Raw genomic sequence first — 138,017 nt, forward strand, 5'->3', positions numbered from 1 at the left:
AAGAAATCTTTGTATTTGGTATTTTTATCTATCAAAAAGCAATGCTTTACCACTATACTATTCAACTTGGTATCAAGAGCAGCTCGATTCGGAGTTCAAGTAGACATTCCGGATCAGGGTGTGTTAACAATATTTCCATAAACCTTTAAAAAGTCATAAAAAGTCTTTATTCAATATAGAGTAACTTCAACAAATTAGCAAATTAGCTGGTGCATATAGACTGAAGACTTCAATATAATTCAATTTACGTTATTTTTTGAAGGGTTATTGTTTGGAGTAGTTTCAACAAATTAGCCAGTGCATGTAGACTGAAGACTCTAATGTAAAGGTGTTTTCTTGTTCATTGAACGTTTGAATTATCCTTATTAATTATTAGTTCTTGATTTTTCACATGTATAGGCAATGAAAATATATAATTTTTACACTTCACATTAGTTCTTGAAAGTCATTGTTGGACAATAACTTTATATATATAAAGGTAAATTATATCATAAGTGGTTGTGTGTTGTAGTGGTACAAAATTTTGCTCTTCACCATGAAGTTTGGTTCAAAACCCATAGAAGACATTTTTGAGAATAAAGTGACTGGTCGCAAAAAATATGTCATCGGCCGGTAGGTAGGCACGGAAAAATGTCATCGGTCGGTTACCTTTGTCGGAAAATCTCGTATGACGGTCATCGCTATCAAAAAATCTAGCCGGCCGTTGGCCCAAAGAAAGTAAGGTTAAGTAGCAATTGTGTAAATATATTAAATTGTAATTTTTTTTAAACTAGTTTTGTTGACTTTTCAATTTTACCTAAATTGAAAATGTGTTGGTTTTTCTTAAATTTTCTTTAGAAAAATTATTTAAACTAAAATGACCATTCGAAATTTCAGTGGATATCAAGTGAAGGTCTTCATCAACTTCTGGGAAATAATTTTCTGTTTTAACTGTTTTTAAAGTCGTTTTTTTTCTGAGATACTTATTGAACTAATATAAAGAGTAAGCTATACACCATTCTAATTAATCCCCAAATATATATAAAAAAAAATATTGAATTTACATTCCTAGGTCGCACCTACTACTTACAATTTCCCCTTCTACAACTTAAATATTAAACTAAAATAATTGGACATGTCTACTTTTTGAGAATTCTAATAGAAGCATAAGTTGTGATAATTAAGACTTGAAAATCAAGAGATCCAATACTTTTTAGCAAAAATGCAATGAAACCATTTGTACCATTTTTTTTCACCATCTTATAGAAATTACTGTAAATGTGGATTCTACTTCGACAAATACGATACAAGTAGTACTGCACAAAATTATATATATATATATATATATATTTATTTATTTATTTAAAATAAGGGCGGTGCTATATACACATCATATTTTACCTTTTCTACACTCCTATCAATTTCTGACCGTCGAATAAAATGAATTTAAAATAATCAAATAACAAAATAGGAGAGTGTGAAAGATAAAAAGATGTGTATGGATTCCACCCTAGAACAAGGTTTGGTTGAAATAAAAAGATCACTTCACTAAGAATCAAATCTCCTGTTAGAAGAAAAGTGTAAGTAACTTTCGGTATGAAGATTAAAGGGGTTGTTTAGAGTACACTTTAGCTTGGAAGATCATTGCCATATAATTTTATGATGATTGGTGCTGTTTTATCCACTAAAGAATTGTGTTTACTTAACAGTAAAAATACTATCCCTGCGTTTGGCAATGGTTGATGGAATTATTATTATTATTATTATTATTATTATTATTATTATTATTATTATTATTGATCATTACATGATCAATCTTGAATCATACATACTAGAAGCAACTGTGGAACTTTTCAGAAAATTGAGCATTTCTTGTCAAGTATCAAGTTTGTTATTTATTGATTGCGGATTGAAAAAGGCCACTTTGGTGGTAATAAAAAGAGGATCTGTAATTCTGAATAGATGGGTTTAACTTTATAGCCACCATAATTTCTAAAAAAATTCAGCTTCCGTCCTATTTAGAGTATTTTCAATAGAATTGTCAAAACTGTCACATAGACATACAATAGTAATAAATGATAGCAAATCTCTCTTCAACCGAGTCTTCAGTTTCTTAAGTGAAGCTTAGTCAATTGAAGGCAAAGCTGTTTGAGCCTTCGGCGTCAAATTTGATCGTTGTTATCAAATATATTTAATGATTTTTTAATGTTTAATGCAATTTATAATAAACGTTGTTGTGTGTTCTAAGTATTTGATTGGTTGTTTCAATAATTGGACTCCCATAAAGAGAGTAAAAAATATTGTAATTTGAACCACATAATTACTAGCTCATTGTGAGGCTAAGTTCATCTCCTCCCCTTAGTATAATATTTTTATTTAACATATCCGGTGCAACAAAAAATTGTACAAATGTCAAACTACCATATAACACCCTCAAATATCTTTTCCTTTTTTTTGTGTTTTACATTTGATATCTCATTCAGAGATGCTCTTATTCAATTATGAGACCAATAGGCCCTTAAAATAGTTCCTATCAAATGACTTTTTTAATATGACGTTTATACCAATATATATTATTGTTAACTCAAGTGTTATAATACACTTGTTATGACATGTGTGTATTAGTATCACCGTATGGCCTTTTCACCATTAAAATTATTGAATTTTCTCAAAGTATATGTATAAATCAAGGAGTATGATTTTCTTCTCTTTTTATTTTTATTTTTTATAGAAATAGAAAGACAAAATTGAGAAAGGAAGAGGAGAAGATGGAAGATGATGAAAAGATGACGGGAGATAATCCTATTCCATAAATCAAAGGTAATAAAGCATATTCACATGTGTATATCACTCTTTTCATGGAACTTGGAATTCGATTCGATTCCTCAATCCTCAGCAAATACTCCACCATTTTATTAAATAAACCAATAAAATTACCAAATAATAATCCATGTAGCATATATTCCTTCAATTTCCTGCTGTTTCCTAACTTATGTATTTCCAATAATATCCACAAGCAGGAAGCATAATGTTCATATTTTCAACAATATTCCCGCGCTTACGATCAGAATAAAATTCCCTGCACCGTCGGATCCATCTCAATCAAATCCAATCCGACGCTCAGATTAAAATAAAACACAAAAAGGACATTGTAGTAAATTACTTTTTTAATTTCCTCATTTTTTCTACCCGAAATTACTGTACATAACAGTAGGTAGCCGTGGCTTACATCCAATTAACTCAACTTTATTTATTTATTTATTTTATTATTAGCTCTGGTTCTTCAGAACAATGGCCTGAGACTCCTGGTGACGAAACTTCAGCTGCTTCTCTATGAAAGCTTCAATGGCGCGCTGAAACTCCTCGTTGCTCAAATCGTCCTCCTCCTCCGTATCTTCGGCCGCACATTCCTTTCTGGACCTCACCGTTTTCCGGCAAAGCTCCGTCTCCGATCTCCGCAGCTTTGCCGGTACAGGCTTTTTCTCGAACTTCTCCGATTTCGTCCTCCGAATGATCTTCGTGATCTCCGAGTCAGAGTCCGAGTTCGACTCAGTTTCCGGTTTAGGGTCCGCCGAGTTCACCTCCGAAACGATCTGCTTGTCCTGGTACACAACCTCCTCTGCCTCGCGCGGAACGACGTTGTCTTGTAGCTGAGACTTACTATCGGCTCCTCCGGCGCTGCTTTCGACGAATTCCGCGTAGAGTTCGGCCTCCACGGCGTCGTTATTACGATCGGTCGAGCTGACGTGACGGGACTTGAGGACTAAAGAGGCGATGATAACGTGACAGAGGAGGAAGACGAAGAGAGGGCTCGAAACGACGCCGGAGAGGAGAAGGAAGTAGTCGCGGGAGATGGTGAGGGCGAAGGGGAGGCGGGCGAAGGTCCAGGAGAGGAAGAGGATGCCCGCGCCAATTTCAGCGAAGCGAAAGAGCTTCGCGGCAGTGCGGAGGCGGTTGTACCTCCGCATGGCGCTGGTTTTCTCTGCCTTCACGGTGTCAAAATCCCACGACCCCATCTTCGGTAAGACACAAACAGGGAAAACAGGTTGTTGGTGGAAATTGATTACAGAAGGTGTGACTATTTGTGAGATGGTTTATTGTGGCATTGGAGGGTGATTTTCCGGGAAAGTTTTGATTTCTCGGAAAATGTTTGGAGTTGGAAGTGAAATTGTATGGACAGTACGGTACGTGAGAGGAGCAGAGGGAGCAAGGGTTTGTGAGTTCGTGGGGGTTGGAAGAAGAGAGAAGCCCCTTGTGTCAGTTCTCACCAGTCAAGACCATGCTTTTGCGTTTTATAGAGACTCCGCACTCTGCAGAAAATCTTTACGCTTTACTTAATGGTTTATTTTTGTTTAATTAGATTAAACATAGAAAAACATGATTTAATAAGGAAAAAGTTCCTCCAACCAGACTTTGTGATCTTCTTTTTTGGCTCAACAACAGGAGGAGAGATGGAATTTGCAATAGTGACTAGCAACTTAATATTGATTTCATAATATATTTTACAAGCACACTATAAGTTTTAAATTTTGTGGAGAGAGAAGAAACATAAATTAAAGGATTCTTAACAACTTAATATAAGAAGCATGATGAAAGAATATAGAGCTCCTTTGTAGACAAGTAATTTTCCAATGTACTTAGAATTTCATTACACCAAAATATGATGATATTAGTTATTATAATTTTACTTAAATTATGGTACTTGTTTATATTTTTTTAATTAATATACAATTTCAGTGAGACATATATAAATGGAGTAATTAGGTTTTCATCCTTATTTTTACTACTCTATTGATTAAAACCTTATTACTTTTCAATTTTTGATCAAGGTCCTTTGTATTAATAATATCATTAATTATTTCAATAATAAAATATTTTTTATTTCTAAATATATTCATTTAATATTAAAAATGTTACAATTAGTATATTTATATTTATGGCTAAATTTTGTATCATATATTTTTATTTTTAGTTTGTACCCATTTTTAATTTGCAACCCTTTTTTAATTTGTACCAATTTTCCTTTCAATTTTAATTTGTACCCATATATTAATTTCTTTTTGTGCCCATATTTTTTAAAGTTTTATTTGTATTGTACCCATATTTTTTTATTTATTTGTACCCATTTTTATTTTTGCTAAATGTACCCATTTTGAAGAATGTACCCATGTTTTGATACAATAATTTTTTGGTTATTTTTTATGAATGTACCCATGTTTACACACACACACACAATAGTATATTTATATTTTAATATTTTTAATCCCACAAATTATGTTTTTTATTTAAAATCTCATTACTATAAACAACTATAAATTTTAATTTTTAATTTAAAAAATATAGTAACGTACATAGAAATAAATTATCAATTAATTTTAGGGACTTGGATCAAAAATTGAAAACCAACAAAGTTTTAGTCAAAGATTATTCATAACTAGGGACCGCATCCAAAGTCTCCCTATATAAATCATATCATCCACTTATATTATAATGACGATGTTGCAGTGCACATAAAAATTTCTTATAGACGTTAGAATGCAAGGATCCAATCTAAACAAAGGTGTTATGTTATATATGTTCACCTTTTCAAAATTCTTTTTAACCATGTTTGGCTTACACTAGCTCGAGGTGTTAAAATGGCTGCCTTCTTTTAGGTGAATAATGCCATATCTAGATCTACTCATTAACAATCGTATTTATCGTATATATTGTACTGCATTGAATCCTGTTTGAATTTGAGAATATAAATCGACAGTTGAACCATCTCATACTTTGTATTATGTTTAAGTGGGTGACTAGCGCCAAAAAACATCTTAAGCATAATCAGTTGCTGCATATATAATCATTTGTATACGACCAATAATTAGTAAAAAAATTTAGACGCATAACTAATATCTTTTTCGTAAAATGGGTGATTATGGATGTTAGGAGAGAGCCTGCCCGGAGTTAAATCATAATATATATTTAGGGTTTGGAAGTGAAACACTGTTTTTTTTCAGTTAATGTGTTTGAAACTTGGGATTTGGATCCTCTCCTGAGCTAATGGAGAGGATCCTCCTGACCAACATATATGGGCCGTTGGATGAAAATCCAACGGCTATAATTATTATAACTTTAAAGGGACCCCTGTTTGTAATTATTATAACTTTAAAGGGACCCCCTGTTTGTAGCCGTTGGATTTTCATCCAACGGTCCATATATGTTGGTCAGGAGGATCCTCTCCTTAAGCTCAGGAGAGGATCCAAATCCTGAAACTTGTGATAGGTAGGAGTAGGATGACAAGATGTGACTTTTTCACGTGAGGTGCTCTGCAGTTGCCTGTTGAAGTAAGAAAGGATCAATGATCAGTAGAGTACACAGTGGTACTGCTCCAGCGTGCCTCGTGTGTTCTGGCTATTTTGGTTCCAAGTCGAAACGAACATATTCCTCATGTGGTGTGTACCAATTCAATACCCCCTGTACAATAATGCCCCCCTTCCCTTCCTTCCCTATGCCTTCATGATTTGCTTGGTCTATGTCCCCTCTTTTTTTTCACCCTCTTTCTTTTTTTACTTCCTTCCAGTTTTAGACTCGGTCCAAACATTTCTCAGCTTCTTTTCCTCTTTCTATTTTTCTCTCCCCACCCTTCGCCTCCTCCTTTTTTTTGTTGGTTCTTATTTTCCTATTTCTAAATTTTAAGAATACTTGAGAATTGGTCAATGATACAATTGATCAACTCTCCCTCGCATGTCAAAACCCTAGCTAGTTTCGATGACACATTAGGGTTGTATATATATCGATCTGTATTACTGTAATTTGAAAGAAGTCTCTTTGTCAATTATTTTTGTGCAAATCGTGCCCTTGCTTGCTTTCATTAATAAAAAAGGTAACATATATAATAGAACAGTACTTAATGGTCATTTAAAAATAACAAAAACAAATGAATTTTCTCATGTTTATTTCCTTCTACTTTCTCTTCTTCTTTTATATATTCTTCAAGAATAATTGCCCCTCAATAGAAAATGCATAGAATATGTGAAATTTTTCAGTATAATTGATTATTTGGAAATTGAGACTGATTTTACCACGTACTATCTAAACCCTTAATGTAGATGATGTGAGATAACAAAAATAAATGTGTTTTGAACGACGAACACATTTCAAAATATTTACATATAATCCACTTCAAAGAGAATGAGCTCTGATGCAAATTACTTAATTAGTATTGTTGATGCACATAACCAGATCAATCTTGGCTCAACTTAGATCTGACCATAAATCACACAAACACATAAGAATACAAAGATATACCGTGATTCACTCCGAGTTGGGACTACATCCACGTAATTAGAGAAGTTTTCATTAATAATGTAGTGTTTACATAATACAATGATTTAAGCATAAGTAGGCGGTTAAGTTTGGATTAGGGGTCCTATTCTAAGATCCAAGGGCCCTTAATTGTGGGAGATGAGTCTCCTTTTATAGGTAAGGAGAGTCTCCTATTCTTGTTTGGGGTCGATATGAGACTCTAGGAACGTTGTTGTAGTAGTGTTGTCACGTGTCCGTAAGCAAGTGGGCTGAAAGTAGAAGGAATGGAGAGCTCATTTGTTTAAGATTGCTACGTGTGCTTCGGAAAGGGTGGGTTACCAAGACATCATGATGGCTACTCGATGATTTCAATGTATAATATGGTAGAAACAAGCATATTACTTCCGTCCTTCCTTTCTTTCTTTTTCCTATACGAACAGATCATAATTCCATAGAATCGATATGAATAACCAAAGTGGGCTATATATATTTAGCTCAAACATGGAAATCAATAAAAAAAAATTAGTTGAAATTATCATTTTCCAATCATATTTGCTAAAATGATTAGTGTATAGTCAATATATGATCACAATATCTTTAATATTGATTGTTATATTGTTGACATTTGATCGATATATCATTGATATTTGAACAATTGAGAATTGATTTCATCATTCTAACCAATTTTTCAAATTAAAAGTGCACTCTTAATAAAAATATCATTAGCATTTTAAACAATTGATGATCGTCTATCCACGGTTCCACACAATCACTTCAATGAGGTCTGTACCTAAACCCTAATCTATATGTAGGGATAGGAGACAAATCCATATATATGCACAAACTACGGTGCATTTACATCAGTGAATCACGTCCGTACACAGTGCAGGCAGCACTATGCGTGCATGAAAATGTTATCACCTGAAACTCATAGTACGGCCAGTTAATTTTTTACTAGTGTTAAATGCCCATGTTTTTCGGGTAAGTAATCTAAAAGAACATATAGGAAATTTTCATCTTCTTCTTCACCATCTTTTACTGTTAATTATTTTATAATTTTTTAAAGAAGCTTTGTCAGGAAACTGACCTTCTTCTGCGGAGTGCAGAGGGTGCTTGACGGACACGCGACCCAACCTTTTTCCCAATACTAATTCAGAAAAATAGCCAATGAAATGAGAGGATGGTCGTTGGTCAAGGAGGTAGTCAACAATGTATGATGAATGTCCAGATGAATAATATCGAACACTCCTCAAAGGTCACAAGAGGATTTGGCTGTCTCTCTTGTCCTGTTTAGTCTTCAATTTTTCAAACGAAATAGGCATGCAGCTAGATTAATTTCGGTGTATAAACAGCAGCAAATTGAGAGCTGAAATAGAAGAACTAGTTGTTTGACTCGGTGAAGTTTCTTCTTTCTTGCCTCATAGGTTTTCAATTTGCATGTATATCCGTCACATAATATAACTAATTATTGTTTATGTTATCGTCAATTTTTATTATAATGGGTAAGCTAGTACACCAAGTATGTAACAATGGCACCTACACTTCAAAATTTCCTCAGAAGTGGGACCCAGTCGGTGTTAACTAACGGGTGAATTGATCAATTATTGTAGGGTAGGGAAACCTAGAAAAACCTAGGAGTGTAGGTTTTTCAGTGAACGAGTCTGTCTGGTGTTCAAGAGTCCAGTCCAGTCGTACAGGTGTCTTCTCTTTCGCATTTGTATTTTCTTAATCCTGCAGATAGCAAAAGAAGCATTGAGTTTATATTGACAGAGACTGAGTGATGGATGCCTGGGATGCCTCCAGGTCCTCCACCGTCTCTTTCTCCTGATGCGACACCAGTTCCTTTTCTTTTATTTTCTTATCAACTTCCTTACACGCATGGCATTGTTTCAGTGTGTTTTGAACAAATGGTGTGTTATCAACACATTTTATTTTACTTTTCATATGTTTTTTGATAATTTCTATTTGTTGATCTTCTTTAATTCATCCGATTGGACAGTCGAAAATTAAAAAAAATGTGTAAGAAGTAAAATGAGATGTGTGGATATCACACTCCTTGAACAAAAGTGTGTGTATATATACATACATACATACATACATACATACATACATACATACATACATACATACATACATACATATATATATATATATATCTATAGGCCTTTAACAAGGGGGTTCTCCATTTTTCTAAGAAAATGAGGATATCTTCTTGATTGTTAGATTGACTTTAATGAAATTATGTGGTTGAGATTAAATCACATGCTTCTTGATCATTTTTGTCTGTTGATCTTCTTCAATTCATCCGATTCGACGGTCGAAAATTAAAAAAATATGATAAAAGTAAAATGGGATGTGTGGATATCACACCCCTTGAACAAAAGTGTGTGTGTGTGTAGGCCTTAAACAAGGGGGTTCTCCATTTTTCTAAGAAAATGGGGACACCTTCTTGATCGTTGGATTGACTTTAATAAAATTGTGTGGTTGAGATTAAATCACAGGCTACACAATCTCAACCATACAATTTCATTAAAGTCAAATTCAACGGTCGAGAAGACGTCCCTATTTTTTTTTAGAAAAATGGAAATCCCTCTTGTTAAAGGATTCCTATATATATATATATATATATATATATATATATATATATATATATATATGTGTGTGTGTCATTACACGGAATTGGATTCTCTCCGAGGCAAACTCTCGGGAACCTCCTGACCAGGTTTAGTGAGCTGTTGGATTTTTATCCAACGACTACAATTATTATAACTTTTAGAGAGCCCCCTGTTTATAGCTGTTGGGTAAAAATCTAACGGTCCACTAACACCGATCAGGAGGATCCCGAGAGGTTGCCTCGAAGAGGATCCAATTCCTCATTATACAAGTGAAGACACATAAAATAAAATTTTCTTTCACATATACATTAAAATAAAATATGACATATCGTCTTGTATTCTGTACATGTTAAAAAAAACTCTCCTCCCAACCACTCCCCACCAGTACCCCAGTCCCCACAATAATAAATTTAGGGGTGTGATATTCACACACCCTTTTTACTTCTTCCACACCTTTTTGGTTTTCGGCCAATCGGATCGGATGAATTGAAGAAAATCAACGGACATAAATTAATAAGGAGTGTGAGAAGTAAAAAGATATGTATGGATAGCACACCCCTAAATTTTATGCTCGATAACTTTTGACACTTGTGAGTTTTGACTCATTCATCCTAATTTTACAAGTCCATTCATAGTATAACAATTATTAAGTATAACGAGGTTTATATCTCGTCCAACAGTCGGAAGTATTCACTCGCGTTTGAGCAACAAATATTTGATAAAATCCATATGTTTTTGTGTAATTGGATGAATTCATGACACCACAAAATTTCTTGTTATACTTGACTTGAAAGTTTATTCAATATTCTTTCTTAATTTCCTTTTTCTTTCTTTCTTAATTTCCTTTTTCTTTCTTAACTTATATTTATAATATAGAATTTAATATTTCGAAGGAGATGATGAAAGAATCTGCAAATTATTCATCACCCACTTAGCAAACAAGTTAGATTATATATATTGACCTTCATTACCTCATCAATTTCAAACGAGATATATATTATATGGCTCCATTTGTTCCATAAATTCCGCAGATAATTTGGCTTTATTCTTAAGTACTATCATTTGGATTTGAGGCTAAGATACCTCTTGTCCTTGGAGGCATATTATTTCAATTATCAAAGGCATGAGCAGTGAGCCAGCTGATCAATATCTTATATTATCCACAAAGCATAATTTGATTAAACAAAGACAGAAAAAGGAGCTTTAGTGGTGGAAATTGCTTCTTCGGAATCTGCGCATGCAGTAAGTGAAAGTTCCATTGTTCGCAGAGTTCGCAACATAATTTTGATTTTGATTTTTGAAAGTGATTTAGTTGATTCAAGGTAGAAGCTTTTTGTGGAACATAAAGGAACTTTCTTGGCTGTAAAGACTAGAATAATACATGTAAAGGCTGCTGCATATAACACTTTACCTTTGAGTTAAACACTCATATCTTATATATTCGATTTTAGTTCGGTTTTAGTGGTGGGGATTATGTGATCTTACTAAGCTCCACACAAACATGACATCAATATGTTTGACCCTTTGTTTCTTCCATCCTTCTTGTTTAAGGATGAGTATTACTAGAACGACTAAAGCATGCAGCATACAAACAATCTTCTTCTCATTTCTTTTTCTAATTTTTGCAAAAGATTTTGTAAGTGTCTTGTTCATGTAAACCCTATTTAAAATCAAATGGTTTGTTACAAAAGAGCTCTTAGTCGAGTTGTATTTTTCTATCTTCTGTTATATGAGACATTCAATGCTCTATGTGAAAAAGTTGAGATTTCACCATAAAGCAAATTGACGACATAAAGACTATAGTCCCATTTCTTATAAGGACTTGCAAGGTTTTTATTTTGAAATAATAGGGATATGCAAGGTTGGTAAACATTCAATGTGGAGCATTTCTTCGCAGGCCCTGTGTGAGGTGAAATTTCAAGTCTGACACGTAAACAATACAAATTAAGTGACGTGGAATACATGTAGTCATTGAGCTTCACACGTGTACCAATATGCTATGATACAATGATTCAACGAAGGAAGTTACATGCAAGATTTAATAACCTTAAGGGCTGGTTTGGTATTGCTGTGCTTTGAAAAAAAGTTGCTGTGAGAATAAGCGGCTGTACTGTGAGAATAAGCGGCTGTGAAATAAATCAGCAGAGTGTTTAGTAAACTTTTTTGTAAAAGTGCTTTTGGAAAAAAAAAACAGTCTAATAGTGGGTCTTTTCATTAAAGAAGCACTGTAGCTCCGTGTGCTTTGAAAAAAAGCTAGTTTTCCAAAGCTGCAAATAGTAGCTTCAGCTTTTTCCTTTGATTTCAGCTTATTCTCACAGCAGCTTCCAAAATAAGCCTTTTTTTTTTTTTCAGTTTACCAAACATCTAAAATCCTCACAGCTTTTTTTCATGGGTGCTATTTTTTTAAGCACCTCACTCCCAAACTAGGTCTAAGCAAGTGGGGTGCTTTTTCATTGTGAGATGTTCCTTCATGTCCTCAAACTTAGAATCATACGGAGAACTTTCCAACATCATGGCTTACCGAATTCATTTTTTACGAGATTCTAAATTCGATTATCTCATTACTCGTTGATTTAGACGTCAGCCTAAAATAGTTTGTTCTAATATGTGGTTGGCCCAAAAACAAAGGTTTCTTCCTCTTCAAGTCCTTAAAGGGCATTTTCCCTTCACACTATTGGATTTGGATTTCAATCACCTGTTCAAGGGCCTCATTGCTCGTCCTTCCTCGTTTTTATCTAAAAACCCAAAACATATCACTCACACAATCCTTTAAAAACCCAAAACACCATTACCCCCCCCCCCCCCCAAAAAAAAAATCCAACTCTCTCTAAAACTCAGCCCACTTCACTGTAATTCTTAATTTTTTTATAGCATACATTTCCTTCTGTTGAGGGATCTCTCAAAAAGTTTTATTTGAGGTGCACTTTGTGGTGCTCTCATTCCATAACTTTTTTCAATGTTCTAAACTGTCTATATTTTAGTGTATCATTTATAAATCATCAATTCAAAAATTAGATAAATCCAAAATCAATAACGTCCAATTGTAGGGTTACAAATGGACGGATACAGTTTTCAAAGAAACACTATTATGACTACTATTTAATCTAACAGTCAAATAATTCCAAATTTTGGTGGTTTTGGTAGACATGATATTTGAGAGAATGAGTAAAAGATGGACAATTAGATTGTCGAAATACGATGTGAAATGGACACTACAAAGGATCTTTCAATGGAAAGAGACTATATTATATAAACAAACACACACACACCCAAATACAACATACTTAGAAATTAGAAGAATAAATTGGTTGCGACCTTTTCATTTCCAAGATTCGAACTTTAAGTCACTAGACCGTAATAAACTCTATGTAGCTTAGGAACTCTTGTTTTGGTTTTTGCAAGTAGTCATATTATTGGTTTATGAACCGACAAGGGACAAAAATACAAATTGATATAATGAATTTTCAGAGATTGTCTCAAAAGAATATTGCAAAACCCTAGCTGTCAATTATTCTCTTCCATTTTCTGAAAATAGTAGCCAATTCAACAACAACAAGATCCCAAAATTGGTGCCAACTCAGACTGTCAATTAAGAAAGAATTACTTGAGAGTTGAGAGGGACGACAAAATGTGAATACTACATTGTGCTAGAGTCCACATACTACCAAGTCGATTACAAGCATTGCATTTTCGGCCTCTGAAATACCTTTTAAATAAAATGAACTTTAACGAAAAACTCCTGGTACTGTTTATTTTAATGAAAAATCACATTTTTTAACTAAAAAGTCAATCATTGTACTATTCATTTTATCATTTATTTTGTCCTTATCGTTCAAAGTCAAAATTTTTAAGTTTTTTTTCATTAGTTTCCCTTTAAATAAAAGAACCCAAACTCTCGTAGACACCTAAATTGATTGACAAATAAGTACAATGTTCATTTAGAGGAGAAAAATCATACAAGAGGACATCGTGCATTTAAGTGGCCTTTTTAAAACTTTATCAAAACTATCAACTTATTAAAAGAAAAAAGAATGTCCCACACTAAAAATACATTAACAAAATGAAACGAACTTAACCAACAATGATATAACTAAAAACAACATCACTATTAGTCTATTACTATAGCATGCTTCTCTCTCTCTCTCTCTCTCTCTCTCTCTCTCTCTCTCTCTCTCTCTCTCTCTCTCTCTCATATATGTAATTAGGGGTGGGCACTTGAAACCGAAACACGAATCGAATCGAATTGCACCGAACGGTTTAATTTTGTGGTTTTGAAACGGTTTCGGTTTCGAAACCGAACTGCAGCAAAGAAAACAGTTTGGTTTCAATTTTAGGTTTTCAAAACCACACCAAAACCGAAACTGCACCATATAATAAAATTAATAAATAAATGTTATATTTTAAACTTTTAATTAGTTTAGGTTACTAGACGATCATTATCATCTAGTTTTGCACTTCGACTCCTGAAGGCTGAAACACATCTTCATCTCCTTAACTCATCTTCTTAAAACTCATCTTTTCCTTAGCTCATCTTCTTGAAACTCATCTTCAATTCTGCGACTTGGTTGCTTCTGCTTGCATCTCTGCGAGTCTGCGACAGTGCGACCTGGTGCAGATTTGGTGCAGTTTTGCTGCAGTTTTTGCTGCAGTTTTGATGCAATTTTGTTGCTGTTTTGGTGCTGTTTTTCTGTTGTTTTGCTACTTTTTTATGCAATTTTGGTGCTATTTTTTGGTGCATTTTTTTTTTTGCAGTTTTGCCATTGTTTTTTGCTGCAATTTTGTTGCATATTCATTAATTAATATATGAGAAAAATAAGATTGTCTTATGCATAAATAGGTGTATATTTTAAATTGTACATTTTTTTTCTCAAAAACCAAACCGAAACCATTTAAAACCGCACCGAACCGAACCAAATGGTTTGGTTTCATTTCGATTTTGGCTTCAAAACTGCACCACAAAAAATTTTGGTTTCGATTGTGATTTCACTCAAAACTGCACCGAACTGCACCGCGCCCACTCCTAGTATAATGTAATTAACAACAACATGAATTTTGTTGTTTTTCAACAAAAAGAAAAAAAGAATTGTTGCTACGTTTTCTTATACTTTAATTGAATGGCGCTCAAGATTATGCAGAAATTAGGAAGGCTTTGCCAGAGTTGGAATCTTCTGCGACTTTCGTTAGTGTTAATGCTGGAATTTTCTGGTTTGTTTTCAAGCGTGCGTGTCAGATGATTCGTTTGTTTATTATGCATTTTGTAGTGGTGGTTGGGTGTATATTTGTTATTATTTCCGGAAAAAATTAAACAAATTAGAATAAAGGTAAACTTGAAAACGAGATGCATGACTTTGAAATATATCTATTCCCAATTTGAACAAGATATCATAGGCCAAGCAATGATGTTAGTGACCTAAAATAGTAACCCTGGCAGAGGAAGAAGTAAGTTATTACGTGATGCTAGAGATATATACAAATTTGTATACAACATGTGTTATTACGGAAGTGATGCTCTTACCAACCAAAACTATTAGCCCTTGCAGTTAACACATTATTTTTGGGGTATGCAATTGGGATTCTTATGGATTTTAGAAGAATTTGGAGGTGTATTTAAAAGCTCCATTAATATCCATTAAACTTCATAACAAAATCCGTATAAATTTTTTTTCAAATCCACTTATAGTTTATGTGAATTCATTAAAATTCACGTGAAGTCTATATAAATTCATTAAAATTCATTAAAATTTATAAGACTTTATCGGAGTCCATAATTTTATTAAAATTCATCAAAATCTCAAATAAATACTCTCTGATTTTAATGAGAAAAGACTCTCAAAAGTGTGATTTTCATGGACTCTCTATCATCTCATGTTTGTGACATAATTTTCGTGCCAATATTATAAAATATTGTGCCAAAAACATAATGTGGCGAAGAATTAGAAACTCACTTTGAAAGAGTCTCCTTTGCATTTCTCAATTTAATTCCTAAATAAGAAAATAAAAATAGACGTTGTGTATGAATTAGGTCAACTAAAAGTTTTTTGCATGATATTATCTAAAAAATGAACTGTTATTGTGACACACCCCGACCCGAAATGTCCATTAGGACTCCAATTCGAGATGTGCTGGCCGACACTTGGAAGGTGACGAAGCCATAAAGTGTAAGGATGTGGAATAAATTTAAACCTAAGAGTACCTAAATACCAGAGTACGCTGGTGAGCGGGAAATAACTCACCTCACACGTGACGTTAGAGTATAAGTATGTAGAGCATAGAGGATAAAGATTATACCCTCTGAGGTAGCCACCTATCCTGAGATTTGCCAAGAATCTTCGTCAATACGAACTTTTAGCAATTAAAACCTGGAGGGGCGGAAAACAGAAAGCGTGAGTGGGCAAAAACAAATGTTTTACAAAATCATTTCATTTATCAATATACTAACCCCTTGCTATAAAACCTGTATAATTTTTCCAAAAATAGAATATATCAATAGATATCAATATATTTTCAAATCATGTTTCACATATCCGTAAATCAAAAGTATGCCATGCCAAATATGAAATAGGATAAGTGATTCAGGTGAGAATAAGCTCATGGAAAATAACATATTAGCCGGAACCCCTGCAGAGGTTTGTACGGCTGAATTCATAGCTCATCAATCAATCCAACCGGAGTCACACAAGTGACCTGTACGGCACTACACTGCACACGAGTCGGAACCACTGAAATGGTCTGTACGACAAGACTGGGTGTAATATAGTTATGCTCACTGCTACGCTCCCATGCTAGCTGTGCGATAAATCGCTAGTCACCTACAAGTCGGAACCACCTATGATGGTCTGTATGACAAGACTGTGCACCTAAATTGGATCCAATGTGAGCATATGGTGCGGGAGGTGACATTATATACAGGCATATGCCAGCTCTCTCTGGCTAAATTACAATCACCCTGGTGCAAGTTATGAGCTATCGTTTCTCAATCACATCTCACATAGCCAACCAAACATGTTCATCACACTACTCAATTCCTCAAATAAACTTATATCTCATTTATTTCATCTCATATATTGTATGGCTGCACCTAACATTTCCTTAGGCTGCCTACATACCCTAAACAGGGATTAAGTCGTTCGTAGTTCACATTAACCAACTATAACTCACCTGATACTTACCTGAGCGTCCACAGCACCATAATCATATAAATGCAACTATTACATGCATATTCAAAAGATAAAAACATTTGGCATAGTAATTCAAAGCATACTTTCATTTAAGTATATTTCTGGGAAGTATATCAAGTATATAAATATATATTGAAAACCAAAGGTCCACTCACCTGGAGTCCACACTACAACTCCCTAGAACGAGTACCGAGGCGTCCCGATCGATCGACGCCTAAAACAATAATCGAATCACATCTCAGCACTCTTATCAATAAAATACGTAACTCACATATAACATATCCTCCAGGATAATTTAGAATGGTTTAAGACCCATTAACCAAAAGTCATCCGCCGACCAAAGTTCGACGATAAGATCACAATTCTACATAACTCGATCCGGAAGATTTGCATCTCAGATTTCCGATCCATAACTTCCCATGAATCACATTATGCTTATGAAACAACATGCTAAAGTTTTGTTATGATTCAACGGTTGGATCTTCGCTAATTTCCAAAACCGAGTGGCAATTAACCTTTTATTTTATGAACTTACAAATCCAATTCGGGAAGATCCGTACGTCAGATTTCCAATCCGTAAGTTCCAATGATCCTTAAATATTACGTATTGCAATGTATCAAAGTTTGGTGATGATCTAACAGTTGGATCGTCGATTCATATTTTCACCTAACCACACATCGAAACGAATTTAAGTTCAAACGATTAACCAACGTTAAGCCACTACCAAAACTGAACTCAAGACACCAATTAAAGCATAAAAGTAACATTGGCGGTCCACTGGCCACGCGTCGCCGTGGGTGGCGGTCGGCGGCCCTGGCTTGCCAGAAAATCCAACGATTTCCAAAAATTACCAAAATTTACAGAAATGAAGATCTCAATGAGTAGAGCAACTTTCATACCTGTGGCCAAGGCCAATTCGGTCGGCAAAGCCTCCAATTTCAACAAAACCTGTCGGAAACCCTAGGTTTTAGGTGTGCTCAATCCGACTCCAAAACAACTCCGTTGTCCCAACCATTGCTTAGGCTTTGATCTATGCCTCAAGAGGATGCTATGAGTGGTGGTAGTTGGAAGAATTGCTTCGGGATTTGGTGATTCGAAGCCAAAGTCGCCGCACCCTTTCTTGCGGGTTCTTCCATTTTCAAAGTCAAATCTCTCCAAATTTGAGATGGAATGGAGAGAGGGAAGGTCGTGGAGGAGTTTCCAAGTAGTTTCTTGTAGCAATTCGTCGAAAAAATGGGTGAAAATCGTTGAAAAATGAGGTGTTTGCCGACCGGGTCGAAAACGGGTTGCGGGTCAAGGGGATCCGGCTGATCCCCTTCCTCTTTTCCTCTCCTTTCCCTTCTTTCCTCGGATTCTGATTGGTCCTTCACTTCTCTCACTGTTCCAATTGGTCCATCTCCTCTTTCCTTGGTTGGGCAGCCAATCCCCCTTCTTCTTCTTTTTTGTTTCTGATTGGGCAGTCCATTTCTCCCCCCTCTAACTGGGCAGTGCCCAAACCTTTAATTCCCCTTTCCAAAACTGAAATTCTACCACAAATAATTAAATTACTAAAATGTCCCAAACTTCAAACATCAATATCTTCTGCGGTATAGCTCGAATTCACGAATCGTCTACGCCCACACGTCCGTAATGACGAGTACTACGAGGGTATGCCAAGAAAACAAATATTAGGTGACACGACACCGTAAATAACCTCAATCAATACACGTGCCTCAAAGGGCAATTTCGTAAAATCACTTAATAAAATTATAAAAATCATAATTTTTCCAAGATAGGCTGTCACATATTGGCACTCTAAAAATTTCATTTTGCACTCCTAACTTACTATAATTAGAAGAAAAATACACTTGTGAGGAGTGTAGAATGAGATTTTTAAAGTGCTAATAACAGTTCACATCTAAGAAATATGGATAAAATAGAGTAAATTGTAGCAATGGTTCGTCAACTTTAATCAAATTAGAGCAATGGTCCATCAACTAAAAATTCATTATCATTGGTCCCTCAACTCATCAAAATGTGTAGCTATGACTATTTTCGTTAATTCTGTCAGAATTTTGTCAAAATAATTTATGTTGGAATGACCATTACTATAATTGGGGTCCCTCAACTCATCAAAACATGTAGTTATAGTTATTTTCATCAACTTCGTCAGAATTTTGTCAAAATGAGTTATGTTGGAAGAATCATTGCTACAATTGGGTTACAATTAAGGGATAATTTCTCCAGTTGAATTAAAGTTGATGGACTAATGATAATGAATTTTTAGTTGAGAGATCATAGCTACACGTTTTGATGAATTGAGGAACAAATGGTAATTGATTTTTAGTTAATGAACCATTGCTCCAATTGAGTTAAAGTTAAGAAATCATTGCTACAATTTATTTAGATAAAATAGGTGTGACCAAAGCACTATGAGTCCTCATGCAGCCATAAACAAAGAAATATGATTCTCTTCTCTCATCTTTCCAACGTCTCCTCTCACATTCTTTTATTTTTTTCTTTATCTTACCATAAAAAATTAATATAAGATGTTGACGTAGCTTAACAGTGTGAGCGGAGAATCCTACTCACAAACAAAAGTTTGATACTTGCTGAAATTTTCCCGGAAAATAGCAGATTCCTGTTTAGATTTTTCTCATCACCCCAACGCCTTTGATGGCCAATCATTTGTTGCTTCTACCAAATCCGCCATAAGAACGTTGAAAAATGGCTTTCAGTCTACGCACTCAGTCCCACTCCATCAATAAACCATGCCATCATCAGCAGCCACCAATTTTTTCCACCACCCAAACCTCAGAATCTTCCCCCGCCGTTCTTATCGGCTCAAATATCTGAAACCCATTTCTTCTTTTCCCAGATTTCGCGCCAAAAAACTGGATTTCTCAGGTGGATTCGTCCCCAAGAAAGCTGTTTCGGGGCGGAGGAGCAGAGTCATGGCTTCGAATTCCATGGTTGAGCTGATAAAGATGCTGCCTTCTCGAAACGCCGACGGCGAAGACAGCGGCGGAGAGATTCAGCCTGAAGATTATATTGATGGTCCTTCAGAGTTGAGTCCTTTGATTGTGGATAATGGGTTGGAATCGAAACTCAATCGACTGGTAGGTTTCAACTTTCATGTTTTCTTTTCAATTTTTTTCATAGAAGCCCTCGATAACATTACACTTTATATAAATTAAAAAAAAACGTTTCAAACCCGATAGTTTAGAACTAATAATTAATAAAAGCACGACCTCGAAGTGTTTTGTATAAAATTTATAGTTGTCGGGTTTTTATTTTGAGAATTTTAACGAAAAACTTTCGTACTGTTTATTTTAACGAAAAATCATATTTTTATACTAAAAAACTAATCATGATACTATTTACGTTACCCTTTATTTTGTCATTTTCGTTAGACTCAAAGTTTTTAAAGTTTTTTCATTAGTTTTCATTTTTATTTTTTGTTGGAATGACGTTAAGGGATTGGTTTGGGTTGGATGCAGAGCAAGTGGATTATATCTGCCCTTTTTGCTGTGGTGATTCTGTGGAGGCATGATGGAGAAGCCCTGTGGGCTGCAATGGGGTCTGTTGCAAATTCAATCCTATCTGTTATACTCAAAAGGATACTGAACCAGGAGAGGCCAATTCCGTCGTTGAGATCGGAGCCCGGAATGCCTTCTTCCCACGCGCAATCCATCTTCTACGTTGTTACGTTCACTATTTGGTCAAGTAATCTCTCTTATCCCTCTCGATATTGTTTTTTTCTTTCTGTTAACTGAATGCTTTAGGTTGAGATGTAATGTATGGTTTTTAACAGCAGAATGCCCGCCCTCTTGCACCCAAGTTGAATCCCCCTCCCCGTAGATTAGAGTATATCGCCTTTGCGGCGAGCTGGGAAATTCTAAACTTTGGCCTAGTAAATCACCTTTTTGTGGGATATCAAATTGGTATACCACGTTTCATATGAAAGAGTCCGTCTTTAGGGTTTTTTCTAGTGTGACTTCATCTCTGCTCTGAATCTGATACCACGAAAGGTGTTGGAATTCGACGAAAACTAGTTTTCTTGTTCTTGTCAGTCAAATATCAACTTGCTACCTCTGTTTTCTCATCCAATAATGTTGCCTGTGTGTTGCTATTGCAGTTGTGGAATGGCTAGGGGTAAATGTAATTTCCATCTCCGTCGGAGCGTTTGCCTTAGCGTTTGGTACATATTTTGTAAGTACTCAATCCTGTTCTGCATTCAGTTAAATAATGCTTTGAAGCTTGGCTACATATTTGAGAGTGTTCAAGTTCTTTAGTTGATCCCCTACTCAAAACATCACAAATTTGCTAACCACCCTTAATTGGGGTTGAGCATTACGACCATATTATGCGTCACTGGATGAGTTTGATTTAATCAACCGGTACACAAATCTTAGAAATTGAATTCATCCAATGGCGTGTAATGTGGTGGTAAAGCTCGCAATCTCAATAGACGCTGCAAATGCAAAAAATTAACAACCAACGATATGCCTTCAGATTGCTTATGTATATCTTTACTATTCGTTTTTGCAGACATGGTTACGAGTCTCGCAAAAGCTTCATACGCTTAGCCAAGTCATTGTGGGTGCTGCGTTCGGAACCATTTTCTCCATCTTTTGGTTCTGGTCATGGAATGCTTTTGTGCAGAAAGCGTTTGTTACCACTTTATGGGTTCAAATAGTTGTAGTTTTGGGGGCTGCTGGATTTTGCCTAGGATTTCTTGTGCATGTAATTCGTAATTGGTTTAGGGCTTAGGGCTTGGGGCTCAGGGATGAAAGGTGAAAAACCATGTAAATTGAAAAAGCGTATGAATGAGTGACAAAATGATTCAAACAATATCTTCTTGTTTCGACAGCTAACTGTATAGGAGAAAAACTTACATGCAATCCGGACTTCTTGAACCCAGCATGCAGCACCCTTTGAATTATATTGATGCAGCAGACTTTTCTGGAAAACTTTCTCGAGTGAATATCAAATTGCAAGCAAGCATAGTTTTGCAAAAATAAGTGCTAATCATCTGAATATGAAGATCTGGTGGTATCAGTTAGCCCTCTGATGTTGACAAAGCCGAAACCTCTACTGAAGCATGCAATTTCGCAGATGAGACAGTTCGAGAGTTTCCATGCCTTCGATAATGCTTGACCTTTTAACGTGACCCTGGATCCAGATTTTCCTGTGATTTCCAATCCTCGAGCCACAGCTAAGGAAGCAATTTCATCTGGTTCCATATGGTTCTTTACTACATAACTATGCCTTGAGAAACTCTCCACATAATATAAACTGGACTTTTGCAAGGAATTGAACGTAACTCCATCAAATCGGAGAGATTAGCTTTAAGTTTCAATGGATTAAATACTAATCTTCAGTGTCCATTAATGAAGAACCAATTTCCTGAAAAGTATCTTCTGCCTTTGAAGCTAGTAATTCCAGTACACTGTATATATCATCAACTTGTGGATGAGACCGATCTCCGGCAACAAATGCAGAAAGTCGATCCCTGACCTTTATCCAAGACCATCCCGGCTCCTTAATTACCCCCTTTGATCTCATCATTTTCCTTACTTCTGCTGCTTCCCTCCATTTTCCTCTAGCAGCATACATGTTAGCCAGGGTTATGTGAGTCACTGCACAATTCGGATCCAATTTAAGGATCTCATCTGCAGCACGTCTTCCACAGTCGACATCACCATGGAGCCTACAAGCTCTAAGGAGAATAGACCAAACAACATCATCCTGTTGAAATGGCATACATTTGATCATATGCTCTGCCTCACTTAACCGTCCAGCTCGACAGAGGAGATCAATCATGCAGCCGTAGTGTTCTTTTGCAGGATTACTCCCAAAGTCATTTTTCATTGAATTGAAGTAGCGGAAACCAAGATCAACCAATCCAGCATGGCAACAAGCAACAAGAACACCAATGAAGGTCACCGAGTCTGGTTTCAGACCAACCCTAGGAATCTTCTCAAACAGATCAATGGCTTCTCGGTAGTACCCATGTTCAGCATATCCATTAATCATCGCCGTCCAGGAAATAATATCATCAAGTTCTGTCACATCAAAGATCCTTGCAGCTTCTTTTATACTTCCACATTTCGAATACATATTCACTAGAGCACTTTGTACCATAGATGAAAACTCTAAACCGACAGACACAACATGAGCGTGCAGTTGCTTCCCTTGCTCAAGCATTGCCATACTTCCACAAACACTCAATACACTAGCAAGAGCAAACTCATTTGGTTTTGGTCCATCCCTTCTCATCCATGACAAATACTGAAAAGCTTCTTCCCCATAACCTCCTTGAGAATACCCAACAATTACAGCGCTCCATGAAACAATATCTTTTCTGCTCATCTCATGAAACACCTTAGAACCTGAAGCCAAACGCCCACATTTGGCATACATGGTCACAACGGAATTTCCCACCGACAACGAAGAGATAAAACCCCTGTGTAAAACGTGGGCATGCAATTGTTCACCCCATTCAACTCTAGCAAGACTGGCAACTCCAGAGATAACGCCTGCAAAAGTGTATTCATTAGGACTCACACCGGCTTCTTGCATTCTTATAAACACTTTGATTGCACGGTCCTCTTGACCCGTCCAGAGGTATGTTGTAATGATTGATGTCCATGAAACAACATCCTGTATCCTCATTTTTTCAAACAACTGCAACCCGTAGTCTAATTTGCCACATTTGTTGTACATGGTGGCAAGAGAGTTCGTCACAAATGAGCTCTCATCGAACCCCTTCTTCATTGTTTGCGTGTGAATCGCTCTCCCATATTTCAAAGCCCTCAAATCAGCACACGCCTTCAACGAGATAGCAAACACATACGCGTCATACTGCACCTTCGACCTCCACATTTCAGAAAAATACTCCAACCCCTCTGCATTGTAACCGGCACGAACAAGCCCGGTTATAACAGTAGTCCAAGACACCACATTTCTTATCGGCATTTCATCAAAAACCCTACATCCCTGCTCAATCTTACCAATCTTCATATACATGTCGAGAAGCGCACTGCCCACGAAGACCGAATTGACAAAACACGATTTTATCGAGTACCCATGTATTACTTCCCCATAAGACAAGTTCAAACCAAGTCCACAAGCCTTTAGTACAACACTAAGAACAAAGGGGTCCATGCAAATTCCAGGCTGAACCCACATGTGCGAAAACAAAACCAATGCCTCAGAGGCATCAGAGACACCAACGTAGCCTGAAATCATACTGGTCCACGAAATCTCATCTCTCTGAGGCATTTTATCGAACATGTTCCGGGCGTCTCCAACTTTACCTGCTTTAACCAGCTGCTTCAACTGAGCGTTGAGTTCAATCATATCTACGTCATTACCCAATTGGGCTTTCTGCTCTAGATGGTCTGGTTTTTTCTCTGGAAGAAGAGGGTTTCTGCATTCCGTATGGGCAAAAGCTGAAGCTGTAAATATTCGTCGAATATGAGGTCTAATTGATAAAATCATGTTCTGTTTTGTTGACCGACCATGAGAATCGTTGGGCGCTTACAAGATAGACGCGCGCAACATTTTTCCGGCTATTTTGCCTAATGGATATGGGCTCAACTCAATCTCAATCTCAATCACAAATTCTCTTTGAGGCGTAACAAATACACGAAATATTATTAATTTACGTGTTATAATAATCATTCATAATATATTTAGTATCAATAAATAAAACAGATGTTGTATTTTCATAATATAGGTGACCATCATGTGACAGTTTTATGATCAATCAAACAAATTTATCGTGTTTGAAGAGGTCATGAGTTCACATCCCATGTGTCCCATGGACGACGCTAGTTGAATAAAAGAAGAAAAAATAATAATAATTATAGCATAAAGAAACTTTGAAGTGTGACAATTCATATATTAGAATATGAGTAGACGATATGATTGATATGACATTATAATCTTAATAAATAAATTTGTCATATTATAATATGAGTAGATTAATAATACCCCAAAGCAATATGTTACATGCCTTAAGAGGTTTAAACATGTTTCACTCCCGAAGCTATCTGGTTTTCTACAAACCAGAAAACTTCCTGAAAAACTCACTCCACACTTTGACAACATAAGTACGAGACGTCGAGTTCGAGACATGTAGGGCAAAGAAAAGCGCAGTCTACTATACGTGTAACACAAGTTTCCTTCCTGGACAAAAAATGTTTCATCCGAATCATCCCTAAGAGAGGAAACCCTAAACAGCAAACCTCACAAGGGTAATGCATTTGATCAATTTACAATATGTTTGCCTTTGTGTCTACCCAACCATTCAGCCCTTCTAATGGCCCTTGCCCTCCTCCACATCCAAGCATTTCTTCTCCGCGCAAAAATCTTCCGAATCTGATTGAGCTTGTGAGACTGTTGAGCAATCACATTTTCTGTTGAGGGATTCTGACTTAGAACTATGTCGTATCCATCACGGAAAGAGTCCATGCCTTCGGTGAGGAGCTGCCAGAATAGTCCCCCGGCAGCTGCTCCTCCTCTTTTTGCCGAAAAGTATATCTTGGAGTACACCATGTTGAAAAGCAGGTCTCTTTGGTAGGTGGTGAAACCATGATCTTTCCAAGATTTCCCAAACTCTGCGATGAATATTGGCTTTCGGAGAATGTTCTGCGCATCTTGGATGTGGGTGTTGAGCCAGTTGTTCAAGAAAGTGAGCTGAGTTTGATCATTTGAGCTAGACAACCTGCTCAAGCAAAAACCAATATAAGTACACCAAAGATGTGATCCTGCAAGTTAAACATATTTACCATTGATCAGGATACGAGTGAACTGTTGCAAAATCAATGCCAGGAATCCGATTATTCGCGATAAAGTCTGTTCCGATATTGAAGGGGGGATTGAGACTCATCCTATGTGGTATTGCTTGTCCATAAAATCCCTCTAGACCAGCTTCCAGTAAGTGGTTTCTGTCTATTGACTTCACGTGTGAAGCCATTTCCATTATCCATGCCTATTAATATGAACACCAATTAGTAAAAATCTGACATCAAAAGAAAATCCATCTTTAATTAGCAATGCAACATATAAAAATGGTAGTTGCAATTGGCAATTCGCAGTTTAGCCATCCATACTTCGCTATTTCTGGCATTTATGCTGATTTACAAGGAGAAAAACTTGAGTAGGGGCACCTGGATCACGTCATCTATATGGTAGTTCTAACAAAAGCATGGAATTTCTTGTCCTTTATTCTCACCCGACCCCACGTTGGTCTATCTAATATTGATATGAAAGATTATATTAGATAATTAAGATATTGTTTTTTAACCTGAATAGTCCTTCCTGAAGGATCTGATGTGCATCTGGGTTCATTAATAAGTTCCCAGGCCAAAATTGTTGGGTCATCTTTGTAATGAACTCCAGTGTAGCTGTTATATCTGTTAAGAACAGTCTGCAAAAAATTTGATCTAAATTAGAAATGAAGATCATGCATATTCATAAATAGAAAAGGCTCATCGCAGACTAAAGCTCACTTGGTGCCTAGGATTGGCTTTGGATTGGAAAATACACTATATTCAATGTACTTTGAGTAACTCATATCTTCAACATATGATGGATTTTATGAGTTATCCAATCCAATCTTAGGCACCAAACGAGCACTTATTGCTTTCACTTACGGTTACATGGTTCTTGTAGTAACCCTTCACAACCGGGTTCCTGAAGAAATCGTCATCAGATGCGAGGTACTGCCCTTTACTTCGTGCCCAATTCACATACTGCTTTCTTCCTCCAAAGCTCTCATAGTTGTTCACCAAGCTTAATATCAGCTTAATCCCATATCTTCTGGCCTCAGCTATAACAAAATCCAACCCCTTCAAAACCAAAATCCAAACGAAAACATTTACGAAAGTCCCCATGACTGCATGCTTTTTTAATATTCTGCACTTGTTCCTGGGATTGGATTGGATTTAGATAACTCAACAGATTGAAAGTACGTTGAAGGAAGAAATAGAGGCCAACTTCCGAAGTTTGTACGAGTTGAAGGAAGAGAGATCACTCATGAATGAAACTTATCCCATCCAACCCCCACAAAATGGTAGGATCAACACCTTATAGTTTAATCCAATTCCTTCGTTTGGGACAAACTTTGGCCTTCATTTCTTACTTCAGGGTACTCTGAGGCCTTGTGTGGTCACTATGAGTGAATTGGAATGGATAACTCACTATATTCATACTTCAATAAAAGCGCATTATCCATTCCAACCCAATTGTAAGGAACAAACGAAGCCTAATTCAGTGACTTATCCAATCCAATCCAATCCAATCCTAGGCAGTATGACGGATAAGATAAACAAAGAGTAAAGCAGAAGAAGTATGAGATGGGGAACCTTAAACATTTGCTCATTGTATGAGCCAGGGGAGAGCTGAAGAGGCCTGTAACCTCCATCACTGAAAGCCCAAGTTCGAGCCACGGTGAGCCCGTGGCTAGTTGCTTCACTGAAAACAGAAGAGACTTTGTGCCTCTGAGACAGGTCGGAAGCCACGTACATGAGCCAGTAGCCATTGAAGCCGTTTGCATAGTAAGGGCTGCCGTTGAGAAGAAAATGCACTCCCCTCACTCTGATGAAATTATCACCTGCTGCTGAAACATGGATTGGCGTAATAAAACACTGCTGGTGGATTAAAATTGCTAAAAGAAGAGCAAAAGATGGATGCTTCATCTTCTCCAAGTGTGGATGAAATGTTTGCAGTTGGATAAAGAGCTTGGAGGTGGAGGTGGAGGTGGAGGTGGATTTGTTTGTTATGATACAATTGCAAATAAATAGAGAAAAAGAGAAACTAGTGACCGACACAACAGAGGACCTACTAAAATCAATGACAAATTCTTTGAGTAGGAGCTTTTGCGACAAGTCACTCACTTATTTTAAGATATATACACGACGAATAATTTATATGTCACGAGTACACTGTTATATTGATGTTTCGTGTCAATGAATTAAAGAAATGCATAAATTTTGTTCTATACATTCTTGTTTCATAAGTACAAGACGCCACTGACATTTACCAACATCATGTAAATTGTTATCATCCACAAAATAAATTTGGTCCTATGGACACTCAGCTACCTGTGCCTTGCACCAACAGTGCAGAAAATATTATGGCCACATTTATTTGATAGAGCCCGTGACACCATGTCATGAATAATGAGATGCCAAGCTATCACCTTTAAAGAGACATTAATTAGACCATAAAGGCACCAATGCGTGGTTTATATACGACTTACTATCTGTTCAGTGTCTTTCCATTTCTGTTTTTTATGAAAGTTTGGAACCGTCGTTGTTCAAGCATATTTTCAACCGGTTATAAATTATTGATAACAATAACTAGAGAGACATTAAACAGACTATAAAGGCACCAATTCGTGGTTTATATATGACTCACTGTCTCTTGAGTGTTCCATTTTCATTTTTTATGAAATGTTGGAACCGTCATTATTCAAGCATATTTTCCATTTTAAGTTTTTAACTTTTAATGTGTCCTATCTACCCACCACGCGCATTAACATAGTTGAACTTGACGCGTCATTTCAGCCCATGTGAGGAGAATTATCCCCACTCCATTTGTGGTTTAAAGGGTAGGATTTTGACATGATGGTGCCACAAGGCATGCCAAAGCCATGTCTGGTCATCATTGAAAGCGACGATACCCATCATCATTCACCTGCTTCAAACATCCCACGTTATGGGAAACTTACCTACACTTCTAGCCAACAGGATCCTCTCCGGATTCTTTTAGTGAGGATTCTAGGAATCCGTAAATTATGTCCGTTCATCGTACATCGTAAGATCAATTTTTGTATGGTAATGTTTGTGTTTAATTTTAAATATTTTATTGATTTATAACCGCACGATATACGATGAACGGATACGATTCACGGATTCCCGGAATCCTCACAAAGAGGATCCGGCGAGAATCCGGATTCCACTTCTAGGATGACACTTGTAGGTTTATCATTATATTATTGAATCGGAATATACCACAATGGCCGGGAGCTTACAGAATAAGTGGGCTTCAACATTTCTGATGGGCTTGTGTGTGTGTATGTGTGAGAGAGAACAATGGCCGGGAGCTTACAGAATAAGTGGGCTTCAACATTTCTGATGGGCTTGTGTGTGTGTGTGAGAGAGAGAGAGAGAGAGAGAGAGAGAAGGGGGTTCTACAAGTAACAAAACCTTTGGCTTTGGGAAAATGCCATTGCTAACTCTTAGAAGAATGCTTGAGATTATCTTCCCAGTGAGATCACAATTATACCCTCCAGCTAACAAAAAGAAACGGGAGGTATCTACGTTAATCAACGACATCAAAACCATCTCAAAGACAGCACTCGTGTAGCCTAAATGATACGGCCATCCTCGCTTGTGTTCTCCAATGGATACGGACTGGTTGTAGAGGCCACAACATCAAAATGCTTGAATTTGACCCCCATAGCCATAATTCTTCAGAAGAACTTCGTCTTGCCGCCAATTCTCTTTAACCTTCACTACAACCTGTTTAAAGCATGAATATAGTCCTGTAAGGTGGATATCTTCTATATAAGAAGTGACAAACGAAGTAAAAGTGAGGAGATAATGCTGCAGCCGAACTACCCACAGAATGCATTAAGCGCAGGACAATGGCCAATTAAAACAATTTGACATAGTTTGTGCACAGATATCGGTCATAGTATAACTTGGTACCTCTAGAAAAACTTTCTTCTGCAAAAAGTTTTCTATGTCGAGTCGAGCAGCAGTTGCAAGTAGTTTCAGAGCTCTCCCTTCCTACAAAATGACTCAGGATATAAAATCAGCGATCGAGCTATCTCTTCCGACAGTGATCACACATGAAAGCTCTGTAGCTTTTTGTGATACATGCCTTTATGCACCATATCAAATTAAACCTTTGATCAAGAAGATACATAAATTTCGATATAGTTTGCATGAAGCATACAAAATATGCAACTGAAGATTACTTACTTTTCCAATAACAATGATCTTCTGTGAGTTTTTTTCAACGACAATTTCCACTTGTACAAAATCTTTTGCCATTGGCCTAGTTTTGTAGCTCACGACATTCACCTGGAGAAAAACAACTAGGAATATTATCTTCTTCTTTCTGCTTCTCTCTAGGGATGGGGTACCATTCCTCACAAGCCAAATCTTTTGAGCTTCTAAACTACTTACCTGACATGAATAAGGAATCTCTTTACGGTATTGCATAAAGATCTTTTCTCGAACAATTTCAGATACAAAGAATCTTTCTGGGTGCTCACTGACAATGTCCTAAGAACTCATAGAGAATAAAGATATGTTATCCATACATGAAAATAACACTTTTGGATATTCTTGAGAGGTATAAATTTACACTTTGAATAAGAATACGGAAGACAAATTTTTACTACTGCTTAAGGGGAACTAACTTTCAAAAGTTCTACACCGATGCAGTTTTCTCTTTAGGATGGAAAGCATTGTGAATCCAATGCCAGAAAACCTACAACAGAAGCTATTTTCTTTTAGGATTCTATGTGCCCTTAGAATGTGAGGTCTGATTGTAGAAAGTCTTATGACATTTATTACTACCGTGCAATTCTGCACATGAATCCTAATGGTTGGGATAAGGCGAGAATAGAACATTCACGGACATGAAACAGGAACACCATTAAGGTCTTTAGTTTCAAAGAAAGGGAGGGTAATCATGAGCCTATAACATGAAATTCCAAGTACCTTCGGATAATATGCTGGCCCAAAAGGAAGTTTTGATAAAATCCAATGCTTGACATCTTCCACTCCCTGTCCAAGTTTGGCACTCACAGGTATGACCTCGTCAACGTTTGTAAATTTCTCATACCACTGTAAAAGATGTAATTCTTATTTAGGATCAAAACAAGTAGCTTAGACAACAAGATCCGGAAATTACATGTGTAGTTATACGCGTAAACAAATGCTGACCTCTAGTTTCTTTGCAATTTCACCAGGTTTAATCAAATCCTTCTTATTCATAACCAGGAAAATGGGCGGCAAGCTTTCCGTCTGGTTACCCACACCTTCTTCCAACACTTCATCAATCTAGAAACGAGAAAATGATCTAAGGACAAGAGGACAGAGTTTCATATGCAATCCTACAAATAAAGAAGCATACTTTTTCAGGCACTTTACATGCATCAACAAGAACAACTACACAGTCTGCATTAACTGTAGCACTCCGGACATTCTTCATCATCATAGAATCCAACTTGTGCATTCTCTTCTCCATAACACCCGGTGTGTCATAAAGTATCATCTGCACACAAATCCTTATGTCAAACCCATATGCATCACCAGAACTTCAGAAACCGTCAATAAAGTATTACTTGTGTCCAAAACAAGATATTAGTCGGCTCTTATTCCCGAACCTTAGAAACTTCACCGTAGTAACATTTCCTTTATATTTCCTTGTATATCAAGTAATCGAACTATACCATTGTTATAACAATATATGAATCACAACATTTCCCACCGGTTTCAATGAGATTTCAAAACATATACATATAAACAACTGAAACAAAACCAACAACAACATCAGCTAAGAACAAACCTGATAGTCTGTGCCAGAACATACACCGAGAATTCGATGCCGGGTAGTGTGAGGTTTATCAGTAACAATGGACAACTTCTGACCAACCATTTGATTCGAAAGTGTACTCTTTCCCACATTCGGCTTCCCCAGCACAGCCACATACCCTGCATTTTTAACTCAATCAAACCCACAACTCCAACACTTTATAACACCCAAAATTCCTCAGCTAAAATTAAACGAAACCCAGAAGAGATTTTATCAAATTTTACCGCTCCGATGATTTGGATCGGCGGCGTACTCGTGCTCCTCCATCTCGTACTCATCGAGCAAAGCCATGTTTCTGTCAGGCTTCTCACTCAGAGACAGCAAAGAAGACTCATCCTCCGAATAATCGTACTCTTCTTCTTCCTCCTCCTCCTCCCCTGCATCTTCTTCCTCTTCTTCTTCTTCCTCTTCCTCCTGGGACTGTTCTTGTTCGGTGATCCTGAGACGCTGATTTGTAGCGGCTAATACAAGTTTTGGGGGTCCAATTTCTTCTATTTTTTGCCTGGAATTGTGAGTATTTGGAGAAATGGGGGAAGAGAGAAGTGTTGTGGTTTTGGGTTGTGAAGAAGGTGGAATGGCGGTAATGGGTGGGGGAGTTTTCTCTGGGAAGAATTGCTGACATGTGCAGAGGTAGCTCCATTGTCGGAGATCCAGAGTACCTGATGACACTCTTTCCCTCTGTTTTATCTTACCAGCGGATAAACCACTGAGACGGCGTCGTTTATTTTTTGCCCCTTGTTTTTGTACCTTTTTATTTGGGAGCTATATTCACGTTATCGTTGTATTCAAATTACCTCTCACCATTTGAATTTCTAGCTCAATTTATCTTTTTGTTTACAAGATGGAATTGTATATCATTTTAATATAGAGAGAGGGAAATTTAAACTCGAGTATAAGAGTAGGGGTCAACTTGAGTTGGACCAATCTAATCCCGTCCATGTCCAATTTGATATTAAATCTGAACAAGTGGTTTTTATTTTTTTTTTTTTTGTTATAACCCGTTCAAACCCAACCCAATTTCAACCCGTTCATTAATTGGGTTAAATTGAGTTGATTATTTGTCCGTTCATCTCCAACTCAACCTGACTAACCAAATTCAATCTAACCAAATTGTAATGCATATCAATTAATGCTCTAACACATCCAAGTGAGCCAAGTCCAAAAACCAACGCCATTTCTAATATTTTTTTTAATAAATTACCCTTAAAAATTACTTAAGCTTTGAGGGAATAAGAGGTTTTGATTAGTCAGCCCATATTCGTAATCTTTAAATCCTAAAACTTTATAGTAGATTTATGAAATTAAACTTAGCTAGCTTTGATGCTACTTGGCTTAATTTTTTTATGAATTATTGAAAACTAAGTTGTTACAAGATTAAACTTGAAAAAATTAGGCAACCCGAACCCAACTCAAGTAAATCCTAACCCAATTAAACTTGAGCCCAAATCAATCCGAATGAAACTCAACCTGACCCCGTGCCCGAGTTGTAAGAGTTAGGTTAGGATTGGGTTGATCTTCCAACCTGCCCGAGTTGCACCTCTATATAGGGCGGATCCAAGGGGTCAACTTTAGTTCCAGAACCCCATTAAAGTTGGAAAAATAGGGAAAAGATCGACGAAATTCTGTATGATTATCTGTTATGGGACCTGAGTATGCCTACAAACTGTTCGATGAAATGCCTCTTAGACAGTATTCAACAGGCTTTGGCACTTACTCAACAGCCCTCAGGACAAAGCTTTAGCAGCACGCCTTGGTAGGTAAAGCTTGGCATCACACCTTCGAACTTGTCAATAGAACTAGGAAGATAACGAAATGCTCTGCAAGTGCTCGGCTAAATTTTTCGATGAAAAAAACCGAAAATTATTTAATTAAAACAACAAAACACGATTGGCCTAGATCCACCACTGAGTACGAGCATGCTTTTCTTAGCTAATGGTCTAACCACATCTGCTAGAATGCCTCGCTCCTTGCCCCTTAGTATTTGTTCACTGCAAATCTCAGAACTGTCCAAAATATATAATTAAAACCACAATACCACCATTAACCTCGAAAAAAAAACCAAGAAAAAACGAAGTCATAATACCCACACATTGTTTTTTTTTTTTTTTCAAAGAAAAAATGACTCCTTACATGTAAGAAATAAAAAAAATTTCTTTACAACTTACCTTTCCATGGGGCCAAACGAAAAGCCTAATAGATCGGCCATCGGGTCACTAGGATTAACCCAAGTGACGAATGCGAATGAGGAATTGAAACCCAGCTAAATTTAAATGAAATTGCAAAAACAGAATCGAATATCGCCAAACCAAACTGCAAGTCTTAGGGGTTTAGGGTTTAGGGCACCGGAAAACTGATCCCCGATGGGCGCGGGGTGTTGCGAATTTTCAAACCACCTTACACTACTCAAAAATCATTAAATCAGACGAATACTTTAACGGGCATACAATTGTGTATAAACGCTTCGAGACAACCCGAAGCTCAAACTTTATGACTTCAAACGAGGACTATAAACATTCCGATATGCCAGTGACGGGCAAAACTTTAATTATTTTCTGTAGAACTGTACATCCTCAGATCATAGGAAAATCTAACTGATAAAAGAGCAAGAGAATGTTATCCACAAAGGATGTGGCATAGTAGAAGACCTTTTATTTTCTCCTTCTGTTCTACGGCATAGAGTCACGGTTGCAAAGTAAAGTGATTATCATTTGCCTGCATCGCTACTCTCAGGAACCTCAGACTCGAAGGTTGGCGATCCCCTGCTAGACGGGATATAAGAGTACGCCAAGGCTGCGGTACCCAGTGTTAGGGCAGTAGCAATCGAGCCCCATACCCATCTTTGTCTCCTTTCCCTTCTCTCCCTGTCGCGCCGTGCCATCTCTACACGAAACAAAAAGTAAAACTTAGGTGAGCTTATAACGCGAGGTAGATCAAAGGCCCAAATGATGCACATTAGGAGGGTGCCATATGTTCAAACCTAATACAGGTTACTGGTTAAACGTGGGGAAGAAGACATAGTTCAACTGAGATGGGCATCGAAAATGCTTTTGATTTAACAAATAATATAATACCTCGAGCCTTAGGAATCAAGAAATAAACAAGAGGCAAAGGGTATAGAAGTCTCACCGAGAACGTCCTGATTCCTCTGAACCATTTCCTGATTCATTGCCTCATAGTTACGGAGTTTGTCCATCAACCGAGCAATTTCAAAGTTCTTTGACTCGATCTGAGCTTCCATCTCCAACTCCATCTCAGCCCTTATCAATCCCCTCCCAATAGAATTTGATACAAACCTAGCAAGATAAACTTGTTGGCACAGATCTTCTGCAGGATCAGAACCTAGTTGCTCAGGACCACTTGCAGCAGCAGGATCTTCAGGGAGTGTCAATCCTACAAGAGATAACTGTTCCCTAATCCTCTGCCACTGCCTTTGCATGTTATTCAAGGATTCTTCTGCTTGCTTCCGCTTCTCCATCTCCATTATAAGGCTCAATCTCATTTCACGCAATTCAACGTCAAGGTCAGAAACAGAAAGCTGCTGCCCGTGCCCGCTCTCAGATGAAAGTTCTGCGCAGAGTAACAAAAAATGTAAGTTGCTCAATACTGCCAAAAATTTATAACTGTAGTGCTTTTAAATTGAACAAGGTGGATTACAGACATTCAAAGATTAAGCATCCAAATCTTGAAATCTTGTCATAAATTGAAACCAAACTTCTGAACTGGAGAAATCAAGTGTTCTTTTAATCTCAAAAACACACAAAGAAGACATGCATAGAATGTTTTGATTTAAATGCCATTTCAATAATTCACAGATTAGGGTATCTATAGAGAACCAGCATGTTTGTACCTTTAATCATAACTAGCGATTTAATACCAATCTCATAAATAATGAACCTTTTCTATGTCATAGAAAGACGGGGAGGTCAATTTTCAGCAACACTATGACAGACCGCAAACCCAATATGAAAATGAACAGGAACTTTCAAAATGACATGACACAGTAACACAAGTAGCGCCCAATACGAAAAAACAAATTAGGATTAACTATAGCATAGGGTAGGATGAGTTAAGAGTAAACTATTAATTAATATGAATCTAAAAATAACAAAACTTATTAACACGAGTATCGAACACAACAGGTAAGTTCTGCTAGTACTCGGATCAGGTGGTTTTTACTTTATGAAGACATAAGAAATGAGTTTGGTTCAAAATGAAAACATCCGGCTACTGAGTTTCTAATTCATGAGATATGCATGTCAACCAAAACAAGACAGAGTTAAACGAATGAGTCAAGTTATCTAACATGAGTAATTACAAACGTAGAGTTACAGTCGACATGCTCAAAACAAATCAAAATTCACGTAAGAGCTGAAAACATATGATCCCGCCAAATTGCACATCCCTTCATGTATAGAAGGGAAAAGAAATATACACCATATTCTATGTAAAGATACCAAACTAGGGAAAAATCAGCATATTCCAATCTTCAATCATGGTGCTCAATTAATTCACGGATATATGGACAAAGCATATTCAAGAAAAACAAATAAGCAAATGAAAGGAAATAAATTTAACCAAAAAACCAAGCTACATACCATCCCAAGCATCATAAAATTCCCCCGTGGGTGTACTGGTCTGTGGAGAACGCTCAGCCCAAACACTTCCCTCTCCATCCGTGTTGTAACTTGCGACACTCATGGAGTCTTTTGGATCAAAGAAATCCTCACATTCACTATCTCTTCCTGGACTCATGGCAGGTTGCTTCAACAAATCATCTTCCCTAGCAGAAGCATTACTCAGTTCCACATTACTGCTTCTCTTGTTAGGCACATAGAAGCTATCTTCACGCTCGCTACTAGTACCTAGTTCCACATTAATGCCTCTAAGTTGCCCATTACTGGTCCCAAGCTTCCCATTGCTGCTCTCGAAATGATGGATGCCATTCGAATGATGCACTTCAACAGGCTTGGGGAAAGTAAAAGTATCCACATCATCCACAGGCAAATTTGCCACCTTTGCCTCTGCGTTGTTGACATCCCCATTGAGCTTCACCCCCTTGGCCTCAGCGTCGTTGACATCTCCATTGAGCTTCTCCATATCTCCAGCTTTCTGGTGCAATGACACATCCTGCTCCGAGTAACTCTTCATAAGCCTTGGACCACGGCGCTTGTGGTTGATGATGTAAGGCGAGGGAGTAAATGAAGTAGGCGAATCCGGGAGCGGTGTGGCCTCCGGAGTAGCGTAAAGGGCCGGCGTAATCGGAGGTCGATTTGGCCTCTTCTCCACAGCGGAGGTGCTGTTCCTCCTCTCCAGCTTGGAGTCAGGAACCGGCATTGAACTCGAAAAAGGCTTCGAATTGGAATTCGGAAGAGATGACATGTCAGCGGATTCGGAAGAAGCTCCAGGTTCTAACAACCTATCTAAAGCTATGGCAGTGAAAGTCGGCATGGTTCTGCATCACCAATTCATCATCATCAAAAAACAACAAAATAAAACCCTAGCTGGGCAGTTATAGCCGAATCAATTCAAATTAATCCAAAAATTAAACACTTATAATCCGATTCATTTTCTTCAACCCAATAAAAACCTAAGCCGCACAAATTCCAATTTCCACAGCAATAAACAGAATAATCATAATTAAATAAGCAAATAAATCGAATCTGGAAGAATCCTAACGCTATGTTCGGTTGCCGAGAAGAAAAAAAAAACTCACAAAAACAGAATCATCCTAATTAAATAAGCAAATAAATCGAATCTGGAAGAATCCTAACGCTATGTTTGGTTGCCGAGAAAAAAAAAACTCAGAAAATCCTCCAGGTTTCGTGGAGACGCCATTTCTCAGCCGCCAAACACAAAAAAAAATTTAATAAAATACACATAAAAAACACAATATCAAAAAAAAAAAAAAAAAGATGCAGAAACAGAAAACGAAGATCGGAGACACGGTAAGAAGCATACCAGGGAGGAGAGAGAGAGAGAGAGAGAGAGAGGGGGGGGGGGACTCGCAAGGGGTTCAGGTGAGAGGAAGAAAGGGAGGGCCAACGAGGAGGAGAGAGGAGAGGGTGCAATTGCAATTGCAACTGCAGAGCTGAAACATATCGAAATTCTTAGGTTTTATGGGGTTTCACCAGAAATCATCGCCGCCACCGCCCTTCTTCTTCCTCTCCACCAATGAGAGAAAATATTTAAGCCTCCGAGTTCTGCTTTTGTGTTTGGTGGTTTGTTGGGTCTTCTTCGAACAAATCACAACGACCGCCTCCTTTTTTTTTTTTTTTTTGGAAACTAAAGACCGCCTCTTTTTCTCAGAGCAGCTGTCGCTCGCGATTTGGTCTCCTCCTCACACGGTCCCCAAATATTTCAAACTTCCCTTTTTCTATTCCGAGAATTGTACACCGAGATTTTGCTTTTTCTCTTTTATTTACATAAGAAAATTTACACACTGGGACTTCTACTTTTTCATTTTTGTGCAGTTTCCACTTATTCTAAAACAATTTATGATTCATGGTCCAAATAATGAAACATGAAACAAATATGCATCTCTTTTTAAAGAGAAAATGTGGGGTCTGACAGTCGAACCTTAAGATGAACAAAAATCCTACCTCGCCTCCTGTATGTAGGGCCTAACCATCTGAAAATATTTGTTTGGGGCCATATAGGACTAGTCGGACACAAGAAACTCTCATGTTCAAGGCTGTTGTCAATCGCTTCACTCGACTAGGACATAGATTTAATGAGTTTTAAAAAAACTATAGAAATTGCTATTTTTTTTTATCTTTTTAGAAAATAAAAGGTCGAATTAACACATGATTTAGCTACAATAAGGTGGTTGTGGACTGAGATATTTAGCTTCAAGTGCTCAAGTTGTGAAAATAACTTGAAAATCATAAGTGACTAAAAATACCTTGAAAATAAGACATTGTGAGAAGTTGGGGCGAGAAATTGCGACCAAAAAAAAATTGATATTTTGGGTGTGATTGTAAAAGCGTTTTGTTCGTATTGCTATTTCACAAAACTGACAAAGTTCAGGTCCATTTGTGCACTTTACAGTTTGATTTAGTCAGGTATTAATTAAATTAAGTGCTGCGGTGGCCGTAGCCTGTAGGGTTTCCTAAATGTTAAGATAGAAAAGTCCAAAGCGTTATTTTGCATTCAAGATTCCTAATAAGCCCTCGTGTTTTAGTTGTGTTAATGTCTGTGCGGAAGAAATTTTTAGTTGTGACTAGAACACAAGTGATACATTATCTTATCATTTGTTTAGTGATATGTAATGTACCACCCCGTGTGCCGATAATACTGAAAAATATCTCTCGGTGCGACGTCGTTTCACCTGTTGCCATATTTGAAATTTTTAATGGGGAAGACGCAAGAATGAATGAGGTAGTTGTTGAGTGGGAAATGGGAATCATCTACGGCTTTTTTTGTTCCTCAGATACGCTTGGACGTTTTAATTTCTCACACACTTTTTTTTCTCATTATTTGTGGATATTTTTACGTTATACAGTGTCTGGAATGCACTAATATTTGAACGATAGGATTTCAACGGTCAAGATCTAGACATGCAAATTCAGCTGACGGTGTTATTAGTAAGGCTTTAATTATGATTTGAGGCAAACTACCGATCTAATTTAAAACTCATCATGATAATACCTTTTTTTCCCCGCCTGGCCTTGTTCATCCTTTTTGGTGTGATTGTGGGCGAACCATCAACTGACTTGGAGTAGCTAGAGTAGAAAATTTAAAATTAAAAAGGCCATAAAACAATTTGAATGTGACGGACAAAATATCACAGTGCCTAGTGAGCGATTTAGAAATAAACAAAAGAACTTTCACTTATTATAAATACATCGAAATAAATGACCTGAAAAAGATAAAGTGCACCGAAGTAAAAATAATATAACGAGAAACTAAATCCATTCCAAAAGCACAAACAAAAAAAGAAGATTAATTTAAGATAAAGGCATTTTAGCCTAAATAGTCACTGAGATTGGTATAACTCTTCACTTTGATCCCTGAGGTTTGAAATCGATGGAAGTGATCATTGAGTTTGCCCATAATCAATCATTTTGGTTCTTTTGTGAAAATCTCTACTTAATAAGGAGTAAAATGGCAAGAATACACTCAATTAATTAACAACAAACCAAAATGATTTGACAAAATTAAGGGTATTTTTGTCATTTTATCCTTATTTAATGAAGATTTTTCACGAAATGACCAAAATAAATGACGATGAATAAACTCGAGGACCAGTCCTATTAACTTTAAATCTCAAGAACTAAAGTGACGAATTATGCTAATTTCAAATACTGGTTTAGCTAAAATACCTAAGATAAATAATACATAACAAGAATGTTAAATTATTCTACTATAACCATCTCCAAACCTTGCGTTAAAACCTAAAATTTTTTGGCACAAAAAATTTAGGCTTAACCTAGAAACAACTTTTTTGCTCCAACCCTTCTAGGTTAAAATTTTAGCCCCGGATTATTAAATGATGAATTTAGGCTTTTTTTTCTTTCTTAAAGTAATTTTTAAAAAGAAAAACTTATGTAGACTATCTAAATTTAATTTTATGAATATTTTAACCTAAAAATATTTAAATTCCTACAAATATTGAAAAATCACTAATCGACATCATGAAACTTGTGAAACACTATGAAAGAATATGAAACACATAAAAGATTTTTTTTAATTACTTTAACTGTTGGATTTAAATTTTGACCGTTAGATTTTTTTTTTTTAACCATTAGATTTCATCAAATTAGATCTTAACCGTTAGATTCAATGAATTTATAAATATAAAACTAGAAAATATATACATATATGGTAGACCAACCCCACTAACTCAGAAAGAATTCTGAACTCAATTTGGCTCAAAAATGAGTTTTGAGTTTTAACTCATTTTTACTCCAAAAGTTAGAGCAAGTTGAAATAAATTTAAAATCTAAAATTTGAGTTTTACTTTAAGAGTTGAAGTAAGTCTAAGTGAAAGTAGATTGCAATAGCAAGAACAAGAAGATACCTGAAACCGCAAGCTGAAGGCAATGCGCAGTGCGTGCTTGAAAAAGCAATAACTTAAAAGTTTGAATTGATTTGATTGTGTTATAGTCAGAGGTTTGTCTTCTTGCTCAAGTATTATTTTTTACGTGAACGATGAAATCGTTAGATTTCTTGGCTTGCACATAAAGAAATATCTAGGTGGACCATTTCTTGTTTGAGCAAATTGTATTAAACGACAAGATTTTTTAAAGGGTTAATCTCTATTTACTATATTAAAATTTTGTGGTTTTCAACATTTGATACATTAAGTTTTTTTTTATTCCAGAGTTATACTTCAAGTCTTAATTTTGGGATAATTTCATACATTTGTTAATTTTTCCGTTAGAAATTCTGTTAACTGATGACGTGATACCCATATGGACAGTAAATGAGCGCCACATGCCAACATGGCCCCAATTAAATATTAAAAAATTAAAAAAATACAAAAACACACCAAAAAAAAAAGAAAATCCTACTTGTCACTCACCCCCTGCACCCTCTCCCTCCCCTCTCTTCTGCAACCCTTGCCCCTTCCCTCCCTTCTCTCTTCTCTCTTCTCCAATTCCACGCCTCTGTTCTCCTCGCCCACAGCACCCCCATCGTTGTCCTCATCACACTCTTCATCTTTCTCACATGCCGCTACGTCACCTTGCACAGCGCAGCTGCCATTCTCTCATTCCTGATCCTCACCGAGGTCACCAGCCTCTGCCAAAACTTGTGGACGTTGGCCAACGCTGCCGCCTGCAAGTCCAAACCTCAAGCATTTTTCTACAATAGCTTATTGTGAACGGATCTGAGCTCTGCACCGTGCAAATACCCATATTTGGTTCTATCTCCAATGGTGAATCAGATTGTAGAGATTTTGATGCTTTCGTAAAGCTTCAATCCCCATCGTCGTTCTCACCCCAACATCTCCGTTCTCGATCTTCAGCAACCCACTGTGGTCTGCGTAAGCTCTGAGTTCGAATCGATTCCATAAAAAATATCCAGAAAATCACAGAAGTCATTAAGCTCGTGGCGGCTGCCAAGGTTCGAAGGCCTCATGAAGCAATCATCAATGCTCGACCCTTTGCTGAAACACTTGTGGAGGTCCTGTACAACATCAATGACCTGGCCTAGCTTGGCCTGACCCTCTAGGAAACCAAATCAAAAGCACGTATTCCTCACCGGTAACCACAACCTGGCCTTTGCAGCCTTCGTGCGCGTCTTGCCGCCGCCTCCCGATGGGTCGGAGTTTTTCGAGGGGTGGTTTAAGGGAGATGGGATTTTGGGTGGGGTGGGATTTAGGTAAGGTGCTGGGATTTACAGAATCGAAAAAGGAAGGGAAAGGGTGTGGGGGTGAGGGAAGGTTGGGTTTTTTTGTTTTTTGTTGTGTTTTTGTTTTTGTTTTTGTATTTTTTTAAATTTTTTAATATTGACATGTGGCACTCAGTTATTGTCCACGTGGGCGTCACATCATCAGTTACAAAATTTCTAACGAAAAATTTAACGGATGTATGAAATTGTCCCAAAATTAAGACTTGAGATATGACTCTAGGATGAAAAAAACTCCATGTACTAAATGTTGAAAACCACGAAATTTCAAGGTAGTAAACAGAGATTAACCCTTTTTTAAAACATACATTTTACAAACAGAGTTGTGCCACCATAGTGAGTCAAACTTGAGACTTCTTTCATTAATAGCGGAAACAACTACCACTCTTAATTGAACATTCTTTTAGTAATTTGTGGATTCAAATTGGATATATGCCTCGATTAACCGTTTTATCTAAAAAAACACTTACATGCACAAGTACTATTGTTCAAAGGATTACTATTAGAAACACGTTGAAATTTTTTTTGAACTGGTGAGTATTATTTTTTTTGTAGTACAACCAATATGCTATACTATTCTATACTAAAGAAAAGAAAGAAAATTTGAACTCGAAATCCTAATCACTGGATCAAATCATCACTTACATTTGTAAGTACTAAATGGTTGTTCCGCAATTCTGTCACAAACAAGGGAATATTTTGACGCACCACCCTTTTATAACCGTTGGATGAGTTATGTTTATACCATACTTAGGGCCTCTGTATTTAGATATCGTATAAATACTCGGGAGACTCAAATGTAATTAAGTAATAAATAGATGAGCAAATATGTAATAAGTGAGGAGCCCTTATTATATAAAAGGACCGCTCACTCTATTCATTAGAAAAGCCTTCTCACCCCCAGAGGCCAATTCCTAGGCCATGAGGATCCTCACACTCTCTCCCTCACAATCCTCTCAGAAATACAATATCAGTGTGGACGTAGCCCAAACCTTGGGGTGAACCACAATACATCTTGTGTTATTTACTTTCTTGCAGATTCACGGTCGGATTTACGTTGTTCCAAGACCTCCGGTTTTGTGCATCAACAAGTTAAATTTTTTATATCTGTATAATAGTTAAACACAAATCTTAATATTTAAACTCATCCAAAATGAGTATTACTACCACTTAAGTGCAGTGAGCAAAAAATATTCCCTTTTCCAAAGAAGGAAGCTTCCACGCTTTTTTATTGGTTTGGATTTTATAGAGAAAGGGAGACATCAATTTAATTATTTATTAGCATTTGACTACACACTTTATATGTATGAACACATTTTTTTAGAAAATGAGAATAAGAGAGGGAAAGAGAGAATGTGAGGAGAGTGAGAGGTTTTTGTTTTTAGTTTTTTTTTTTTTTTGGTTTTGTTTTTTGTTTTTTAATATTGGAGGTAATTTAATATCATATGTAGGTGAGGCTTCAATAAAAACAATAAAATTAAGACATATGAAATTACATTATATTTATTGCCCATCATATTTTTTGTGTAATAGAAGATTAAGTAGTCTTTTCATCATCTTGTGATTAACAAAGAATGTTTAATTAATTAATAGAGATGTAGTAGATCTTTTGTATAAGATATTGAAACGTGACACGTGACCAGACAAATGGCCACAGAGAGAGTAAATAGAAGTGGCCCATAACCCAACCACAACCACATTGCGTAAAGAACGTGACACATTGAGCATATAGTTTCTACCACTACCTCAAAATTTTCCACGTCACCAAGATTCTTAATCTAACTAAGTGGACCCCTCCTAGAGTGGAGAGAGCATAAGATTCCTCGTGATATATATTGCGTAATAAAATTTGGTTACTTGGTGATTAATTAACGTATAGTTATTCACATTCTAATTAACATAAGTGTCAAATAATAAACTAATGTATATTTAATATTTTTTTCTCAACTCTTGATATAAAATCTAAGATTGCTTGGTAATGTGTTCTTCAACGACAGGATATTCATAAAGATTAATACACACCAACAAATCAATGTGCCACAATAACAAGGCCAACCGCAACTAGATATGTGTTGAATTCACAAAAACTATATATCATTATCGCAAACAAGTGAGTTGAACATTTAAAATATCAAGACAACTACCACTAAAACGAAGAGACTAGTGGTTTTGCACTTGGATAAATAAACTGGTAAATAAGATAAGAACGCACCGAGCAACTTAGTATTACGATCTAACTAAAATGCCTTAAATAAATTAATACAGAACAAGAATGTAAAATTATTCTACTAAGTGAAAGTAGATTACAATAGTAAGAACAAGAAGATACCTGAAACTGCAAGCTGAAGGCAATGTGCAGTGCGTGCTTAAAAAAGCAATAACATAAAATGTTTGATTTGATTTGGTCGTGTTGTAGTCGTCAGTCTTTGTTTATAGTGACGACATCCAACCTCTGACTAACCCATGCTTCAAGTAATCCGAGTCGCTTTAAAATACTAAACTATTGTCTTCTTTCTCAAGTTTTTTACTTTACGTGAACGATTTCTTGGCTTGCACATAAAGAAATATCTAGGTGGACCATTTCTTGTTTGAACAAATTGGATTAAACGACAAGATGTTTCCAAACATTTGTTTTACAAAGGAATTGGATCATCCCTTAAGCAGGATATCAAGATCCTGATCTCCTGCTTAGGAGAGGATTCAATTCCTTTTACAAACAAAATTGTGCCACTGTAACGAGTTAAACTTGAAACTTCTTTCGGTATTAGTGGAAACAACTACCACTCTCAATTGAGCATTTTTTTAGTAATTCGCGGATTCAAGTCGGATATATGCCCCGATTAACTGTTTCTCTAAAAAAAAACACTTATATCCACAAGTAATGTTGTTGAAAAGATTACTATTAGAAAAATGTTGAATTTTTTTTGAATTGGTGAGTATTAATATTTTTATATTACAATCAATATGCTATACTAATCTATACTAAAGAAAAGAAAGAAAGTTTGAACTCGAAATCCTAATCACCCGGTCAAATCATCACTTACACTTGTAAGGGAAAGGGATCATCTCTAGATCCCTTCCTCCTAATCCACTAAGTTCGGGGATTCAGACCATTAAAATTTGATCCAACGGCTACAAACATGGACTCACTTTAAAAATTATAATAAATTTAGTCGTTATATCAAATTTTAATGGTCCAGATCCTCGGACTTGATGAATTAGGTGGAAGGGATCCGGAGAATATCTCTTTCCACTTATAAGTACTAAATGGTTGTTCTGCAATTTTGTCCCAAACAAGAGAATATTTTAATGCACCACCTTTTTATAACCGTTATATGAGTTAAAATTTTGATATCTGTATCAGACACAAATCTCAATAACTCATCCAAAATGAGTATTACTACCACTTAAATGCAATGAGCAAAAATATTCCTTTTCCAAGGAAGGAAGCTTCCACGCTTTTCTATTGGTTTGGATTTTTAGAGAGAAAGAACAGAGAAGGGGAGACATTAATTTAATTATTTATATAGTAAAGCTTTTGTATAAGATATTGAAACGTGACACGTGACCAGACAAATGGCTGCAGAGGGAGTTAGGAGAAGTGGTCCATAACCCAACCACAACCACATTGCTTGAAGAACGTGACACATTGAGCATATACTATATAGTTTCTACCACTACCACAAATATTTCCACGTCACCAAGATTCTGAATCTAACTAAGTGGACCCCCCTGGAGTGGAGGGAGCATAAGATTCCTCGTGATATATTTTGCGTAATAGAATTTAATACTAGTGCTGAATAGTAAGTTGATGTATTTTTAGTGTTTTTTTTTTTCCAACCCTTAATATAAAATTCAAGATCGAGGGATCGTATAAGTACTTAGTCACTAAATTGGTAATGTGATCTCATCCTTTAACGACAGGGTATTCATAAAGATTAATACACTCCAACCAGTGTGCCACAACAACAAGGCCAACCGCAACTAGATCTGTGTTGAACTCACAAAAACTATATATCATTCTCGCAAACAAGTGAGTTGAACATTATACATATCAAGACAACTCCCACTAAAAGTCTAAAACTAAGAGACTAGGGGGGTGTTTGTTCGCCCTCACTAAGTGGGACTGGACTGAACTAGACTAGCTGTTAGTCCAATACCGTGTTTGTTCCATGCTGGGACTAACATTAATGAGACTAAAGGGGACTAGCATGGGCAAAACCCTTCACTAAGAGGTCTTAGCGAGACCCCCCAATAACCATGGGACTAGCTAAGACTATCCGCTCTCGTCCTCGTCATGCTCAACGACCGCTCCCGATAGACTCCTCGTCATCTCCCGTCACCTATATCATAATAAAATATTAATAATTTATATATTAAATAATATAATATTAGAATTTGTTATTATCCAGCTTCTTAGTCCAACACTGCACCAAATGTTTCACTAAGTTAGTCCAGCTTAGTCTAGTCTAAGCCAATCAAGCTTAGTCCTTGAAGCTAATCCGGCGCAACAAACGCCCCTAGTGGTTTTGCACTTGGATAAATAAACTGGTAATTAAGATATGAACACACAGAGCAACTTAGTATTACGGTTTAGTGATATTTCTCTTTACTTGTAGATGATAATTTTAAATTTGAATCTCATAAACGAAAAGTTCAATATCAATTTGTTCTCTTAGATCCTTAGTGTAAATATATTGTTGTATAAAAAAAGAAATACGAACACACGGGCTGAAATCTAAAGCCCAAAATATAAGAAAAACCTACGTATAATCCAGATTTCAGCCTAAATCTTATCCCCAAAAAAGGCCCGTTACTGTGGGCTCGTAATTTAAGCATAAAACAAAAAAATTCCACAATCCGACAAAAGAAAAAGACAGAGAATCTGCTACCAACAGAAACGAGAGATTTTTTAATATGATCGGCAAATAAAATAATACACCACATATTATTATATAGATGAAAGAATTTATATGTTCAAAAATTAATAATTTAAAAAATAAAATTTTTCACAATTTAAACACATGATGAACTATTCGTATCCCGTCCGTCAGAATGAATTTTTTCTCGACAAAAACAGCGAAAGTTCGTCTTGTCCTCTCACCTTGTCTTTCAAAAATACACATCAATTATTGACCAAAAAAAAAAAAAAGCACACATCAACGTCGTCCCAAGGACATTTTTTATATTTTTATTTCCGGTCAAAGTAAGCCAATCGTCTTCCTTCAAATTCTCAAAGGGCAGTTTCCGCCGCCATCGTCCTCCCGGCCCCGCTGACCGACCGACTGTCCAGATTGCTGCGCAGCAGACATGGGGAGGATTGGTTTGCTCGTGTCGGATATGATAATCTCGTTCATGTGGGTATGGTCGGGGGTCTTGATCAAGATCTACGTGTTCAGCATTCTGGGGTTTGGTCACGGACCTGGCGGTGAGATTATCAAGTGCGCCCTTTCGATTGTGAACATGTTCTTCTTCGCGTTGCTGGGAAAGGTTACCAACGGCGGCACCTACAATCCTTTGACCGTGTTGTCCGGCGCAATTACTGGGGATTTCAGCCGCTTCCTTTTCACTGTTGGTGCCAGAATCCCTGCTCAGGTGACCCCCTTTCACTTGTTTGGTCGTTTGTTTGGATTGAGACAGAATTTTGATGAAAATGACGGAATATTTAATGGAAAGTCGATTGCTTTTTCTTTTTCTTTTTGGTTGATTGGATGTCGAACTCCGAGCTTTTTATCTAAAATGGCCCGCCATTAGCATAACTGATACATCATAATAATTTGCAAACACTAAGGGTATTTTTATTATTTTTTTCTTATTTAATTGAGATTTTTTTACGAAATAATCAAAATGATTTTTGGTAACTAAACTTAAGAGTCAATTCTAAGTAAAAAGTTATGCTAATCCCAGGAACAATTTTGACTAAAATATTTAACAGAAAAATATCCTCAATTTAATAAACAAACCAAAATGACTTGCAAAAATTAAGCATATTTTTTATCATTTTTTTCTTATTTAGCGGAGATTTTGCACAACCAAAATGATTAATGGTGGGCAAATTCAAAAACCAATTCTATTGATTTTAAATCTCAGATACTATTTTAGCTAAAAAACCGAATTCTAATTTGGGCATTTGTGACATAATGGTTTCATTATTTATGTGATAAACGAACAAATTATATTGTTTCTTGGAGGTTGTTTTGAAATTTGAATTCCAAGCTTCTTGTTCTTTAGTTCTTGTTTGTCTTGTCTTTGACAAATTTAACGTAGAAGTTTGGGTAACCCTGTTTCAATACCCTTGCTCCCTTCGCTAGAGTCTTCGGTCGTTGTAAGATTTTGCTCCTAGGAGGTTGTTTTGTGCTACCTAGCCCTTCCCCCACCGCCGCCCTATGACGGATTAGTACCCGTTGTTGCGGCCTAGTGGGGGAGATACTTCTTCCTTAAGTCCGATTTATTCGAGGACACGAAGAAGGAACCGAATGTGAATTCTCTAAGCAGAATGAAGATGGCATTTTTTGCTAGTTCTTTCGATTTTGTTACTTGTGTATCTTACAGCGATGACCATGTAGTTTCTCCGACATCACTCATTTATCTTCGTTTACCTCTCATCAGGTTATCGGCTCTATTGCTGGCGTTTGGCTCATAATCGCGGCCTTTCCTGAAGTAGGTCATGGTCCTCGCTTGAACGTTGACCTCCATCGAGGTGCGCTCACAGAAGGGTTGCTGACATTTGCGATTGTTACCGTCTCGCTTGGGCTTGCCAGAAAAATCCCCGGGAGTTTCTTCACGAAGACTTGGATCTCGAGCGTTTCCAAGTTAACTCTTCATATTCTCGGCTCTGATCTGACTGGCGGTTGTATGAACCCGGCTTCTGTAAGTACCTACAGGCGTTTCTGAGATTTAACTTACGTAACTTGAATGCACTATACCTGAACCTTACTGACTTTTGCAGGTGATGGGATGGGCTTACGCTCGTGGCGACCATTTCACGAAGGAGCATATCATGGTTTACTGGCTCGCCCCGATGGAGGCAACTCTGCTGGCAATATGGACATTTAGGGTCGTCGTTCCACCAGTCCAGGAGGACAAGGTCGACGTGAAGGCTAAATCAGAATGAAGAAATTCCACTGCATTTCTCGGTATGTCCAATGGAGGTTCTAACCTGTTAACATTGAGGGTATTTCAATGCAATGTTCCTGAATTTCAATTCATTAGTTTTTTCTTTTGGCGTTGAATTTCTGGATGAACTGAATACTCGAACTGGCAAGCTCGACGGCCATCTGCAACTTTACCTCAATGATTACAATGGTGGGTTCGGCCCTTCGCCAGCTTAGCATCCATAACAAAAGATGTTCTCTTACTTGTCTTGGTTTCTCATACAGAGAGCCTGGTGACGTGTTCATGGCAGCGCGAATCAGTAACCCAGCTACTTCCGACTTCCTTAACCAGTCCTTTCGTCTCTATAACGCTTCTCGCAACATGGCCACTGGACATTATCTTTTCTGTCGGGTCTTCTCATTCTACGTTCTCAGCTTCTCATCCTAAAATGTTGCACGATGATCATAACCCGTCTAGTTTCTTTTTCACTTTTAAAGATCTAACTCTGCTAGAAATTTGTCAAATCCGAAATACTTTGCCTACATGACTCACATTCTCCATCTCGCACAACCGAAATGGATAATGTATTCTTGATTGATTTAAGGCGTAGCGAAGCAAAATCTACGATTGCACACCTTAAATATGAGAACAATTACTTTTAAAGGGTGTGACATCCACACTTTTTTTTACTTTCATACACCCTTCTAATTTTTTACTGTCGAATCAGATGAATTGAACAAGATGAAATAACAAAAATTAACAAGTGTGAAAAATAAGAAAGGGTGTGAATAACACACCCCATTTTTATTATTATAAATTCAAGTTTCAAAACTGTTAATGATTCTTATTAAGGCCACGAGAAAATTTTCACCATGCTAATAACCCAGCTCTGTACACCTGTAACAATACAATTGGTTGGAAACTTATAAAAAAAAAAAATTTCAACTAATTGTATTATGACACTTGCTGTTCTGTTCTCGGCACAACGGAAAATTTTTCTAAGGCCACAACTAAATCAGGAAAAGATGGGGATTGAATGCAATATTATTCAAAAGATACAACAAAACAAAAAGTATTAGCAGGCTCCGATGCCTGATTTCACTTCCTTTATTTTCATAACGCATATATAAAAGCAATCAACCTCTAAACTACAAATCTAAGAGACCTTCCAAGATGCCTTAAGAACATCGAAACGTTCCATTACAGCAGTTTTCTTTTTCTTCTCAAAAACAGAAGAGAAAGTTGCTGATCAATCAGAAAGGACGGGCAGAGCCATATGCTAGAGATATATTTCATGTTTTGACCTTCACACTTCAGCCGGCCCCAAAAATTATTCGAAATGTAAAGCAGCCATTCGCCATAAATCCGCACATAAACAAAATACTCACTTACGCTAAATCTCAAGAGGTGGTACCCTTACCAACATCATTAATAGTCGTACTTGCTTAGGCAGACTTAGGTGGCAATACGTTATCAGGAAGAGTAATCTCTGCCGGTGTCTCACGAGTGACACCCAACATAGAGTCATATTCCTCATCACGGCGTCCAAACTTCTTTCGCAGCGCCTTCTCAAACTCTATCTCATCGAGGGGCTTTGCATTTTCAGCTGCATGAACCTGAGCCAAGTTGGAATAGTTTAAGGCTGACTGGGAGATGAAGGCCATCTCATCTTCTGTGAGCTTCCTCAGGAACTTTGCTGGGTTCCCTCCCCATACCTGTTATTAAACATTCAGTAAACAACCAGTTTGAAAAATTCAGGTTGGTCGTTAAAAATGATTAACAAAAAGAGCTACATTCAGTTTAAAAGTTGGCAGCTCACACTGAGTCACTTGATAACTTCCTACGTGAACTTTGTACTAAGAGTTTGTGAAATCAAGAAACTGGTTTAACTCGATACGGAATTGTCACATTCCACGCCAATAAAGAGAGTTTTGACATACCTCTCCACAGGGGATCCTTGTGTTCTGCCTTACAAGAGCTCCGGCAGCAACCATGGCGTGTTTCTCGACATAAACCCCATCGAGCAAGGTTGCAGCCATGCCTACAAATGCCTCATCCTCCACAGTACATCCATGCAAGACAGCACTGTGGCCTGCACGGTTCGAATCAAAAACCACAACCCCAGCATCAGATCCTAAAGCAGCAACCACATCACCGGAAACACAATCACATGTAACTCACCTACAGTGACATTGTCTCCGATAATGGTAGGCAAAACCTTGCCACTCAAGTTAGATTTTGCCACATGAACAAGGGAATTGTCTTGAATGTTGGTCCCAGACCCAATGCTGATGCTGTTAACATCGCCTTCACACCCGAAAACAACAATCGGAGTAAATAAATCAAGGTTCGTGATTACACTTGTAATTGCAACAACAAATTGGCCTAATTTTTCACACAAATAGATTCTCAAAACAAAATTATCCTACTTTAGGAGTTAAAACTTAAAGTTATCTTAATCAACTTTGCTAACAACCAAAATATAATGATCAAATTCACAGAAATGCTGACCTCTCAAAACGCAACCGTACCAAATGGAGGAGCCTCGGCCCACCTGAACTTGGCCTATGATCGACGCACTGGGTGCCACAAACGCCTCCTTATCGACCACCGGAGCTTTGTCGAACACGTTCATCAGCGTCCGATGCCGCGAAACTGATCAAAACAATCACAACACAATCAAGCAAAATCCAACCTCCGCAGATCTCAAAATTCGATTCAATATTCCATAAACAAAGCCACAGAATCAGGTTTGAGTGATATGTGTGAGGTAGGGTTTGGAGGAATTGAGAGACGAAGGAGAAGAATTGGGGGCGTACGCTGTTCTTGGAAGTAGTAGTTGCCTTGGAGGCGGGAACCGAGGCGGTCAATGGCTTGGCCGGTCTCGCGGATCCAGAATCCAACGGTGTAGATTGCTCTGCCCAGGGTCCCCATCGTCGTCGGAGATTGGAGGGTTTCGTAAAGCGTGAGTTTTCAGGGGAAGGTGTATGCAGCGGCGCGTATCGGTCTCAGTCGCGGTCTCAGCTGTGAGTGGCGGAGCAAAGCATTCAGTTTGAGAGTTTGAGAGTTTGAGAGGTTTGAGGAAGAGAGCGCTGCTGCTGACAAATGGTTTGGAAATGTTGGCGAGCAAAGGGGTTGCTGGACTCCCCCACTCCCTCGGAACCAATGCTCACCGTTTCGCTGCCCACATGGATCTTGTTTTGTTCGTTATTGTCTACAGCTTCCCTACGGTATCGTATGTGATCTGTCAGTTAAAAGTATAATACTAATACCTAGGGGTGGGCACTGTCCGGTTCGACCTGGTTCCACCTTCAAAATGGAACCGGAATCGGAAAATTTCAACGGTTCGATTCGGTGCGGTTCCTCTTAAATTTATTACTAAAATCGTACGGTTCGGTTCATGACGGTTCATGTTCGGTTCATGTCGGTTTACGATTCTAACCAAAATTATATATATGTTTTTTCTAATTTTCTACTTCTAATACCAAACACATATTTCAACCACAAATTCAAGTAAATTTGAGTTCCCACTACTAGATTTACAAGATTTGTGACCAAAAGATAGAAAGTGTGCATATAAATATAAATCAAAAGATAAAAATGCTCATATCAAGACCAAAGTGTAGATCTTAAACTAAAACTATAATGTACATAATGCACAATATACTGGAAAAGAATGGAGAAAAATAATGTAGGGGGAGAAAAGTCATATTACAACAAAGGAGGGGGAGAGGTGAAAAAAAATATTGCGCTTATGCACAGGTAGGGGTGGGTTCGGTTCAAATCGGTTAGGTTTTTTGCCAAAACCGAAACCAAATCGAAATTTCGGTTCGGTTCTTTTTTTTTCGGTTCGATTTTTTTTCGGTTCGGTTTTGATTCGGTTTCGGTTTTTTGTTTTGTTTTTTTTTCAAAAAATGAAAGACATTGAAATTTAAAATTTTAACATCTCCAACACAATTATAACATAAACATTCTAACTAGAATCAAAGACAATGAAAATAAACATTTAAAGTTGAACTAAAATCATCAATCAAGTCTTTCAAAGTCCAAACTAACAACCTCACAATACAAAATCGTACAAATGACTTAGAAAAGTTAAATTGTATGATGTTGTTCAAAGATCAGGGTTGTTTGCTTGTAACTACATGTTGACAACTTGATTAGTAAAAGTAATGCGTGGGTGGATTTATTTAGTGTGTGTTCGATTCTTTTCCATCACAAATTACGCAAGTAATCTACTCGAAATAAATGTTTATGGATTATGTTATATGTTATATGAGAGTAGATTTGGAAAAGAAAGCTGAGGCTGAAGTAGACAGTGCTATGGAGATGGATGTAGGTACTTCAGGAGGAGGTTTGGTTTTGAAACCTTATATGGGGGAGAAATAATAGGTTAGTGTTTAGAGTTTTTATAGGCCTTTTTTTAATATTTTGAGCTTAAAGTTTGGCAACACATTGGGTTTAGCACATTTTAACTTAAAATTGGGTTTAGAAAATAATACCCAAAACAAATAATTAAATAAAAAAATTAATTTAATTAATTCGGTTCGGTTCGGTTTGGTTCGGTTTCTAGATCACTAAAACCGAACCGAACCAAAAGAATTCGGTTCGGTTCGGTTTTTTCATTCGGTTCGGTTTTTTCGGTTTCGGTTTGGTTTGATTTTCGGTTTATTTCGGTTTTCGGTTTTTTGAACCCACCCCTATGCATAGGGTCTTCTTGGAAAAATGTCTTATTTAATAAAAATAATAATAAAACAATAATTTATATTAAAAGCGGTTCGGTCCGGTTCCTCCGGTTTTTAATATTTCTAAACCAAAACCGGAACCATTTGAAACGGTTCGGTTCGGTTTTTGTTCCAGTTCTGACTTTTTTGGTCAATGCGTTTTTTTATGTTTTTTTTGTCATGGTTCGATTCGGTTTTCCGGTTTGACGGTTTTTATGCCCACCCCTACGTATACCTTAGTCCATTTCCCTTGAGCTTGTTTATATATTTATTTTTTACATAAGAGGCATCCAACAAAATATTGGTGATAGAATAATTCATATTCTCTTGCTATCACATGAGGCGATAACGTACTTTTGGCCCTTAGATCAAACGTTATACCAAAACAAAAATCAATAGCCCGAAAGAATATATCCGTAGAAGTTCGAACTTGAATTAGAGGCTCCAACTCTTTGCTCGCTTTCTAAAACCAACCCCTTGGGGTTTTGGACGAAAAATTAAACGGAATGTGAGTAAACATGTAATAGGGGAAAATGAGATCTTTATATTAGTTCATGACGGAAATTTTCAGAAATAAAAGTTTAAAGGACAAAAGACCGTAGTACGGTACATGTTCAAGAGAGAAATCGTAAAAATACTCATGCCGGTATTGACAATAGTCGGGCCGGGCATCCGAGCATGGATCCCGGATCCCGGTCCGAGGGTCAAGGCTCGTGACCCAGGTTCACAGGCAATAAATACATGTCCAAGTTACCAACACTAGATAGATTTTCAGCCCTCTTGGTTTTGTACCATAATACCAAAACGTTTTCTTTTGTTTTCGGGTACTTAAAACACAGTAAAACATTGTAGATACAACTCAAATTGTTGGATTCAATCACTTGGAAATGTAAAACTTTGCATCCAAAGTTGCATGAAATTATTTGAACCTTTCAATATCTTTCTCCTGGGTAAAAACAGCATTCATTCGCTGTTTTCTCACTAATGGAAACCTATCTAACCATCCACAAAACATTATTCAACACGTAGATGAGACGTATGATCAAAAGTACAGCATAAGAACCCACCAATTCAAACCCAGAGAAATAGAGTGATAGTTTCAGGTATTACTAAATCGCTCCAGCCATTTCGCTAATTACAAAGCGTCCAGGTTAGCCTACTGCCTCAAGCTCTCCACGATGTAAGATGCATACAGGTTCCTGCAACACGGGACATCATATTAAGAAAACAATATAGCAATGAAATGTTTACGTTCTATTTGCAATAATCATAGGCGACCGTGAAAAGAGAGGAACTAAAGTTTATCTCACATGGAGTATCTGATGGCCTCGATGGCAGCCTCAGCCGGTAGAAAGTCTTCAACCTCAACTTCCTTGTTCTCATTCTTTTTGTCTATCGTGACATAAGAGTTAAGGGCATACAGCAAAAACCAGTTCATATTGCAAAGAGACGAAGTTTTTTAATAGATTAAGTATCTAGTTAAGGTAATTCATAACTGTGGAGTCCCAAGACTCCCAACTGCTTCAATTTAAGGGAGTGCAAGCAATGTGATAATAGGATACAGTCCTCAAAGAACCGACGAATTTCTGCAAGGCGATGTGGAGGAAGCTCCTTGAGGTCAGTGATATGGCGGAACTCAGGGTCATCAGCACATACTGCAATAATCTTGTCATCCTTTTCACCCTGCAATAGAACTCATGTTATCGATAGCTACACTCACTTCTGGATGTATGAAAACAGATCGCTATGAGATGAAACTATACAGAGAATAAATTATGAGATTCTGATTGCCAAATGAAAACAGCAGTAAAATAAACAACACTTCCTTCGCTTGTCACATTAAAAACTTTAACCACATTGATCCAGATTTAAACCCTGAATTCCCCTCAAGATTGATGTCAAGATCATATCTATTCCCAAAGGTTCAATAATTCATGCTCCATTATTCTAGTCAAACATGAGATAGAAAAAGGCCTTCTTACTTGATCAATCATGGGCATTAATCCAATAGCGCGAGCACGAAGGAAAGAACCAGGTATCACGGGCTCCTAAATGATCATTAACAAGTTCAGTCAAACATACAAAATCAGCTGTTATATCATTGTGGAGAGGATTATGTGTCCAAATGACATTACCTGCATCAGTACTAGGACATCCATTGGATCACTATCCTCACAGATTGTTCGTGGGATGAAACCATAGTTGTGCGGGTAAACAACCGATGAGTAAAGCACACGGTCAACCTGCGTTAAAGAGCCTCATGCATTAGTGTCCTCCATGAAAGGCATCAGTTTCACAATAGATGCCAATACCCTAGCAAACACTGATACGAATGTAAACGAACCAACGGTAAATATATAGAGCCCTTGTTTAAATTTCTCCAACTGTAGTGAATAAGCATGGTTCACTAAAGCGGCAACAGATTATCATTTAGGAAAGAAGAGGAAGTGTCTTACTACTATAAGGCCAGTTGTCTTGTCGAGCTCATACTTAACCTTGCTGCCTTTGCCAATTTCAACAACCTACCACAGAAATGATCATTTAGAATCGTACGCAAGTGTTGTAACAGAATCTTGAGCTAAATATACAACTTTTTTCATTTACGTTTAAATAAGTGGGGAAGATTATGCAAGTCATCATCCACTGATAGAAGCATTACACAATCTATTCTAAAAGGTCTCATGCACGGCAATTCACATGCAACACATCCATGACTTACATGTTGGATTTGTTGAAGGGTCCTTTACTAAAAGATCAGAACAATAAAAAGACTAACAGAAAGTTAGAAACAATGACTCACACAGTTGAAAACTGCTGGTGCACCAGGTCCTGCGTAGACAAAAACATCAAGCATTATTAACCAAACATGTAAAGTATATGTCAAATTTTACTCACACAGTTGAACTCTTGAATAACAGTCTCTCATGCACAACACACTGAAGTGCAATACTCACACACACAACGGAATCTAAGCTTATCTTAGCTGCTTACATTCATGCACAATGCACATGTCCTCACCTCACTCTCTGCTACTACTACTCCACACACACTAAAGTAACACCTAACACGTGGCACGTCACTTTCTTACGCGGTGTTGCACGAGAGTCCAACTAACTTTGCTGACTTAAAGAAATGCTCAGGCGATCAAAATTAGAGAGAATTTTAATATTAAATGTCAAAAAGCCAACAAATTTTACCAATCTCTAAGTCATGCCAGGGATGAGCAGCAACAGATCTCCTTGACATTGAAGAAAGGATTCTTTCATTGAGTTTAACGTGAGAAGACCCCGACTTCTTTCCACTCCCTTCTGCATCATTGTTAGCCATGTTCACCCTTTCCACTAACCTTGAAAACAGAAAGAAGACAAAAACAACATAACCACATCATCTTCTTGAACAAATCATATTCACCCACTAACCAATTACACAAACACAGTTAATTTCACCGAGTCGAAAACATGGCAAAGGACTAATAAGAGCAGAAATATGATCTGTTAATAACACAAATGGGTTTTCTGTCAACATCAAGGGGGCAACTAAAATTGGAGATTTCCTCTATAAATGATGGGATTGAAAATTTTCACTCAAATAATATACTCATCGCATGCAACAGATTACCTCCGATTAAAATCACAGAAATGAAAGAAATCGAATCAAGAAAAAACATAATCACACAACAATTACACGATGATCATCAAGATTAACCAAAGAACCAAGAAGCTGAAGTGTTCATGCAAATTGCACACTCAAAACAGACCCAGAGAAAGAAACCCACATGCCAACAATTACGGTTCCAAATCCAAAACCCCATTAAAATAAATCAGGTAATCAAGAATCTTCATCTAATTTTCTTCAGTTTAACACAAAACAGAGCGTACAATCCATAAACTAAACCGTTAATCAAAGACACAGAGAGAGAGAGGAGACGAAGTCAACCATTGCAGAGGCCACTGGAAAGGGAGGAGAAGAACTTACAGTTGCAGAGCAGCAGAAAAAATGGATTCTAGAATTTGTGCGAGAAAATTGGAAAGGTACCGTGAGAGCTGTGAGCTTAATTTATAAGGAGGAGGACGAAGACGCTTTTTGTCAACTTCTTGCAGCGGTCAGTCAAAATGTCAATGGGAGCCGTTGGATTGTAAAGGAGTCAATCAGACGGCTGATATTTCGGTTACGCGTCAGGAAATTAGTTCCCAGGTCAGCAACTTTGGCGCAAAGTATTTAGCATTTTGTCGGGAAAGGATCATCATTTCCATCAAATCCACCTAATCAATCAATTTGAACATTTGAAATTTGATTCAATAACTGCAAATAGGAGTTTTTTTTAGCATTTAAGTTTGAATAACATTTCTGTCATTTATCATAATTTATAGGGAATTTTAATGAAAAGTTCATTGTACTGTTCACTTAAAAAAATCACATTTTTATACTAAGTTTGAATAACATTTTAGTCAATCATGGTACTATTCATTTTACCCTTTATTTTGTCCTTATCGTTAAAACGTAAAATTTTCAAATATTTTTCATTAGTTTTCCTTAATCCATAAACTAGGAATATTCCCAGTTTTATTATTTCATATTTTCAACCCTCCAATTTTCATCGGTATATTCCTCTTCTATCCCTTTCGAGTGGCTGCCATACTACGAAGATTGGTGACATCAAATCAGTCAAATCAGTCAAACAATTTTTTTTTTGGCATGACCATAAAAATGTTAATAAGGACGACGTTTGGTCCCATTTGCACATGTCATTGTTAACTTAAAAATGGAATTTAGGTTGGTTGCGTTGACGGATCTACATAAGAGCGAGTGAATAATACTATACTTGTGTGTTTTCGCTCTTGATGATGAGTTTTTATGGCTGTTATAGGGCCAACTTGTTGATCAAAATTCCTAAGATGATTACAGTAGAGTATGGAGGACAAAATGGTGTGAACTTGGGCTACATCTTGCCTCCAACACAAACATTTCCTCGATCCGTCACTATGGGAAGATCATTTATTTACAACACTCGTTTGTATTCTTGTCTTTAATTACTATGATGCTAAATGCTTAGTATAGATGAATTCGATAATTTCATAAAGAGCTTGTAGCTCAAACTTTTAGAGCGTTTACTCCTTTACTCGAATTCTGTTGTTCAAATTCGTCTTCCAAAATACCGTTTGAAAGAGAGAAAAAAGATGAATTTTCATTATTTTGAAAGCCCTATTACGTGAGCCTAGGCCTCATTGGGTTAAATTGGGCTTGTTTGACCCGGCCCGTTATTAGGCCTGCCCACGAAGCTGGACGCGGGTAAGAGACCTCCCAGATCTTTATGAACTAAAAGAGACCACAAGATCAAATCGCGGAGTGGCAGCAGTCGTAAATTCATCGTCTTTCTCGTTTCGTCCGCTTCATCGAAACCCTAACTCAATCGCCTGGTAATTTCCTCTCTCGAAGATCCTACTTTCATCTGTGCTTGATTTATCTTAGTCCGCAGTTAATTAATTTAATTTGTTCACTCATTTATGCACAAGAATAATCTGTAGCCCCCTGTTTGTTTCCCGAGAAAATGGGATAGAAAATTTCGATTCATACATTTTTTTTCCCTCAGTTATGCTATTCTATGTTGAGCAAACGAAGTAGCTTGATTAGTTAGGTCAGTTTCCAAAAATGAAAAAGAGAGTAATTTTTGTTGCAATTTTTTGGTAGAATCCGAATTAGATGGAGGGAATTGGAAGTGAGGGCGGAGCAGCAGCGGCGCCACTGGCCCAATGGCGGAGCAATTTTGCGAGAGCATTCCAGTACTATTTGGATCGGTCAACGCCTCACACTGTGAATAGATGGCTAGGAACCCTAGTTTTGGCTATGATTTACATTCTGCGTGTGTACTATGTTCAGGGGTTCTATGTTGTCTCCTATGGTCTGGGGATCTACGTTTTGAATCTCTTGATCGGTTTCTTCTCGCCCAAGGTTGACCCGGAGCTTGAGGCCTTGGATGGGGCTTCATTGCCAACAAGTGGTTCTGATGAGTTTAAGCCTTTTGTTCGCCGCCTTCCCGAGTTTAAGTTCTGGTAAGTTTCATTCATTCTTTTGCTTCATATGTGCAATGATGGTATCTAAACAATAGTATTGTGTGGTCCGGTGTGATTTATTATGTTTGGGGTTTTCTTCATTTTGATGGAAACCCCCCTTTCCATATGTTGGGCATGTTAAAGGATATGTGAATGTATCTTGTAGTAGTAATAAATGCTTCGAGTGTCTTCTAATTATGCCATATCTGCGTGCTATTTTTCGTGTGTATTTGGTTCAACTTACGTAGAAATGTATGAAAACCATATATTTCCCTCTTTACAGAAGGGTTTTCATGGGTTTTACTGTAATGGTAGAAAACTGTGTTTGAATAATATCTCAGGAGTAATTCTTAACTACTGAAGGATGGTTTTGCAGTTGAAGTATCGGTACGGCTTATAGAGTTATAGGCATGAGGTTATTTGTGTTATTAAATTCCTTGAGTGACTGAGTCAACAGGGTGTTTATCCCTTGGAGTATCAGTTAGCATAAATCAATACGTGAATTTCAGATTTCGTGCTGCCATCTGATTCATGTGTATTGGAATTATACCAGCCGACTGGTTCAATACCTAGTTTCATGACTAAACTGGCTCACCTCACAAAATGAAAAGCAGCAATGAAGTTGAATAGTCTCTAATTCTTAATATCACACTTGCTGTAAAATCTCGGAGAGTTCTGCAAGGATGTTGTGTACGACCTTTTTATTATCATGGAAAATGAATGTGTTCAATGTTTTTTAGGTATTCCATCACAAAGGCATTCGTTATTGCATTTATCATGACCTTTATTTCTCTGCTGGACGTACCTGTTTTCTGGCCAATACTGCTATGCTACTGGATTGTTCTGTTTGTCCTCACAATGAAAAGGCAGATCCTACACATGATCAAATACAAATATGTTCCATTTGATATCGGAAAAAGGGTGAGTAAATATATTCTCATTCTTTCTCCCCATCTTTTTGGTTGGCCCTCATAAGTACACGGTGAGTCATTCCTTACCATGATCGGAAACTAATTATTATGCTGTCCCCATTTGTTCTTGCAGCGATACACTGGAAAGAAGTAGTCTGAATGGGAGCGGCTTTTCTACAAATCTGAAATGAAATGCTGCCGATTTGTAGAACCTTGAGTGAAAGCAAAACGATAAATTTGGGATCTTAAGTTTGTTTTGAAGGTAATGTTCCCTCAGTATATTTGAACATGTGCTAGCCTCTCTAGTTTAGAAGCGGATGACAGGTATTGTCAGGATGCCCTAATAGTTAAACTTCCATAGCCTAATCAAAGTTCAAGTTGCATTCGTTTTTCGTTAAACATTGCCTAGCAGATTAAAATATACATTGTTGAAGACACAGCTAACAGCAGTCTATGTTATATTGTCTGTGTGTTGCATGAACATGTCGTGTCGGGGGCATGAACCCAGTGTATTCGTTGCATGTAAAGCATGAGAAGATGTTCCATGTTCAGATGTGTGTGTTTACATTCTTTCATACTAAAATATTGTTCACATGTTTTTCGTGTTCATGTTAAAAGAAATACGTAAAGACCGAACCAAGAATGTGTAAGCTTGTTTTATTTTATTTTTCGTGTAAACAAAGAGAATGCATGCCTTTGTGCTATATCTAAATCTTTGTGATCATCTTGACCCTAGGAAAAAAGCTTCAGGGCTGTCTGTCTCTGTCTCATTCTCTTTTTTTCCGAGTATTAGACTGCCGTGACACAATCTTGATAAAAACCTATACATAGACGGAAAGAAACGATCAACTCTCGATGAGAGTATATAAACTACACGTGCTGCCGGTTGTTGGAACTCTTCCGGCATATGCTCATGAACTTGGCCACAAATTCTGCATAAAAAGTGCATGATTAACACATAAACTTACTACAAAACTGGACTCAGTGCTCAAATTATTGATTCCTTATATAATTGGATGAAGGATTTTGGTGGCTTGCATATGTTACCTTCTAGTTTCAGTAACGCACTCGCTCCTGCTGGGAGTCTTTTCTCCTGCATGGACAACATTTGAGTCAGTTCATCTTCTCCGAGAGCCGAAAGAGGGAATGAGGTAGAGAACTTACATAATAAGCATGCCAGTAATAGAGTTCCCTCTTAGAACTAGCATCCACTCCCTTTAGGAACTGTTCCACAAGCTTCTGCATTTCGGAAAATGAAAACTCTGTCACGAAATTATACTTTGGTGACTATGTATATACGAACAAGAAGTTTGCGGGATCGATACGGTACCAGTAGAATCAGTTTCGGATGTACAAAATCAATAAGAAGCTTTTGAAACTTTCCCCGGATGAAAAATAGTCTGACACAAGATTAATACGGAAAATCAATTCAAACACTGCGGGATGCTGTTAGGGATGCTGTTAGATGAACGGTGTAACTGAGTTAGATGTGAAAGCCCTCGTGGGTTTCGCATCCGTCAATGATTGTGAGATTCACATCATTCAACGGATGCCAGTGAAATACCTCTTAGGTGACGGATCAGCTAGGATTTCGGAAGCAAGTTCTTGCACCACCTCTTCCCATCCAAGTGGAATTGGTTGTTCTTCTCCAAAAGGATAGCTGCATAGGCAAAGCTCCATGTAAGTTGACTTTACAACAACAACGTCAAAATTTCCAACAATTTATTTGCAATATGTTCTCACTTATGTGCTTTGCATGCTTCAAGACCCATGATCGCTTTTCTCAGATTCTGCTTTGATTTATTTGCAATCTTATTGGCAAGGCTCATAGGTAGGTCAAATTCCTCCTTCCTGGCTATCTGAATAAGAACTTCCATGATCTGGCAAAGAGAAAAGTAAACTATAAGCTGACGTGCGCGTAGCCACGTTGGCCCATAAAGATGCCCCCCTCCCCCCACATGCACATGACCCGAGTTCTAATTCCCCCTCCGCAATTTAGATTAGTTAAGATAGAATATCGCTTGTATCAAAAAAGAGAAAAACTTAATGCATTATCAAAGGTCAAAAGAGCATTTTGGGAACCCTAAAACCCAATGTAATACTTACTTCATGAGTCACAGGAGCATCAACCTTGATGACTTTGCACCGGTTTTTCACCGATTCAATGACACCGGAGTCATTTTCGCAGCAAAGTATGAGCTTACACGCATCCGAGTAACAGTCCATGATCCATTTGATCAAGTGCTGAATGTGCTCTGCTTTGTCGACACCATAAAGAACCATCACTGGTATATAAAAAGGAAGGAGAAGAGAACCATGTTAGGTTTTTGAGAGAAATAGGTCAAAAGTGTGCAGAGGGGATTTCTGGGTGTGTTGAGAGAATTTTGACCTTTATGATTTGCCTTGAAATTTATAGAGCTGACTTCAGGAGCAAGTTCATTGTCATTGTTTATTTCTCTGACCAAACCCATTAGGGCATATCTGGCATTTGGTTCCAACTGTACATTGAGCTCCACATGGTGAGGGCTGGATGTCAATGGAACCACCAGTTGCATTGTCCTTTGTTCCTGTTAGCATTGGTTCGTGTAAGAGAAATTTGAAAACGCTCATCCAATACAGATAAATCACAGTTTGACACGTGCACATAAACTTTATTGAGTTTGATAAGTTATTTACGCATAAGTGTCAGTGTGTGATTTTAAAGTAAGGAGGAACGACTCTTTTACTGTAAGAACATTATTTCACAAAATGTAAGGCATTATTTCTATCTCAAATGTCTATTTCACAAGAGAATACCTGAACCTGGAAGTATCTCAAATCATGAGATATCTGCAGGGAGGAAACAAAAGGGAAAGATGATCAGTTCAGTCAATTTACATGGAAAAAGATTTGAACTTTGTTGACTTTGATGAAAACAAACGTACTTCCCAACTCGCATCACCGTAAACTTCTCGTAGATACGCCATTGTTAGAGCTTTCTTCCCAGAACCAGTTGGTCCGGTAAGCAAAATATGTGGACTGACGTTATCAATCACCTACATATTCAACGGAGCATGAGCATATGGAAGAAATACGCACAAATGGAACTGGTTCCGAGAAAACAATTTACAACGTATAAGAAAATTACTCACAAGTTGCTTGAGAACTTGAGCTTCTTGCTTGTGGCAAGTGAATCCATTCAACGAAGTAGGTCTATGCTTATCAGCCCACAACTGCCTGAGACTCTCTTCCACGAACGCCTTCTCGATGAATGCAGCCTCATTGAACGTGCTACGCTCAGGTGATAATTTTTTGTTCTTGCAAGAACTCTTTCTCATACACGAAAACCATGCCTGACTTTCGCTCTTCCTCCTATTATCCGTGAACTTCCTCATGCTGGCGGTTGTTGTCCTGCTTGCATCACTCCTCATGCTGCTAGCCATGCTCAGCCTCCCGCTGCTCTGCCTGCTCACCGCAGAGCTGGAAGTGGTTGTGGTTGTCTGTGACAAACCATACGAAGATGAAAGTCCGCGGACATTGACATCGTGACCAAAGTTACCATTTGATCGAGTAGTACTTCTCTGTTGTGAGGCGGCAGAGGAGACCATTTTCGGTTTTTGTAAGTGATTTTGAGGCAATGCCACGACATTGCATTCTCCAGAGAAAAAGATGTCACCTGGTGCAATAGAAACTGAGGTTTCGTAAATCGGAGCAGCTTTGTTATTCAAAATGGGATCTGGAGAAGTTCTAGCAAGCTTTGCATGAGCAAGCAGTTCATTGATTTCGCTGACGGATGGTGTGCTCACTTGCCCTTGCTTCTGATGAGCCATGCTTTTGGACAATGGTGAGGGTGTTCTCTCCCCTTTTGTAGGCGTGATTGAACGATTGCTTTGCTGGTCAGTTTCTCTCAGTGATCTATGCCGCAGAGCAGCTGCTGATCTTCTGCTGTTCGTTCTTTTATGATGTTGGTTTCTGTTTGAGTCTACAATCTCATCACCATCGTTATTCAAATCGCGCTCTTCTTGGTCTGCTTGAAAAGGTGAAACATGTCTGCTGCGCTCGGATTTTCCCAAGGGGCTGATGTTCCTACGAATATCAGAACCCGCCATTGGCAAAGTTCGAGCATTGCTGTCACCTCTTCCAGGCTTGTAGGGCGACTTGCTGTTGGTTCTTCTTCGAACTGGGCTTACCACTGAGGTAGTTCTTGGAGTAGGGCCGTCGTATTCAATCCTGGAAGAATGTCTCCTGCTCTGCCTCAAAGGGCTGATCTTTCTTCCCAAATCCAACTCTGGTTTTGCCCCTCCAGATTCATATCCTCCATTAGGCCATTTGTTTCCGCCGTGCCACGGGCTATCAAGGATGTCTGTCTCGGCATCAGATGGCTCATATCCACTCCTCCTTTGCTTCACCGGCGTCAGAGAATTCCTCCTGTGTCTTGACCCATTATTCTCCATTTTTAACTGACCAAATTGAGGCAACGATTAGAAAGTGACTCAAATCCTTATAAGCCCTTGCAAGGTTTCTTAACTTGCCGATAAAGTGGTCAGGCTCAGCAAGTGCGGCATCAACGACAGGGAAAACAACCCAGATCACCAGCTAATCCCCCCAAATGACCGCCAAATTGAGCACCAAGAGCTTACAACAAAACCCAATTCAACACAAGGCCGGAGTCAAAGGGTTGATTCAGAAGCACAAGAAATTCGAGAAGCGAAAAACATAAACTTATTAAAACAAAAGGAGACAATGGGAAGAGCAAACAAAAGGGTGTCTTAGGAATCTGAGGAGGGAATGCTTAAAACCTGCGGATCCGTTGCTTACAAAGAAGTTGAACAGAAGCCATTGATGATGTTAACTATGTCGATGTCTATGCTGTGAGTGTTAAGTTTACAGTTGTAATAAAAAAAAGAGAAAAAAAGTAAACCTAGTGTTTCTGAAATTTCTAAGCTCATGTTTTTGTCTTTGTCTTGTCTGTTTTTATGGGACTATAAGGTTGCAGCCTTCCGGCAACGGGCCGTTTGAAGTCTTAGGAATCTCATCCGCGTAACAAGTTGTCGCTTTGTCTCCTACTAAATGAACGATAAGTCGATAACACTGTCATGGACGGGTTATAGAATGAATGGACAAAAAGTTTATACTTTTAAGATATAAGGCTAATCGATATACATTTGTTACGTCAATGTATTTTCTTGAGCTACAAGTCAATGTATTTTCTGGTTTGTCGCACTCTAAAAGCTTCTTACTTGTGGCTCAAGAAGTGCACAAAACTCACTCATCACTCTCTCCTTGTTTAACTCTTCCACCAAAAGAAGCTTTAAAACTCTTTTCAACAACGAAGAAACGCTTCCGCAAACATAAAAAGCTCAGAAATGGAGCCAGATACACAAAGGAAAGCTAACCTCAAGAAGTAATTGATATATCGAATTTACAATTTTACATTGGCAAAGTATAATCCTCGAATCAAACATGAGGGGTGGTGCTACATACTTCTTGTTCGGACTGTTTGGAGAGAGGTTTTGAGTGGCGAAGTTGATAACCAATCTAATAAAGCCGTATTGACAAGCTCTGGAACTTCATCGTGTGGGCAGTGCCCGGCCTGCAGACTTACCAAAGTTGTATTTGGATAAAATGCTTTCATGGTGTTAGCCTTGGCAGGACCTACCCACGGATCCAAGTCCCCCCAGACCAACAACAGCGGACAAGACATCTTGCTTGCTTAAGACACTGTCAAGAGTATAATTGGTCTGGTTTCTCATGAACCCGGTCATCAATCTGTGCAAAACAATCAAGAAAACATCATACATGCACGAATCAGACATCAATTTTCATGACCAAATCTTCAAGATATCACTAGTCTCGTCATCCCTATTCAAGGGATCTTTATTACAGAACAGATCTACACATACCTGTAATAGATTTCTCCAGCGTTCGGGTCAGCTGCTGGCATTATTATGGACTCCACCAGATAGTCATCCGCATTGGCGGTGTTTTTATACACCTGTGTTGGCAAAAATAAGTATTTAAAACACATCGTAATAAAACTTTGTTACGAATTTGGGAGGCTTTGTATAGTGATTGGAACATCACGGGGAATTGCGCGTTGGGATGAAGGTGGCGTCCTATCTGCGAGATAAGTTTCAATAAGGTTGACATTACGCTCAGACTACACGGAAAAGCTTAGAAACTAGAAAGTGACTTGCGCTCTTTAAGACGGATTCAAAATGTGCTGGTTGCTTTGCTTGCCAGAACAAAAAATCCAAGCACCACCCGCTGGAAAACTTCCTTCAGGGGCTTTAGGATGAACTTCTGCAGGGCTGTTTCCTCCCGAGACTTCTTGGCCTCACTGTTAGGATTTCCAAACTGCCCTGCAGAATTCAGGAGTGCAACTCCAACTACTCGCTCGGGCAACCCAGCAGCTGCAACCAAAGCAGTAAAACCTCCAAGACTGAAAATTTACGGTGAGCCATATAATCATTATCTCAAAAGCCATCTCAAAGGAAAACATGAGATACCCTTCTTAATCGGAAAAGTTACCCTTCTTAATCAGAAAAGTTAGGAAAACCTTGATCAAGTTTTATGCCCGTAAATTTAGAAAACATTACTTGATGGTTCAAAAGCACGATCATCCCCGTTCACGAGTCTTTTTCTGTAATGTAGTAACAGATGAATTATTAAAGATGCAGTATGTAACCAATCAAAGTTCAGATTACCTGTTTCCAACTAAAACTGTCGGTTCTTTCACAATCTCCTTCAAGAAATCCACCACCTGATCTCTCCAAACCAATGCATCATAGTCAACAAGTGCTTTCTCACTCCATCCGAACCCCAGCAAGTCTATAGCATAAACCTTATATTTTTGGCCAACTCTGGAATATTGTACCTGTAACATGGGAAGAAAACAAAAACTTATCGGCTTTAAAGTATACACGCAAAATCACATGGTTAAAAGAAATCCAAACCTCCTGCAACTCAAAATATGTTGACAACAACTGGGTTCTAATCACAAAAGCAAAGAAAGGAAAGCTCCCTCGGTTTCTTGAAATTTCGTATTTGATCTGATTCTTAATCTTAAAGCTCTCACTCTCCGTTTATAGGCTGAACACCAACTCCCCACACGGTGGATGGAACTTAGAGGAACTTGCAAACGACCACAAGTAAATGTAAACAAATAAAACTGAAGGGAAAAACAGAAGGTGGTGGGCACAAAGCAGCAAACCTCCAGTGAAATGCAGAAGCACCAAAACCATGAATAATAAGAACAACCGGAGGCCCTTCTCCTTGTACTACATAATGTATTTTGTGACCCCTCCATGTCCAAAAATTGCACCCCTCCGGCTTAAATTCCAGTCTTTTAACACCTAATCCAAAACCCTTTTGCCTAAAAGCAGGAAATATTGCAAAGAAAACATGAACTAAGATGGTAAGTAAAGAGATTAACCTTGAACTGGCTGAGCAGCCAAAGAAAAACCCATGACTGGGAGTCCTGCAGCTGCAACTCCTGCAAAAGCAAAACCCATCCTGCTCATTCCACATTTGCTTCCTTCCAAGTGCAAGCAACATTCAGTGGTCGGTACAGTACCCAGAAAAAGACATTTCAAACTTCTTATTTTCGAGAACTCGAAATTCTAAACTACTCTAATTTACGACCATAACTAAAACTCGGATGCACGAGACTGACTTACTGACCAACTAGTTTAATCCACGTCTGCAAAATCGAAACTTGATTGAATTAAATGCAAAGATGGAGTGATTGAACTTACTGTGGCAATTATATGGTCTTGTGGGGCCAATGAACCTGCTTTCATGAATTAGTATGGACGACGACATCGCAGTGGCTGTGAAAACCTCTCAAATTTGAGCTGTAATTTGTAGAGTTTTGAGCTTTTGCATCTCTCTGGTTGGTGTACGTTTTGCGTTGTGGAGAACTGGAGGACGCCAGCTCGGGTGATTAAACGGTCTGTCGTTTTTCTTCCTGGGTCAACGACGTCGTTCTTTTCAATAATCTCCAGGCCATCACCGACAGTCGTGCTTCTTCTTCGTCTGCAACTCAACAGCTCCCAACCGAAAATTTTTCATTTGCGCCATGGAAACTCCGGCGAGAATTCTCAGCCTCAACCTCCAGCTCTTCGCCAGAACGACACCGTCCGCCTTCGCTTTCTCTCCCAAACTCCACAGACCCGCGAAGCCCTTGCCTACATTTCACACTCTCGCTCGAAACAGCGCCGTCAAAAGAACCCCCTTTTCTCTTTCGCTCGCGCAGCCGCACTCCTCGTTCTTCTTCAATCCGAATCCCTTCAAATCCCTCCCCCTTTCTCTCTCCCCCCTGTCGACGTTCAGCAGCTTCAACCACTCTCTCTCACCCTCAAACGACGGCGTTTCCACCTGGAACCGGGCGTTCCACGGCGGGATTAACGGAAATGTGGGTTCTTTCGGGACCCACAAACGTGAAGTGACGGTGGTGTTGCTAGGCTGGCTCGGGGCCAAGACGAAGCACCTAAAGAGGTACGTGGAGTGGTACAACTCCAGAGGCATTCACGCCGTGACCTTCGTCGTTGATCCGAGGGAGGTTCTCTGGTTTGATTTGGGCCGCCGGGTCGAAAATCGGGTTTCGGACTTGGCCCGGGATCTCGCTTCGTGGCTGGAGGAGGGCGGAGAAAGGTGCTTGCTTTTCCACACCTTCAGCAACACGGGTTGGTTTGTGTAGGTAGTCTTTGTTTGAATGAATGTGATTGATTAGTGTTACTGCTTTCATGGATTGTCAATTCCCGGGTTTTCGGAGTTTGCTTATAGCGGTTAGTTTGTTGCAGGTATGGCGCCATTCTTGAAATTCTGCAGGGGAGGAAAGACCTGATGGAGAAGATTAAAGGGTGTGTTGTTGATTCAGGAGCAGCTGAACCGTTTAATCCTAAGGTTTTGTTGATCATGGTTTATCGGATTTTTAAGTATCGATTGATTGATGTCGAATAACTAAAGAACTTGTCATGAGAATTGGATGAATTGTTTGCTTAGATTGAACATCTGATGTGCTTTTGATTGGATTCCCTAGTTAGTGGACTCTGAATTGACTTGCTGCTCATTAGACTGCTGCAACTTATCACCTTGCAATGCAGATTCTGAATTGTTTGTTGCGTTTTGATCGAATCTTCAATGTAATTAGTTGAAGCCAAGGAATGTTTATGAATCTAGTTGGCCGAATATGTTGTTTTTTATCGATTTATGTTTAGTTTTATGGTTTTACATAAATGTGAGTTCAGCTTGAGCTATATGTGTTTCTAATTCATAACATCATCGCATCACATTTCTCTATTTGGTCAAATGTCGGTGTCAAGTTCCACTCCAGATTTTAGAATCCAAAATTGGTGTCGTGCTTAGTAGTATTGCGTCTGTTGTGTACTTGGTACTGTGTGCAAATGATTACCTTCTTTTAACCTTGACAGGTGTGGGCAGCAGGGTTTTCTGCTGCGATTTTGAAGAAGCACAGCTCTTTAACAAGCTTTGCGGTTGAGGCTAGAGATTTAAATGAGTCGGAAGATGCAGCAAGCTTGTCAAAACTGCAAGAAGAAAAGCCTCCGCTAGTGGAAGCCGTGGTTCTACTGATGTTAGAGAAGCTGTTTTCGGTTCTTCTAAAGTTTCCTGATGTGGATAAGTAAGCTGTTTTTTTATTTAAACGCTTGTAAATCTTAGATGATATATAAATGGGCAGAACATTTCATATGAAAGGTATATGATTGACTTTTGTATTGTTTTCTTTCAGGAGGTTAACGCAGGTAGTTTCTATTCTTTCGGAAAACACTCCTTATTGCCCGCAACTTTACCTATATAGCACTGCCGATAAAGTCGTTCCACACCAGTCAGTCGAGTTGTTCATGGCGGAGCAACAGCGGAACGGTAGAATTGTAAGGTCCTTCAATTTCGGCACAACACCTCATGTGGATCACTTCAGGAATTTCCCTGACATATACTGTTCAGAGCTTGACAGTTTCTTGAAAGATTGTTTAACTACAGTTGTGACGACGTGAACTCTGCAAATGCAGATTGTTGTGTAGAAGTCATTTGATTTAAAGAGCGGCTGGTGTGTTCCCAATAGGAACACGTCCGAGGTTATAAATGTGTCGATGAGTTTAGTTCTCACGCACCAAATGCCAATAATTTTGTAGTCTATTAGATCACAGGGCTGGAAGGACAGTCTAACCTGTGTTTAGCGTACCAATGGGAGATAGCGTTTAATTTTTGTTCAAGTTAAAAGAACTTAATGTCCATGTTATCTAATGCTTATTTTGAACTTTTCATATCTTACTGCTTCATAGCCTTCGTTCATGCTTGCATTGTTAGAGTTTCAGTGGATTTATTTTTTGACTAACCGATATTCTAATCTACTCAATTTACGAGTTAGATGATTGGATTGGGCGCAAGGAGGCATGCACATGCAGCATGACCAGTTGGCCTAACTCACGTCTGCATAACAAAAGTAGATTTGGAATGACAATTCAACCTTTTACTACTAGTTTGTTGACGTAAGGTCGGGGCATTTAACCGAGGTTATGCATTAAACTCTCTCTTCCTGTAGCTCAATCTTTCCGTAGCTCAAGTAGTTAAGAGAACTTAGAGCTGCTAACCAAAATTTGAAAACCCAGCCCATATAAGCAAAATGTCCAGATTCATTTTGACTTTATAGGTGAGTGGGTGTACTTTACCTAATACTTCTTATTAAACAATTTAGATTTTTAAAATTTGATCAAACGTCTACAAATAGGGATATATTCTAAAAATTATAATAATTTTAACCGTTTGATCAAATTTTAAAAGTCTGAATTGTTTGATGAGATGAATTAGGTTGAAGGGATCCGGATCCCTTTCCTCAGCCGTTTTCTGAAAAGGGATCCTAAAAAAAGAAATGTTTGTCGTTTAATAATAACCGGAAAGAATAACGACTCTTTCGATCTTGCTTCTGCAGTTCGGAGTCGCGCGTCAAAGATGGCGGCTTTGGAGGATTCGCTGGTGAGCTCCAAGCTCTCTCCCCCGAATACATACGGAGCCGTCGTTCTCGGCGGCACCTTCGACCGATTACACGACGGCCATCGCCTGTTTCTCAAGGTCTGTTTCTTCATTTCTGTCTTTCTTTTTTCTCTTATATGTGAATTTTAAGATTAATGGTTTTGATGGAAATGGAAGCAGGCGGCGGCGGAGCTGGCAAGGGATCGGATTGTGGTCGGAATTTGCGACGGACCCATGTTAACTAACAAGCAGGTTTTTTTGTTTATTTATTTAATTTTTTTTTTCATTCATCATTCGGATTTTACGAATTTTGTGGATTTAATTCGAACTGGTTGAGTTGGCTTTAGTATTGATTTTCCAGAAAGGCTGTAAATTTAATGTAATTATTGTCTGAAAGGCAACATAGTTTTAGTTGATAACTTGATAAGGTAGATTTCGATGGTTAATGTTGCGGTTATATGGCAGTTTGCTGATCTGATACAAACCTTCGAAGAAAGGAAGCGTAGTGTTGAGAATTTCATCAAGGTATTATGCTCCATGAATTTGTTTATATTGCGATTCGATTAGTTTGTATTGAAAAAAAAAGAGATTTGCATTTGCATTTTTAGTAGAAATGGTTTGATGAACTTTCGGATGTATAAAATTAAGAAAGTATGGTGGATTTCAGATACTCGATGGACAATACTGTGCTATAGTTCACTTGGAGAAATTATCTTCTCCATCCGTAAGAAAAAAGTATTGCAATGCAGCTCATTCTGTTGTAGCTGTGGTTGTGGGGGTTCGAACATGTTCATTTGTTCCGCCACCATATATCCATACCCGCTTTCATCTTTTACATCTCAATTTCAGGGTGACCTTTGCTAGTTAGTATTCCAGTTTCGGTAAAGGTTAGGGAAAGTGGATTAGGTGGCAGTACATATGGACCATCAACCTTGCAATCTCAGGGGGGATATTGCATTCAACTATTTCTGTATCGTTTCCTGCAGCATTGTTGTGTCATAGAAAATGTGTTCTTTCTTATGTATTAATAACGATATTTTCAGTCCTCAATTTCCTGCATGTATTTGCACAGTCTATCAAGCCGGGGCTGGTAGTGCAAGCTGAACCTATTACGGACCCGTATGGCCCCTCAATAGTTGATGAGAATCTGGAGGCAATTGTTGTCAGGTTTGTTACAGATTTACATCTTTTTCTTTGGTCTTTACTAGCATTTCAATTTCGTTATAATGTTGTTGAGTCGATCTTTATCAACATGAACTTGTAAAGCTGTCAACCTCTTCTTCGCTTCACTCTTGAAGTCCATGTGTCACTTTTGAGTTTTGACGTTGATCATCACTTGATTTAATGTTTAAAACTAATCGGTCTGGATTTAGATTAGGCTGAGTTGATTTCCCTTTGAAAGACGGAATAAGTTGAGTGAGCTCGGCCTGCATAAGGCGTAACACTCATCATCAGGTCTTGCTTTTACTGCTGTTACAGTTATTTCTTCACCAATTTTAGATTTGGTTTCTGGCAGCAAGGAGACTTTACCAGGTGGACTGTCTGTCAATAAGAAGAGAGTTGACCGAGGCCTGTCACAACTTAAGGTTTGAGTTGGTTGCTGCAAATTCAATATATTTCAGATTTTAACGTATCTAAACTAGACCCTTTTCTATTTATTTGAAAATCGTTGTGACGGTTATCCTTAATTTTGTGGGTCTCTATGCAGATTGAAGTTGTAGATTTAGTTTCTGAAGAATCTGGTGGAGATAAGCTAAGTTCAACAACATTAAGGAAGCTTGAGGCGGAGAAGGCCAAGAACCAACAGCCAACATAAACCAAGTTTATTTCCAAAAAATGTACTTGAAACCATGCAAGTGTAATGCGTCACATTTGAAGGCTTGAGGGTCATCAACGCTCATGGATCACTTCAGGACTTTCCCCAACATATATACTCTTCAGATTCTGCAACTGCAGATTGTGTTGTGTAGTAGAAGCCATTCGTTTTACTGCTAGTGTTTTGTCAACAGGAACATATCTGAGGTTATAACCGAGTTTTGGGTCCTATCCTGGCTGTAGTTCTTTTGGAAGCCACTTTGGCTTGGTAGCTGAATCTTTACGGTGTTAGTAATTCACGTGTTATAATATGAGTTGACGACCTAAACGATTATGGAACTAAGTTATAGTATTGCTATAAAATTAGCACATTATAACATTAGTGAATTGTAACACCATGTGACGATATGACAGTCGTACTGAAAAACTTCTCATTACAACGAGAATAACAACTTTCAAAAAACTAATCTCACGCTGGTGGCATACCAAGTCGCACTACCAGTAATAGCATCAACACATGACAATGAGTGACCGACTTAAACAAACGTCTTGGAGTTTCCCTCATCAAGAAATCTTGTCCTTGGTTTGGCAATCCGAGCCTTAAAGTCAGTTAAATACAATCCGAGTCCCTTTCAAAATTAAATCAAACAAGGATGGATATGTTTTAGAAATAAATCAAATCATTAAGCCGTTTTCGCTAAATCCCATAAAATCATAAAAGAACCGTTTAACTAACCACATCCATAACCGCCTCGCCATCCACCGCCTTTCCAATTGTAAAAGAACTTAACGGCTACATATATCATCAACGGCAATTTGAAATTTAAGCGGTTACACAAAGAAACCCAATCCAAAAGATTGCGATCCCTCTCTCTCTTTCTCTCTCTCGTTCATCGGAGACTTCCTTCTTCTCTGTTCTCCTCTCACTCATCCCCCCACCAAAAATAAAAAACCAGAAACCCCCACTGTCAAAATCGCAGTGACAGTGATAAGAAAGATAGTCGGCGGCTCGGCGGCGCTAGAAACAGAAACAGAGCACTCATATTTCTTCAAGGTTTTTCCCGAAATCCCACTTTCTGTAATTTTTTCGTTCCTTTTTCTCAATTCTTGTTTCTGGGTAGGCATCAATTATTTTTTCGTTCATTTTTCAAAGTTTTATCAAATGGTTTTTGTGTGTTTTCGTTATCTCTTCATGGGTTTTGGTTCTTAACTTTTTGACGATGAAGTTCGTTAATTTTCTGTGCAATTTAGATCTCTTGGAGCAACACAGAAGAAGAAGCGCTGTAATCTTGAGAAAAAGATTCTGTTCTTGAATTTGAGAGGGTAAGATTAAAACTCAGGAAATCTTTCTTTGATTTCTTCGACTGGGCTTTCATTTTAAGTATTCCTTTGAGAAAGTTGAATTTTCTGGAATTTCTGCAGGTGGGTTTTGATTCTTTGCAAAGATGAATGATTTGATGACCAAATCTTTCTTAAGTTATGTGGAACTGAAGAAACAGGCGCAGAAGGACCTCGAAGCGGATCTTGATGTAGAAGCAGGCGCAGGCGCAGGCAAACTCAACCCGTCCGACCAAGAAAACCTCTCCCAGTTCTTCCAAGAAGTCGGAGCAATCAAGGCCGACATGGAAGAGATCACCAATCTCTTGCACGATCTCCAGAGCCTGAACGCAGAGGCAAAGTCCACTCACAGTGCCAAGATTCTCCGCGGTCTTAGAGACCGGATGGAATCTGACATGGTCGCAGTGCTTCGAAAAGCGAGGATTGTCAAGGCGAGGCTTGAGGCGCTTGATCAGTCAAATGCGACCAACAGAAAAATGTCCGATGCGTATAAGGAAGGAAGCACTGTGGACCGGACTAGAATGTCCATTACTGGTGGCTTGAGAGTCAAGCTAAGGGACCTTATGGACAATTTTCAATCTCTGAGAGAGAAGATTGTTTCGGATCATAAGGAAGATCTGAAGAGGAGGTACTACAGCGCAACGGGCGACTTGCCATCCGATGAGATGATCGAAAAGATAATTTCCGGAAGCTTGAAAGTTGAATTGTTCGAAGGGAAGACGGAACTGGATATTGGGAACAAAGTCCGACACGAGGCAGTGATGGATATCCAGAGAAGTCTGACAAAGCTTCATCAGGTGTTTCTCGACATGGCTGTTCTGGTTGAAGCACAAGGCGAAGACATTGAAAATATCGAAGACAACGTGGCGAATGCCAGTTATTTCATCAGTGGTGGCACAAACAGTCTTCACCATGCCAGCCAGATGAAGAAGAAGAACAAGAAGTGGGTTTACTGGGTGTGGGCTGTGGGCCTGATTATACTTCTGGTTTGCATTATTTCGATGTTTGCTTTGTGATTAGAACAGAGTCGGAATAATTTAGGGTTTAGGTCTGTGAATGCATGTCTTTACCGAGCTCTCTGAGCTCATAGACTCATAGAGTACTTCTCCTGATGCGTTTTGTGGTTCTGTTAATCGACAGAAATGTTAATGGGAAATGGATTTGAATTATTGATTTGAGCATTTGAAACTGTATTCTGGTGTTTCCCCCTGAATTGAATTCAGCTTTTAATCTCACAATATTTGGAGGGAGAGAGAGAGAGAGAGAGAGAGAGAGAGAGAGAGAGAGAGAGAGAGAGAGAACGACAGGATCACCGATCACGCCAAGGAAACATTATATTCAGAATGGAGGCATAGACAGGATCATCCATTATTCATAAGCTTTGCTTGTTTTGTAGCTTAAAAGCTTTCTATAACAATAAAGGACTCAAAGACAAAGACGATATGTTATTTTTACAAAATTGAATAACAGGAATCAGCCACTCTTCAATTAATGCTAAGATGTTGCGTAGCAATCCACGTATTACCAGGCTCTAGCTGTACATTTCCAATCTGATATGGCCATGAAGAGAGACAGATTATGTTTGAGTTAGAATCGGTATACATTTCATAATACATGAGGAAGAATATCTAAAAGTTGCTCAATATAAATAGCATCTCATTGCTGACTAATGATGGAAACGTATATCGAATGATGGGCATCTTAAGCTTAACAGAAAATAGAATCACTCAGTAGTCACTAGTTAGTCGAGTTCCCTGTCCAGATACGTCAGCATTTTTAGCATCCAATAGACAATTCCAATTTCGAGTTCCATACCTTTGCATTTTCAACACAAACAAAATCTTTGTAGCATGCTTCCATTGTCAGATATGGGTTCCACAAAACAGCATCTGTCCAACTACATAGAGAAAAAGGATAGAGGAGTCGAGCAAGTGAAACAGATGGAAAAGAATTTTACCAAACAAAATAAACTAAGATTTAGACTTACTTTGTGTTCTTGATAGATATTACATCACCTAAGCCATTATCAAGATGTAACTCATTAGGGGCATCCAGGTATACACAATCCACGAATCCAGGAAAAGTGATCCCATCCCTGTGTCATTAAGATAACAATCATAAATGCCTAGCAACAGGTCCTGCAAGATTTCAAAAAATAGTGCTGAAAAGCGAATAATCTATGACAAAAGCATTTTATACTGCTCCATCAAACCTTATTTACCCAACCAATAAACTGAAAAGGAAAGCATTGAATTCATGTCACTTTTTTCATGTGATAAACGCATGTAATGAAAATGATACAGGCCTTTCTTCCTTGCCCTCCAGTGGATTCTTGGGATCAGGATCTTTATTTAGTGTTTTGCAGCCTTTCAAACCTTTAACTGATGCCCCTTGTACAGCAGCCTTCATGATAAAGGTTAAATGTTAATGATACAATCATTTATCAAAGCCCATTTTACGTTATCAAATTCAAAATCTTTGCTGAGGATGTGATTCCTAGTATTTTCAGACTTTTGAAATATGAATAGCTCAATCATTTCCACCTCAAATTATCCCTCCACTCCACACTGCTAATAGGAGTTATGCCAGAATGATAACTGAACCCCTGAGCATAAAATAATTATACTTACCCGGAAGTATGTATGCAATGCGGTGCTGAATGAAAATGGCTTGCTGTCTGTATTTTTAATTACAAGTTCAGTGGAAAGGTTCTTTGTTTGCAAAGTGACCTGCAACCAGTGAAACACGTTAGAAGTTTTGTCCACTCCAGGTTATGGAAAATGAAATATCATAAGTGGGAGTCAATAAAATTACGACTGCAAAATTACCATTTATGCATGTGGCCTAACATAGTATTGTTGTGTAGCAGCTGTGCACGCCAAGGGGGCAGTGAGTTACAAGTGTGCACTAGACAATTATCATTTTCATAGAGGGATATGTGCAACTGACCTTGTACAAAGCTTGAAAGCTGAAATCCCACATTGAGCGACTGTATTCACCATCCTTTAGTTCTAAAGTTATGGTAGGATCTCCTTGCACATTTTCAGAATCAATGACGGACCAGTCCAGATTTCTTGCAAATCCGTGCTGTTAATTGAAGAAACATCTCCAAGCCTCAGAACAATAGCAAAAAACCGAATAATGCAGTCATGTATCATGCAGCCAGAACAAAAATCTGGATCTCCATACGAGAATCTTTGATGGAAGAAACAATGTCAATGGACTTACTACTACCATATCACATTAGGCAATGTGGTTATGTAACATTTATCAAGAAATCAATCAATCACCATTAAAATACAAACATCCATCAACTGCCATTCTCAGGTTTTAAGTGTTTAGGTTTCTAATTCTGGCACTCATCAAATTGAAGTATCTGATATCAATTCGTAACATTAAAGACAGAAAGAAGACGATGGTATAGAAATAAAATTAGAAGGTTGTACCTGCTGCATAGGGCCTGGTCCAAACTGTGGAAAACAATGTGGAACGCCTCCACTATCCCAAGAGAGAATAGTCAGTATCTTGAGGAAAATCCCAGCTTTCAGGCAACATGATTATTTAAAGTAACATGCTTAACAAACAAATCAAAGGAATTTCAGACCCTTTTGAAACATACACAACACAACGAAAAGAAACCAAATTTGATATTCCCAAAATAAACCAAGTAATTTTTTAATGATCATTTCAATTCTTCTCATTTTGGCAAGCATAACAAAGTTATTGACTGAAACTTAATCCCAAACGGCAACCAACTTATTTCCGAAAACCCGAAAAAGGAACCCAAGAAATCGAAAACAACCTGATTGGTTTCTTCTTGTTGAACACCGCATCAGGTCGAACAAAAAGCAGGTCCCTCCCATTTGGGACTTTCCAAGAAGTAATAACACCGCCATATAAATATACATCCGCCTCACTGCAAGCATCAAAATTCATCGACCCATTTCAAATTTCCAATCAAAAAATCAAAAAAAAAAAAGTCAAAGTTCCGTTTCCAAATGCGAATTCAGCCACAACCCACAAAACCAACACAATGTACCTGCCGCCGGCGCTGGTCAAAACGACCTTGGGTAATTTCTCTTCTCCCTCTGCAAATTTCACCCCTGCAGTAACGCTCTCTTTGCTTCCGGCGCCGCTTGCAACAGCCATCACGGATGACGACGTTTTTGGCGTTGTTTGCCAAAACCTGCGTGTTTGTGTGATGTGAAATTTACAGGAAACCGAGCTGATGAAAGACCGACTTGAGAGAGAGACATGAACTCACCGGTTGACTCGGCGGGAGTTGGGAGGAGTGAGGGTGGGGAGCGAAACGAGCATAGAAACCATCGCCATCGCCATCTTCTTCGTCGATTCGAGTGGGTTGGTTTGTGTGGTTCCCACTCCATATACTCAAATCTTCTTCTGTGACTCAGTGACTGTTGGGTACCGCGCCACCACCCGCCAAGCCCAGGGATCAAATATACAAATTCGGATATTATTTTACTGGGTTTCGACCGATTCGATCCACTTATTATTCAGGCCCAACATGAAGTATCATTTAACCTGTTTCGTTTCACGTAAGGAGTCATCATTTTACGCAAAACTAGCAATAATGTGTTTTTAAAATGATCGAAAACGTTTTAAAATCAATCTTTAATAAAAATACAAATGAGACAATTTTTGTAAAAGCATTTTCGAAAGACGGTAACAAATTACACATGTACGGCCTAAGCTCAAATCCGTTGTATCGAGAAAACATTCATTGGAGTTGTTGAAACCCGGTTTTGACGGGTCGGACTAACCCAAAATGATGACCCGAGATCTTTATTCGATGTTGCAAGACTCATGGGCCATTAAGAACAAGTATCAAGCCAGCAACAGCCCAACTTTTGGCCCCAACAGAATCGCAGAACAAAATCAGCAGCTAAGACTATCTTCAAAGAAGATGTCAAATTTTAAACATAAAATTTAAATTTGAAGGCCTATGTGGCAATTTGACATCTTTTAAAATTTTAGTCTCCACCCGATATGTCGAATTAAACTATTATTTTATTACATTATTTTCTTTTTATAAATTTTATTTTATATTTATATTTTACAAATATAAATAACTCCTACAATTTCAACAAAATAGTTGAAAATGCTTGTTTTTGTTGTTCCTCATGAGACCCCTCTTTTGAATTGAGTTGATGGTAGTTATGTGACTATTCAATCATGAGGGGATTTATGAGAATTTTCATTTGACTGGTTGCTATCACCTTTGCTGTGAATTATGGAATTGTAAGTTACTGCATAATAATATTTTGTTGTTGGTGGCAGAGATTCATGAAATGAACCAAAGAGAGTAACAGGGTTGGATCAAGTAAACGTTTGTGCTGCATTTGCGTCTGGTGTTGTTTCTGCGGCCGTTGGAAATGATGGTTCTTTGTGGGTTTGGGGAAAGTCGAAGCGCGGCCAGCTTGGTCTTGGAAATGATGGCCATTAGGAAGCATTACAGAATCCTTGGAGACGTCTCTACTGGAATCACGGGCAGGTTTGAGTAATAAGGAACTGTCAAGGTCAACTGCGGAAGCTGCGGAGAAGCTGGTTTTAGAAGGAATGGCGAAGGAGAGTGACATGCCGATAATATGGGAACCTAGTTTAGTGAGAGAACTACATTCTGTTGAAGTCGTAGACATTTTATGTGGTTTTGATCATTCATTAATTCTTTGTGGTAGGTAGTGTTGTGTGCATTGATATGCTTATGCAGAAATATATTATATTCCGGTCACAACATAGATGTAGATATTCATGTGCGGATGCTTGTTTCAGGTGATGGAACACTACTAAGTTGTGGGAGCAACGTCTATGGTCAGTTGGGCAGAGAAAAACAGGATTTGGGATTGTTCACTGTTGACATAAGCTTCCATCCCATGTCCATGGCATCAGGGCTTGGCCATTCTTTGGCAATTTGCCAGGTTACATGGGGTTGGAATCAAAGTTCTCAGCTTGGAAGAGGCGGATCGGAGAATATTCCATTGGTGGTTGAAGGACTGGAAGGGGAAATTCCTGTCTCAGTGTCAGGAGGGCGTGTCCATTCCATTGCTCTCACATCCAAGGGAGAAGTGTGGGATTGGGGTTGTGGTAAGAATGGAAGGCTTGGGTTAGGAAGCTCCTATGATGAAGCTGAACCGATTTTGCTCGACTCTGTAGAGGGTTGTCAAGTTTTACAAGCTGTGTCTGGATTTGATCATAATCTTGTCCTGGTTGCCGAATGATGTGCTTGACATAACGATCGTCATTGATTATTTCTGTGGTTTTGCTTAGGGATTGTCCTTTTCCGGGCTTCTATGTTCCAATGCATTTGTAAGTCTATCTAACCTTCCATTACGATATTGAGTATTCAGATCAAAGAGAAACAAAAAATGTAGATTGTTTTCCTTTGTCATAATGGATTGTGAATGCGTATCTTCCAACTTCGATCCTTCGGTTTTTTAGGATGTTGTTACTTATTTCTGCATCTCCAAATTTCTTGATTCTACAGAACATGATATGTAAATATTTCTGTGTTGTGACAATGTAAATAAGGGTAGGTTATGGTTGTATAAAATGTTTCCAGTATAATTTGTTAAAACAATTATTACATGGTATGGTGTAATTTGTTACATATTTAGTCTCACACAAATTGATTAGTATTGATTGGTAATTGTTTGTGAACCCTCAAGAAACCTTCTGCAACTTTTGCAAGATATTGATATGAACCAGGATTTTCAGCAAGGCGGAAGATCCTTAGGCGGAGGCAGAACAGATTGATCCGATCCTGGTCCATCTTCTACGACGAAAGCTGTTTTCAGTCCCCAGCCAGTGTGAAGCTCCAAGTGACAGTGTATGAACCAAACGCCTAGACATTCAACGAGAAGCAAAGGTTATAGTAAGTAAATAACTGATACGTGGTCAGTAAATGTGGTGCATGTTAAAGTTATGTGATCATTCTACCTGGATTATCAGCTCTAAATCGAATGGCGGTCCAACCACCTGTGGGAACTCCAACTGTATTTCTCTCAACAGGATCAACCAAGTTGTACTTAGCAGGTTCCTTGGCAGGATCAAAATTCCCAATCCCATTTCCAACAACAAAGAAGTTGTATCCGTGGAGATGGAACGGATGCGACTCCACAGTTAGGAGATTCGTGTCTTGTAAAACCAGCTCAACTGTCGAATTGAAAGCAATCTTGCTCAGCCTAGTTCCAGTTGATGTCCCAAGATTGGCTGTGAGTGGTGCACCAGTGTAGTTGAATACAGTTGAAGGCCTATCTGGGAAGTCGGTTTTGAACACCCCTTTGAGATTGAAGTAATGTGCTTGCAGAAGCCCGACCTGAGGCATCTCGAAAGAGATGTTGTTCAAGGAAGCAACAAATCTTGTTCCGTTTATGCAACTAGGGCACGATTCTTTCCCGAAACCAATGGTGTAGAAGAGTTTCCGGTCGACTTTGAGAGGCACATTGGCCGGAAAGTTTGGACTGTTTAGGCTTCTGAGCTTCTTATTGTAGCTTAAAGCGAAGGACGTGTCATTAGGGTTAGGCAGTTGCGGAAGGCTTGGCAGGACGGTGTTCGGAACTCCTCTGTATTGGAAGATGGCTGTGGCTGTCTTGTTGTCGACGGGAACCGGAGCATCCATGAAAGGTCTGGCGGCCATGAAGTATCTGCCTGAAGCTTGATTGGCTTTGACCAAAACGTTTGTGGTCTGGCCTGGTGCGATTAGTATGGCTTGAGTAGTGAAGGGTTTGGTGTAAAGTGCATCAACCTCCACCACTGTCAGATTGTGTCCAGCAATGGCGAAGAAAAGTTCGTCGTTGAGAGCGGCATTGATGATTCTGAGGAGATAGGTCTTCCCTTGCTCAACCTCCATTGCAAAAGTATCTAAACGGAAGAGAGTATAACAAAATTGGAATTATAAATTTTGCAGTTGTGATCATATTGAAGCTGAAACTGTTGCTTCTGTTTGAAGCAATTCGTTTATTTTGGGGTTTGGAGTTAAGATATTTTGTCGTGCGTTTCTTTTAGCAGTCCAACTCTGTACGTAAAGGACGATTGGTCTTTCTTAAAGACACGACACGCTCAGAAAACTTAACGTTTTAGGATGAAAATCATCATATAGAACTTTGACTTTAGGTTTCTCGGCTCTATACATGATGTTCGGTCTTTCTTACAGACATGACGTGTTGAGAAAGCATTACCTCTAGTCAATGTTCTTATGCTTCGATCCTACGTATTGACATAGTTAACGTTTTTAGGGGGTGATCCATCACTAAGAGCTTAGAATTAAGGTTTCGAGCCTCGATTCTCGGCGTAGTTTTTGAAAGTAAGAACAATACTGATGAAGGGGTTTGCTTACGTTTCTCAGAGCAAGGAAACAATGGCCCTGGCTTCCCGTTGATAGTGTGAGCATCTGACGAGTTTGGTGGCAACCCCAAGCTGTTTGCTTTGTTGACAAAGGTTTCGACATCGACATTCCACCATTCGCCGAGAATAATCTTAGTTTCCCTGTATGGCTGTGCGAACGGGAATGGAGTTCCTTGTTTAGGCATGATGACAATTGCTCCATAGACTGTAGCCCTTAGCCAAAGAATGTGTGCATGCCACCACAGAGTTCCTCTTTGCCCTGTCACATTGAAGTCGTAAGTGTAGCTACTTCCGGTCTGGATCGGACATTGCGTCACATAAGCCGGTCCGTCTGCCCAACCGTTTCGATACTGCTTCAATCCATGCCTATAAGAACATGTATAATTCAGTGAGATACAATATACTATTTGGGAAACCGGTAAATACTTCTGCTACGAGAAAAAGGTTGTGATAAGAAATGCACAATTTTTTTGTGCTCACTAACTAGTTTGTTTGGTTAGTTTAGTTTAATTCTTACCAGTGAATGGACATGTTGTATTGAGCATGGTTTGTAACATTGATTTGAAGTCTGTCACCTTCTCGGACATAGATCGTAGGTCCCGGAAACCTTCCATTTACAGTAACAATCGGTTTTGCATGGCACAATCTGCTCACGTTCTTCACTTGGACCTGCAAAATCCCAAAGAGAATGTTATCGATTTGAAAACCATGAACGGAGTACTAGTTCTTCATTTTCTTCTTTCTTTCTTGTATGTTAATGCATGGGAACAACTCACAACTCACATCAAACTGGTATTTCTTGATGGCAGCTTCAGCAGGAGAAGTGATTAAGCCAAGAAACCCGAAGAAAATAAACACGAACGTGCACAGAAACCTGTTCCGGAGGCAGATGCTAGCCATTTCGATTCTCTCTTTTGATCCACTACTTCTTGATTGTTTACGTGAAGAGGTAATGAGGCATGAACACTAAGATGCCAAATATTTATATGAACGTGTTGAGGCAAAGACGTGCATTTTTTAAAGTATGTTAAGGAGCTTCTGGGTCAATTAATAATTAGGTAGGAACTGTGCTGGACATGAAACCTTGTACGCAAAATTTTGAAAGGGACTCGGGTCGTCTTCGACTGACTTCAGAAACCTCTGATTTGTAAAATGGATAATGTGCACCAACCAAAACCCTAAATGCAGTGGCAAGCTTTACCGTTGAGGGAAAGGTATAGCTTAAAGAATATGGTATCACAAAAGGGTCTCTTGTTGAGGAAAGGGATGTCACGATTTCCGAACGCATTGTTGTATGTAGTTTTTATCACTTACGTGACAGTTCATGATTGATTTGGGTTACTTACCGCATGACATACAATGGGCACGAGAAGTTGAGAAGTTTTTCATGAGTCTGACTATCGTATCGCCATGTAGTATTAACAATCTGCACATATAATAAAGTGATGATCTACTTATTAATACTATGTTCTATGTTCATGACATATGACATATCAACCATGTCGTTTACTTGTATTATAATACGTGAATTAGTAACACCATTTGATAGTGCGCACTAAAATCTCCCGATGCCTCTTCTCTTTGTCATCCATGTGAAAGCTCTTTGCAAGGTGCCATCTCGGCAATGCAAATGCTTCACTTCTGCTATGCAATTCTTTTGTTGGGTCAAATGTCATTCTCCAGGAGTTGCTTATAGCTATGAGTTATGGTTGTGTAAATATATTTTCTGACTTTGGGGCTCTTTTTGTTAAGGGTACTTCAGATAGAGGTTTGCTCTTGCATTTAATTTTTGCCTACTCCTTAAAGAAAAAACAAATGAAGTATAAATACACAGGGACGTAACCAGGATTTGAAGATCGAGTAGGCTGTAAGTTAATTATACTTCTCAAGTAGGCACCTTATATAAAAGTATCAAATCTCATGTAGTTTGGTTCCATTTAAATTTACGATGATCTTATTTAATGTGAGAGTTATCCTAATTAGATAGTTTTATCGAAATTTCTATCCTATAAGAGAACGTTGTAGGTTTAAATATGATCTTTGCCAAATAGAATAAGTCCATGTGGACCCTACAATGGTAAGAATGACAGAGTATATTCACTGCATCCACTTAGGTTTAGCACGCCCCCCATCGAAGGAAGAGTACAAAACACAGGGCAAGCAGCACCTACACTCTTCAAATAACCAGTCTGATATGAGGTTTGGTGGTTCGTCAAACCAGTTACAATTTGAACCAGCAAGAAGAGCGTAGCGCGCTAGAAGATGGGCTATGCCGTTGACACAATTATGATGGTCTTTTCTACAATGCAGCAAACAATGAGGAGCCAGTAGCCAACTTGGACATTATGCAAGTCCGACGATATAATATGATAAGATAATACGATTAGTCACACGTGATAGATTGACGATTGTTGACGTATGTGATTTTGAGCCCTACGGTAAGAAATATTCACTTGGAAATGAATTTAATGAATTTAATGAATTTAGAATGCTTGATCATCATATGGAAATATTGAACCAAACTTAACTCATGCTAATGAGTGCCTAACCAGAAAACATGAGGGCAAAAAATCACTATAAAAAAGTAAAAAAGAAAACAGTTAAACCATCAACAACAATATGTGACAAATTGAAAAACTATGTGGTTTGTCCTTTTTTATTTAGACTTAAAATTTAGCGCAAAAAATAAAGGTAATTCTCTCATTTTGTGAGAGAGCTTCTCTCCTTCTATAAGAGGTTCTTTCCCTCTTTTTGGTGAGGGTTTCCAGCTTGACCACAATCTCAAGCGCCGACTCTAGCTTCGGATGAAGTCAGTTGCCCCTTCTCCCTTTCTTTTGTTTTCTTCTCTTTTCCCCTTCTCTGCCGTGTCTTCTCTCCTCTTTTCTTCTTTTTATTTTCTTTTCGCTTCTTCTGATGTTCCTCCCTAATTTTTCCTCTGGCATGCCCGGTTCTTCTATTCCCATCGGTATCCCTCTCCCCATCTCTTACTGAGTCCGATCTTCAGCCACTATATTTTCTCTTGAGCTCGTGCGTAGAGCTGGGATGTTTTCCTTGGTTCGGGTGTTTCCAACACCACCACGTTCTCCTTATTGTCTGTCGTTTTCGACATTGTTGCTCGTGGGTTTCCCCGAGCTTGTTCGGTAGTTGGCTAATCCATCTTTGGTGTCGACTATCTCTCGTTACTGGCTAGGATTTGGGTGCTATTGGGGGTTGGTGGTTGTGTCTGCAGCGGCGATGCTTGGTGGTGGATAACGTTTCAATTGGCTGGCCTAGTTCTCTGTTGGTGGACGAGCTTTCAGTCGAAGTTTCTCGGCCATTGTGGACTGTTGTGTGTTTTTGGGCTTCAATGTTGTTTGGCCCTCTTTTTGTTTTCTCTTTTGGTTTGGGCCCCTTTCTGGTTATGTGTAGTTGTCAATTGGGCCTTTGGTTTGCTTGTAATTTTGGGTTTGTTGTTAACTAAAGTTGAAGGGGTTTGTCTGTAGCTTTGCTACACTCAAACTTTTTCCAAAAGAAATATTAAAAAAAAAAAAATTAGCGCAAAGGAGAAAAATGTTGTTTCAACCAACTTGAATAAACTCATGTTTATAAAGCGTGACGCGTTTGATTTTGATTGTTGATATTGAATCCTGATCTTCGCCAGATCATCTTTGTGAGGATCCTAGGGATCCATGATTCATATTCGTTCATCGTACATCGTGCGGTTAGAAATTATTTTAAATATTTTTATTTAAAATTAAATACAAACAGTACCTAATAAAAATTGACCGCACAATGTACGATGAATGAACACTATATATAGATCATTAGGATCCTCACCAAAAGGATCCGGAGAGGATCCTGTTGGGTTGATATTCATGGCATATGAAGTATAAATGGTCAAGATGAGTTCACGAGGGTGCCCAGCTAAAATTATAGAAGAATCCTGCTTATGTTTGGTTGGTAATGTAGTTTATGATCCTCAGCTGGCAGACGGCAGATAAGAAAGAATAGGACGATGAACAATGCATGCTGCCCAACAGCCCAAGTCTGGAGTCACAAACCTTACCAAATGTTAGTGACGAGTCAATCAATTCTCACTCGTGGGCCGTTGCATGCATGCCTAACAGATCATCATCATCGTCATCGTAATGTGAAAATATGAAGGTAAAAAAAATCTTATATCAGTAAAAGTAAAAATCTAACAAGGTTTATAAAGAGTTGAGCTACTCTTAGTATTGTAAATTAGATTTTATAATGAAACTCTCAACTTTTTTCATGGTATTAGACTAAGTGTAGCCCATGTGTGAGCCCAACTGTCACATGTGTTCCACATTACCCAATTTGTGTTGTCTACTTGTTTGACTTGAAAATCCGTCATCCGTGAAGGGTCGTGTGAGGATATGAAGATAAAAACTGTCTCATGTTGATGAAAGGAGAAATCTAGTAAGAGCTTATCAGGAGTTACTCTCTATATTACCAATTAATTTCATGGTGGAACCCCGACTTTTTCACGCGAAACTTCTGTTCATGTAACCCCTACCTATTCTCTCTACCGATATAAATATATAGAGATATATATGCCCCTTAAGGGAAGAGATTCCCATTTTTTTTTTCCAGAAAATGAGGATTAGTTGTAGAACCACTCTATATGGAATTTCAACGATCCGAACTATTTACTTTGTAAGTCTCGATTCATAGATTATCTTTACAAAAATTCAATTCAGTCCGAAACTATTTGTCTAATTAATTATCACGATGAAATTTCAATGTTTCTTATAGAACAAAATGTTTGTCAATTTCTTTGAACTCAATTAGATACCTCAAATATTTTTGATTTGGCTACTATTTCACAATGATGATTTAAGAGATACAACTTGAAAAATAAACAGTTCAAATCGTTAAAGTTCAATGTTGTGTGGACCCCAAAGCTAATTCGCATTTAAATAAAATAAAATTCTCTTCCATCAAAGATCTCCCTCCCAGAAACATATATGCGTAGGTCCAACTAGAAAAACAGACTCGAAATAATTCAGGCAAACAACCTGTCAAGAACATGGGTTTCTGTAGTGGGTGGACGTGCCATTCTTGGGCTCCACTTCCATCAACCCAACACTACCCAATTCATCAGTTTGTTGTAACAGTCGGCAGCCCTTCATTCAAAGGCATCTCTATTTTTTGATAAAAATTAAGACTAATTGTGAGAAATGTTCCACATCAAACTTTAACGATTTGAACTGCTTATTTTTTAAGTTGTACTTTATATATAATCGGTTTTGCATGGCACAATCTGCTTACGTTCTTCACTTGGACCTGCAAAATCCCAAAGAGAATGTTATGGATTCGAAAACCATGAACGGAGTACTAGTTCTTCATTTTCTTCCTTCTTTTCTTTCTTGTATGTTATATGCATGGGAACAACTCACAACTCACAACTCACATCAAACTGGTATTTCTTGATGGCAGCTTCAGCAAGAGAAGTGATTAAGCCAAGAAACTCGAAGAAAATAAACATGAACGCGCACAGAAACCTGTTCCGGAGGCAGATGCTAGCCATTTCGATTCTCTCTTTTGATCCACAACTTCTTGATTGTTTACGTGAAGAGGTAATGAGGCATGAACACGAAGATGCCAAATATTTATATGAACGTGTTGAGGCAAAGACGTGCATTGTTTAAAGTATGTTAAGGAGCTTCTGGGTCAATTAATAATTAGGTAGGAACTGTGCTGGACATGAAACCTTGTAAGCAAAATTTTGAAAGGGACTCGGGTCGTCTTCGACTGACTTCAGAAACCTCTGATTTGTAAAATGGATAATGTGCACCAACCAAAACCCTAAATGCAGTGGCAAGCTTTGCCGTTGAGGGAAAGGTATAGCTTAAAGAATATGGTATCACAAAAGGGTCTCTTGTTGAGGAAGGGGAAGTCACGATTTCCGAACGCATTGTTGTATGTAGTTTTTATCACTTACGTGACAGTTCATGATTGACCTAGGTTACTTACCGCATGACATACAATGGGCACGAGAAGTTGAGAAGTTTTTCATGAGTCTGACTATCATATCACCATGTAGTATTAATAATCTGCACATATAATAACGTGATGATCTACTTATTAATACTATGTTCTATGTTCATGATATATGACATATCAACCATGTCGTTTACTTGTATTATAATACATGAATTAGTAACACCATTTGATAGTGCACACTAAAATCTCCCGATGCCTCTTCTCTTTGTCATCCATGTGAACGCTCTTTGCAATTGCCATCTCGGCAATGCAAATGCTTCATTTCTGCTATGCAATTCTTCTCTTAGGTCAGATGTCATTCTCCAGGAGTTGCTTATAGCTATGAGTTATGGTTGTGTAAATATATTTGCGGACTTTGGGGCTCTTTTCGTTAAGGGTACTTCAGATAGAGGCTTGCTCTTGCATTTAATTTTTGCCTACTCCTTAAGGAAAAATCAAATGAAGTATAAATACACAGGGACGTAACCAGGATTTGAAGATTGAGTGGGCTGTAGGTTAATTATACTTCTCATGTAGGCACCTTATATAAAATATAAAATATCATGTAGTTTGGTTCCGTTTAAATTTATGATGGTCTTATTTAATGTGAGAGTTGTCCTAATCAGACAATCCTACCGAAGTTTCTCTCCTAAAAGATGGTGTTGTAGGTTTAAATATGATCTTTGTCAAATAGAATAAGTCCATGTGGACCCCACAATGGTAAGAATGACAGTATATTCATCTGCAGCCATTTAGGTTTAGCACGCCCCCCATCGAAGGAAGAGTACAAAACACAGGGCAAGCAGCACCTACACTCTTCAAATAACCAGTATGAGATGAGGTTTGGTGGTTCGTCAAACTAGTTACAATCTGAACCAGTAAGAAGAGCGTAGAGTGCGAGACGATGGGCTATGCCGTTGACACAATTATGATGGTCTTTTCTACAATGAAGCAAACAATGAGGAGCCAGTAGCCAACTTGGACATCATGCAAGTCTGTCGATATAATATGATAAGATAATACGATTAGTCACACGTGATAGATTGACGATTGTTGACGTATGTGATTTTGAGCCCTACGGTCAGAAATATTCACTTGGAAATGAATTTAGAGTGCTTGATCATCATATGGAAATATTGAACCAAACTTAACTCTTCATTACATGCTAATGAGTGCCTAACCAGAAAACATGAGGGCAAAAAATCACTATAAAAAGGTAAAAAAGAAAACAGTTAAACGATCAACAACAATATGTGACAAATTAAAAAACTATGTGGTTTGTCCTTTTTTATTTAGACTTAAAATTTAGCACAAAAAAAAGGGTAATTCTCTCATTCTGTGAGAGAGCTTCTCTCCTTCTGTGAGAGGTTCTTTCCCTCTTTTTGGTGAGGGTTTCCAGCTTGACCACAATCTCAAGCGCTGACTCTAGCTTCAGATGGAGTCGGTTGCCCCTTCTCCCTTTCTTTTGTTTTCTCCTCTTTTCTTCTTCTTCTTTTCTTTTTGCTTCGCCTGATGTTCCTCCCTAATTTTCCCTCTAGCATGCCCGGTTTTTCTATTCCCATTGGTATCCCTCTCCCCATCTCTTCCTCAGTCCGATCTTCAGCCACTATATTTTCTCTTGAGCTCGTATGTAGAGTTGGGATGTTTTCCTTGGTTCGGGTGTTTCCAACACCACCACGTTCTCCTTGCTGTCTACCATTTTCGACAGTGTTGCTCATGGGTTTCCCCAAGCTTGTTCTTGGTAGTTGGCTAATCCCTCTTTGGTGCCGACTATCTCTTGTTACTGGCTGGGATCTGGGTGTTATTCGGGGTTGGTGGCTGTGTCTGCAGCGTCGATGCTCGGTGGTGGATGATGTTTCAGTTGGCTGGCCTAGTTCTCTGTTGGTGGAGGAGCTTTCAGTCGAAGTTTCTCTGCTGTTGTGGACTGTTGTGTGTTTTTGGGCTTCACTGTTGTTTGGCCCTCTTTCTGTTTTCTCTTTTGGTTTGGGCCCTTTTTTGGTTATGTATAGTTGTCAGTTGGGCCTTTGGTTTGCTTGTAATTTTGGGCTTGTTGTTGAATAAAGTTGAGGGGGGTTGTCTGTAGCTTTGCTACAATCAAACTTTTTCCAAAAAAAAATTTAAAAAAAAAAAAATTTAGCGCAAAGGAGAAAAAGCGTTGTTTCAACCAACCTGAATAAACTCATGTTTATAAAGCGTGACGCGTTTGATTTTGATTGTTGATATTGAGTCCAGATCTTCACTGGATCATCTTTGTGAAGATCTCAGGGATCTGTGAATCATATTCGTTCATCGTACATCGTTTGATTAGAAATTATTTTAAATATTTTTTATTTAAAATATAATACAAACAATATCTGATAAAAATTAACTGCATGATGTATGATGAACGAACACGATTTATAGATCATTAGGATCCTCACCAAATTATCCGGAGAGGATCCTGTTGGGTTGATGTTCATGGCATATGAAGTATAAATGGTCAAGATGAGTTGACGTGGGTGCCCAGCTAAAATTATAGAAGAATCCTGTTTATGTTTGGTTGGTAATGTAGTTTATGATCATCAGCTGGCAGACGGCAGATAAGAAAGAATAGGACGATGAACAATGCATGCTGCCCAACAGCCCAAGTCTCGGGTCACTAACCTTACCAAATGTTAGTGACGAGCCAATCAATTCTCACTCGTGGGCCGTTGCATGCATGCCTAACATATCATCATTGTGGTCGTCATCGTGATGTGAAAATATGAAGGTAAAAAAAGTCTTATATTAGTAAAAGTACAAATCTAACAAGAGCTTATAAAGAGTTGAGCTACTTTTAGTATTGTCATTTAGTCTTTATAATGAAACTCTTAATTTTTTTCATAGTATTAGACTGAGTGTAGACCATGTGTGAGCCCAATAGTCACACGTGCTCCACATTACCCAATTTGTATTGTCTACTTATTTGGCTTGAAAATCCGTCATCCATGAAGGAACATATGAGGATGTGAAGATAAAAACTGTCTCATGTCGATGAAAGGATAAATCTAGTAAGAGCTTATCAGGAGTTACTCTATATAGAATTTCAACGATCTGAACTATTTACTTTGTAAATCTTGATTCATAAATTATTTTTGCAAAAATTCAATTCAGTACAAAACTATTTGCCTAATTAATTATCATAATGAAATTTCAATGTTTCTTATAGAACAAGGTGTTTGTCAATTTCTTTGAACTCAATTAGATACTTCAAATATTTTTGATTTGGCTGCTATTTTACAAGAATGATTTAAGAGATGCAACTTGAAAAGTAAACAGTTCAAATTGTTAAAGTTTAATGTTGTGTGGACCCCAAAGCTAATTCGCATTTAAATAAAATAAAATTCTCTTCCATCATAGATCTCCATCCCAGAAACAGATCCAACTAGAAAACCAGACTCGAAATAATTCAGCAAACAACTTGTCAAGAACATGGGTTTCTATAGTGGGTGGACGTGCCATTCTTGGGCTCCACTTCCATCAACCCAGCACTACCCAATTCATCAGTTTGTTGTAACAGTCGGCAGCCCTTCATTCATAGACATCTCTATTTTTTGATAAAAATTAAGAGTAATTGTGAGAAATGTTTCACATCGAATTTTAACGATTTGAACCGCTTATTTTTTAAGTTGTACTTTATATATAATCTTTGTAAAATATTAGTCAGAAATGTTTCGAGACATCTAATTGAATAACAAGCATTATATCCTAAGTAACATTCAAATTTCATCATGACAATCAAATGAGTAAATCATTTCTTAATTATTTTTTTGCAAAAATGATCTATGAATGAAGATGTTCGAGTATAAGGGGCCACGCAACTTGTCTCCATTTTTACAAAAAAATGAGAATCCCTTTAGAAGTTTGTGTAAACTATGAATGTTCTTGGTGTTTGTCATTTTGAAATCGATAATAAATATATTTAGTTTGCATCCAATTCAATGTAGACTAAGATTGCATAATTTTCAATTTATTCGACCCGATGTTGAATTAGATTAAATTGAATGTTGGTTTTTAAAACGGAAAAATAAAATATTGAAACATAAAAGCTGTTATCAAATTTACAACAAAACTAAGCTTATAACACAGTTTTTTTTTAACAAAATAACACAGTTTTATTAGTGCGTAATAATTCATCGATGATGTATGCAAAGTAAAAATTAAAAAAAAAATAAAAACATAACACAAAAAATCAAAAATCAAAATCAAAAGCTAAATAAAAGTGTTTTAATTAATTATACTAACATTTGCCTACACATTTTATGTGTATGAACACATTTTTTAGGAAAATGAGAAGGAGAGAGGGAGAGAAAGAGAACGTGGCGGGGGGGGGGGGGGGGAGTGTTTGGTTTTTTTTTTTTTTTTTTTAATTTTAATATTGGAGGTATTTTAACATCACATGTATGTAGGTGAGGCTTCAAAGAAATCACATTATTGCCCATCATTTTTTTTGTGTGATAGAAGACTAATTTATCTTTTTACCCTCTTTTGGTTGACAAAGAGGATTTCATTAATTAGTAGAGATAATGTTTTTTTAGCCAAACAAAATGATATAATGTATTTAATGACTTAAATTTCTTTTTCTTTTTTTTTTTTCAATTTTAGAGGACTAATTACACATCCTGACCGAGGTCAATGCATGTTGGCCGTCACATGAGAGTGACGTAGCCATGTGCACAGTGCGGAAGCGATAAAGATAGCAAATATACGAATAATTAAAAATCATATTACTAAAGTGCACTACTAAACAGAAAGTGATAGGAGTTAGTTACAACAGTAAACACTCCTAATCAGAGCATAAAGTCTAGGCGCAGTCCAGTATGACAAGTACTAGTTATACAGTACCATGAAAAATCCTACTATTATATAGATAAGTCAGAACTGCCGACGCCCTCTAGCCACCAATAGCAAGCTTACCTAAAACCTGGAAGGGCGCAAAACAGAAAACGTGAGTGGGCAAAAACAAATGTTTTACAAATTCATTTCATTTATCAATATACTAACTCCTCGCTGTAAAACATGTATAATTTTTCTCATAATCAAGATATAAGCATATATATATATATATATATATCTCTGAAATCATATCAATTCAGTTCATGCTTCACATAAACATATTCATAGGTATATATGTCATGCCAAGATATAATAGAGTAAACAGTTCAGGTGAGAATAATTTCATAGAAATGTGATATGTTAGCCGGAACTCCTGTGGTAGTTTGTACGGTTGAATTCATTGCTCAAAAGTCACTCTAGCCGGAGTCACTACAATGACCTATACGGCAATATACTGCACATAAGTTGGAACCCCTAAGAAGGGTATGTGCGACAAGATTAGGTGAAAAATATAATTATGCTCAACTTTATTAACTTTATTCTCTCATAATAGTCGGGCGATAGTTTGCTAGTCACCTACGAGTCGGAACCATGAATAAGGTATGTACGACAAAGCTGTGCACTTAAGTTGGATCCAATATGAGCATATAGTGCGGGAGGTGACGTAAATAAACAGGCATATACTTTATATCTCTGGCTAATTAATAATCACCATAGGTGCAGCTTTATGAGTTCAACATTACTTAATCACATATCACATATCACATCATCGACGATTCATATAACCAAACATAATTTACCAGAACTTACATGTGCCTCCACAACATCACATTTATATATATATATATATATATATATATATATATATATATATATGCAACCATGAAATGCATATTCAAAATATATAAGCATTTGGCATATTATTTCAAAGCATACTTTCCTTAAAAAAAATGCATTTCTAGGAAATATATATAGTATATAAATATATACTGAAAACAAAAGCCCACTCACTGATATGTCGACGAGTCGTAACCCCCGAGTCGCACTTGGATACGCTCGTCCTCGGGAGAAGTCTCACCTATATGCGAATTAACTATAAAAACGTTATTTTAAAGCACATAGGCAAAACTAGCTAATAACTTCTCATACATTGCTCGAAATGGGTATATGAATATACCACAATTATCTACATAACCTCAGGATCATCCCCATATTTTTAGAAATATTCTTGGACCTCCCACGCGCCGCCACGCGCACGGCAAAATGTGCCCCCACGCGCGGCCCAAACCTGACGGATTCCCTAACCACCGTTAGGGAATATTCCGTTAAACCTAACAGATTCCGTCTAATCTAACTGACACCATGAGAATATTCCGTCTTCGTCCCCGGCGAGTCACCGATCGCCGAAAAACTGGGTAAAACTTTAAACTCACTATTCTCACTCGTTTCTCAACCATTTTTCATGAAATTTGAACCAAATGAAAGCTTAAAGTGAGAAGAATGGCGTTATACCTATTTGAAGCTTCAAATCTCACGAAATCACATCGGGGAAGCTTCGAAATTCCGACCAAAACTGTAACTCGACGTTTCTCGCGATCCCGACGTCCAAATTCCTCGAACGAGCTACCCCGAGACTCGTGATGACCTCATTAAGCTTCCTATAACTTTAGATTTCCCTAAATCACAAGATTTTAAGTGAGTGTGAACAGTGCATGAAATTTTTGGTTACGGGTTCACGAGTTTTCGAAGGATTCCTTACCTGAAACTGGTGTCAAACGATTCGTAGCATCACAAAAGAACACAATGGTGACAATTACACCCTCGATCTGCAAGGTTTGGGGTGAGTTGAAGCTTGTCTGTACAAAGAAGAAGAGAGAGAGAGAGTGAAAACCGAGAGAGAGATAGTACGGGAGTGAGAGAGAGAAGGTATGTGTGTGGTCCAAAGCCACCAATCAAAAATCAATAATTCCCTTACTTCAAATTGGGTCCAAAAACTTAGGGAAAATAATAAATGGGTCCAAAACCAACTTAAATCACACAATACAAATTAACGTCCAAGGGTATTCTCGTCAATTCACGTCATCGATAACTATAAATGTGGGACGGGTTGTGACAATCTCCCCACCTTATAAAATTTGGTCCTCGAAATTATACATGACAAATACATCCACTAATTATTATAAAACAATCATGGATACATCTCTCTCATCCGATCATCTGTCTCCCAAGTAGCTTCTTCCACTAATGATTTTTCCATAACACTTTAACCAGATGAACTGTCTTGTTCCTCAGTTCTTTTTCCTTCCAATCCAATAGAGTCATTGGTTCCTTTTCATAAGTCAAGTCTGAATTGATTTCTAAAGGTTGAGGAGGAATCACATGTGAAGGATCTGAAACATAATGTCAAAGCATTGAAACATGAAACACATTGTGTACCTTGGACAACTCTGGAGGCAACTCAAGCCTGTAAGCAACCTCACCAACTCGCTCGGTGATCATATATGGTCCAATGTACCTAGGACTCAACTTTCCATTCTTTCCAAATCGTACAACACCTTTCCAAGGTGATAGCTTCAGAAATACCCAATCACCTACATTATACTTCCGATCAGTGGCAAGCTTGTCTGCTAAGCTCTTTTGTCGGTCTTGGGCCGCTTTTAGGTTAGACTTAATCACCTGAACATTTTGTGTAGTCACATCCACGATCTCAGGGCCCACTAAAACTCTTTTGCCAACTTCTGACCAACATAGAGGCGTACAACAAGATTTCCCATAAAGTGCCTAAAATGGTGCCATACCAATGCTTGAATGATAACTGTTGTTGTAGGCGAACTCCATCAAATCCAAACAATCATGCCAACTATCTCCAAACTGCAGCACTGAAGATCTCAACATATCCTCTAATGTCTGAATGATCCTCTCAGATTGTCCATCTGTCTGAGGATGGTATGATGTACTATAAAGCAATCTCGTACCAAGAGCTTCCTAGAATGTTATCCAGAACTTGGAAGTAAATCTGGGATCCCGATCCGAAATAATATTAACTGGCACACCATGATACTTCACAATCTGTGATATAAATAACTTAGCTAATCGGCTTAACGAATACTTCTCCCTCACTGGAATAAAATGCGATATCTTCGTAAGCCGATCAATTATCACCCAAATGCCGTCATAACCATTCTAGGTACGAGGGAGCCTGTACACAAAATCCATAGTAATATTTTTCCATTTCCACTGTGGAACGGGAAATGGCTGCATTAATCCAAACGGCTTCTTTCTTTCAACTTTAACCTGTTGGCAAATGGTACACTTAATCACATATTCGGCAATTTCTCTTTTCATACCAGGCCAATAATAAAGTGGTCTAATGGTATGATATATCTTAGTGCCTCATGGATGCATCGCATATGCCGAATATGTGCTTCATCCAAAATTTCTTTCTTTAATTCTGCATTATTCGGCATATACATCCTGCTTTCCTGCATAAGCATGCCATCAATTTCTCGAATCTCAAAATCTTTCTTTTTACCTTGGTTCCTTGCTTGAATTATTTCTTGGGTCTCCTCATCAATCATCTGAGCCTCAAGCACACGATCAATTAAAACTGGCCTAACCTGGAAATTAGCAAGCAAGGCTTCTTCTCGATCTTCCACTCCTAGCTCCACTCCCGTGGACCTTAAACCTGCTAAAAGAGGAACATGACAATCATAGATGGCATTGAGTCTGGCTGGAGTCTTCCTGCTAAGTGCATCAGCCACTGCATTTGCACGACCATGATGGTACTCAATCGTGCAATCATAATCACTAAGTAACTTAATCCACCTCCTTTGACGAAGATTAAGATCTCTCTGAGTAAATAGATACTAGAGACTCTTATGATCTGTGAAGATCTTACATTTCTCACCATAAAGATAATGTCTCCAAATCTTCAAAGCAAAGATGATAGCTGCTAACTCCAAATCATGTGTAGGATAATTCTTCTCATGAGGTTTCAACTGCCTCGAAGCATAAGCGATTACTCTGCCATGTTGCATCAATACACAACCCAAACCGTTCAAAGAAGCATCACTATAAACCTCATAATTACCACTATCATCTGGAAGTGCTAGAACATGTGCATGAGTGAGATAGTACTTCAACTGCTAGAAACTTTGCTCACATTTATTATCCCACTCAAACTTAATATCCTTTCGAGTCAACCTCGTCAGTGGCAGAGGAATCATTGAAAAATCCTTAACGAACTGTCTATAATAGTCTGCTAAGCCAAGAAAACTCCGTATCTTGGTGACGGTTCGAGGTTGCTCCCAATTCTCCACAGCTGCTACCTTATGGGAATCCACTTGAATGCCTTGAGCAGAAATGACATGTCCCAAAAATATTACTTGATTCAACCAAAATTCACATTTGCTAAACTTAGCATATAGTTGGTGTTCCCTCAAACTGCTCAACACCAACTTCAGATGTTTAACATGCTCAACCTTAGACTTAGAGTATACCAGAATATTGTCAATGAAGACAATAACAAACCTGTCCAAATACGGTTGGAACACTCGATTCATCAAATCTATAAAAGCTGCTAGTGCATTAGTTAACCCGAATGGCATCACAAGAAACTCATAATGACCATATCGAGTCCTGAATGCAGTTTTAGGGACATCTTCATTTTTAATCTTCAACTGGTAGTATCCCAACCTCAAGTCAATCTTAGAAAATACACAGGCCCATCTGAGTTGATCAAACAAATCATCTATACGAGGCAATGGATAACGGTTTTTAATAGTTACCCGATTCAATTGCATGTAATCAATGCACAGCCTCAAAGTTCCATCTTTCTTCCTCACAAATAAAACTGGAGCTCCCCAAGGTGAAGTACTCGGCTAAATAAAACCTTTATCCACTAACTCTTGCAACTGCACTTTCAATTCTCTTAATTCAGCAGGAGTTATTCTGTAAGGAGTCAAGGATATAGGATTCGTACCTGGAAGCAGATCAATAACAAACTCCAACTCTCTATCTGGCGATAATCCAGACAGATCATCAGGGAATACATTCGGAAAATATCTGACCACACGAACATCCTTCACACTACTAGGAGTGTCATCATTCAACACCACATGAGCCAAATATCCCTGACAACGTTTCGACAACAATCTCCTTGCTTTCATGGCTGAAATAATACTATGCCTCACTCCACTAGGCTCTCCTACAAATGTAATTTCAGGTAATCCAGGACAATGAAATGTGACTGTCTTCCCATAACAATCTATCTTGTCACGATTATAGTGCAACCAATCAATGCCCAAAATCACATCAAAATCCATAATATCCAACAGCATAAGATTAGCCGGCATAATAATACCATATACTATCACTGGACATCCTGGATATACTCGATCCACAAAACAACTATCCCCTCTAGGCATAGAAAATTCTAAATTATATCCTAGAGGTGTAGGATGGGGTTGTGTCACTTGGGCAAATGTATGAGAAATAACAGAATGTGTAGCACCATAATCAATCAACACTTTAGCAAAATGACTAAGAATATTTAACGTACCCATGATTAAATCTGGATTATTCTGGGCATCTTGCAGTGACATGTTGTGGATACGCCTCTGACTCTGATGTCATCCACCGCGACCTCTGTTGGCATGAATACCACGTCCCTACCTCTGCTGACTCGACTGCCTCGAAGATCCTGCATTACTAGCAGCAATATCTTCCTGTTGGGGTTGTCCCCCTTGATACCACTGAGATCCTCGGCTGAGTGAGGCTGATAAAGCAGAGATCCTTCCTGGTACTGAGGGTATCCATTCACATACTGAGGATCCTGAAAATACTGTTGTTACTGTCCTGAGGTGTAGGGAGCGGCGTTGCCCTGGTAGTGGTAGGCACCTTCTTGTCATGTCTGAGTATAACCACCAGATACTGAAGCGTACTGGGTAGGTGCGGATGGTGAGAATGAAGGCTGCTGGGGTCTCTGCTGACTCTGAGGGCATTGAGCAGCCCTATGACCCATCTGTCCACAAGTAAAACATCCATTATTGCCTCTCCTACACTCCTCAAAATGCCGATTATTACATTTACGGCATAAGGGAGCACCAGATCCACCTGAACCACCAAAATCTCTCTGCCTCTGGAACCTAGGGCCTCCAGTAAACCTGCCACCTCTCATCTGCATATTAGTACTTAATCCCCCGCTAGAAGAGCTGGACCTACCACCACTCCTATTAAAGTTCTGAGTCTTACAGGGTCCCTGAAATGCTTGCCCTTTTCCTTTGTCATTACGTCTCTGACCCTTATTCTTTCTTTCCTCTTCCTCACTTTCACTAGGCATGTTCTCTGAGGCCTCAATCCTCAGTAGAATCTCATAAAACTCCTGGTAAGAGGCACAATGAGTAGATGTCGCTATGGAACTTCATTTCTTCTTAGTACCCAAACTGAAACGGCGAAGCATCTCTACCGGATTAGCAACAACCTCCGGATTATATCTAGACAAATCATTAAACATCATGTAATACTCATTAGCAGACATATTTCCTTGCCTCAGATGAGTAAACTCCTGTTTCTTAAGATAACCGCTCCTTAAATACTCCCCAGTCCACAATCTCTTATGGGTCATCTCGTAAGATTCCTGTCTCCACCAAGATGCAGGCTGTTCTCCCAAAAATCAGGTAGTCGTCTCAACCCACCTATTAGGATGAAGATTTCCTTGACTCTACATCACCTGGAAGGTCTTCTCTACATGATTCAGCCATTTTTCTGCTCTCTCATGACCTTCATTACCCATAAAGCGAGTTAACTTCAGATTATGAACTGTCTCAAGAGGTGTCCTCTGAGGAGTACGGAATGCTGTCTGAATGGCAGAAACTATAGCTTCCCCTAATTGAGCAATATCAGGGAAACTAGATTCAGCTGGTTGACGGGGATCTCTACGAGACGGCATAGTTCTGACATAAGACATCATAAGGATTAGAACATTCAATAATTATACAGGACTGTTAAGAGGTGGTTTGGGAGTGCGGTGCTTAAAAAAAAGCACCCATGAAAAAAAGCTGTGAGGGTTTTAGGTGTTTGGTAAACTGAAAAAAAGGCTTATTTTGGAAGCTGCTATGAGAATAAGCTGAAATCAAAGGAAAAAGCTGAAGCTGCTATTTGCAGCTTTGGAAAATTGGTTTTTTTTCAAAGCACACGGAGCTTCAATGCTCCTTTAATGAAAAGACCCACTATGAGACTGTTTTTTTTTTTTTTCAAAAGCACTTTTACAAAAAAGTTTACCAAACACTTTACTGATTTATTTCACAGTCGCTTATTCTCAAAGCAGCAGCTTTTTTTCAAAACACATCAATACCAAACCAGCCCTAAACCTAGGCTCTGATACCAAACTGACACACCCCGACCAAGGTCAAGGCATGCTGGCTGTCACGTGAGAGTGACGTAGTCATGTGCACATTGCGGAAGCGATAAAGATAGCAAATATACGAATAATTAAAAACAATATTACTAGAGTGCACTACTAAACAGAAAGTGATAGGAATTAGTTACAACAGTAAACACTCCTAATCAGAGCATAAAGTCTAGGCGCAATCCAGTAGGACAAGTGCTAGTTATACAGTACCAGGAATGTCCTACTATTATATAGATAAGTCAGAACTGCCGACGCCCTCTAGCCACCAACATCAAGCTTACCTAAAACTTGGAGGAGCGCAAAACAGAAAACGTGGGTGGGAAAAAAAAAATGTTTTACAAATTCATTTCATTTATCAATATATTAACCCCTCGCTGTAAAACATGTATAATTTTTCCCATAATCAAAATATAAACATATATATATATATATATATATATTTGAAATCGTATCAATTCAGTTCATGCTTCACATAAACATATTCATAGGTATATATGCCATGCCAAGATATAATAGAGTAAACAGTTCAGGTGAGAATAATTTCATAGAAATGTGATATGTTAGCCGGAACCCCTATGGTAGTCTGTACGGCTAAATTCATAGCTCAAAAGTCACTCTAGCCGGAGTCACTACAATGACCTATACGGCAATATACTGCACATAAGTCGGAACCCCTAAGAAGGGTCTGTGCAACAAGATTGGGTGAAATATAATTATGCTCAACTCTATTCTCTCATAATAGTCGGGCGATAGTTCGCTAGTCACCTACGAGTCGGAACCATGAATAAGGTCTGTACGACAATGTTGTGCACTTAAGTTGGATCCAATATGAGCATATAGTGCGGGAGGTGACGTAAATAAACATGCATGTACTTTATATCTCTGGCTAATTAATAATCACCCTATGTGCAGCTTTTTGTGTTCAACATTACTTAATCAAATATCACATATCACATCATCGACGATTCATATAACCAAACATAATTTACCAGAACTTACATGTGCCTCCACATCACCACATTTATATATATATGCAACCATGAAATGCATATTCAAAATATAGAAGCATTTGACATATTATTTCAAATCATACTTTCCTTTAAAAAAAATGCATTTCTGGGAAATATATCTAGTATATAAATATATACTGAAAACAAAAGCCCACTCATTGATATGTTGACGGGTCATAACCCTCGAGTCGCCCGTGGATACACTTGTCCTCGGGATAAGTCTCACCTATATGCGAATTAACTATAAAAACGTTATTTTAAAGCACATAGACAAAACTAGCTAATAACTTCTCATACATTACTCGAAATGGGTATATGAATATAACGCAGTGATCTACACAACCTCAGGATCATCCCCATATTTTTAGAAATATTTTTGGACCTCCCACGCGCCGCCACTCGTCGGCAAAGGCACGGCAAAACGCGCCCCCACGCGCAGCCCAAACCTAACGGATTCCCTAACCACCGTTAGGGAATATTCTGTTAAACCTAACAGATTCCGTCTAATCTAACTGACACCGTGAGAATATTTCGTCCAAACTGATGGAATATTCCGTCTTCGTCCCCGGCGAGTCGCTGGTCGTCGAAAAACTGGGTAAAACTTTAAACTCACTATTCTCACTCGTTTCTTAACCATTTTTCAGGAAATTTGAACCAAATGAAAGCTTAGAGTGAGAAGAATGGCGTTATACCTATTTGAAGCTTCAAATCTCACGAAATCACGTCGGGGAAGCTTCGAAATTCCGACCAAAACTGCAACTCGACATTTCTTGCGATCCCAACGTCCAAATTCCTCAAACGAGCTACCCCGAGACTCGTGAGGACCTCATTAAGCTTCCTATAAGCTTAGATTTCCCTAAAACACAAGATTTTATGTGAGTGTGAACAATGCATGAAAGTTTTTGTTACGGGTTCACGAGTTTTCGAAGGATTCCTTACCTGAAACTGGTGTCAAACGATTCGTAGCATCACAAGGAACACAATGGTGACAATTACACCCTCGATCTGCAAGGTTTGGGGTGAGTTGAAGCTTGTCCGTACAAAGAGGGAAGAGAGAGAGAGTGAAAACCGAGAGAGAGATAGTACGGGAGTGAGAGAGAAGGTATGTGTGTGGTCCAAAGCCACCAATCAAAAATCAATAATTCCCTTACTTCCAATTGGGTCCAAAAGCTTAGGGAAAATAATAAATGGGTCCAAAACCAACTTAAATCACACAATACAAATTAACGTCCAAGGGTATTCTCGTCAATTCACGCCGTCGATAACTATAAATGTGGGACTGGTTGTGACAACTAATACCATCAAAAGTGCATAAAATTAACTTGAATTGGAAGTTACTGGATTCTCACAATCAAATTGGTCATTTGAACCAACCACATTGGTTTTTCGATTTAAGAATCTAATTGAATCCAGCAAATCATCAAAACTGATAAAAATTAAACTGAATCAATCAATATGAATGGATTGGATTGGATTGGATCAAAGAGAAATGCTAAGGAGACTCTTTTAAAATGAGACTTCCCATGAATTTCTGTCACTTCACGTTTTTGACATAATATTTTATAATGTTATCACATAAATTACCGTTAAACTGTTTGGATTACTTGAGAGTCACGTTAACATTTCTCTTAGATAAAATCTTGAACCACCCTATGAATTTTTATATTATTAAAAGAAATGATATTAAGATAAATTAATTCAAGTGTTTGGTCAAATTGGGGTGAATATGATGAGTAATAAATTAAAAAATAATATCAAAGGATTTATTCAACTTGTGCGATATTTCCAACCACATAGAGTTATTGTCCCTCCCAATGTGATGGGTTGGAAGAAGTCGCATGAAAGTGATTTTATCAAGAAGTCCTAGTCCAAAAGTCCAAGTGAGTGAATCTTTTGTCCCAAGTCCAAGTCTTTCTTAGAAATTAATTTCCGAGTTTATCAAGTCAATCCCATCTTTGACCATGAGTTTTTTTTATAAAAGAAATGTTAAAGAGATTTTTTTAAAAGTGAGACTTTCCGCTTCTTTATGTTTTTGGCATAATTTTTATGTTAATATTTTGCAATATTATGTAAAAAAAAAATGAGGTAGCAGATAGTTCATGAAGAATCGCATTTTGAGAGAATCTTTTTAGACCATCTCCAAAGGAAATGTCAAATTATAAGTCAAATTACAATTAAAGGCTGATGTGGCAATTTGAAGTCTTATGTCAATTTTTGTACTTCTCCAACCGAATTGTCAAATCTTATTTTATTATTTAAATAGATCTTTAAATGGTTGTAATTATTAAAAAAACGTGAAACAAAATTTTTATTGGTTGAAATGTTAGTGGAATTAAAATAAGTTAAAAATAAATTTGACATTGATGTCAAAATTGACTTCAAATCACAAAGCCTTCAAATCAAGTCAGCAAATAACATTTCGGTTAGAAAGACTTTTGATGTCAAATATACACAGTAACATTCCACTTAAGATTTTGACATCTCATTTGGAGATGCTCTTAGCATTTTCCTTTCGTAATGGGATTTTCAAATCCAATATTATTTCACATTCATCATGAAAGTGTGTTGAATTAAATGTTTGCGTGTATGTAACTAATTAATAAAAGGCTTTTTCAATTTTATTTTTGGTACAAGAAAATCCAGTATTATACTTATAGCCTGCTTACTTGGACTTTTTTGTTTTACTTTCTCGATTCTTCTTTTGTTTTGCAATATTGCCTGATGATTGAAATTGTCTAATTTTAAATCCTCATTTAAATATCAAACTCTTAAAAATCAACTAAATTAGAAATCGTTTAATAGTTTGATTAACGTTGTCAAAATTTTATGTGTTAGTACGAAACATTCTTCGTGTATTATATAATCAATAGATATGACTAAATAATTTAAAATTTAGTTAATTTTTTGAAAAGATGATCCTAAAAAGTGACTAAAAATAAACAATTCGAATCTCCATGCTTCATTATATGATAAGAAAGAGCCGAAAAAGTAAAATGAGAAGTTTGTTAACAACATCCCACTAGATAATATCAAGAAAAAGATCATCGCTGGATTCTTTTTTTAGGGATTCTAAGAATCCCGTGATCGTGACTATTCATCGTACATCGTGCGATCAGTTTTTGTTAGGTACTATTTATATTTAATTTTAAATTTTAAATTTTGGAATGATTTATGACCATATGATATATGATGAACGGTCACGATCACGGAATCCGACAATGATCCTTTTCCATAATATCAAACATTGATTAACTTGAACTTGACAACAATGACAAGATTGCACCCTTTTTATAGGATAAACATGAAGCATTAGTTAAAGTTAAGAATATTAAAGTTTCTTATTAGGGTTTCTTCCAATTAGATTATGACAAAAGCTTGTTGGATTAGGGGATGTGCGTAGCATAAAAGGGTTATGCAATTTTTATTTTTTGGTTGGACATTTTCTTTATTTGCTGTAAAAGTTCCTAATTTCCTACTAAATCCTAACATTACAGAACAAATTCCATAAAATCAAATCTTTTTTTATTATTTTCTGTTGGATTCATAAAATCAAATCAATCAAAAGTTAGTTAGTTGTCCCCAGGAAATTCGATGAAAATTTTTAAAATCTAACACAATGAGGGAAATTGGTTATTTATAAAATTAAGGTGGTAATTGACTAAAGTTTTAGTTTAGGAAAAAATTGGTTAATTACAAAAGTTTAAGAGGTAATTAGTTAAAGTTAAAGTTCAGAGAAAAATCGACTACTTACAAAAATATAAAGAATAATCGGTTAAAATTAAAGTTAAAGGAGAAAATTAGCAGCTCTATACAAGTTAAAAACAAACTGACAAATGCCTCTTTCATAAAATCATTATCTTATTTTATTATTTTTTGTTGGATCCATAAAATCAAATCAATAAAAAAAGAAAAAAGTAGACAACTATTGCCACGTGTACGAAAACGAGTCACGACACACCGGATTCCCTCCATCAAAATTTACAGCCCACAATTTCAATGTTATCATTTTAAGGGACTATTAAACCACCACCGAAATGCGTAAAGCGCAAAAAAAGCGCATCGGATCCGTTTCGAGCGAGCGAAATACCGAAACTCTTTTGGTCTGCTCTGCTGGGCCGGCGCCGATCGGAGCTCTGTGGTGGCGGTGCTGACATGGGAAAGGAGAATGCGGTGGCGACAATGAGAATGCGATCTAGGAGGGCCTCGAAGTAGAGACCCCAAGTCGGAGAACATCATGGTCGGGTGCTGCTGCTGAGAGTTTGGCCGTGGTTCTCCGATTTGCGATCCCGGGACGTTCTGAAAGCTTCTCCTCCGCCTGCCTTCTGCCTTCGGTTTCTGGAGTCTTCGTCGCCGTCGTGAAATATCTGCTGTGAGTTTCGGGGCTGGTTTAACAGGTTGGTTGGCTCTTTGTTTTTCCCCATCTTTTGGTTGGCTCTAGTTTAACAGGTTGGTTGGTTGGTTGGTTGGCAAAGATTTAAGAAGTAATTATCTTTTTCAATTTTTATTGATAAAATTAATGGGTTTTAGTTTGCTCTAAAAATTACAGATTTTTATGTATAGATATTGTTTATGGGGGTTGAAGAGGTTATGAAATGGAGGAGAGAAATGTAATTGGAAGAAAAAAGATTGGAACTTTTTGGAGTGGAGGAATTATGCTGTTTATCCTAAGATTTCTCTCGAACGTAGCCAATGTTAATGTCAAAACTGTGGCCGATTTGTTTCACAATTTGAATTTGAATCAAGGATAATGGGTTTAAATTCATTACTCGATGGTAACTTTAGAATTTGCCTGCCTGCTAAGGTTTTGGTCTCGAAATCCTTGTAAAAGTTTTGACTCTTTGATTTGGCGTTATGTTCTGATTGATATGCTATGTGTAGATGTCGTTCAAAGGCATTGTTCGCGAGCTGCGGGAGATGAAAGATGGAATTGGGAGCATGTCAAGGCGAGTTGGTGAGCGGAAGCTTTGGCATAGAAGGACGTTGTCGCATATTGCTCCTGATATGGCTCCAACCCCTCCAACTGATGTGATTCAGCAGGGTCAGTGGGCAAACTTGCCTCCGGAATTGCTTTTGGACATAATTCAGAGGGTAGAAGAAAGTGAAACCTCGTGGCCTGCTCGAGCTGTCGTTGTTTTTTGTGGTTCAGTTTGTAAGTCATGGAGGGACATTACGGGGGAGATAGTCAAAACTCCTGAGCAATGTGGAAGGCTCACATTTCCAATCTCATTGAAGCAGGTCTGTTGCTTTATTCTAATACCTCTAAAGTTTGTGCTTACTTGTACTGATTGCCTCCTCTGAAATAGTGTTTTCTTGTGGTGTGCTTTGTGTAGCCGGGGCCTCGCCAGTCTCCAATACAGTGCTTCATTAGAAGGGATAGAGGAACTTCCACATTTTATCTGTACTATGGTCTGGCACCATGTAAGTCGTGTTCTTATTAGAGAAAATGTAACTTTGTCATTGTGGATTGCAGTTGGTTTTATTGTACGTTTCCGTCAATCTTATTGAATAGCATTTCTAAAGATGTCTTGCTCCTTTAACATTCTTGTTTTAGATTATATGCCACGGAGAAGTGTCTGATGAAAAGAAATCTTATAAGTTGCTACATGGTGTTCACTTGTGTTATTAAATTGACAGCTGAGGGTGAGAAAGATAAATTATTGCTAGCAGCCAAAAGGATCAGAAGGGCAACAAGCACGGAGTTCGTTATATCTTTGGTTTCAGATGATTTTTCTCGAGCCAGCAGTGCATATGTTGGTAAATTGAGGTAAATGTGCTCTACTATACTTTGCAAATATCTCAGTCAAGTTATTCTTAACTTATGTTCTCGAAAACTCATTCAACAATTGTTTTACCAGGTCCAACTTTTTGGGTACCAAGTTCACCGTATACGACAGCCAGCCTCCATGTGATGCGGTACCCAAACCAAAAAATCGATCATCTCGAAGGTTCCATTCTAAGCAGGTATCTCCAAGAGTACCAGCGTGTAACTACAGCGTTGGCAACATCTCTTACGAGCTCAATATTTTTTGCACAAGAGGTCCAAGGAGAATGCATTGTGCTATGCACTCCATTCCTGTCTCGTCCATTCAGGAGGGGGGCACCGCCCCAACACCAACATCGTTGCTACAAGCCTATGACGAACAATTTGCTGTCTCACCAAGTTCAAAAGAAAAGGATCTGGTCGCAGAGTTCAGCTCTAAAACCCTCTCGGAGCCAAACGTGTCAGCCCCGGGTGCAGAGCCATTGGTTTTGAAAAACAAGTCTCCTAGGTGGCATGAGCAGCTACAATGCTGGTGCCTTAACTTTAGAGGACGCGTTACAGTGGCTTCTGTGAAAAACTTCCAGCTTGTGGCAGCTGTTGATCCGTCCCACAACGTTTCGGCTGAAGAGCAAGAGAGGGTAATCCTACAGTTTGGAAAGATTGGAAAAGACATCTTCACCTTGGATTATGGCTACCCGCTGTCCTGTTTCCAAGCGTTTGCGATCTGCTTAAGCAGCTTCGACACCAAGCCAGCGTGTGAATGAAAAACTTGGTTGTAGAACATGATCGTCATTTGCTGAATTCTGTTCTGTAATTTCGAACCATATCCATGTTCTATGTAAAAGTTCTTCGTGCTTGATCGTTTATTTCTGAAAATCGCAGCTATTTCAATCAAAATGAGTCATTTTCTAAAAATCGCAGCTATTATTAATAGAATAAATTGTAGCAATTGTCTCTCAACTTTAACCTGTAATGGGTCCTCAACTAAAAATTTATGACGGTTGGTCCCTTTAACTCCTCAAAACCTGTAGCTATAGTCATTTTCTTCAACTCCATTAGAACTTCCGTCAAAATGAGTCACATGTCACGCACATGAGACTGAATCAAGGGGCAAATATGAAAAACTAAATGAGAAAAATTGTAGCAATGATTCCTTTGACTTTAACTCAACTAGAAAAATGGTGCTTCAACTTTAATCCAATTAGAGCAATTGAATTAAAGTTGATGGACCATTACTACAATTTTCTCTTATTAATATTATTATTAAGAAAATTTAGGGAATGGGGAGTTTCGAACATAGGACGTACTAGTAGAAACTCAACACTCTTTCACTAGTATCTCTAATTGTATGTAAGTATCTCCAATTCTTCACGCTTATACGACGGATTTCAACGTAATGAGCGACAGGTTTTCAACTAATGATGAGGGAAATCTAGCAAAATGATATGCTTAAAAAGTGTTAGATCTAAAGTAAATTCGCACTCGAAAACGATGATTAAAGATATTCGTATGAGTCATGCGCGGCACTTTAGGTGACACATGCTTCATTTTGTAAACGACATGGATTCTTGGATTCTTGCTTTATTGCATGGCTTTGGCATCTCATAAGTAGTATTCTCTAAAAGCTAATTACTTCTTGATCAAGTCAAAGCCTAATGGTCAAGCATATGCTCATTACTCTACTACTGTCGGACAACGACGTTTCAAGTTAATAATGTTGCCGGCAGATCTGAGCGTAGTCAAGTTGTGTAAATTGGCTATAAAGTTGACACAAAAGTCAAAGAAGCTTTAGAGAACTCGGTTGAAAATTCAAATTATGTAATGAACGTATCAAACATCAGTTTATTGCCAGTGAACATTACATCGGAGATTCAAAATGTTACAAATATTACAAAGAAACTTCCTCGCCGCGCTTAGAATGTGGTTTAGGGATTCCGTCCAGTTTCGGTTCAAGGTCCGGCATTTCCCGTCTCTTTGTTTCTTCGTCGGATCGCATTTCTCATCTCACAGTAGAATAGGTAATGAACTCCCTTGAAGTAAATTGAAACGGCTGATGTGGAATAGGGTTCCTGCGGTGCACATTTTAAATGAAATAAATTTTTAAAAAAATTCACACTATTTCTCATATCAGTAATCAGTGAGCAAGAAAAGATAAGGAGACGCACGGTCGAGGGCCATAAACTTTGATCTGGCGAACGTGAGTGTCTCTCCCATTCAGGTGATTCGATAACACAGAGATTTGCAACATAAAAGTGTTGACAAAAGTTTCCCTGCCAAACATATTTGCACAGAAGATTTCAAAACTCGAACGATAGTCTAATAAATTGAACATGACCACCATCTATTTTTGCAAATGTTTCTTTAAGCATATCATCATCGTTCATCAAGCAAATCGGATGCAAGCTTATCTTACTGTCATGTCCTTGAACCACATTGAAAGGAAATGGAACGATCACTTGTTCGATTTGTTTGTCTTAGATTCATATCACGACTTTTGTGCTATCGTAAAATGAAATAAGATGTCATTTAACCCAATTTGTTTCCCAAAGGGAGAACAGTTACGTTCTAAATATTTTTCAATTAAGTATTAGATATCAGATCAAGAAGACGAATTGGACAACTAACTTTTGAATTGTTAACAACAATATCCTACCCATCATTCATGTAAGCCCTTCCAATGCAACCTTGTCAAGCCACTACTCACCAAGATATAAATTCGAGCACAGATGGAATGACACAACAATGCATTGTAATCAAAACAATACAGAAACGACATGTAGAAATATGCATGACTACAAATGCTCGAAAACAAACAACGGTTTCACTGCATACCTTGGATCATTTCCAGACAGTGATATATGAACCCAACCCGTTGGCTTATCAAGCTCCACAGTTTTTATGTCCTACAATCATTTGCAGCAAGATAGCCAAAAGTTAACCAAATTGGGTCTATGCCAGCATCACAATGCAGTATATTACGAAAGATAATATATGAACAATTAACTGTTTTTCTTTTTGGTACAAGCAACATTCTAAACTACTCTAATCTATAAGAATTTCAACTCGGGGTACACTGACTTGGCCGACTTGCCTAATTCACAATTGCAAATAATTCACTGTTCAAACCAACTAACCAAGCATAAAAGCACCCAGAAGAGATAAACACACTACCTTCAAGTTGTGAAAGCCGTCGCCGGCTCGGATTGAGATCTTACACGGCGTATAGCTCTCGTCAAGCTTGAAATCCACATAGAGAACAACAAGCTGAAATTTATTTTTGGTGGGAAAATAAAAAACCATCAGTCAAAATTAAATTTTGGATTTTTAAACAACTGAAAAATTGGAACTTTCAGACGTACTTGGAGCTTCACTTTCCTCTGGAATTGAATGTTCACCAAATGAGGCTGCGCACCGTCGGATCTGCAAACCAAGAACAAACAAAATTAAAGTTCAAAGATTTCAAATTTTTTAGGGACTGAAAAAGGGAAAGGGGAATTGAAGCAGAGACTGCCAGTAGGTGTCGAGATTGTCGTCACGGAGAGACGAGACGCCATTGCCGGCCTTGCAGGAGCTGACGCTCCAAGCAGCCTTCTTGCCCATTTCTCTGAGATCGTCGTCGACTACCAGCAGCTGGTGCCCTCCCGTCAGCTTCGCATCCTCTTCTCCCTCCGATGACTCCGTCGCCATTGCCTCCTCTTCTATGATTGATTCTTTGAACAGGAATTAGAAGAAAAAGAACCCTAATTTGATCGAGTTCCTAAAACCCAAAAAAGCCTAGCTGGATAGCAGAAACCAATCAAATCAAAACCCTAAATCCAAAATCCGCAAAAGTGAAGTGATTACCTCGGTGAGGAATTTGAATTGTTTCAGGGGTATGAATGAAAAAAAAGGAGAAGTTTTTGTGGCGCTGGTTAAATTGGCCGTTTTTATGGGAGAAAAATTGAATAAAGCAAAATTTTGCGCTAGAAGAAGGGCTTGAACCTTCGACCTTGTGGTTAACAGCCACACGCTCTAACCAACTGAGCTACTCCAGCTTTTATTATTTTATATTATCCCGATATATTTTTCAATAAACAGTATGTAGATGCCCATTTTACTTTCTAACAAAGGTCCACCGAAACAATTGTTCTCTTCAACTAAAGTCAATAAGTTACTTATCATTTGCATGTCTTTGACAAATTGACATTCCAAAAAAGTTTTCATGCACTCGTTCTTCACTGTACGAGAAACATAGAGAGTGTGTCGGAGCACGTTGAAATGTCACTAACAGCTCTCTATCATGTAATAGTTGGAGACTTGCCACCAACTAGTAAAGGGTGAATGAGATTAGAGTTAACGATCTAATGGGTTAAATTGCGTGGGAATATATGGCCCACAGGTTACTAGAAATGAAATCGCATCTCGTTTGATTTGAAAGAATGTGTTAATCAAAGAAATAACCAATGCTTGAGATTGAGAAAAGAGAACTTAATCAAATGCATCTTGTGAAATAAAATTTTATCTTGTTGGATTTTTTTATTTGTGTTCGAAACAGTTGATAAGTGATTGGGCGTGGAATACTTCATGTCAGAGAGCTGGGAGTTTTAACATCTTCCTTCTCAAAACTGCCAACAGGATCCGCTCTGGATCCCTTTAGCGAGGATCCTGGGGATCCGTGAATCATGTTCGTTTATCGTATATCGTGCGATCAGTTTTTGTCAGGTATTATTTGTGTTTAATTTTAAATAAAAATATTTAAAATGTACGATGAACGAACACGATTCACATATTCCCAAAATCCAGCCCGGATTCTCAAAACCGTACCTTTTCCATTGAACTTCACCAACGCTTGCTATTTTAGAGCACTTAACCCAGGCAACCAGCTGACTAATGCATCTCCAAGTTTCAACTTACCATCAACTGCGTGACAACATACAAAGAAGATAAAAATCTGATCCAGCACCAGCGCCTGCACATTGAAGCTCCGGCTCCTGAGCTTCTGAAGCCGTCCTGATACGACCGCAAGAGCGTAGCAGGATTGTCTTTCCCGGCTCATTGTTCATTGGTTTAACTGAAACAAACGTGAAACCTCACAAAACCTTACAAAACCAGGCAAATTATAATGACAAAAGGTAAGCGCATCAAATAACATCCCACGACTTTGCTGAAATCTAGAAACCCGATAAAAAAACCCTATGTGAAAATTGGTATATGATTACAGAAGCCTGTCAACTCCCCACCGTATTTACCTACAACGTGAGGATACTTTTGTTGGAAATTTGAGTAGTTTGAGTAGAAATTTCTTTGTTCCACATTGGCCATTCTCAAAAGATTTTATCACTTTATAAGGCTTTGTTCTTTATAAAAAGTGATTGGAGTAATAAGCCTAAAGAATAAAAATGAGCTCACCTTTGATGTTGGGCTTTCGGGTGCATTGATTAATTGGTAATTAATTATCAAAAGATGAACCTTGGGCTCGGGCTCTAATAATTAAATTATTTAATTAATTATTTTTGGATTTAATTAATTTCGAATTTAATTAATTAATTTTTTTTACCAACAGATTCATCCTCTCAGATTAAGTCTGAAGAGTTCAGAAAGAACACAGACCAAAGCACCCCTCTAGAGAAGATGTCTCCAACAGACACATCCTATTCTCATACTTGTTGCGAGCATCCTTCTATTATATAGACATCCATCTGCATGGCATTTAGGACACAGAAAATCAATATTCTTCTTCTGCAATTACGAACATACTTTCTGAGAGAACCACACAGAAATTCGCCAGAAGTTAAGTTTTCCGGTGCTGGAATTCTAACTTAATCGTTGAATCCTGGTGAAGCAGACATCTGTAGAACTACAAGCATTGAGTAGGGACGAAATATCTGTTTCAAGGACATTGCGGTACTCAAACCTCAATCTTCAATTTTTCTATTTACATTTATTTCGTTGTTCATACTCTATTCAATAAATTTTATATTCACATTTATTGTTTATTAGCATATATATAATTAAATCACAGATTGTATCCAATAACTTTTCCTCACTTTTTAAGAACCACAAAGCGCTCCAGCCTAGAAGCAATTAGTCTTACCCGGCGGAAGAGATTTGGAGACGCTATGGCATAAGAAGCAAACCGCCAGAGAGGCTTCAATTCTTCTTTTTCGGTGCATGGGAACTGGTTTTTGAGAACATGGACATTTTCTTTCCAAAGAATCCTGAAGTCTTTGATGATTTCTTTTCAGTAGAGCAATTTCCATCGTCTCTGGATGCATCAAGGTCAGCAGATCCAGAGCATTCCTGCTCATCGGCATATTTGAAGTCTCTTAAGAGCCGTCGCACTTCCAACGCACTTGTCTTTGCTCTCTCTGTCCCTTTGTTAGATAAATTGACAAGCGATGGGATAACACCCTCGTGCATGACCAACTGACAATATTCATCGCGCTGAGAGCATAAAGAAACGAGGATATCAACGGCATGCTCTTGGTCCTCACTGCTGCCTGTCTCGAGGAGTTCAGCAATAGAAGCAATGCATCCATGTGTTTCAGCAATCGAAATCCTGGCCTCTTCTGTATCGGACAAATTTTTAAATATAGAAATGCAGACTCCCGAAAGAACGTCATCTTTCAAGAAAGAAACCAATTTTGGTATGCACTCCAAAGATACAATTTTTGAGCAAATGTCCTTAGATAAGGACAAGTTACGCAAAATCTTAACGGCTTGTCCTTGTAAATCTTTGTTCTGGGAGTCAAGGAGTTTTAGAATGGATGTAAGTGCACCAGATTCTGAGATCTTAGACCCGCAATACTGGTGGCCAGACACAACTTCCAGTATGGCAAGAACTTCTTCGGTTACCTTTGAATCAAGATAATATGCCAGCAGATTATATGCCTCTTCGCGTAGATACGGTATCCCATTTCTACAGTAGGCAGCAAAAACGAAATTAAAAGAATCTAATAAACAACTGCAGTATGGATTTGATGCATAAAACAGTTCACTAGACCACAACTTAGGCATGCAAGAGTAATGAATTCCCAGCTACAAAATAAAAAAATTACCTGCTTTTGCTCACAAGGGTCATTAATAATTCCAATCCATCCCTCTGAGCTTTTACATCGTCCAGGTCATGTGCCTCCCTCAAAAATTTGATGAGAGGTTCACCAAAATTCTCAGATGAAATAGCATAGGAAGCTTGAGGATTGCATTTCAAATGGTTTTTGACATCTTCGACATCCTTGCACTGGGATTCCCATTGGAGTTCACCAAGTTCAGATAGAAATTGTACACCTGTCTCGCGTTTTTTAGCATTCTGGTAGTTCAGAGAATCATTGTCGTTCTGCGCCAAACTCAAGCCATTTTCAATCTTATTGCGCGATGAGTCTGAATTGTTACTGGTATCTAAGGACCCAAACGATATATTGCTGAAGTCCATCTGTAGGTGAAGATCATTCATAGAGCTGCCTAAACTAGCAATGGAAGTGGACGAGGTTTCCCATGAGAGGGCTTCTGGTTGCACACTTGGGTCAGGATGGGCAACTCCGTTCTGTGTACACCAACTTGATATTAACTCCTTCATGGTAATGTTCGGAGTCAATGACAGGTTGTTTAGTTTCATATTAGTTTTTGGGCATGTATCGTGACCCTCATCAAACCACTTCTGTATCCACATCCTTTCATATGTTAGTCCAGAAGCAATGACAACAGGATCGTACATCATTCTGGAAGATATTCTGCACATAAATGCTTCAGGAGGTACAGCTCCACGAAACAAGTTACTTTGTGCCTTGGACTTGCCATAACCAACGGGAGATTCAATTTCAGCGTGTTGATTAGATTCAAAACCATTTCCAGAATTCTCAGGAACAAATGATACTTGTTGCTGCTCTGAGGCACTCTCTGTTTGCTTTCCCGTTATCAACTTTCCATGCTTATTCAATAGATACATGAAATAAGTCAAAATCTGTTTTTTTCGAGTTTCATTGTCACCAACTTTATCTAGCAGCTTCTTAATAGATCTTTTCTCCATTAAGATTGCCTTCGATGATGTAATATGGAGCCTAAAGGATGCAATTTGAAGAGCCTTGATTTCAGAATCCTCCCTTTGGTTTGATCGAGAAGAATCACTATGAAGCAATTCTCGAACAAACCTCCCTGCTTCTTCTTCAGATGGGTCCAGTATAAATGATGCACCTTTAAGATCATCAGCTATTTGAGAGATCTGCAAATGACATTTCATCATCATCTCAACCAAATAACTGAGACTTAATTGGTATGAACCAACATAAAAAATTATAAATTATATGACACAGATCATGGTGACTTCGAGCCCAGCCGACTTTACTTTTAAACAAAAAGCCCCAAATCATTAACAAAATATGCTTCCAGAAAAGAAAAAACAAAGGCTAGGACGTCAAACCTTCAACATTGTTTTGATAGATGGATAATATCTATAAAGGTTTGACTTGAGCAATGATACTGTTGCATGCAGGTCTATGCCCAGCACCCCAATCTAAAGGGATTTGGATTGTGGGAAAAGGAATTACAAAAAGATCATGCAAATTTTAGTAGGAAAAAGGGAATGTAAGTTGACGAACCTGAATCACCAACATCATTGGAACCCAGTTCTGAATTTGCCGTAAACTTTGCTCCAACAAGTTTCTTGACTTTTGACATCTTAAAACTATCACATCCCCAGTAAATGCCTGCAAGTCAACCGCAGAATGACTGGTAGGTACACAGTTCATATTGGATAAACCGTAATGACAAAACTAAAGAAATTCCTTGATTATGCATTTCAACACAGCTAAGCCGTTGGCGTTGGAGAAAGCTTCATAAAGAGAGTTTCTCAAATGTAAGTTTCATTGGGAAACATGACTATATAATGCAGAAACAATTCTAGAGGTTTTCTAGAAAAGAAAAAAAAAACATCCTAAAAAGGGATGCAGTAGGGAGCAATTGCAGCTGCCGTTCCAGCAACTAATTTCAAAAATAATTTTTTTAAATATTTGAATAGCGATTTACAATATTGAGCCATTTAGAGAGAGAGAGAGGGAGAGAAACAGAATTCATCTCACTCCATGTAATTTCTTACACTAAATCATCCAAAGGTACAAACCAGGTAGAGTTTACTAGACTCGCTGCAATGCTGAAGAAGCAGCTTGGCTTTCTCAATTCCACTATTTAACAAGCATAGAGCCTGTATTCCTGTTGAGCAGCGAGGTCGAGCTGCTTCTATCTCTGGAAATATCCTGGAGATTTTATCTACCAACCTCAGAAGTTCCGTGCACATTAAACGATGAACCTGTTACCATGAATAACAATTATGTAAAAATTTCTAACTAATATGACTAAACAATTAAATAAGTACACTTAAAAAGTTTAAGGACACATAATCTCAAGTATGAGGTTCCTCAGAGTATCCATTAGAATTACAAGGAAACATGATCATTGTCACTTTCTTGAAAGTAGATCTCAGTTAAATACATCTTAACATCTCTTTTTTTTTTCCACACAATTGCAGAAATAGCGTAAGGGTAATATTCTGTTATCTTGAAGAAAGATCAGTAATTTCGTGGTTTTTCTCGTCCCATGTTTTATATTTGCCAACAGCACCATATTATCTCCTTCCAAAAATCAGCTATTGGTTGTAAAAATAGTCATGCCTTTACCAACGGGGACAGATACCAAAAAAACGACAAGCTGTGTATAAATTTGGACTTCATATTTCATACATCAAATACAAACTAGAACAATTCACAATTTCATTAGTTTGGTTAAGAAGAGTTGTCCCTTGTTGTAAGTGACAAAAGTTGATCAGACATCGATGCAATGAATGCATCATCAAAATTAAACATCGCATATGCAACAAAATAAGAGACTTATTTAGCATTTTATACCTTAAAGGAATGATGTTTTCTCGCTGCCTCCACCACTTCAGCAGCACCGTTACCCATTTGAGAGAAATTATCTCATATCTGGGCATTCAATAAGAAAAAGATGGTTACTTTCATGTGTTTGTAACATATTAATATATTATGAAAACAATCTAATATTCCATAAACGTCAATCCATATGCAAAACGATGTGAATTCAGGCACAAGTTCGGAGCAAACCCAAATTTGAAACTTTATAGTTTCACATTAAAGCATTAGTCAGAAATGGTAAACATTAAAGTATTAGGTTATAAAGTTTATAACATTTCCATATCAAGAACCATATGCAGAGTCTAGCAGAGCTCTTGACACAAAACCAATTTCATTTCTATGCAGCATAAACGAGTTGTTTACCAGTAACGGAATTCGGGTACAAAAAAATCATCACAGAAGACCGAATTTGATAACTTCAACTGGGAAACGTTCATGTTTGGATTCATTTACGCCGCATAGATTCACATACTAACTTGCTAAAGTTCTTACTAATTATTAAATAATACTTGAGTTCTTGCACTAGTTTGATCGACTTTGAGAATAAAGTTGAAGACTGCAAAAACTTATGCAGGAGGACCCCTTTCAATCTGTGTTTTCCTTTATTTACATCAATACATGCCAATGAGAACATATAAATACACACAAAATATTACCTTCCAAACTGAAAAGAGGGACTCACCCAGTGAAGGAGAATCAGAAGTATGCTCACAAGCTTCCTCCTCAGTCTTTAGCCAGACAGAAAGACTAAATTTTGAAAATAACCACAACCCAATTCCTAAACCACACAAAATATTACCTTCAAAACATTCACCTCTCTGAAACACCTTGAAATCCCCACAAAGTTGTCCAATTTCCAGCAGAATTCAGCTTCTTTCAGCGTTGAGAAGCTATCCCAGAAAACAGAAAGCAGAAGAACAAACACTTTGGTCTGCACAAACTATTCAGATTAACAAAACCCAGAATTAGATTCCTTCTGGGTAAACCGCACAAACCAAAGAAACACCAATCAAATGAAGTAGCTTTCATATCCAAAAAGCCAAAATAAAAGCACCCAGAAAAAAGAATAACAAAAAAAAATTAAAATTACAATTTTCAGAAAGTAAAGCGTTGCTGCTGCATGCCCCCACACGAAGGGTAACCAAGTCTTTGCAGTACAAAACGAAAAAACCGCTACTTTTATCTGCTAGTTTTGGACCTTGGGAGAGATGCCAATACCAGTCAACGTGCACGAGGCTCTCTTGGTCTTCCACGACCCCAGAGAGCAAAAGCAAAAGCAACCGTCACCACTTTCGCCCCGTCACCTGCCTCTGACGGCTGTGATGTTCAACGCATGAATTTGGAGAAGGAAAATTTAACCATGTAGCTTAAGCTTGATTAAAACGACTTTTCATATGAAATAATCCAATATAAAGTCGGATAAGATTAATTCAGAAAGTTTCATACTTCGGTCGCAAAAGTATTTTTAAAATAATGTGATCAAACAGCTTTATACAAGTTTTTCGTTGAATGATGGTAGTTTGGTATCCACCGTTGGTTGTGCTGCGTGCTATAGATGAATAAACGGTGAACTTTTGTCATTTCTATCTCGTCACGCGCTTATTGAAGAATGACAGAGGATCTTTGTCGAATTCTCTTTGTGCAGATTTTAAACATTTTTTAATTACATTTGTTTTTCGTATATTGTGCGATTAATTTTTATCATGTACTGTTTATATTTAATTTTAAATAAAAAATTACAATAATTTTTTACCGTACGATGAACAAATGTAATTAAATAATTTTCAGAATCTCACAAAAAGATCCGGCTGAGATCCTACTGAATTGACGAAGGACATATAAAAACACCAATCGTGTGGAAGTCTCTCGTAATTTGTGAAGTATAGGGACCAGTAGTAAAACGTAAAAGGAAGCTGCAGTTGCAAATGCGCAGACCATATTGAAGAAGACTTCGGAGGGTCGTCAGTACGAGAACAGTAAAGTCCAAATTGGGAAATTATTATAACGACACAAAAATTAGAAAAATGAAAAAAGTCCAAATTACGACCTCTATCAAAAAAAGAAAAAACAAAAAGAAAGTCTCAAACCCTAATTAGTTTCATAACAAAAAGAAATTTTTAATTGTGACGGGAATACAAGTGGTATACCACGTGTTTTAATAAGAGTGGTAGGAAATTTTACTTTTTATGTTATTAACTTTTTAGCATATATATCACACTATTTATTCAGTGACATGTGGTCTATCATTCTGTTCATCCGTCTCACTAAAAAAATCTCTCCATAACAAATATCATTGCTGGTCCCACCAACTTTTGTGGGGTGAAATTTTACTTTTTATGTTATTAACTTTTTAGCATATATATCACACTATTTATTTGATGACACGTGATCTATCATCCTGTTCATTCGTCTCACTAAAAAAATCTCTTCATAACAAATATCATTGCTGCTCCCACCAACTTTTGTGGGGTCCCCCCCCCCCAAAAAAAAATAATTCCTTGGCTTTCTATGACGGTGAATTGAAAATTTGGTTTGTAGCCAAAATTTTCTCTATGGTGGTCAATTGAAATATTTGGTTTGTACCACATGGTTCATAATCATAAAGAATAGGAGTTATATGGCATTTTAGCTAAAATTTTCTCTATGGTGGTCAATTGAAAGATTTGGTTTGTAGCACATGTTTCATAGTCATAAAGGATAGGAGTTATCTGTCATTTTAGCTAAAATTTTCATTTGAGATTGTATTTCTTATTTTGGGCCATGAGATTTGAAATCGCTAAACATGGTTCTGAGTTTATCCATCGTCAATCATTTTGATCTTTCAATTAAAAATCTATGTTAGATAAGGAGCAATACGACAAAAATACCCTCATACAAATAAACAATAGGTCAAAATAACTCAAAAATTAAGGTATTTTAGTCTCTTTTTTTCCTTATTTAACTGAGATTTTTTACAGAATAGTCAAAATGATTGACAGTAGACTAACTCAAAAACTAATTCTATCAATTTTAATTCTCAAAAACTAAGGTAATGAATTATATCAATTATAAAGACTATTTTAACTAAAAAGTTTTATTTGCAAAAACCTTGCGAGGGAGGGGCCTCCGTCTAATTGATCGGTTTGGCTTTCCAAGGTTTATTTTGATTTTATTTTCTTATGGCCTTGGCTTTTGGTTTGCGGGTGGCTTGACTAAAAGCATAAGGAACCTCTAAAAGTGAAGTCAGTGGTGACATGTAAGGTCGAATGAAAACTCAATAGTACAAGAAACATCTATGGCCCGTCACATTTAGAAGAGTAAGTGGAAGACTGTTAGTTACGGTCAGTTGTCAATCCTAGTTCTTATTAAGAAATAATTGCCCGTCACAACTCAAAGAAGCATTTATCCAAATGAATAGTAATTGATCTCAATGAACAGTAAGTGGTTAAATGCATCTTCATTCCTTAAAAACGAGCTGGCCCAAATTATAGTGAATTCGTATTAAAATATTATTAATTTTTTTTATAAAATATTATTAATTTTTTTATAAAATAATAAATAAAAAAGATTTATTTTTAATTACTGATATCATTTTTAACCAATCTTGTCACGCCACATGTGATTTTCCGAAAGTACAATTTTTGTAGAAGATGGTTAGGTATTTATGTCACATCCCGGCCCGGGTCCCTACCACATCCTGGACTTGACTCCACCGTAGTACGATATTGTCAGCTTTGGGCCCCGACCACGCCCTTACGGTTTTGTTTCTGGGAACTCACACGAGAACTTCCCAGGAATGCTCTCGCCCAAAATCGTTTAACTTTGGAGTTCCGATGGAACCTGAAGCTAGTGAGCTCCCAAAAGGCTTTATGCTATGTATAGATGAGAATATACATATAAGGTTTACAGGATCCACTCCCCTGGACGATGTTGGATGTAACAATCCACCCCCTTAGGGGGCCCGATGTCCTCATCGGCACACCTCCGGCCATGGATTGGCTCTTATATCAAATTGTCACATCCTCGTCTGAGCCCCCACCACATCCCGGGCTTAACTCTGTCGTAGCACGATATTGTTCGCTTTGTGCCCCGACCACGCCCTTAAGGTTTTGTTTTTGGGAATTCACACGAAAACTTCCCAATGGGTCACCCATCGTAGGAATACTCTCGCCCGAACTCGCTTAACTTCGGAGTTCCGATGGAACTCGAAGCCAGTGAGCTCCCAAAAGGCCTTGTGCTAGGTAGAGATGGAAATATACATATAAGGTTTACAAGATCCACTCCCCTAGACGATGTGGGATGTAACAATTTATATATATATATATATATATATAATCGTTTAATTTTTCTGTATTTTTAAACCATTTTTTGTAATTTTTTTATTAAGTTAATTAAGCTGGACAATTGGATTTCAAAAAGGTTGAAATCCAACAGCCCAAAAGTGGACATGTGGCCCACGGTGAGATTCTGACATTTTTTTAAAGTCTGGAAGCGTCAGCCGCAAAAAAGTATCAGATGTGGCTGACGCATGATGCCAGATAAGCTAGTTCCTCACTCAGCCCATTCTGGGGTGGACTTTGGGCCGGTCTATTTTGTGGGATGGAGTGAATTTTTAGAGTGCCAGCCTATTTTTTTAAGCTTTGGACCAGCCTCTTAGAGAGAGCTGGAGTTACTCTAATCACTCAGTCTCATTTGAGTCTGACTTGTTTTAAAAGTCTTCTAATAATATTCTCATCTAGATATTTATAATAGGTAAATATTCCCAATCTTCTTAATCTGGTGGGTCAACACTAAGTAGTGATTGACATTAGTGTTAGTTTTATATGAGAAACAATATGGAAGATCTTGCATGTAACATCGTGAACACCACTATCCTCATCATTTTTATGTATCTCTCGTTACTACATCGGATGCATAGAGATAGAATAATTAGGAATAAATGTTTTGTGTTTACATCACTAGCTCGTCATGTAATTTGTAGAAACAAGAAAATATATTCATTAACACGTACGATTTTCTCATAAATAGCGTGACACGTAAGTCTTTGCCTCATAAATGAGTATCCGATCATAAATGAGTTTCCAATCATATACTCATGCTGGCCATAATTGACATTTTCTCATAATCACTTGTTTCATATATATTTCTATCGAGAAATGCTAATGAGACTCTCAAAAGTGAAATTCTCTATAAACTCTTTGTCACTTTATGTTTTTTGTATAATATTTTATAATATTAGCATGGACATTAACGTTAAACAATAAAGTGATGGAAAGTTCCACTTTGAGATAATGTTCTTAACATTTCCCTTTTCTTTGTTACAATGCCTTTGATGTTCTATTCTGGCTTGAGCAATAATCGTCGAGAGGCAAGCCTCGTGTCATTGTTCTACTCCAGTAAAGTCAATACCATTTTTTAACCCAATTGTTTCGTTGAAAAGCTTATAAATCTTCTTCATCTTAGTCGCCTTTTTACTTTCTTTTGTTTATGTTTTGGAGCCAACCTCATTAATTTATTTACAATTTACAGTAACATTACATGCCACACAAATGATTTAAAAGCCGACAAATTTCAAAAATGTTACTTGTAACAAAAGTTACCGCGTAGTTTAGTTTTTCTTGAGAGAGTACAAAAGTCTAACAGCTTCAAGCTTAAGCAACATCTGCTACAATTATCCTTAAGACAGAGGTCAACCTCACCTTTCAAGATTTTAGTTTAAAATAAAATACGCTCTCATTAGTCATTAGCATAATGTTTGAACAAGAACTCAAATACTTGTTTGAAACAATGAAGCATGCATCGATCGTGCATGATAAATAAATAGTTTTGGGCCTTCGTGAGGCCTAGAAATGACGTTATCATTTTGGGTTCATGTTTTAAAGGTTTCTGAAGATTTATATCAGGAAAAATAAAATTTGTGAAGAAAAATATAGGAGCCCATCTGAGGCATAAAGGGCCGCCATGCATTGCATGCAAATTGAAACCCTAAATGGACTACACCTAACATGAGGTTGATATTTAATAAAGGGTCATTTTGGTTCCAGTTCTTAATCAATTTATTTGTTAGACTGAAATTTTGTTTGTTTAAATATTTTGATTAAAGTCCTTAACATCATTTAAGAGATCTAACTCATGCATTTATGCATTTAATGTCCCACAATAAACAAATTCAAATAATATTTTTAAAATATAATAAATACTGAAAATAAATATTGGAGTAAGATTGTTCTTCACAAAATTATAGCAAGAAAATAACATACCCATATAATTATTAACATATTTTAAAAAATAACTACTGATATATCTTAAAACATAAAATAAATACATATAAGGGTAATTTTATTTAGACCCAACAATACTTTTTCTACACCCAGCTACAAAAAACTTTTTATGTAATTCCTATATTACCCCTTATACAAAATAAAATAAGAAACTGAAAATTAAATATCTTTCTACACCTATTCAACCGAGATAGAACCCACATACATCGCCACCACTTTAGACCTCCCTCCCTCTTCCTTCTCCTGCATATAGAAGTAGTTAGGCAGGATTGCTAAATCAACCATCGCCTTCAACAACCCGACCCAATACAAAATCCACTTGACTCCATTTTGGACTTCTGCAACAAGTCACTTACAGAATCGACGATGCCGCTTAGTTTTGCCTATTAACAGCAAGGCCCTATCACGCACAATAGAAGAAAAATGGAAAGATTCAATGGATGTTTGGTGGAGTAGCCACCGCAAAGAATTGGTGGGTGTGGGAGAGGTGGGGGAACACATTGAGAATATCAGGGAAAAAAAACAGTCGAGAGGGAGACAAACCCAACAAATATAGGGAGGAGACACCAGAAGGCAAGAGAACAGTCGGGAAATGGGTTTGATGAGTTTTTCTTTTTCCAGTTTATTTATGTTTATAATTTATGGGGGTAAACTAGAGAGTTTAGGTAACAAAATATTAAAGTTGGGTTTAAAGAGAGGAAAACTGGGTCCAAATAAAATTTCTATACATATAATTAGCATGGGTACATTTAGAAAAAAAAAAATGGGTACAAATAAATAAAAAAATATGGGTATAAATACGAATAAAACTTTAAAAATTATGGGCACAAAAAGAAATTAATATATAGGTATAAATTAAAACTGAAAAGAAAATCGGTACAACTTACAAAAGGGTAGCAAATTAAAAATTGGTACAAACTAAAAATAAAAATATATGATAAAAAATTTAGCTATAAATATAAATATACCAATTGTAACAGTTTTAACACTAAATAAATATATTTAGAAATAAAAAATATTTTATTATTAAAATAATTAATAATGTTATTAATACTTAAAGATCCTGAAAAAAAATTTAAAAAAAAATCAATAAAATAACAAAATAAAGAATAAAAATCTAATTTCTCTTTTAATAAATTTGTTCTTTATTGTGCTTTTATGCTTTGGACAAAAAAAGCTCCTGTACCTAATTAAAGAAGCTATATGGTTGTCTTGTCGACCGACTCGACAGACAATCTTGTAGTAAATATTTCATGGCTCCACAAATCAACACATGCATGCAAGCAGGCTACCCGACGAAAGCAAACTTCAGTTCACCACAGAACCAAAATCAACAGCTCCAAAAGCTAAGATATGCATGGTTCGACAAACAGTACCATTGCAGAGGCAGTTCTGCTAAAATGGAGTCACTTGAAAGTGCTTTTGGCTTAGTTTTCAGTATGAGCTGCATCATGATGATCAATCAAGTCAGGCCTCTCAACATATACCCACACAATACTCATATCGTATTTTGGCCAATTTAGTCAAACCATAAACTTTTTGTATCGCCTCTACTAGATATATATAGCATTCCCAGACTTAGATACATGTATATATACTGTATGGTATCGTGTATGCAGCATAACAATACACATTATTACAGTCATGCATACACAGTAGTATCAGTTGGTATATTGAACATGTGATTGTGGATGCAAATTTCTTCTTCCTTGATCTTGGATAAAATTGCACCTACAAAATAAATAACACATTTGGTTATGGCCAAGAGCCTCACGCACCCACAATGAATGGGGGGGCTTTGGCCGAAGAACCTCTGATGCCAAAGTTAGAATTTAGAGAGAAAAAGTGTTTAGAGAATTTTGGAATTTTTGCCAAAGTGTTCGAATCCTCTTTTGGAGAGAAGAGAAGGGTTTAAATAGGGGAGTGGCCGGCCTCTTAGGGTGAGAGAGGACCGGCCACCTAGCCTTGTTTGTGGGTCTTGTTCATGATTGATGGTAATTTTAGGAGTTATGTAGTTAATCGACTAATTAATTTGGCTAAATAGAATTATTGCCAAATTAATTAGCTAATTAGTGGGATGAAATGGGCAAATATGGGGAGATCCACTAGGATGGCCGGCCATTTGGGAGTTTTGGGGTTAAATGGATGACTTTTAATTAGCAATTAAATATATTATTTAGATAAATATATTAATTGGCTAATTAACATTACAAAAAGGAATGAATATATGATTTTTATGGCATGATCAACTAATCAATTAAAAAGATTAGCTAATTAGATGTGAAAAAGGTAAGTCAAAGTGGGAAAATAAAGGAGATGGCCGGCCCCTCTTTTGGGAGAGAGATAACCGGCCTTTAGGGTGTTTTTTGGTGTTATGGCTAATTTAATTGACAAATTAATGAGTAATAATCCCATTAATTTGTCAATTATCTCAATTTATGTAGGACAATTGGTAGGTTATGAAATAACTACCTAAAATGTGGATGGATGAGATAATTTGGAATTGGTTACCTTTTCTGGAGCATTTTTGACTTGGTTGAGGATGATTGCTTGCTACTCGCACGTAGGATCCTCGTTATACCTCAAGGGTATTTTTGTCTTTTTTTCCCAAAATCCACGTGTCGCCTTGTGAATATTTTTGGCTCCACAAATGCCCCCACACCTGTTGGGCTGCTCGCAGAAAAGGGCAGCAGGTGTAGAGATTTTCTTGCTTTAGGAAACTTAAGACTGCTTTCTATTTTGATGTAGATTCTCTCTTTAATAGGAAATTAGATCCTTCTAGGAAAGGGAAATAAATTTCTCCCAAAGCCTATTTAAGTCCACCTTAAGTGGGTTATTAAATCAACTTTGGAAAGCGGTTTATTCTACCCTACAAGAGAGAGAGACAGCTTAGAGGATATTTGTTCCCCCTCCTCTAGCAATCTTCTACATCTTGCCCGTGCAAATGATCGTCTTTCGTTGATTTCTTCGTCTTCTCCGTGCCGCACCGATGTAAGAAAATTTTAAGTTTTCTTGCCTTCTTTTTGGACAGTGTTGTCGCGGGGCAGCCGTCGGGGTGGTGTAACACGTCGGCTGGCAAGGGCCAGGAGTCGGCTCGGCATGGGCCGAGAAGGTGTTGTGGCAGGGACCACTGGTTGGGTTGTTCAATTTGGCTAAAGCCATAGGCATTTTGTGCGGCTGGGGCCACATATTGTGGCGTTGGGGTGCAGTGCTTGGCGAGTCGCAAGTCTCGTTTCCTTTGGGCTCTTGGATCTAACACGAGCTAGGCCGGTGATTGAGAGAAATGAGGAGGTCGCGGGCCTCATGGGCTGCTGGAATGTTGGGCATGCAGGCCTCCTGCCTACTGGAATGCTGGGTTGAGCTCCCCTGCTGAGTACCATGAATGTCGTTGGCTGCTTAGTTCTCTTCGCTGAGAGAAAGGTGAGCTGCTCCTGAAAAATGAGGTGAATAGGATCAAGGCGGATGCATTGGCTCATCCAATCACTGTTGTGGATCTTGCTGCAAGTGTAGGTGGGAAAATGGATCTTCCCTGCCTGCTCAAGAGATGCCGGTTGAGAAAAAACCAAAGACTTCTTTCACTTGCGCGGGTTCGCCGATTGCCTCCAGGCTTGTGATTGACTTGACTTTTTCCAATGGGATGAAAAATGAGGCTGCTAGATCTGAGCATGTGGTGCATGCCATGTCAAGAATGGCTAGTACGATTGCTGATAGGATTGTTCGGCATAAAGGTTCTGTCATGCCCCTAGTGCTGAATTTTGTACCAAGACGTCTGTTGGGAGCAAAGTTCGGTTCACCTTTGGAGAGGCTTGCTATTATGAAGAGCGATAAGGTGGACTCTGCTGCTAAAGTGGCGCCAAGGACCATTCCTTATGCTGCTGAGATTGATTCGCCTGCTGGGAATGAGAAGACTGCTCGCGTAGGCAGCTGTGAGAAATCCACTAAGCCTGCTTCTGGAGGAGCTGCTGAGATCTATGTGCTTTTGAAACCAGATCTCTTGAAAGCATGGACGCTTGTGCCAAGTTTGTTAATGGCGTCAGAAAGGTGTTTGCCCAAGCTTGTTTGCGAAGTATACGACCCAATTATAGAAGGACTGCTCGGCTTGCTATGATGCAGATATAGCAAGGCTGCTAAGGAGACGACAAATACTATGGCAGATTCTGAGCTTGTTGCTTTGAAGGGGTCTCATATGTTTGCCCCCACTCCTTTGCAGCTTGAGACTATTCGCCAAAAGATCGTTGACTTGAAGACTAGGCTTGACGCGATCCAAGTTAAGCATGAAAGTGCAGAGAAGGAGATTGGATGTTACATACCTCAGATTCAAGATATTGAGTTTGCAGTTTCTGAGCTTCGTTTCGCTGCTTATGCTAACAGGGGAGTGGATGAGCTGCAGCGCGTTCGTGTTAGTCTGCTTAACAAGAATGAGCAGCTGAAGGGTGAGAAGGATGGGTTTGAGGTTTTAAGACCTTTTCTATTTCTTCGGAAGACTTGCTTGCTTTTACATTTAAGGCTTCCATTGGTGAAGTAGTTGGAGAAGTTAGTGCCCAGGCTGGGGCAGCCGGGGGTGAAGCGCCAGATGATGCCGCTGCTAAGAGCGTTACGGCTGTTGAAGGTGTAGCGACCGAGTAGTCGTGGGATGTCCAAGCTGCTGTGGTGTAGTATTTTAGGTAGCCTTTAGGATTTTCTTTGTTTTTCCTTGTAGCTCTTGTTTTGCTTGAACTCATTCGGCCTTTGCTAGTTGTTTATAAACATGTTTTCCTTCGTTTTTCTTCATCTTCACTTCTTTTGTTCATGCCCTAACCTTTAGACTTGATAGACCAGTGGCAGACATGTTACTTTTTAATAAGCAGACAAGCTCGCGTAGCCTATGCAGCCGTAGGTGTTGGTGTAGAACTTTGCAAAGTTGTTAGCCATATGGTTGGCAACCGGATGCCTTACTTACAGAAGCAGACAAGTCCGCGTAACCACTAGGCTGTTAACCTTGACTTTCTTCAATTCCGTAGGTTACGTAGCAAGTATCACAACACTTTAAGACTTGATGAAGGTTGTTCCGCGCTTGGCAGAGGTGAAGCTTATCGACTACGTAGCATGTCGGCAGTGGATAAAACTTCGTATATGTGCGCTAGCTTGTTTAACCTTTCACAAGAATGTGCGGTTGTATAAGTCTAGCGCGGCTTTACTGCTCGAGGGGCAAGCCGTAGGCAGTCTTCCGGAATCCGTAGGATACCTTAGTGCACTCGGTAGCAGCTTTAGGATACCAGGGCAGCCGTCCATCGGATGTACTGCGTAATGTGCCCTCTCCGTCTCTAGGGCCTAGTTCCCCACGGATTAGGCCAAGAGACCCAAAATCCTTCAGTTAGCTAAGCCTTGAAAAAGACCATTACGGCTACTTCTAGGAATCCCGGCGTAAGCCATCGTGCATCTAGTTATACTAGGGCAGCCAAGCTCATCCACGTCTGGATATTCGGAGTGTAAAGTTTATCCTCCCGCATTGGAGAGCTGACCCATATGGGTGTCGGGGAATTGGTTTACCCTCTCGCACTGGAGAGCAATTAGTTTACCCTCTCGCACTGGAGAGCATGGTTGGTCTATCGGGGGGCGTAATTCCTGCGATTGGTCCCTAAGAAGGGCGCAGTCTTCTTTTGAAGTGTCGGAGTGATCAGTTGTTGTAAGCATGCAGCCGAGCCAAGTTGTGATTACTTCTGAATTCCTCATTGAAAAACGAGTGAAACGAACAAGAACTTAGCTGTAAGGTAGGAACTGCATAACAACTGGATAGTCATCGACTTGTGAGGTGGTGCCCGTCGAGCTTCTTGAGTCTTCGGGCTTTGATGTAGTGGGAGGTCACACATGGTACTTCTTCAGATTGTAGGCGCTCCACTACTTTTCGATCTTTTTATTGTTTCATGGTAGCGGGGGTATAATTACTCTTGTCGCCTATTCTGCTGAGCTTGTACGGACCTTCCCAGATGAGATCCATCTTTTTGGATGTTTTGGCCTGCCTATTGCCTTGAGGATATCTCAGCATGGACATATGCTGCTTGATGCCATATTTTTTGAATAACTTCGCCAAATCTTTGCCCACGAATTGCAGGCCGTTGTTGGTGACGATGGATTAAGGGATGCCAAATCGGTAAATGATGTTCCTCCATATGAAGCGCTCTATGTCCGTCTGAATCGTGGTCGTCATGGGCTCTGCTTCCACCTATTTGGTGAAGTAGTCGGTTGCCACCAACCACGGCTACTCGCGAGCCTTTGTAGTTGGATGCGCCGTTAACATGCAAGTGCCAGAAATCTCCAATGAGGGAATAGGTGCGGCTAAAGTGTGCTCGACTGCCTTCGGGGCATCGTTATGCTACTCTGTTGCATTGTCAAGGCTAGGCGTGAAGGCACGGCAGGAGGTAGTGCTCAACTGCCGGTAAATGTTGCTCTTATGTAGAATCTTCTAGGACGACGAGGATAAAATTTGCTTATGAGTGTTCCTTCCAATGTTCTTCTTCCATTGGTGTGTCTTTTAGGCTGAGTTGTTATGTTCATTAGAAAACTTTGCATCCGCTAAAGTCTACTCCTTTATTGTCGCACGTTTGGATTCGGCAGAATGGTGCATCATGATGATGACTGCATGCGTTTGAAGGTAAAACTTGAGCTTTTAGGTTACAACAACTATCACCAAAATTAGCTGTTGAATTTCTGATAACATCAATGATAGCTTTTAAACTGTGGAATACAACTGATAGCATCGATGAGAGCTTTTAAACTGTGGAGTATAGGTAGTCGGGTCCCCAGCTCTTCTCGTATGATGGTAGAGCTTATTGCTACTTTAGATACCGTCAAACATGCGAATAAGTCCTCCGTTGCTTCTAGGGAGGTGATGTCGGGTACTTCTTCAAATCCTTGAATGTGCATTGGCGAGCCTCATCCCAAAGTGCATGCTTCTCTGCCAAAGCAAAAAAGTCTGCCAGAGTTAGATCTTCTTTCATGATCAATTTTTCGAATAGCGGGTGGTCTGCTTGAAGTCCTTTTTGGAAGGCTGCTCTAGCTATCGAGTCGTTGCATCCGACTATTTTTGCCTTCTCTACTTTGAACCTTTTCACATAGTCGCGAAGCGACTCCTTTAGGTTCTTCTTGACGTCGAACAAATGGTCAGACTTCTTTTTGATCGAGCGATAAGATGAATATTCTTTGGTGAAAACCAAAGAAAGTTCGTAGAAATTCCGGATAGATTGTGGCGGCAGGGTGTAGAACCAATCTTGCGCCTCGCCTTGTAGAGTGGTGGTGAATATCTTACACATGAGATCATCGTTGTTTCGATAAAGGATCATTGCGCTTCGGTAGCGCTTTAAGTGTCTCTCCGGGTCTTCATCCCATTTGAAAGATGTGAAATGTGGCATGCTGAACTCGCGTGGAGGCTGTGCCTGCTCGATCTCGTCTGTGAAGGGTGACCTGCATATGTTGGTCATGTTCCGTCGTAGTACCTCGTCGGTGACCTCGTTGCGTTGGAAATCATGCAATCGCTTGGTCAATAGTCTCTCTACTTCTTCCTGAATTTGTCTTTGTTGGGGTAGTGGAGCTTTTGGCTGCCCCCAGCCATGACTTGCTGGTCTAGGCTGCTCTTCCATGTGTTTGGCTCGTCTATGCCGCGGATGCAGTGCATGTGGTGCGTTCCTAGCAGGCGAGCGAGTTCTTCGCAGGCTGCTGGTTGAACTTGAGCGGGATTGAGTGACTGCTTCTTTCCGTCCGTCGTGCTGCCTACTCTGATGTGAGGTGGATGATGCTCCTTGTGGGCTTAGCCGCGAATGGACAATTTGTCCGGAAGGTTGCTCATGTTGACTATCGGAGTATGACCCCAACCGTGAATGTATGCTCATCCGTGGGCCTAGTCTAGAGTGCATGCTCCTCCGCGCACTAAGACGGGAATGTACACTGCCCAAACGTTCGGCCCGTGGCTGGTCGAGTGGCTGCTTGCTGGGACGCTGCTGAAAAGGTCCGTCTGCCCTTGTCTTACTTTGGGATACCTCGTTCGGGGCACGTTGGATCCCGATGCGTTGCAAAAGTTGATTCACCAAGGTTGTCTGTTGTGCAAGGGTGCTCGTCAACTCTATGACTTATCGAGACAAGTGTTGTTCGCCATTTGGATTGGAAGAGCTTGGAATGAATGCGCCTCCTTGGGCAGTGGAAGGGTGGTAAACTCCGGGCGCGAGATTTGAGTTGGGAAATGTCAAATCCGTGAAAAAAATGTGGTGAGAATGCCCCCGGCTCGATGGTAGGTTCGAATGGTTGAGATAGTCTTGGGCCGACTTGGGCTGCTTGGAAAGCCACAAGAGCAAGCTGGGCCGTGAGAGTGGGCTGCTCGACTGGAGCTGGCTGGGCCACGGAAGTGGGCTGCTCGTCGGAAGCAGGCTGGGTCACGAGAGTAAGCTGCTCGGTAGGAGCAGGTTGGGCCGTGAGAGTGGGCTGCTCGACGGGAGCAGGCTGGGCCACGAGAGTGGGCTGCTCGACGGAAGCAGGTTGGACCACGGGAGTGGGCTGCTCGTCGGGAGCAGGCTGGGTCACGAGAGTAGGCTGCTTGGCAGGAGCAGGCTGGGCCGTGAGAGTGGGCTGCTCGACGGAAGCAGGTTGGACCACGGGAGTGGGCTGCTTGTCGGGAGCAGGCTGGGTCACGAGAGCAGGTTGCTTGGCGGGAGCAGGCTGGGCCGCGAGAGCAGGTTGTTTGGCGGGAGCAGGCTGCTTAGTATGTGATGCATGCGAATGCGAGGCTTGGGCCCGGGCCCGTGCAAACTTGGATGGCACGACTTGGGCCATGGCCTTGGTGCCGTGAGCCTTGGATGGCACGGCTCGAGCCGTGGTGAAGGCACCATGGACCTTGCCACGGGTGGCTACCGAGGTAGCCACCGTGGTGGTTCCCATGGTGGAAACTCGTGGTGGTGGTGCTGCTCCACTTATTGTCGCATTTAGCCTCACGGATCTCCGCAATCCCATTTCTTGAACATTAGAATTTTCACTTGTGGAATTTTCTAAATTTCTAGCCATTATATTTTGCTTATACGTTTTATCAAAGAACCTTTGCAAGTAAAAAATTCTAATAATAAGAACGTATGAAAAATATTCAAATGGACTAGAAAATAAAGAAAACACCTTTTTTGTGCGAAAGTCTTCTACGAGTATGGATTTCAACTCTCAATGAAAGCACCAATTTGTGGATGCAAATTTCTTCCTCCTTGATCTTGGACAAAATTGCACCTACAAAATAAATAACACCTTTGGTTATGGCTAAGAGCCTCACGCGCCCACAATGAATGGGGGGGCTTTGGCCGAAGAACCTCCGATGCCAAAGTTAGAATTTAGAGAGAAAGAGTGTTTAGAGAATTTTAGGATTTTTGCCAAAGTGTTCGAATCCTCTTTTGGAGAGAAGAGAAGGGTTTAAATAGGGGAGTGGCCGGCCTCTTAGGGTGAGAGAGGACCGGCCACCTAGCCTTGTTTGTGGGTCTTGTTCATGATTGATGGTAATTTTAGGAGTTATGTAGTTAATCGACTAATTAATTTGGCTAAATAGAATTATTGCCAAATTAATTAGCTAATTAGTGGGATGAAATGGGCAAATATGGGGAGATCCACTAGGATGGCCGGCCATTTGGGAGTTTTGGGGTTAAATGGATGACTTTTAATTAGCAATTAAATATATTATTTAGATAAATATATTAATTGGCTAATTAACATTACAAAAAGGAATGAATATATGATTTTTATGGCATGATCAACTAATCAATTAAAAAGATTAGCTAATTAGATGTGAAAAAGGTAAGTCAAAGTGGGAAAATAAAGGAGATGGCCGGCCCCTCTTTTGGGAGAGAGATAACCGGCCTTTAGGGTGTTTTTTGGTGTTATGGCTAATTTAATTGACAAATTAATGAGTAATAATCCCATTAATTTGTCAATTATCTCAATTTATGTAGGACAATTGGTAGGTTATGAAATAACTACCTAAAATGTGGATGTATGAGATAATTTGGAATTGGTTACCTTTTCTGGAGCATTTTTGACTTGGTTGAGGATGATTGCTTGCTACTCGCACGTAGGATCCTCGTTATACCTCAAGGGTATTTTTGTCTTTTTTTCCCAAAATCCACGTATCACCTTGTGAATATTTTTGGTTCCACAGTGATCATCAAGCGAAACTTGCGGATGCTGAACCATGGCATGCTCATTGTAGATGTACGAAACAAATGTACTGTAGAGGCCTCTACGATACATATGTTTAGCAGTTTAGGTACGATGCATGTTAAACTCATGAGTATAATTTACAATTAAAATTTAGTTTACGTAAAAATAATGTGGCTCACGTCACAAAGAGGAAATGATGGGACAATATATGCTAAGCAGCTAACACATACTTCATCGAATCTGCTGATATGATTAGGAAACCAATGCTAAACCAAAATCACAGGAAAAATTCTTAGAGGATTATTTTTATGTAATTTGATCCCCTTAAAAGTTATTAATTCTCATGCTTACGCTAGCTTAGCATAAGATGCCTAATCAGGAGCAACCTGCAGAGCTTAAAGCAAAAAAAGAAATCAAATTGACTAATTTAGGGTTTGTGGAGATATATACATATATATTCTACTCACTAAACGTATTTAGTTAACCACCATGAAAATTCATAGAGCGCTTATAAGAAACTGATGGAGATGCAACAATCTAAGGGTAAAAGAAAAAGGAATACATAGGCATGCATATTGCTTTGATGGACGTAGATTTGAGATGAGGTGATAAAGATTCCAAATCTGCAAATGAAGATTAATTATGTACTTGAATTTTGAATGCAAGGACCAGTGGCAGTATATGATGAGCACAGATTCCCTCGCCACTTTCCAAAAGTCTCTCTCAATCAATCATATACATATACATAAATATCAACCGACCTCAAGAATATCAAGTGGAACAACAAAATATCTAGATCTTTGTGGCAATTTTGTGAGGTTAATTATAATTTGAGGGACTTGATCAGCTAATTATTCAAATCTCCCTATGCTTCCAGATCGCTGCCAATTATGTTATCAAAACTGTGAACTTGAATTATTGATTATATAAATTTTTGTGCGGTCTAAATTCACAGTAACATAAACATTTCTCTAGCAACCTATGTAAATATAACAAGCTTCTGTTTGATGAATATTTCATAGTTGTTGGTTGTTGCTTACATGGTCAAAATGCCAAAATGTACAATGTGCAGCTATGTATCAATGATTCGTTAAGAGAGTTGAAATCTAAGATTCTTAATCCTAGCCTCAGCTTTGTAAGCCAAAATTAAACAATCACAGATTCTAAGTTTTCAAGCAATGGACCTAAAATAAATATGCCACTCGCATGCAAAAGGGGGCAATAACCAATTGGCAATTTATATCAAGAATATCCCAAACATTCCAAGCACCTATAGATTTATTTGGTCCAAGAAAATGAGTCCATATATATCTTGTTTGGAATAATATATAGCAAGTGGAATGGGAAGAATCAAGATCATCACCAAAGATATGTTTACTAGAGAAAAGAAAAATAAGATAATAAGCACAAAAATACATCTTGAAAAAAGAAAGGAGAATGATTTTTGCACACATTTTTCTCCTTGTGCCTCATGTTTATTTTCATTAGTTTTTTTCTTTACTTTATTTGATTCAAGGGCTAGTTATAAACAAGGAAATGCATGAGGATAAAAAAAGGTGTGTGAAATCATTTTCGAAAAGTAAATATCATCGTCTAAGATTCGAATGTGATCCAAATGAACGCACATTGAAGTAAAATATTGAGTTGCTATCAGCATGCATTTGATCTTTATACGTACCATGTATAGCAGCTGTTTACTACCATTTTGTACATGAATTATCGAAGTTTTGGATTCTTAAAACCCAAAGGGGAAGATATGGACCCTGTATATTATATTGACACAATCTCAAATATCCAGCCTTGCCCATTTTCAGACATAGGATGATGATGGAGAACATAAAGTAAAAACACAGAAGGGCAATTCGCTCTGGCTTACTGAAGCCTTAGATCACGCAGAAAAGACTCGTCACATAAAGAAAACAATTACTTAAAAGTGAAAATTAAACCTAAAGTACAACATAAAACATGATGTATATGGCATTTTTTTCAATTTCCCAAATGTCAGTACGTCACAGGTGTCCCTCCGAAGCTAGAAAAAGAGTAAAACACAAAAACGATGGACTTGAAATTTGATCAAGCATTCGTTCTGAAGTTATTAAGATCACCAGAAGCAAATCTTTACTTTGTTGATCGACCCTGTCGGATCAATAAAACTAGCAATTCAATCAACATTTTACCTTTGTGATTCTGTAAAGTTAGACATTTTTTTTAAGCTTCCATGTTTAGGGACAGTACCGAAAAGCATATTAGTCAGTAATTAACAATTAAATGTGGCAAAAAAATTGATGTCCAAATCAACAATGTAGCAATGAAAAGCACCTTGTCCCAAAAGGGTCATTCCTTGTATCCTAATTTGGAAGCAATGCTGGCAAATATACATCGTACTTGTAGCTTTAATTTTGCACCACTAGTTAGTGATGCTTAAGCTACCAGCAACTTCATTAAGAAGAACCCATTTCCCTGATGATGCTGAAGTACTATATGGAACAAACAAAAAATTCCTCCTTAATATATACCTACTTTTGATTTGAGGCTAAAAAAACCGATATAAATTTTTAAAAATAAAATTGAAAAAGAAACATGTATTTACACGGAAGAAAAACTTACATATCGCATGCTGTATACCCACACACACACACATATATATATATATCTGTTTTGTGACGAAAGTTTGATAAGAGAGAGACAAAGAGGAATATACAACAGATTAAATGGAAGTTTCTCCCGTTTATGCCAGCCAACCAAGTACTGATAAATTATGTGTTTTCAGTTGCTGCAAAATTACCAGTACTGCAAAATGTGTTTTCCGTTGCTGCAAAATTACCAGTGCTGCAAAATTACCAGTATTGCAAAATGTCTTTTTCCGTTGCTGCAAAATTACCAGTACTGCATAATTAAGACGAGTAATTGCAACAAAAAAGGAGGTCCAACTTGGTGGTCAATTGATAAAGGAATATAGTTGGGGTAAATGAAAAAAAAAAAAAAAACTAAATAAATAAATAAAGGGCCATCCCTTTCATACTGGATTCTCTTCTACCATTTGCATGTTCATCTTGTGGCTCTTAAGGAAACGTATCACTTCAAATTGTGCCCTTTCTGAAGATATATTCGGCCAACTGGCTTAACCCCACCTGTCCTTTTTAGTGCTTCTTCTCCTGCTTATAAGGAGCTCACTTGCTTATCTTCTCAAGCCACTCCTTGACCTCAGTCTTCCTTGACTGAGAAAAACACAGCCCTTCCTTTCCTTTCTTAAGAAGTGCTTTTAGGTTTTCATTTTTTGGAGAAGTGCTTATGATGGCTTCCAACTCACTCACTTCCTCAAGAAGCTCTAGCTCCTCGTGGACTCCTAAGCAAAACAAACAGTTTGAAAAGGCCCTGGCTTTGTACGACAAGG

At 38.2% G+C, this 138,017-nt stretch overlaps 18 protein-coding genes, 1 long non-coding RNA gene, 1 other non-coding gene and 3 pseudogenes across 29 annotated transcripts in view; 8 read left to right on the top strand and 15 right to left on the bottom strand.

Annotated features, from left to right (window-relative positions):
• Positions 1-3,128: 3,128 nt before the first annotated feature.
• On the bottom strand, positions 3,129-4,433 carry LOC126591200 (uncharacterized). Its single transcript, XM_050256796.1, has one exon. It carries the CDS (start codon positions 3,993-3,995, stop codon positions 3,249-3,251), a length of 747 nt encoding a protein of 248 aa, XP_050112753.1. The 5' UTR covers positions 3,996-4,433; the 3' UTR covers positions 3,129-3,248.
• A 15,117-nt stretch (positions 4,434-19,550) lies between these two features.
• Positions 19,551-21,893, top strand: LOC126610171 (lipid phosphate phosphatase epsilon 2, chloroplastic-like). Its single transcript, XM_050278161.1, has 4 exons — positions 19,551-20,158; positions 20,540-20,765; positions 21,178-21,251; positions 21,591-21,893. The coding sequence occupies exons 1-4, from the start codon at positions 19,811-19,813 to the stop codon at positions 21,810-21,812; spliced, it is 870 nt and encodes a 289-aa protein (XP_050134118.1). The 5' UTR covers positions 19,551-19,810; the 3' UTR covers positions 21,813-21,893.
• Positions 21,830-24,877, bottom strand: LOC126610148 (putative pentatricopeptide repeat-containing protein At3g47840). Its single transcript, XM_050278133.1, has one exon. It carries the CDS (start codon positions 24,543-24,545, stop codon positions 22,413-22,415), a length of 2,133 nt encoding a protein of 710 aa, XP_050134090.1. The 5' UTR covers positions 24,546-24,877; the 3' UTR covers positions 21,830-22,412.
• A 116-nt stretch (positions 24,878-24,993) lies between these two features.
• LOC126610158 (mannan endo-1,4-beta-mannosidase 7-like) lies at positions 24,994-27,855 on the bottom strand. 2 transcript variants are annotated; one of them, XM_050278145.1, is made up of 5 exons: positions 27,416-27,849; positions 26,705-26,899; positions 26,356-26,478; positions 25,838-26,040; positions 24,994-25,773 (listed from the first exon to the last, which is right to left on the bottom strand). In XM_050278145.1, exons 1-5 carry the CDS (start codon positions 27,746-27,748, stop codon positions 25,317-25,319), a joined length of 1,311 nt encoding a protein of 436 aa, XP_050134102.1. In that variant the 5' UTR covers positions 27,749-27,849; the 3' UTR covers positions 24,994-25,316. The 2 variants fall into 2 exon arrangements, with proteins under 2 accessions (XP_050134102.1, XP_050134109.1); XM_050278152.1 differs by lacking the exon at positions 26,705-26,899 and having other exon boundaries at positions 27,416-27,855.
• Positions 27,856-29,242: 1,387 nt separating this feature from the next.
• On the bottom strand, positions 29,243-32,410 carry LOC126613655 (GTPase ERA-like, chloroplastic; annotated as a pseudogene).
• Positions 32,411-34,064: 1,654 nt separating this feature from the next.
• Positions 34,065-38,041, bottom strand: LOC126613654 (uncharacterized). Its single transcript, XM_050281237.1, has 4 exons — positions 37,623-38,041; positions 36,260-37,116; positions 34,791-35,231; positions 34,065-34,544 (listed from the first exon to the last, which is right to left on the bottom strand). Exons 2-4 carry the CDS (start codon positions 37,110-37,112, stop codon positions 34,369-34,371), a joined length of 1,470 nt encoding a protein of 489 aa, XP_050137194.1. The 5' UTR covers positions 37,113-37,116; positions 37,623-38,041; the 3' UTR covers positions 34,065-34,368.
• Positions 38,042-47,116: 9,075 nt separating this feature from the next.
• LOC126613659 (probable aquaporin SIP2-1) lies at positions 47,117-49,772 on the top strand. Of its 3 annotated transcripts, none has more exons than XM_050281243.1 (4): positions 47,117-47,609; positions 48,624-48,884; positions 48,964-49,150; positions 49,394-49,772. In XM_050281243.1, exons 1-3 carry the CDS (start codon positions 47,325-47,327, stop codon positions 49,126-49,128), a joined length of 711 nt encoding a protein of 236 aa, XP_050137200.1. In that variant the 5' UTR covers positions 47,117-47,324; the 3' UTR covers positions 49,129-49,150; positions 49,394-49,772. The 3 variants fall into 3 exon arrangements, with proteins under 3 accessions (XP_050137200.1, XP_050137201.1, XP_050137199.1); XM_050281244.1 differs by lacking the exon at positions 49,394-49,772 and adding an exon at positions 49,280-49,371; XM_050281242.1 differs by lacking the exon at positions 49,394-49,772 and having other exon boundaries at positions 47,118-47,609; positions 48,964-49,222.
• A 348-nt stretch (positions 49,773-50,120) lies between these two features.
• LOC126613658 (gamma carbonic anhydrase 1, mitochondrial) lies at positions 50,121-52,290 on the bottom strand. The gene is made up of 5 exons (XM_050281241.1): positions 51,929-52,290; positions 51,621-51,764; positions 51,291-51,416; positions 51,050-51,201; positions 50,121-50,824 (listed from the first exon to the last, which is right to left on the bottom strand). Exons 1-5 carry the CDS (start codon positions 52,041-52,043, stop codon positions 50,555-50,557), a joined length of 807 nt encoding a protein of 268 aa, XP_050137198.1. The 5' UTR covers positions 52,044-52,290; the 3' UTR covers positions 50,121-50,554.
• A 2,424-nt stretch (positions 52,291-54,714) lies between these two features.
• On the bottom strand, positions 54,715-57,941 carry LOC126613660 (soluble inorganic pyrophosphatase 4-like). Its single transcript, XM_050281245.1, has 9 exons — positions 57,809-57,941; positions 57,031-57,179; positions 56,634-56,662; positions 56,290-56,355; positions 55,969-56,076; positions 55,816-55,881; positions 55,396-55,516; positions 55,144-55,225; positions 54,715-55,032 (listed from the first exon to the last, which is right to left on the bottom strand). Exons 2-9 carry the CDS (start codon positions 57,158-57,160, stop codon positions 54,990-54,992), a joined length of 645 nt encoding a protein of 214 aa, XP_050137202.1. The 5' UTR covers positions 57,161-57,179; positions 57,809-57,941; the 3' UTR covers positions 54,715-54,989.
• Positions 57,942-59,086: 1,145 nt separating this feature from the next.
• Positions 59,087-61,345, top strand: LOC126613661 (protein RER1B-like). Its single transcript, XM_050281246.1, has 4 exons — positions 59,087-59,250; positions 59,522-59,883; positions 60,624-60,804; positions 60,928-61,345. Exons 2-4 carry the CDS (start codon positions 59,534-59,536, stop codon positions 60,946-60,948), a joined length of 552 nt encoding a protein of 183 aa, XP_050137203.1. The 5' UTR covers positions 59,087-59,250; positions 59,522-59,533; the 3' UTR covers positions 60,949-61,345.
• Positions 61,346-61,664: 319 nt separating this feature from the next.
• LOC126601157 (uncharacterized) lies at positions 61,665-65,227 on the bottom strand. Its single transcript, XM_050267830.1, has 10 exons — positions 63,926-65,227; positions 63,719-63,829; positions 63,184-63,361; positions 62,901-63,079; positions 62,538-62,674; positions 62,359-62,454; positions 62,125-62,194; positions 61,959-62,033; positions 61,842-61,887; positions 61,665-61,726 (listed from the first exon to the last, which is right to left on the bottom strand). The coding sequence occupies exons 1-10, from the start codon at positions 65,225-65,227 to the stop codon at positions 61,665-61,667; spliced, it is 2,256 nt and encodes a 751-aa protein (XP_050123787.1).
• An 866-nt stretch (positions 65,228-66,093) lies between these two features.
• Positions 66,094-68,658, bottom strand: LOC126613664 (pheophytinase, chloroplastic-like; annotated as a pseudogene).
• LOC126613656 (uncharacterized) lies at positions 68,625-71,061 on the top strand. Of its 2 annotated transcripts, none has more exons than XM_050281238.1 (4): positions 68,625-69,470; positions 69,578-69,680; positions 70,208-70,416; positions 70,525-71,061. In XM_050281238.1, exons 1-4 carry the CDS (start codon positions 68,854-68,856, stop codon positions 70,787-70,789), a joined length of 1,194 nt encoding a protein of 397 aa, XP_050137195.1. In that variant the 5' UTR covers positions 68,625-68,853; the 3' UTR covers positions 70,790-71,061. The 2 variants fall into 2 exon arrangements, with proteins under 2 accessions (XP_050137195.1, XP_050137196.1); XM_050281239.1 differs by having other exon boundaries at positions 68,625-69,428.
• Positions 71,062-71,579: 518 nt separating this feature from the next.
• Positions 71,580-76,111, top strand: LOC126613663 (syntaxin-112-like; annotated as a pseudogene).
• A 123-nt stretch (positions 76,112-76,234) lies between these two features.
• On the bottom strand, positions 76,235-79,348 carry LOC126613657 (putative glucose-6-phosphate 1-epimerase). Its single transcript, XM_050281240.1, has 10 exons — positions 79,183-79,348; positions 78,958-79,104; positions 78,721-78,834; positions 78,365-78,416; positions 77,868-78,005; positions 77,549-77,647; positions 77,224-77,321; positions 76,906-77,013; positions 76,734-76,815; positions 76,235-76,468 (listed from the first exon to the last, which is right to left on the bottom strand). Exons 1-10 carry the CDS (start codon positions 79,254-79,256, stop codon positions 76,403-76,405), a joined length of 978 nt encoding a protein of 325 aa, XP_050137197.1. The 5' UTR covers positions 79,257-79,348; the 3' UTR covers positions 76,235-76,402.
• Positions 79,349-80,618: 1,270 nt separating this feature from the next.
• Positions 80,619-81,344, top strand: LOC126613662 (uncharacterized). Its single transcript, XM_050281247.1, has one exon. It carries the CDS (start codon positions 80,696-80,698, stop codon positions 81,152-81,154), a length of 459 nt encoding a protein of 152 aa, XP_050137204.1. The 5' UTR covers positions 80,619-80,695; the 3' UTR covers positions 81,155-81,344.
• A 126-nt stretch (positions 81,345-81,470) lies between these two features.
• LOC126613653 (laccase-11-like) lies at positions 81,471-88,904 on the bottom strand. 2 transcript variants are annotated; one of them, XM_050281235.1, is made up of 6 exons: positions 88,787-88,904; positions 84,063-84,153; positions 83,797-83,948; positions 83,272-83,645; positions 81,873-82,796; positions 81,471-81,777 (listed from the first exon to the last, which is right to left on the bottom strand). In XM_050281235.1, the coding sequence occupies exons 1-6, from the start codon at positions 88,810-88,812 to the stop codon at positions 81,647-81,649; spliced, it is 1,698 nt and encodes a 565-aa protein (XP_050137192.1). In that variant the 5' UTR covers positions 88,813-88,904; the 3' UTR covers positions 81,471-81,646. The 2 variants fall into 2 exon arrangements, with proteins under 2 accessions (XP_050137192.1, XP_050137193.1); XM_050281236.1 differs by lacking the exons at positions 84,063-84,153; positions 88,787-88,904 and adding an exon at positions 88,696-88,776.
• Positions 88,905-95,655: 6,751 nt separating this feature from the next.
• LOC126613666 (uncharacterized) lies at positions 95,656-103,636 on the bottom strand. The gene is made up of 3 exons (XR_007620161.1): positions 103,482-103,636; positions 103,358-103,398; positions 95,656-95,744 (listed from the first exon to the last, which is right to left on the bottom strand). It is a non-coding gene; the product is annotated as an uncharacterized LOC126613666 (long non-coding RNA).
• Positions 103,637-106,554: 2,918 nt separating this feature from the next.
• Positions 106,555-109,169, top strand: LOC126613731 (tubby-like F-box protein 5). Of its 2 annotated transcripts, XM_050281314.1 has the most exons (5): positions 106,555-106,936; positions 107,421-107,777; positions 107,873-107,960; positions 108,177-108,306; positions 108,398-109,169. In XM_050281314.1, exons 2-5 carry the CDS (start codon positions 107,421-107,423, stop codon positions 109,065-109,067), a joined length of 1,245 nt encoding a protein of 414 aa, XP_050137271.1. In that variant the 5' UTR covers positions 106,555-106,936; the 3' UTR covers positions 109,068-109,169. The 2 variants fall into 2 exon arrangements, with proteins under 2 accessions (XP_050137271.1, XP_050137272.1); XM_050281315.1 differs by lacking the exons at positions 106,555-106,936; positions 107,421-107,777 and having other exon boundaries at positions 108,094-108,306.
• A 921-nt stretch (positions 109,170-110,090) lies between these two features.
• LOC126613935 (anaphase-promoting complex subunit 10) lies at positions 110,091-112,191 on the bottom strand. The gene is made up of 6 exons (XM_050281545.1): positions 111,812-112,191; positions 111,663-111,723; positions 111,475-111,567; positions 111,136-111,206; positions 110,469-110,573; positions 110,091-110,372 (listed from the first exon to the last, which is right to left on the bottom strand). Exons 1-6 carry the CDS (start codon positions 111,988-111,990, stop codon positions 110,303-110,305), a joined length of 579 nt encoding a protein of 192 aa, XP_050137502.1. The 5' UTR covers positions 111,991-112,191; the 3' UTR covers positions 110,091-110,302.
• Positions 112,192-112,263: 72 nt separating this feature from the next.
• TRNAN-GUU (transfer RNA asparagine (anticodon GUU)) lies at positions 112,264-112,337 on the bottom strand. The gene has a single exon. It is a non-coding gene; the product is annotated as a tRNA-Asn (tRNA).
• Positions 112,338-114,168: 1,831 nt separating this feature from the next.
• Positions 114,169-119,641, bottom strand: LOC126610985 (U-box domain-containing protein 5-like). 4 transcript variants are annotated; one of them, XM_050279172.1, is made up of 7 exons: positions 119,424-119,641; positions 118,888-119,145; positions 118,179-118,256; positions 117,398-117,583; positions 116,877-116,984; positions 115,341-116,500; positions 114,169-115,201 (listed from the first exon to the last, which is right to left on the bottom strand). In XM_050279172.1, exons 3-7 carry the CDS (start codon positions 118,233-118,235, stop codon positions 114,433-114,435), a joined length of 2,280 nt encoding a protein of 759 aa, XP_050135129.1. In that variant the 5' UTR covers positions 118,236-118,256; positions 118,888-119,145; positions 119,424-119,641; the 3' UTR covers positions 114,169-114,432. The 4 variants fall into 4 exon arrangements, with proteins under 4 accessions (XP_050135129.1, XP_050135136.1, XP_050135144.1 ...); XM_050279179.1 differs by having other exon boundaries at positions 119,296-119,434; XM_050279187.1 differs by lacking the exon at positions 119,424-119,641 and having other exon boundaries at positions 119,005-119,285.
• An 18,152-nt stretch (positions 119,642-137,793) lies between these two features.
• Positions 137,794-138,017, top strand: part of LOC126611832 (protein RADIALIS-like 4) — a 1,381-nt gene continuing 1,157 nt past the window's right edge. The window contains exon 1 of the mRNA XM_050280176.1: positions 137,794-138,017. This exon is cut by the window's right edge and continues 184 nt beyond it. Coding sequence (XP_050136133.1) covers positions 137,915-138,017 — 103 coding nt within the window. The 5' untranslated portion in view covers positions 137,794-137,914.

The sequence above is a fragment of the Malus sylvestris genome, chromosome 2 (assembly GCF_916048215.2).
Source record: "Malus sylvestris chromosome 2, drMalSylv7.2, whole genome shotgun sequence".
Lineage (NCBI taxonomy): Eukaryota > Viridiplantae > Streptophyta > Magnoliopsida > Rosales > Rosaceae > Malus > Malus sylvestris.

Excerpts from the sequence above, each read along its gene's own strand:
- LOC126613660 (XM_050281245.1), bottom strand. The coding sequence starts at position 57,160 with ATGGCTAACAATGATGCAGAAGGGAGTGGAAAGAAGTCGGGGTCTTCT. Across the intron at positions 56,077-56,289 it reads AGACAACTGGCCTTATAGTA|GTTGACCGTGTGCTTTACTC; the intron begins GTAAGACACTTC and ends TCTTTAACGCAG. Across the intron at positions 55,226-55,395 it reads TCGTCGGTTCTTTGAGGACT|ACAAAAAGAATGAGAACAAG; the intron begins GTATCCTATTAT and ends ATGTCACGATAG.
- LOC126613731 (XM_050281314.1), top strand. The coding sequence starts at position 107,421 with ATGTCGTTCAAAGGCATTGTTCGCGAGCTGCGGGAGATGAAAGATGGA. Across the intron at positions 107,778-107,872 it reads TTCCAATCTCATTGAAGCAG|CCGGGGCCTCGCCAGTCTCC; the intron begins GTCTGTTGCTTT and ends TGCTTTGTGTAG. Across the intron at positions 107,961-108,176 it reads GTACTATGGTCTGGCACCAT|CTGAGGGTGAGAAAGATAAA; the intron begins GTAAGTCGTGTT and ends TTAAATTGACAG.
- LOC126613657 (XM_050281240.1), bottom strand. The coding sequence starts at position 79,256 with ATGGCGATGGCGATGGTTTCTATGCTCGTTTCGCTCCCCACCCTCACT. Across the intron at positions 78,006-78,364 it reads GACCAGGCCCTATGCAGCAG|CACGGATTTGCAAGAAATCT; the intron begins GTACAACCTTCT and ends TTCAATTAACAG. Across the intron at positions 76,816-76,905 it reads ATATCTATCAAGAACACAAA|TTGGACAGATGCTGTTTTGT; the intron begins GTAAGTCTAAAT and ends TTCTCTATGTAG.
- LOC126613653 (XM_050281235.1), bottom strand. The coding sequence starts at position 88,812 with ATGGCTAGCATCTGCCTCCGGAACAG. Across the intron at positions 83,949-84,062 it reads TCAAGAAATACCAGTTTGAT|GTCCAAGTGAAGAACGTGAG; the intron begins GTGAGTTGTGAG and ends GGGATTTTGCAG. Across the intron at positions 81,778-81,872 it reads ATTTAGAGCTGATAATCCAG|GCGTTTGGTTCATACACTGT; the intron begins GTAGAATGATCA and ends TTGAATGTCTAG.
- LOC126601157 (XM_050267830.1), bottom strand. The coding sequence starts at position 65,227 with ATGGAGAATAATGGGTCAAGACACAGGAGGAATTCTCTGACGCCGGTG. Across the intron at positions 61,888-61,958 it reads ATTACTGGCATGCTTATTAT|GAGAAAAGACTCCCAGCAGG; the intron begins GTAAGTTCTCTA and ends TTGTCCATGCAG. Across the intron at positions 61,727-61,841 it reads TGCGTTACTGAAACTAGAAG|AATTTGTGGCCAAGTTCATG; the intron begins GTAACATATGCA and ends CTTTTTATGCAG.
- LOC126613654 (XM_050281237.1), bottom strand. The coding sequence starts at position 37,112 with ATGCCGACTTTCACTGCCATAGCTTTAGATAGGTTGTTAGAACCTGGA. Across the intron at positions 35,232-36,259 it reads ATTTTATGATGCTTGGGATG|AACTTTCATCTGAGAGCGGG; the intron begins GTATGTAGCTTG and ends TACTCTGCGCAG. Across the intron at positions 34,545-34,790 it reads GAGGAATCAGGACGTTCTCG|AGATGGCACGGCGCGACAGG; the intron begins GTGAGACTTCTA and ends TGTTTCGTGTAG.
- LOC126613662 (XM_050281247.1), top strand. The coding sequence starts at position 80,696 with ATGCTTGTTTCAGGTGATGGAACACTACTAAGTTGTGGGAGCAACGTC.
- LOC126610171 (XM_050278161.1), top strand. The coding sequence starts at position 19,811 with ATGCCATCATCAGCAGCCACCAATTTTTTCCACCACCCAAACCTCAGA. Across the intron at positions 20,159-20,539 it reads AATCGAAACTCAATCGACTG|AGCAAGTGGATTATATCTGC; the intron begins GTAGGTTTCAAC and ends GGTTGGATGCAG. Across the intron at positions 20,766-21,177 it reads TACGTTCACTATTTGGTCAA|TTGTGGAATGGCTAGGGGTA; the intron begins GTAATCTCTCTT and ends TTGCTATTGCAG.
- LOC126610158 (XM_050278145.1), bottom strand. The coding sequence starts at position 27,748 with ATGAAGCATCCATCTTTTGCTCTTCTTTTAGCAATTTTAATCCACCAG. Across the intron at positions 26,479-26,704 it reads ACTACAAGAACCATGTAACC|ACTGTTCTTAACAGATATAA; the intron begins GTAAGTGAAAGC and ends AATTTTTTGCAG. Across the intron at positions 26,041-26,355 it reads CTTCAGGAAGGACTATTCAG|GCATGGATAATGGAAATGGC; the intron begins GTTAAAAAACAA and ends TCATATTAATAG.
- LOC126613659 (XM_050281243.1), top strand. The coding sequence starts at position 47,325 with ATGGGGAGGATTGGTTTGCTCGTGTCGGATATGATAATCTCGTTCATG. Across the intron at positions 47,610-48,623 it reads GTGCCAGAATCCCTGCTCAG|GTTATCGGCTCTATTGCTGG; the intron begins GTGACCCCCTTT and ends ACCTCTCATCAG. Across the intron at positions 48,885-48,963 it reads GTTGTATGAACCCGGCTTCT|GTGATGGGATGGGCTTACGC; the intron begins GTAAGTACCTAC and ends TGACTTTTGCAG.
- LOC126613658 (XM_050281241.1), bottom strand. The coding sequence starts at position 52,043 with ATGGGGACCCTGGGCAGAGCAATCTACACCGTTGGATTCTGGATCCGC. Across the intron at positions 51,417-51,620 it reads GTACGGTTGCGTTTTGAGAG|GCGATGTTAACAGCATCAGC; the intron begins GTCAGCATTTCT and ends TCGGGTGTGAAG. Across the intron at positions 50,825-51,049 it reads CAAGGATCCCCTGTGGAGAG|GTATGGGGAGGGAACCCAGC; the intron begins GTATGTCAAAAC and ends GTTTAATAACAG.
- LOC126613656 (XM_050281238.1), top strand. The coding sequence starts at position 68,854 with ATGGAAACTCCGGCGAGAATTCTCAGCCTCAACCTCCAGCTCTTCGCC. Across the intron at positions 69,681-70,207 it reads CTGAACCGTTTAATCCTAAG|GTGTGGGCAGCAGGGTTTTC; the intron begins GTTTTGTTGATC and ends TAACCTTGACAG. Across the intron at positions 70,417-70,524 it reads AAGTTTCCTGATGTGGATAA|GAGGTTAACGCAGGTAGTTT; the intron begins GTAAGCTGTTTT and ends GTTTTCTTTCAG.
- LOC126610985 (XM_050279172.1), bottom strand. The coding sequence starts at position 118,235 with ATGGGTAACGGTGCTGCTGAAGTGGTGGAGGCAGCGAGAAAACATCAT. Across the intron at positions 116,501-116,876 it reads CAATGATGTTGGTGATTCAG|ATCTCTCAAATAGCTGATGA; the intron begins GTTCGTCAACTT and ends TGTCATTTGCAG. Across the intron at positions 115,202-115,340 it reads ACCCTTGTGAGCAAAAGCAG|AAATGGGATACCGTATCTAC; the intron begins GTAATTTTTTTA and ends TGCCTACTGTAG.
- LOC126613661 (XM_050281246.1), top strand. The coding sequence starts at position 59,534 with ATGGAGGGAATTGGAAGTGAGGGCGGAGCAGCAGCGGCGCCACTGGCC. Across the intron at positions 59,884-60,623 it reads CTTCCCGAGTTTAAGTTCTG|GTATTCCATCACAAAGGCAT; the intron begins GTAAGTTTCATT and ends AATGTTTTTTAG. Across the intron at positions 60,805-60,927 it reads CATTTGATATCGGAAAAAGG|CGATACACTGGAAAGAAGTA; the intron begins GTGAGTAAATAT and ends TTGTTCTTGCAG.
- LOC126591200 (XM_050256796.1), bottom strand. The coding sequence starts at position 3,995 with ATGGGGTCGTGGGATTTTGACACCGTGAAGGCAGAGAAAACCAGCGCC.
- LOC126610148 (XM_050278133.1), bottom strand. The coding sequence starts at position 24,545 with ATGATTTTATCAATTAGACCTCATATTCGACGAATATTTACAGCTTCA.
- LOC126613935 (XM_050281545.1), bottom strand. The coding sequence starts at position 111,990 with ATGGCGACGGAGTCATCGGAGGGAGAAGAGGATGCGAAGCTGACGGGA. Across the intron at positions 111,724-111,811 it reads AATCTCGACACCTACTGGCA|ATCCGACGGTGCGCAGCCTC; the intron begins GTCTCTGCTTCA and ends CTTGGTTTGCAG. Across the intron at positions 110,574-111,135 it reads CTGTCTGGAAATGATCCAAG|GGAAACTTTTGTCAACACTT; the intron begins GTATGCAGTGAA and ends TATGTTTGGCAG.